The 104,220-nt window shown below is 36.6% G+C and overlaps 14 protein-coding genes and 1 long non-coding RNA gene across 22 annotated transcripts; 6 read left to right on the top strand and 9 right to left on the bottom strand.

Moving 5' to 3' along the window:
* Positions 1–11,734: 11,734 nt before the first annotated feature.
* On the bottom strand, positions 11,735–17,783 carry LOC137745567 (U1 snRNP-associated protein usp106). 2 transcript variants are annotated; one of them, XR_011069698.2, is made up of 14 exons: positions 17,494–17,775; positions 17,348–17,400; positions 17,051–17,219; positions 16,889–16,952; positions 16,432–16,511; positions 16,140–16,293; positions 15,882–15,943; positions 15,658–15,720; positions 15,446–15,504; positions 15,001–15,082; positions 13,976–14,022; positions 13,611–13,856; positions 13,041–13,112; positions 11,735–11,982 (listed from the first exon to the last, which is right to left on the bottom strand). XR_011069698.2 is itself a non-coding variant. In XM_068485536.2 (13 exons), exons 1-13 carry the CDS (start codon positions 17,638–17,640, stop codon positions 13,094–13,096), a joined length of 1,245 nt encoding a protein of 414 aa, XP_068341637.1. In that variant the 5' UTR covers positions 17,641–17,783; the 3' UTR covers positions 12,400–13,093. The 2 variants fall into 2 exon arrangements, 1 of the variants encoding a protein (XP_068341637.1); XM_068485536.2 differs by lacking the exon at positions 11,735–11,982 and having other exon boundaries at positions 12,400–13,112; positions 17,494–17,783.
* Positions 17,784–17,874: 91 nt separating this feature from the next.
* On the top strand, positions 17,875–20,832 carry LOC137746229 (uncharacterized). The gene is made up of 8 exons (XM_068486303.2): positions 17,875–18,307; positions 18,770–18,832; positions 18,925–19,020; positions 19,321–19,368; positions 19,605–19,676; positions 19,833–19,891; positions 20,276–20,372; positions 20,472–20,832. Exons 1-8 carry the CDS (start codon positions 17,957–17,959, stop codon positions 20,622–20,624), a joined length of 939 nt encoding a protein of 312 aa, XP_068342404.2. The 5' UTR covers positions 17,875–17,956; the 3' UTR covers positions 20,625–20,832.
* A 695-nt stretch (positions 20,833–21,527) lies between these two features.
* LOC137746228 (calreticulin-3) lies at positions 21,528–26,077 on the bottom strand. The gene is made up of 14 exons (XM_068486302.2): positions 25,702–26,077; positions 25,203–25,313; positions 24,738–24,930; positions 23,935–24,193; positions 23,706–23,762; positions 23,555–23,602; positions 23,266–23,352; positions 22,868–22,925; positions 22,683–22,750; positions 22,511–22,603; positions 22,371–22,427; positions 22,194–22,283; positions 21,873–21,899; positions 21,528–21,772 (listed from the first exon to the last, which is right to left on the bottom strand). Exons 1-14 carry the CDS (start codon positions 25,814–25,816, stop codon positions 21,761–21,763), a joined length of 1,275 nt encoding a protein of 424 aa, XP_068342403.2. The 5' UTR covers positions 25,817–26,077; the 3' UTR covers positions 21,528–21,760.
* Positions 26,078–28,254: 2,177 nt separating this feature from the next.
* On the bottom strand, positions 28,255–30,301 carry LOC137744650 (acyl carrier protein 2, mitochondrial). The gene is made up of 2 exons (XM_068484422.2): positions 29,937–30,301; positions 28,255–28,718 (listed from the first exon to the last, which is right to left on the bottom strand). The coding sequence occupies exons 1-2, from the start codon at positions 30,159–30,161 to the stop codon at positions 28,542–28,544; spliced, it is 402 nt and encodes a 133-aa protein (XP_068340523.1). The 5' UTR covers positions 30,162–30,301; the 3' UTR covers positions 28,255–28,541.
* A 217-nt stretch (positions 30,302–30,518) lies between these two features.
* Positions 30,519–31,036, top strand: LOC148692106 (uncharacterized). The gene is made up of 2 exons (XR_015954091.1): positions 30,519–30,659; positions 30,892–31,036. It is a non-coding gene; the product is annotated as an uncharacterized LOC148692106 (long non-coding RNA).
* Positions 31,037–31,642: 606 nt separating this feature from the next.
* On the bottom strand, positions 31,643–34,940 carry LOC137745884 (peptide chain release factor PrfB1, chloroplastic). Its single transcript, XM_068485918.2, has 7 exons — positions 34,648–34,940; positions 34,186–34,245; positions 33,845–34,065; positions 33,366–33,569; positions 32,773–32,988; positions 32,314–32,500; positions 31,643–32,068 (listed from the first exon to the last, which is right to left on the bottom strand). The coding sequence occupies exons 1-7, from the start codon at positions 34,823–34,825 to the stop codon at positions 31,764–31,766; spliced, it is 1,371 nt and encodes a 456-aa protein (XP_068342019.2). The 5' UTR covers positions 34,826–34,940; the 3' UTR covers positions 31,643–31,763.
* Positions 34,941–35,357: 417 nt separating this feature from the next.
* LOC137744651 (large ribosomal subunit protein eL38z/eL38y) lies at positions 35,358–36,832 on the top strand. The gene is made up of 3 exons (XM_068484423.2): positions 35,358–35,411; positions 36,207–36,390; positions 36,619–36,832. Exons 1-3 carry the CDS (start codon positions 35,409–35,411, stop codon positions 36,639–36,641), a joined length of 210 nt encoding a protein of 69 aa, XP_068340524.1. The 5' UTR covers positions 35,358–35,408; the 3' UTR covers positions 36,642–36,832.
* A 521-nt stretch (positions 36,833–37,353) lies between these two features.
* On the top strand, positions 37,354–42,414 carry LOC137744649 (phospholipase A(1) LCAT3). 2 transcript variants are annotated; one of them, XM_068484421.2, is made up of 11 exons: positions 37,354–37,948; positions 38,543–38,634; positions 38,730–38,857; positions 39,023–39,158; positions 39,266–39,317; positions 39,569–39,669; positions 40,302–40,406; positions 40,754–40,911; positions 41,297–41,351; positions 41,820–41,873; positions 42,018–42,414. In XM_068484421.2, exons 1-11 carry the CDS (start codon positions 37,720–37,722, stop codon positions 42,189–42,191), a joined length of 1,284 nt encoding a protein of 427 aa, XP_068340522.2. In that variant the 5' UTR covers positions 37,354–37,719; the 3' UTR covers positions 42,192–42,414. The 2 variants fall into 2 exon arrangements, with proteins under 2 accessions (XP_068340522.2, XP_068340521.2); XM_068484420.2 differs by having other exon boundaries at positions 37,406–37,948; positions 40,227–40,406.
* A 5,443-nt stretch (positions 42,415–47,857) lies between these two features.
* On the bottom strand, positions 47,858–52,412 carry LOC137745357 (uncharacterized). Of its 4 annotated transcripts, none has more exons than XM_088680746.1 (9): positions 51,875–52,386; positions 50,938–51,685; positions 50,724–50,806; positions 50,508–50,516; positions 50,309–50,397; positions 49,780–49,853; positions 49,576–49,626; positions 49,308–49,384; positions 47,858–49,183 (listed from the first exon to the last, which is right to left on the bottom strand). In XM_088680746.1, exons 1-9 carry the CDS (start codon positions 52,200–52,202, stop codon positions 48,162–48,164), a joined length of 2,481 nt encoding a protein of 826 aa, XP_088536872.1. In that variant the 5' UTR covers positions 52,203–52,386; the 3' UTR covers positions 47,858–48,161. The 4 variants fall into 4 exon arrangements, with proteins under 4 accessions (XP_088536872.1, XP_088536873.1, XP_088536875.1 ...); XM_088680747.1 differs by having other exon boundaries at positions 50,938–51,682; XM_088680749.1 differs by lacking the exon at positions 50,508–50,516 and having other exon boundaries at positions 50,938–51,682; positions 51,875–52,412.
* A 10,309-nt stretch (positions 52,413–62,721) lies between these two features.
* On the top strand, positions 62,722–64,466 carry LOC137745206 (protein FAR1-RELATED SEQUENCE 5). Its single transcript, XM_068485117.2, has 3 exons — positions 62,722–62,916; positions 63,354–63,840; positions 64,181–64,466. The coding sequence occupies exons 1-3, from the start codon at positions 62,909–62,911 to the stop codon at positions 64,379–64,381; spliced, it is 696 nt and encodes a 231-aa protein (XP_068341218.1). The 5' UTR covers positions 62,722–62,908; the 3' UTR covers positions 64,382–64,466.
* A 354-nt stretch (positions 64,467–64,820) lies between these two features.
* LOC137745204 (ycf20-like protein) lies at positions 64,821–66,930 on the bottom strand. Its single transcript, XM_068485116.2, has 3 exons — positions 66,790–66,930; positions 66,009–66,178; positions 64,821–65,448 (listed from the first exon to the last, which is right to left on the bottom strand). Exons 1-3 carry the CDS (start codon positions 66,913–66,915, stop codon positions 65,004–65,006), a joined length of 741 nt encoding a protein of 246 aa, XP_068341217.1. The 5' UTR covers positions 66,916–66,930; the 3' UTR covers positions 64,821–65,003.
* A 280-nt stretch (positions 66,931–67,210) lies between these two features.
* LOC137745202 (Calcineurin-like metallo-phosphoesterase superfamily protein) lies at positions 67,211–70,526 on the top strand. Its single transcript, XM_068485114.2, has 4 exons — positions 67,211–67,544; positions 67,675–67,916; positions 68,152–69,714; positions 70,024–70,526. Exons 1-4 carry the CDS (start codon positions 67,211–67,213, stop codon positions 70,138–70,140), a joined length of 2,256 nt encoding a protein of 751 aa, XP_068341215.2. The 3' UTR covers positions 70,141–70,526.
* Positions 70,527–70,699: 173 nt separating this feature from the next.
* Positions 70,700–79,134, bottom strand: LOC137745203 (putative E3 ubiquitin-protein ligase ARI8). Its single transcript, XM_068485115.2, has 15 exons — positions 78,545–79,134; positions 77,215–77,339; positions 76,864–76,969; positions 76,646–76,736; positions 75,922–76,094; positions 75,287–75,391; positions 74,875–74,963; positions 74,115–74,222; positions 73,795–73,885; positions 73,598–73,687; positions 72,193–72,240; positions 71,927–71,998; positions 71,754–71,853; positions 71,552–71,678; positions 70,700–71,437 (listed from the first exon to the last, which is right to left on the bottom strand). The coding sequence occupies exons 1-15, from the start codon at positions 78,725–78,727 to the stop codon at positions 71,167–71,169; spliced, it is 1,779 nt and encodes a 592-aa protein (XP_068341216.2). The 5' UTR covers positions 78,728–79,134; the 3' UTR covers positions 70,700–71,166.
* A 1,941-nt stretch (positions 79,135–81,075) lies between these two features.
* Positions 81,076–85,007, bottom strand: LOC137745239 (phosphoglycolate phosphatase 1A, chloroplastic). 2 transcript variants are annotated; one of them, XM_068485155.2, is made up of 11 exons: positions 84,557–85,007; positions 84,170–84,237; positions 83,860–83,952; positions 83,702–83,773; positions 83,272–83,343; positions 83,057–83,116; positions 82,848–82,900; positions 82,344–82,441; positions 81,824–81,923; positions 81,489–81,592; positions 81,076–81,399 (listed from the first exon to the last, which is right to left on the bottom strand). In XM_068485155.2, the coding sequence occupies exons 1-11, from the start codon at positions 84,819–84,821 to the stop codon at positions 81,293–81,295; spliced, it is 1,092 nt and encodes a 363-aa protein (XP_068341256.1). In that variant the 5' UTR covers positions 84,822–85,007; the 3' UTR covers positions 81,076–81,292. The 2 variants fall into 2 exon arrangements, with proteins under 2 accessions (XP_068341256.1, XP_088537421.1); XM_088681295.1 differs by having other exon boundaries at positions 83,860–84,021; positions 84,557–84,918.
* A 14,368-nt stretch (positions 85,008–99,375) lies between these two features.
* LOC137745825 (protein HEADING DATE 3A) lies at positions 99,376–101,645 on the bottom strand. 2 transcript variants are annotated; one of them, XM_088681978.1, is made up of 5 exons: positions 101,085–101,397; positions 100,900–100,961; positions 100,793–100,816; positions 100,667–100,707; positions 99,376–99,858 (listed from the first exon to the last, which is right to left on the bottom strand). In XM_088681978.1, exons 1-5 carry the CDS (start codon positions 101,280–101,282, stop codon positions 99,635–99,637), a joined length of 549 nt encoding a protein of 182 aa, XP_088538104.1. In that variant the 5' UTR covers positions 101,283–101,397; the 3' UTR covers positions 99,376–99,634. The 2 variants fall into 2 exon arrangements, with proteins under 2 accessions (XP_088538104.1, XP_068341942.1); XM_068485841.2 differs by lacking the exon at positions 100,793–100,816 and having other exon boundaries at positions 101,085–101,645.
* Between the last annotated feature and the right edge of the window lie 2,575 nt (positions 101,646–104,220).

Genomic DNA, 104,220 nt, shown 5'->3' with positions numbered 1-104,220 from the left:
CTTCATTTTCAAAGCTTCACATTGAGGCGAAGATGAAAACAAATAGATTGAACGATGATTTATGTACGAATTTGCAAAACCGACTAAAAATCGTGAGTGTTAACCCACGTTTTTTGGTCAAAAATGAAATTTTTTATTTTTGCGAAATATTTTCCACGAGCATTAAGAAAAACTTTATAAGGTATTTGGAAGTAGTTTCATGATTTATTTAGCAACAAATTATACTTAGTAGAATATTTAAGCCGTAAACTGAAAAAATAAGGGAAGAATACAATAATGAAGACTAAAACATAGGTCTCACCTTAATTTTTAAAACTTCACATTGAGGCGAATGTGAAAACAAATAGATTGAATGGTGATTTGTGTACAAATTTGCAAAACCGACTAAATCTCGTGAGTGTTAACACCCACCTTTTTTTTTTATCCAAAATGATTTTTTTTTATTTTTCTGAAATATTTTCCGTGACCATTAAGGAAAACTTTATAAGGTGTTTGGAAGCAGTTTTATGATTTATTGAGCAACAAATGTTTACTTAATGGAATATTTAAGCCAAAAACTTAAAAAACTAAGTGAAAAATACGATAGTGAGAACCAAAACATTGTCAAATGAGGTTCCACTCTCAAGAATCTTAATGGAAAGTCTCACCTTAATTTTCAAAACTTCACATTGAAGCGAAGTTGGAAATAAATAGATTGAACGGTGATTTATGTACTAATTTGCAAAACTGACTAAAAGTCGTGAGTGTTAACCTACGTTTTTTTGTCAAAAATGAAATTTTTTATTTTTGTGAAATATTTTCCACAAGCATTATGGAAATCTTTATAAGGTGTTTGGAAGCAGTTTTATGATTTATTGAGCAACAAATGTATACTTAGTGAAATATTTAAGCCAAAAATTGAAAGAAGTAAGTTAAAAATACTTTAGTGAGGACCAAAACATTGTCAAATGGGGTTCCACCCTAAAGAATCTCAATGAAAAATTTCTCCTTAATTTTTAAAACTTCACATGGAAGCTAAGGTGAAATTAAATAGATTGAACGGTGATTTATGAATGAATTTGCAAAAACGACTAAAAGCTGTGAGTATTAAGCCACGTTTTTTTGTTCAAAAATGAATTTTTTTTTTTTTTTTTTTTTTGCGAAATATTTTCCGTAAGCATTAAGGAAAACTTTATAAGGTGTTTGGTAGGGGTTTTATGATTTATTGAGCAACAAATTTATACTTAGTAGAATATTTAAGCCCAAAAGTAAAAAAATAAGTGAAAAATAGAATTGTAAGGACCAAAACATTGTTGTCACATCCCGGCCCGAGACGGATCACTTCCAGGGCCCACTACACCACTGTAGCACGATATTGTCCACTTTGAGCTTACCATTCCCTCACGGTTTTGTTTTTGGGAACTCACGAGCAACTTCCCAGTGGATCACCCATCATGAGATTAGTCTTGCCCCCTTCTCACTTAATTTCGGAGTTCCTACAGAACCCGAAGCTAGTGAGCTCCTAAAAGGCCTCATGCTGGGTAGGGATGAAAATATACATATAAGGATCACTCCCCTAGGTGATGTGGGATGTCACAATCCACCCCTCTTAGGGGCCCGACATCTTCGTTGGCACACATGCGACCAGGGTTAGGCTCTGATACCAAATCATCGCATCCCGGCTTGGGGCGGATCAATTCTCGGGCCCCGCTCCACCACCGTAGCATGATATTGTCCGCTTTGGGCTTACCATTCCCTCACGGTTTTGTTTTTGGGAACTCACGAGCAACTTCCCAGTGGGTCACCCATCATGGGATAACTCTAGCCTCCTTCTCGCTTAACTTCGGAGTTCCTACGAAACCCGAAGCCAGTGAGCTCCCAAAATGCCTCGTGCTAGGTAGGGATGAGAATATACATATAAGGATCACTCCCCTGGGCGATGTGGGATGTCACATTGTCAAATGAGGTTCCACCCTCAAGAATCTCAACAGAAAGTCTTACCTTAATTTTCAAAATTTCACGATGAGGCGAAGTTATAAACAATTACATTGAATGAATGATTTATATACGAATTTGTAAAATCAACTAAAAATCATGAGTCACATTTTTTTTGGTCAAAAATGCAAATTTTTATTTTTGCGAAATATTTTCCGTGAGCATTAAGGAAAAATTTATAAGGTGTTTGGACGTGGTTTTATGATTTATTGAGCAAAAAATGTATACTTAGTAGAATATTTAAGCCGAAAACTGAAAAAATAAGTGAAAAATGCAATAGTGAGGGCCAAAACATTGTCAAATGGGGTTCCACCCTCAAGATTCTCAACAGAAGGTCTTATCTTAATTTTCAAAATTTCATGATGAGGCGAAGGTGAAAACAAATAGATTGAACAATGATTTATGTACGAATTTGAAAAACCGACTAAAAATCGTGAGTGTTAACCCACTTTTTTTGGGTCAAAAATGCAAATTTTTATTTTTTGTGAAATATTTTCTGTGAGCATTATGGAAAACTTTATAAGGTGTTTGGAAGCGGTTTTATGATTTATTGAGCAACATGTATACTTAGTAAAATATTTAAGCCGAAAACAGAAAAAATAAGTGAAAAATACAATAGTGAGGACCAAAACATTGTTAAATGGGGTTTCACCCTCAAGATTCTCAAGGAATGGGGTTTCACATTTGTAAATATTTTCCGTGAGCATTAAGGAAATTTTATTTAAGGTGTTTGGAAGTGGTTTTATGATTTATTGAACAACAAATGTATTCTTAGTAGAATATTTAAGCCAAAAACTAAAAAAATAAGTGAAATATAAAATAGTGAAGACCAAAACATTCTCAAGTGGGGTTCCACCCTCAAGAACCTCTATGGAAAGTCTCCCCTTAATTTTCAAAATTTCACATTGAGGTGAAGGTGAAAATAAATAGATTGAACGGTGATATATGTACGAATTTGCAAATTCGACTAAAAACCGTGAGTGTTAACCCACGTTTTTTGGTCAAAAATGAAAATTTTTGTTTTTGCGAAATATTTTCCGCGAGCATTAAGGAAAAATTTATAAAGTGTTTGGAAGCAATTGTATGATTTATTGAGCAACAAATTTGTACTTAGTAGAATATTTAAGCCGAAAACTAAAAAAATAAGTGAAAAATGCAATAGTGAGGACCAAAACATTGTCAAATGGGGTTCCACGCTCAAGAATTTCTACGAAAAGTCTTATCTTAATTTTCAAAATTTCACGGTGTGGTGAACATATAGATTGAACGAAGATTTATGTACGAATTTGTAAAACGACTAAAAATCGTGAGTGTTAACCCATGTTTTTTTTGGTCAAAAATGCAAATTTTTATTTTTGCAAAATATTTTGTGCGAGCATTATGGAAAACTTTGTAACATGTTTGGAATTGGTTTGATGATTTATTGAGCTACAGATGTGTACTTAGTAGAATATTTAAACCGAAAACTGAAAAAATAAGTGAAAAATACAATAGTGAAGACCAAAACATTGTCAAATGGGGTTTCACCCTCAAGAATCTCAACAGTTCACCCTCAAGAATCTCAACAGAAAGTCTTATCTTAATTTTCAAAATTACATGGTGAGTCGATTGTGAAAACAGATAGATTGAACGATCATTTATGTACGAATTTATAAAACCGACAAAAAATCGTGAACGTTAACCGACGTTTTTTTGGTCAAAAATGAAAAAAAAATATTTTCCACGAGCATTAAGGAAAACTTTATAAGGTGTTTGGAAGTAGTTTTATGATTTTAATTAAGCAACGAATGTATACTTAGTAGAATATTTAAGCCGAAAACTGAAAAAAAATAATTTAAAAGTACAAAAGTGAGCACCAAAACATTGTCAAATGGGGTTCCACCCTCAGGAATCTCAATGGAAAGTCTTTCCTTCATTTTCAAAACTTCACATTGAGGCGAAAATGAAAATAAATAGATTGAATGGTGATTTATGTACGAATTTGTAAAACCGACTAAAAACCGTGACATCCATGTTTTTTTGGTCAAAAACGAAAAAATTTTATTTTTGCGAAATATTTTCCATGAGCATTAAGCAAAACTTTATAAGGTATTTGGAATCAATTTTATGATTTATTGAGCAACAAATTATACTTAGTAGAATATTGAAGCCGTAAACTGAAAAAATAAGGGAAGAATACAATAGTGAGGACCAAAACATTGTCAAATGGGGTTCTACCCTCAAGAATCTCAATGAAATGTCTCACCTTAATTTTTAAAACTTCACATTGAGGCGAATGTGAAAGTGAATAGATTGAACGGTGATTTGTGTACGAATTTGCAAAACCGACTAAATATTGTGAGTGTTAACACCCACCTTTTTTTGGTCCAAAATGAATTGTTTATTATTTTTGTGAAATATTTTCCGCAAGCATTAAGTAAAAGTTTATAATTTTTTTGGAAGCAGTTTTATGATATATTGAGCAACAAATGTTTATTTAGTGGAATATTTAAGCCAAAAACTTAAAAAACTAAGTGAAAAATACGATAGTGAGGACTAGAACATTGTCAAATGGGATTCCACCCTCAAGAATCTCAATGTAAAGTCTCACCTTAATTTTCAAAACTTCACATTGAAGCAAAGTTGGAAATAAATAGATTGAACGGTGATTTATGTACTAATTTTCAAAACCCACGTTTTTTTTGTCAAAAATGAAATTTTTATTTTTGTGAAATATTTTCCACGAGCATTATGGAAAACTTTACAAGGTGTTTGGAAGCAGTTTTATGATTTATTGAGCAACAAATGTATATTTAGTGAAATATTTAAGCCAAAAACTAAAAGAAGTAAGTGAAAAATACTATAGTGAGGAACAAAATAGTATCAATTGGGTTCCACCCTAAAGAATCTCAATGGCAAATCTCTCCTTAATTTTCAAAACTTCACATGGAGGCTAAGGTGAAATTAAATAGATTGAACGGTGATTTATGAACGAATTTGCAAAAACGACTAAAAGCTTTGAGTTTGTTAAGCCACGTTTTTTTTGTCAAAAATGAAAATTTTTATTTTTGAAAAATATTTTCTGCAAGCATTAAGGAAAACTTTATAAGGTGTTTGGTAGCAGTTTTATGATTTATTGAGCAACAAATGTATACTTAGTAGAATATTTAAGCCCAAAAGTAAAAAAAAGTGAAAAAATAGAATTGTGAAAACCAAAACACTGTCAAATGGGGTTCCACCCTCAAGAATCTTAACGGAAAGTCTTACCTTAATTTTCAAAATTTCACGGTGAGGCGAAGTTGAAAACAATTACATTGAACGAATTATTTATGTACGAATTTGTAAAATCGACTAAAAATCGTGAGTCACATTTTTTTGGTCAAAAATGCAAATTTTTAGTTTTACGAAATATGTTCTATGAGGAAAACTTTATAAGGTGTTTGGAAGCAGTTTTATGATTTATTGAGTAACAAATGTATACTTAGTAGAATATTTAAGTCGAAAACTGGAAAAAAAAAATAAGTGAAAAAATACAATAATGAAGACCAAAACATTGTCAAATGGGGTTCCACCTCAAGAATCTCAATGGAAAGTCTCACCTTTATTTTCAAAACTTCACATTGAGGCGAAAGTGAAAATAAATAGATTGAACGGTGATATATGTACAAATTTGCAAAACTGACTAAAAACTGTGAGTGTTAACCCATATTTTTTGTGAAAAATAAATTTTTTATTTTCGCGAAATATTTTCTGTAAGCATTAAGGAAAACTTTATAAGGCATTTGGAGGCTCTTTTTCGTTTTATTGTGCAATACATGTATATTTAGTATAATATCTAAGCCGAAAACTAAGAAAATAAGTGAAAAATACAGTAGCGAGGATCAAAACGTTGCTGACATGGGGTTACGTCCTCAAGAATTTCAATAAAAAGTCTTATTTCAATTTTCAAAACTTCACAGGGAGGTGAAGGTGAAATAAATAAATGGGGCGACAATTTATGTACGAATTTGGAAAACCGATTAAAAACCTTGTGTGTTAACCCACATTTTTTGTGAAAAATATATATATATTTTTTTTTTGCGCAATATTTTCGATGAGCTTTAAGGAAAACTTTATGAGGCATTTGGAAGCGATTTTATGACTTATAGAGTATTAACTGTGTATTTAGTTTAATATTTAAACCAAAAACTAGGAAAATAATTGAAAAAATAGCAGTGAGGCTCAAAACATTGTTAAAATGAGGTTCCATTGTGACATCCCACATCGCTCAGGGGAGTGATCCTTATATGTATATTCCCATCCCTACCTAGCACGAGGCTTTTTGGGAACTCACTGACTTCAGGTTCCATGGGAACTCCGAAGTTAAACGAGTAGCGCGCGAGAGCACTCCCAGGATGGGTGACCCATTGGGAAGTTCTCGTGTGAGTTCCCAGAAACAAAACCGTGAGGGCGTGGTCGAGGCCCAAAGCGGACAATATCGTGCTACAGTGGTGGAGCGGGCCCGGGAAATGGTCCCCCCCGGGCCGGGATGTGACAATTTGGTATTAGAGCCTAACCCTGGCCGTGGTGTGCCGACGAGGACGTCGGGCCCCTAAGGGGGGTGGATTGTGACATCCCACATCGCCCAGGGGAGTGATCCTTATATGTATATTCTCATCCCTACTTAGCACGAGCCCTTTTGGGAACTCACTGGCTTCGGGTTCCATGGGAACTCCGAAGTTAAGCGAGTAGCGCGCGAGAACACTCCCAGGATGGGTGACCCATTGGGAAGTTCTCGTGTGAGTTCCCAGAAACAAAACCGTGAGGGCGTGGCCGGGGCCCAAAGCGGACAATATCGTGCTACGGTGGTGGAGCAGGCCCGGGAAGTGGTCCCCCCCCGGGCCAGGATGTGACATCCATCCTCAGGAATATCAACGGAAAGTCTTAAGAACTAAGTATGTTGAACTATAATTTATGTACGAATTTGCAAAACTAACTAAAAATTGTGAATGTTAACCCACATTTTTTGGTGAAAAATGAAAATTTTTTAATTTCTCGAAATATTTTTCCTGAGCTTTAAGAAAAACTTTATAAGCCATTTAGAAGCAATTTTACAGTTTTTTGAGCAATAAATGTTTTTTATACAATATTTAGCACAAAAACTAAGAGAATAAGTGAAAAAAAAATATAGTTGTGAGGCTCTATACATTGTTAAAATGGGGTATCATCCTTAAATATCAAATGAAAGTCTTACTTTAAGTTTCAAAACTAAAAGTTGAGGCGAAGGTGAAAATAATTAGATTGAACGATGATTCATGTAAAAACTTGAAAAACCGACTAAAAACCGTGAGTGTTGACGCCATATTTTTTGTGAGAAATACAATTTTTTTCTATTCGCGAAATATTTTCCATGCATTTTAAGGAAAACTTTATAAAACATTTGGACGTGATTTTAAGGTTTATTGAGTGTTAACCCACTTTTCTTTGTGAAAAATGAGAATTTTTTATTTTCGTGAAATATTATCTGTGAGCATGAAGGAAAACTTCATAAGTAATTTGAAAGCGATTTTACGGTTTATGGAGTAATAAATGTATATTTAGTATAATATTTAAACATTTTGGGATTAGGACCAGCCTTTACGTGATCATTCACCATCATCCCAAAATGTTTACAAACCCGGTATTAGTGCTCTCGTCCAGGGATTAGGGCTAGCCTTCACGTGATCGTTCACCTCCCGCATTGCACGCTCACCTTAGATCCAAGGCTGGTGCTAACCTGTCGTACAGACCACAATAGGTGGTTCTGACTCGTAGGTGACCTGTGATTTATCGCACAGCCTTCACGTGACTGTAGCACTTGAGCATACATATTTATACCTAGCATGTCGTACAGGTCACATCAGGTGACTCTGATTCGTGTGCTCGCCTAGGGTTATGAGCTATAGTTCCAATCGTACATGTCACATTAAGTGACTCCGACTGGCATGTTATCTTACATTGTTTCTACACCTGGCTTGCAAGATTTAAACGTTATGAAATGGTATATTTTGGGTTTCACTGCTCTTGTGCGTTGTTTTATATATATGTAGTATTATTTTTTGAAAACTATACGGGTTTTACAGTGAAGGGTTACTATGTTCAGAAAAGATAAATGTGTTTTCAAACACTTTGTTTTTGCCCACTCATCCTTCTGTTTTGCGCCCCTCCAAGTTCTAGGTAGCTGATCATATTTGGTGGCTTACGAGGACTTCCTAACGGTTTTGACATTTCTATAAATAAATGTAGGGATTTTCTCCCTGGTTTGTATAATTAGTACTTGTTCAGTTTGACTGCACTTGTGATGCCTATGCTCTGAAACGTTTGTAGCTTGACTGAGTTACTTCCACACACTCCGTATTATCTTTAGTATAGCTAAGTTTTAGTTGGTTTTTATTAATTCACCTTTTCTTATTATCGTATACACTTTTATTACACACTTGGCTACGTCACCCTCAAGTGATGGCTAGCACGTCTCGACTTCGGTTGGGGTGTGTCAGAAATCGAGGGGCACAACGCGAAACAGTCGATCAGAGGAACACGAAGTGGGAGAGCTCGCATAAGCTTTTTGAGTTGAAGGACCCGGAAGTGAACTGCGTGGCGGTGCGGAGCTAGCCAATATTCTAGGTCTATGAGGTGGATTTTGGATGGGGAAAACCGGAGGGGATGAGAAGCGGGTCGAACAATCAGCTCGACGGGATGGTGTATTTGTACCAGGGGAAGAGCGGGAGGAGGAGCATTGATGTGGAGATTAGCTTGCAGGCTCCAACAATGGAGAAGCTGGAGCAGGATAAGGGTTTTTCGTAGTGGTAACTATGGGATTAAAATTAATTAATTGGTTTTTTTTTTTTTTTTTTTTTTTTTCTAGTCAAAGTTTCTGTGTGGATTCAAGGACTATCTTGATGGGGTGTGTCAATTTCAGGGATCATTTGTGATAAAAACCCTAAATAGTTTGAATGATGATTTATGTAAAAATTTCCAAACCGACTAAAAACCGTGACACCCACATTTTTTTGTGAAAAATAAAATTTTTTTCTTTTGGCAAAATATGTTTCGTGAGCATTAAGGAAAACTTTCTAAGGCATTTGGAAGCGGTTTTACAATTTTTTGAGCAATAAATGTATATTCAGTACAATACTTAACACAAATACTAAGATAATAAGTGAAAAATAGAGTTGTGAGGTTCAATACTTTGTTAAAATGGGGTTCCACCCTTATGAATATCAACGGAAAGTCTTACTTTAACTTTCAAAACTTAAAGGTGAGCCGAAGGTGAAATAAATAGACTCAATGATGATTCATGTAAAAACTTGCAAAACCGACTAAAAACTATGACCAACCCACATTTTTTTGTGCAAAATGCAAATTTATTCTTTTCGCAAAATATTTTCCGTGCGTTTTAAGGAAAACTTTATAAGGTATTTAGAAGCGATTTTAAGGTTTATTGAGTTATAAATATATATTTAGTATAATATTTAAACCGAAAACTAGAAAAATAAATGAAAAATATAGTAGCGAGGCTCAAAATGTTGTTAAAATGGGGTTCCATCCTCATGAATATCAACGGAAAGTCTTATTTAATTTTTAAAACTTCATGATGAGCTGAATGGGAAATAAGTATGTTGAACTATGATTTATGTACGAATTTGCAAAACCAATACCTACGTTTTTTGTGAAAAATGAGAATTTTTTATTTTCGCAAAATATTATCTGTGACCTTTAAGGAAAACTTTATAAGTGATTTGGAAGTGATTTTACGGTTTATTGAGTAATAAATGTATATTTGGTATAATATTTAAGCCGAAAACTAGGAAAATAAATGAAAAATAAAGTAGTGAGGCTCAAAACATTGTTAAAATGGGATTCATCCTCAAGAATATCCACATAAAGTCTTACTTAAATTTTGAAAACTTCACAATGAGGTGAAGGTGAAATAAGTAGGTTGAGCTATGATTTATGTACGAATTTGCAAATCAACTAAAAATCGAGAGTGTTAGCCAACTTTTTTTTGTGAAAAATGCAAACTTCTTGTTTTCACGAAATATTTTCCACGAGCTTTAAGCAAAACTTTATAAGGCATTTGTAAGTGGTTTTACGATTTATAGAGTAGTAAATATATATTTAGTGTAATATTTAAACCGAAAATTAGGAAAATAAATGAAATATATAATAGTGAGGCTCAAAACATTGTTAAAATGGGGTTCCATCCTCAAGAATATCAACGGAAAGTCTTACTTAACTTTCAAAATTAATGGTGAGGCGAAGGTGAAAATAAATTATTTGAATAATGATTTATGTAAAAATTTGCAAAACCAACTAAAAACTGTGAGTTTTAACCAACATTTTTTGTAAAAATGCAAATTTCTTATTGTCGCGAAATATTTTCCGTGATCATTGAGGTAAACTTTATAAGGCATTTTGAAGTGATTTTATGTTTTATTGATCAATAAATGTATATTTAGTATAATATCTATGTTGAAAACTAAGAAAATAAGTGAAAAATACAATAGGGAGGCTCAAAACTTTGCTAAAATGGGGAGTTCCATCCTCAAGAATATCAATGGAAAGTCTTACTTAAATTTTAGAACTCCATGGTGAGGTGAAGGTGAAATAAGTATGTTGAACTATGATTTATGTACGAATTTGCAAAACCAACTAAAAACCATAAGTATTAACCTTCCTTTTTTTTTTTTTTTTTTGTGAAAATGCGATTTTTTTATTTTTGCGAAGTATTTTCATTGAGCTTAAAGGAAACCTTTATAAGGCATTTGAAAGCAGTTTCACAGTTTTTTGAGCAATAAATGTATACTCAATGTAATATTTAACTCGAAAACTAAAAAAATAAGTGAAAAATATAGTTGTGAGGCTCAAAATATTGTTAAAATGAGGTTCCACCCTTAAGAATATCAATGGAAGATCTTCTTTAATTTTTAAAACTAGACGGTGAAATGAAAGTGAAAATAAATAGTTTGAACGATGATTTATGTAATATTTTGCAAAAGCAACCAAAAACCGTGAATGTTAACCCATAATTTTTGTGAAAACTGTAAATTTCACCAAATGTTTTCTGTAAGAATTAAGGAAAACTTTATAAGACATTTGGAAGCGATTTGAGCCACGAATGTATTTTAATAGAATAAGTGAAATACAATATTAAGGTCCAAAGCATGAACAATACTTGGCTACTCAAATATGAGTAACAACTCCTACTCATAACTCTTAGTATTTTAATCACAAAGCTTTGTGCTTATGATCACATTGTAAAGATCATGTCTGTAAAAAATAAATTAAAATTAAAGTCATTTAAACAATCTATTGTAGCAAATACATAAACGGTCCATAATGCTTTTACCAATTCTGATTATTTGTTTTTAAAGAGTTTGATGACTAAATGATCTTAGTTTTAATTGATTTTTTGCAAAGACGATCTTCATAGGATGATTTATAATATGAACAGTTCTAATTATAACCATGAAGTTCTATAAATTGACAACGAACAATATTGAGAATTTTGAGTAGGAGTTCCCACTCATTTTTGAGTAGCCAAAATGAATTCCCACGACCAAAGGAATTACTCACATTAGTTTTCAAAACCTTTTGGTGGGATGAAGGTGAAAACAAATACATTAAATGATGATTTTTGTAAACCGACTAAAAAAAAATAAAAAATGTTATCCCGTGCTTTTTGAAAAACCTTATAAGACATTTGGAACAGTTTTACCATTTATTGATTCACAAATGAATTTTTATAAATTAAAAAGAATAGTAGTGGAACTCTATGCATTGCCATAACTATGAGCACCAAACGGAAAGTCTTACAGAGTCTTCTTCACTAATTTCCAAAACCCATAGAAAAATGCGAGTCTTGTTTTATATTCACGAAATATTCTCCATGAGATTAAGGCCGGCATTTAGGAGTTTCTCCATTTTTGAGCCATAAAACAAAATATAAGCATTCCCAAAACATTGCCAAAGCAGATTTCTGCCCCCAAGAACATCTTTAAATCGTCCTACCTGAAATTTCAAAACATTAAAGAAAACTTTATAAGGAATTTGAAACCAATTTTACCTTTTAATCAGCCACAAGTATCACTTTTATAGAATAGATCAGCTGAAAACCGAGCAATAAATAAAATAATGAGTAGTAAAACACCAAAAAAATAAAAAAGTAGTGAAACCCATAACATTACCAAAATGAATGGTTTTTGTAAAAAATTCAAAACCGGTTAAAAATCGTGAATGGTTTGCCAGCATTTTCCGTGGATTAAAACATTTTACGACAGTATGTTAGCAGGATCTCACTTGGGGCAACTAATCACAACGAGAGATTTTAAACCACTACTTTCTAATCATTACAATAATTTCACTAAAATCTTAAAATATAAAAACCTGTAATCAAACCCCGAGATAAAAAAACAGGTAAAAGACCAGTTGCAAAAACTCGAAGACTTTGATGACAAATTGTAAACAGTTACATGTTAGTGAATTACATGACTTGACCACCATGTTATGAGGTCGATTGAATTTTCTCATGCCAGATATAGGTCATACATCACCAGACGCATTTTATGTTCAGAAGAAAGTTAAACGCACAAGATCACTGATCCGTATCACATACCGCACAAGACAATTTTGTGCCAACGAGAACTTCACTCCTAAAATTGTTCCGACAGCTTTCGTCCTCTTCCATGCAAGGATTGATGCGTATCATGTAAAGTTAAGTTCCGACACCACCCTTACCCACATCAATCCATATGGATTACACTAAATGATCACAACGGATGCTGTAAATCAGCCCACCAGTCTCTTTAATTGAAGTCGAATTCAAGATAGCGGGAGTGACTACTTAAATCAGACACTCCTCTACGGCCAAATATTTAAGTAACATGCAGGTAGCTATATCTTAAAAACAAAGTAAAACATACCTCCCAAACATACCTCTTAAACACGAAGTTGAGAAAAACTAAGCAGCAGTCCTTACACCCATCACAGGAGAAACAGCTCAACTCCAGCAAAAAACACACGATGGAATAACCATAATTTTATCTTGGTACATGAGTTTAAAAACTGACCTAGATAAGAACACAAACATCCTTTTCTCCACATGCAGCACAGCAAGGATCACCTAGTACCGATCATAACGCCTGGAAGAACAAATTATTATATCAAACGATCACTAAAAGGTATCCACTTGTTCGACATGCATATACAGGATAAGGCAAAATCTCTTAATCACTAAAATCACTAATGCAATCAATCACCAGCATGGCTTGTGGTCAATAAAAGGTAGCCCCTCTCTAATAGACCAATGACTTTAATAGGCAAGACTATGAAAAATGACAATTGGGAAGAGTACACAGGTTGACAAGCCTCCAATTCTCTCATAAAAATGCTGGTCAAGGCATGTTATAAACTAACAATTAAAAGCACTAGGCCTATTTTCAAAATAATAAAATCTCATAGCTCTTTTCAGTAAAGAAATACTAAAAAAAAAAAAAAAAAAACCTATTAAAGACAATAATTTCTGAAAGTATCGCATGTGTTTTGGTGCTTTGTTTATTAGAGTTCCAAGAACAAAAAACTAATTGCATGTCAAATAAACAGAACTAATTAAAAATCAGCCACCATGGAAGAGCACGCACCTGTGGCGATCATAATCCCTGGAACGTTCCCTCGATCGTGAGCGTGACCTACGGCGACTTCTCGAATCATAATTGCGGGAGCGATCTGAATCTCTGTCACGATCGCGATCATATCCACGATCTCGATCATAGTACCTATCGCGATCTCTGCTCCTACGATCATAATCCCTACCCCGGTCCCGGCTAGCTCCACGTTCTCTATCCCTACTTGATTCCCTGTCACATTCCTTACTTCGCTCCTTTGATCTACATGGTAAATAATTTTAAAAATAAAATAAAATAAAAAGGAATTGTAATTAAACTTAACATAAAAAATACATTATGAATAAAAATTTATATAAGACTAAAAGAGCAAAATAACATACCTCCTATCATCAGACCTATCAACCTTACGACTCTTGTTTCTCTCTTCCTGAAATATAAATAGCCAAAAAAGTACAATCGGCAAACCTTTTAATAGGATGGCACGAAACACCAAATCTCTTGGTGGAGAGATATAACATGGTCATATTTGGTAAGCACCATTCAAGATCAAAATTAACGAAAATTAGCAACTGGGGATGCTCACTGATAAAGTCAACATGTAAAACACTTTCACAGTGACTTAAAAAATCACTTAGATATCCATCAACATCCCTTTTTTCAACAGTCATTTGACTATTGTAGGGAATGCCAAATATAGATGGTGACTACAACCAAACGGGTGTATTGTGTACTCTTCTCATAGGTACACAAGCTATAATCCAACATACTTTTAAAATTCTTCAAAAAAGGAAAGTACTTTGTCGGCAGTAAACTTACTAATATCAAAACAGAACTTCAACAGTGTGGCCTCAGTACACGATACAGTGAGGAAAGCCATTCCTAATTCATAACCTATATATGTTATGCATGCACCCATCTTAAAGATGTCGCTGACAAAAAACATCCTACAACAAAAGTATATGAATACATCCTCGCAGCATATAATAATTTTTTCCCCCAAAAATGCTTCGTAATCCTTAAGAATATCTGATAAGTGCAAGACTTGGACAACTTGACTTCAGAGAACTATGAATTCAGAGTCAATAATTATATCAGTGAATAAGATGGTAGAAAATTTTATACTCACAGATACCACATTTATGAGAATCTCTGAATCTCTATAGATTTGAAACATTATACCATAGCGCCTGAACCAACAGCTTCAGAATACAAACTTAATGAAATTCAAAGATTTTGCAGATAAAAATGTAATACTATGACAACATATTTTCAGATCTACTTTGGCCAAAATGTAGAAACGTATTTGTCGAAACAGTATCCACTATCCAGTACAAATTTCCAGTTCTTCAACCCATTTTTTAACCAACAAAAAAAGAGATATAATTACAAAATGGATCATCTTTACCTGCAGCTCTGCTAACTTCTCACGGATTTGTATATAGCCTAAATGAAGCTTCCCGCCAAAGTGGTCAGCTAAACGACGGTCACTGAAAACCACAAGGAAAAAAAATCAGAATATTCATTTAATTCAGAAATGTAATAGCCCCAAAAGGTCATGTTCATGTACCGTTGATTCCCCTTAATTTTTCTAGCCAAGAATAGCATGATCTATAAACATAAAACAAAAATAGACGCTAGCATGATCTATAAACATAAAACAAAAATAGACGCACATTCTTTAGCTGCAAAAGTTATCCTCGTAAAACTGGGCACAAGAGCCTGCTGGTGACAAGGAGGCATAATCGTTGGGTCAAAAGATGAAGCACTTGAAACCCCAAATACTAATTTTTGCGTGCCTAGGAAAGCTAGTAACTAAGGTAGCAAGCAGGACTACACAAATCAACATTTACCTGTCATAAACACTCAAAAATGCTCCACAGATGTCACAAACGCGTAGCTTTTGATCAGTCTGAAACAACACCATGATGAACAAGTTAAGAGTTGCTTGAAAGAAAAAACAAGAGTTGCACAACAGTATAACACTAATATTAAATGAAAATCTACTCCTCACACTTGCCCAAAGTGATATCTATGAGTATAGATAAAGGAAAAATGAACTCACAATACGAACATCAGCAGCAGTGTACTTGGAGGAATCCACGATAGGCTCTTGTCTGGCAGGCAGCTAAACAGAGAATAATGAAGTCACTCAGCAGCCATTTACAGGAAGTAAAAAAGAACACAAAAATGCATACTCAGAACAAAAGAATGATGTTAAAAGGTTAGTAGAGTAGGTGAAACACTTAACTACCATCCCCAAAATATTATTCTCTTATCTAATAATACCTTCTTCAGTGCTTCAGCCTCTTCCAACGCCTTCTGTGCTTCATCAACCATACCTTGCTCACCTGAAGATGTTAAAGAGGTTTAGGGACAATATATAACCTGATTCTTAAGACATAAAATAGCCCTAGCTGTATCAGAGCATTAACTAGTTAAATTAACAAAGTCCTTACTCTGAACTTAATAAAAAGATATGTATTCTCAATTGATAAACCACATGACAGGCCAAATCCAGAAAACTTGAATATTCATTTCACTAACCAAGGTCCTCTGCCTTCTTCAACTTTTCATTTATCATTTCCTGTGTTCTTGCATCAGGAACAACTACAGGCAAGGGTGCCAAAGGAGGTGGGTTCGGCAGGGGTTGAGGTAAAGCTGCCCGGTCCTTATTGAAAGCGTCCAGAAGTAACGTGGACTATTAATAGGGAGAAAAACATATAAGTCAAGGTGCCGACAAACTTGTCAACATGTCCACAACATCAGAGAATAATACACTGGAGCAGCAAAAGATATTCCAGTATACAAATAAAGTTTTCAATAACTTACTATGTACCTGTTTATCTGCTCTAATGCCTCTGAGTTCTTCTACTATCTCCAAAGCCCGAATCTTAAGATCAGTTTTGCCTTCAAGATCTGCAGATTTGAATCACAAAATAAAATTTCTAATACATATTCAAGAACTGAAAATTATAAGAAACTGAACTTTTTTGGTAAATAAAGACAAACTGGAAACAAAAGGCTTGAAAACATAAGATCGGCAGTCAAAGTAACTGTGGAAATGTAGTACAAAAGTCAAAATTTAAGTATACATATTAGTGACTCATTGACTTTAGTGGATCAACAAATCTTAAAAAGCAATGTGAACCATTTATGTATTGTTAAAAACACACACAACATCGAGCAAACCAAAGATAGGGTATGCTTTGATTTGAAATAGCAATCTAGAAAAAAGAAAAATAACAAAAGTAAAAGAGACATCAGTAGCTACGGAGCATTTATCTAAAGGTTACCATATTGATCAACTTCTTTCAACTTCTCCTTGATCTGCTTTGACAACTCAAGTATCTCTGGTGTCTGGAATTGCAAAAGAATCAATAAATAGGCAGTCTATAAGATTCTTTTACCTTATATATAAAGAAACGATAAAGATAATAGATAGAATGATGGACCACCTGAGTAACTTCAGAGACAGAAATGGCAATAGCAGCCTTGGCATCATCATCCTCGAGGCGCTTAAGAGCTCTAGTAATTTTCCTATCACACTCAACAATGAGCCTATCTATGACATCCTCCAGGTCTCTGTCATAGTTATCAGTCCCTTTCGCTTTTGCTTCTTCGTATCTGGGTTAGAGTTAAGCTTCCCTAGTGGTATCATCGAATTGTATAAACAACAATATTTCCATTTCAGAATTTCAAATGCACATCAATTATTAAATGAAATTGAAGCAATCAATTGCATTAAAGGATACTCTTTTCTGAGCTGCAAAGAGTGGACCTTAGGGCACGGACCCATATCCATTTTCTGAGAACGAAAACAACAAACGCCGTCAAAGTTGACGATTACGGCAAAAGGCCTCGTGCTATTAAACAAAAAATGCCAAGGGTTTTGATTTACCGTTAACTGAAAAAGCTCGTGGGGGCAGAGGCCGACCAAGTAGAGGCGACACACATCGCGATCGTAATACTTGCGGTTGACCTCCCGAACGTCGCCGTTTCGGTTGGCCCCCATGAGCTGGTCGAGCTGCTTCCTCAGCGCGTCCATGGCCGCTCACAATCCCTCTCCAGTCGTCGTCCTCTACGGCTTTGGAATTGGTGACTTTTCAGTTGGCGTTTTGGGTTGCTCAGAGAGAGAATTTAGGGTTCGTCTGTTGCGGACTTGGAGGGTTTGGGGAAAAAAGAATACTCGGGAGGATTTGGAGTGTTTATAATATTTGTTTTCCTGATATGCCCTCGTGAGTTAATATATTTTAAGGCCGGCCCAGGCCCATTACGATTTTCACTTTTTGGGCCCTATTATCGTTCACCTCCAGTCCTCACTCTCTCTCCTCACAAAAGTCGCGGACTTCAACTGAAACTCGATGGCGCTCTCTCGCTCCTCCTCTCAGTCGTCCCACCGGCGGTTGATCTTCGTAATCTCCGCCGTGCTCTGTATTACAGTAGCAGCAGCTTTCCAATCCGATGAGCTCCTGGTGGACGACGAGGAGTTCGGTCTAGAAGGAGGGCTGCACACCAAGTCTCCTGATCTCACATTCACACGATCCACGCCTCCGCCACCATCGACAACTGCATCGACGACCCGGAAGAGGTTTTCGGATCCGGATTCGGACTCAAAGATCCAGTTCCAGCTCCATCACGCCTTTGGGGACTCTGATTTCTCGCCGGCTGGTACCTTCAGTGCTCGCTTAAAGACCTGGAATCACGGTGGTCAGGTTGGTTGCTTCCTTCTTTTTAGTTTTTTTCTTGTATGTTTTGGTTGCTCAGAAAAGGAGGAAACTTTTTTGTGAATGAGAGAGTTTTCAACTGCAATTTCAGGTTTTGCAGTTGGATTTGGTTGTCATTGAATTGGGGTTCTGGTTATTGATGATTTGAGATCGCATTCTATATTTTGAACCGGAATTTTTTGTCTTGTAAAACGGTTGCATAGAAATTTAGGCGAAAACCGAAAAGAAAGGAATGTATTGTTGATAAATTCTTTAGGTGCAACGCAATGGATGCAAGCACATGATGATGAACTTCGGAATTTTACTTAAGACTAGTAACTTTAGCACCTATACGATCACTGTGTCAGGCTTAGTTTTTCCTACTTAAGCACTCTCATGCCTTGTATATCACCTTATATTTGTAGAAACCTAAGAAGTAGCTTAACTATGACATGGCTGTATTGGTCACAGACACTCACAAAGCTGCGGTTTTTGAGGAATGCCTTTACCAAAGAGGAGAAGGAGAAGTTTGCAGTAAGCTTTCTCCTCTAAACTTGTCCTTTTTGCTTTTATCATTTCCAATTGGTTTCTGTCTTTATTTGAAATGTCAATGTTTTTTCTTGCAGTTGCTATTGAAGGGAGATGACTTCTATAGGATAAGATTGCCATCAAGTGTTTTGAATCCTCCTGGGAGGGATTATGTCATTTCATCTGTAAAAGCGGTAAGTCTTAAGTGCCCTCTGTTAAGCAAGGATTTGGTTCTATTATTTCCAGCAGATCATATCCTTTTCTAATTGTGTTTCTTTGCACCATCTTGTATATTTGCAATCTGAAACTACGCTTGAAAAAAGACGTTCCTGTAACTTTTTTTGTTTTCTGTCAGAGTAACTTCTTTTGATCATAATTACTACTGTAACAGCATTGTAGCTGTACATGCTGTTTATCTCTGATGGTTTTATGGTTACGTGTATATGTGATTTAGTAAAGCTGCAGGTATACTAACAATGTTTCTAAATATCCAGAGATGTCTTCCACGAGAGGGTTTGGATGAGCATTTTGTTATACACACGGTAACCTTCAAATTTGATCGAGTTGTAAACTCTTGCTGTTGTTTTTCACATGTTACCCTTTGGTTTTACTTCTAAACTCCTATGGATCAGTCACTGTAATCTTAATGGGAACAGTTCGAAGAATGTTCTCCAATCAGCATGATTTTCAAATTAGACCCAGAGATAATGGAACACAATCTTGGTTAATTTTTTTTATCATATGGAAATTTTATCTTTGATTAAATTTGTATTTGCAGGATGGAATTAACATTTTGGCAGTTAATTATGGTTCTCCTGGGGCATGTCCATACCCTCGGCAAATGAAACTTGTAAGTTGGGATCAACCCTTTTGTTCCTGGTCTTTTTTTTCATGAACCTAAGATGACTGAAATACGATACCTCAAACCCTATTTTTGAGGATGTAAATAGAGTTTAGTTGAATTAGCATACCTTAATTCAATGGCTTTTGTTATTTGTATTTTCAGCCTGGAAAATGGTCCTTTAACTCTCACACGGTTTTGAAGAATAGTGAGCAGGCACCAAGGTGAATTTATTTTGCATTTGTTCTTTCTCCAGTATATGTTCTGATCCTGGCATGGTCTGCTTGCTTAAACTGTCACAGAAGGTTTTAAATTATTTCAACTTCTGTCAGTAGAAAATGGTGAATCTTATTATCTAAGAGAATAGACGGTGCATTGGTATCAATTCTGTTGATTTCGATTATTTTCCGGTTATGGGTAGAAAATGTGGCTATGAAATTGCCATTTAATCTGGTTGATCTGCATTATATATGAGGGTATGTGCGGCGGATTAGTAATGTATGGAATGATCCAGTTGCCTGAAGTTAAATGCTGATACTATTTATAGGTTCATCATTATGCTGATCATCATGTCTTTGTAAATATCGTATTGCCAAATGTTTCCACAGAGCTCCAGTGTTTGCTGAGGATATTCTTGGGGTTGGGGGCGAGGTAGGAGAAGGTGAAATTATACCACCACCAGAAAGGTCTTTTTGGGCTAAATATGTGAGTATCGACAGAATTAATTGTCTCTGTAGCTTTCTTCTGTTAATTGTGCTGATAATGACGACAGAATAAATTCTGACCTTACTCAAATGTTATCAGTGGATGTACGCGATCCCTCTTGGGCTCATTGTCATGAATGCCATTACCCAAGCAATGAACATGGCGGAGGAGGGTGCTGGTCAGCCAGCTGGCCAAGCTCAGCAGCCAGCTGCAGTCCAGCGTGGGTCAAGTTCTGCTGTGCGAAGGCGATAGACAGTTTGCATATTTCTATTTAACAATGTGGCGTCACCTGAAGTGAATGACATTTTAGGTTCAGCCTTTTAATTGTATTAATCCCGTGGGGACAACACGAGGTTGTAAAGTTTTACAAGTTTTGTTATAATTTGCAATAGATGTTTAACGGTTGAATAGGTGAAGATTTCGGGATTAGCATTATAGATAATTTTGCAGGTATTGATAACTTATTGTGCTGATTGGTGCTTGATAGAAGGTCAAGAAACAATGATATTGCAAGCTATTAACTGTAACCACTTCATGAAATGGCATACCAATGCTTGCAAAAAACGTAAAGCAAGCAAATGAAATGATCACTTGGCACTTGTGCGAATTGGCATGCCCTCATTGTTTGGGTGGAAAACTTCCACCCATAACTCGTAGCCGCTGCGGTCGACTTGGTTCTTAACCAATTTTGGGAAGGAATTATCCCAAATCTTTTGTTCAAGGAAACCTGTCTATCAAAAGCCATCAAATCCATTCATTTGATCATCATCTGATACAGCCGCATAGCCCCGATGAGATTCAAACCTAGGCACATCCTAGTTCCAGCTGGTTCTCCAACCCTGTATTATAGGTGCCGGCAACCGACCAGTACAACATACCATTGTAAACCACTCTTGCAGCTGTAATAGTCACGTTGTTCAAATGCCGTTTTGCAGCACACATCATTGTACACAACGGCAGGCTCATCGTCTTCAAACATAGGCGTATCTTGAAAACAAGGGAGGTAACTCGGAAAACCTGCGTGATTTGAGCGCGGAAGTTTGGATAGGGTGAGGAATTATGAATTAAGTACAGATAGAGGACAAGGATAATTTGTAACCATATGAAGGAACAAAAGAGTAGAGGCACGTCACAAGACTGTCCGTCCTGCTCAAATTATAACATGTGGACTTGTTTTTTATTATAAACAATTACATGCGGAAGCTAACTTTATGATAAATACATTATACAGAATACATTCAGAAATAAAGTTACACGGCCAAGGACATTTTAAAACATGAAGGAAAAGTGACTGCATTTCTCGGAAAACGAAGGCAGAAAAAAAGTGACTATCAATCTCTTCAAAACGAAACCGCGAGGAAGACGGGCGGTGGGTGGAGGAAATCCAATCAGAGCTCGTCCTGCAACCGCAGACCAATGAGTAAATAAATTTGTGCGCGTGCAATAAAATCTTGAGTTTATTTATACAAATACAGAGAGAGCACGAATATTGGCGCTTACATGATCATAGTCATCCCAGTGACGGTGCTGCAGGATAAAACATCCAAAGTTAGAAGAAGCAGGCAAGAAAAACATTCAAGTCACAACTTAAATCACTGAGACTACGTCAATTTATTGCAACGAAATGTCCAATTATTTGATCATGGGGAGGGGGATTCGAACTTGAGGCCTCTTTCAACATTGGGAAGAGGATATCATGAGACCGAGAGCTAACTGGTTAGGCAAGATGAGATTTGAATGCCTTTTATTGCAAAGGTGATCATAGAAAAAATCTATACTGGATGAAAGTTGTAAGAAAGTTTTAAAAAGATTCAAACACACCCTTCGGTATCTGTCTCTATGTCTATCCCGGTGACCTCGATCCCTATCTTTTCTCCTCCTTTCACCCTCTTCTCTTGCTCTTTGAGCTTCCTGCACAATAGGAGCTCAAAAATTAATGAATGGAATTCAATTAAACCTGACAGGAAATTCTAATAACCATTTATGTCGGCCACGAACCTCTTCCTCTTGTGCTTTTCTCCTTTTTTCTGCTTCTTCAAGGGCATCCTTTTCGACCTGAAATGCCATAAGAGAAATGCATATGATGAAATGTATGCCAGAGAACTGGAGAATACTAGTAACAGTCAAAAAAGGCTTACCTCTCTATTGGCGAAAACCTCCTCGACCACTTGTTTTGCATAATCCGGATCATCACAAATTAAAACGTTGTCAAAAACTGAACCAGCCTTTACCTGCATCGCATTATTTCACCCCCTTTAACATAATGAACTAATGATCATATGATCCTCTAGCAAATGGAAAACGTCCTACCTGCCAAACTTCGATACCAACATACTTAATTGGCTTAAGCACGTAGAGATCAGGATCATCTTCAAACTCTGCATAGGAGAACAAAAATGAAACTCAGCATCTTTTTTTTCCCCTCTAGAATTGCTGTTGTAGTTATGTACACCAATATAGACAGATAAATTATATAGTTATCTATTTAAAGTTACCTGGATTATCAATCCAAGGAATCTTCCATTTCCCTTTGTAATTAGGGTTCTTGATTTTCTGACATATCAGAAGAAATCACACGGTAATTAGAAACTGCGGAAAAGAATCAACATCCGGTTTTTCTGATACGGGAGCATTTTTGCTCACCACCATAACTATAATGTATGCTCACCATACACCTAATCAATTGACACGTGTCCTTTTACCTAACTCTAGTTAACTTTCACATTAAATTTTACTTTTTAAAATTTGAAAAAAAAAATTAACTAAGGTTAAGTGAAAGGAGACGTGTGAATTAATTCGGTGTATGGTGAGCATACACCATAGTTTATGGTGGTGAGCAAAAATGCACCCTATCTGCTACCTCGCAAAACCTTAATCAACCCACAGTACCAACCTTGGGTCTCCATGGTCCTTTGTAAGCTGGATTTGGTATCTTTGGAGCTTTCCACAGACCGTTCTCTTCATCATCCCAGTCTTCAGGCTAATTAGAAGAGGGGAAAACACGAAACTGCTTGATTAAAATTCATAACTTGCCACATGTATGCATCAAACCCCAGGAGGAAAACACTAAAAATCAAACTAGAAAAGGGGAAGCTAATATTATAAAACACAAATAAGAGTCCAAAATCAAAAAGATCAAACAAATGTCGGGTATATTACAGCTCCGTAACTAATCAACTAACCTCTTTTGCTTTTGGATCTGGAATTTCTCTCGGAATTGAATCATATCCCTGCAATACCAAGATATGCGTCAATAGTAGCACGTAATACATCCACTGAACAGATATGTCTCAGAGACAAGCATTAGGAAGAGACAAAAAAAAGTTCCCATACCTCAGGTTTAATGTGATTAGGATCATCAATGTATTCTCTAAGATCCCAGTCTGCTGGCTGTAATGGACAAAAAATGATACTTTTAAGTTAAAATACGAAATTGTAAAGAGTTAAATTTTATAACTTAATTATTTTTATGAAAAGGTTGCTCAAAAGATTTCCTGGAGTTTTGAGAACATTACAATATAGTTAGTTAGAACCCCTTTCTAACTAATCATGTTTTATCTACCTTCTTTGCAGTAACATCTTTTATCTTTCTTGGAGGAAGAATATCCCAATCTGTGTACATGCTTCCAGAATCCTTTTCTCGGTTGTCTATTAGGACACTATAAGTTGCATCTGGTCGAAGAATGAACGTGTAGAAATGAGTCAACTTGTCAGTTTCACACTCTAAGGCCTTCTTGATGGGGTAATTCTGGCCTTGGTAGGAGAGTATGACATGGAGCTTCTTTGTGTCCGTGCCACATATATCGGGGCCAAACATTAAACTACACACAAAAAGTTTAGCAAACATTCAGAATTTTGGAAAAGAGAAGAAGAAAGAACGTCATACATAAACAGGCAATCTGGCCTCTTATATGTCGGCAATTTCTATGGTATCAGCTACCACCGAAAATTCTCTGTATGAAGTATGAACTATACAGAGCAATTTGAGGAACCTCATTGTGGCAGTTCAGTCTACAAAATTTAGAAAAAGTGCTCTTTGATTAAGAAACGAGTTTCAAATTGCTACTATAAAATGATCATGTGTCATCCAACTGACTACCAAGTGTTGCGGAATGGTGATTAACTAAAAAGAATTTCTACATGCACAACCTGGCCACCATTCACATACGGTATATATACACTGACATATGGCTGCATTTGACCACTACGAAACTCTCATCATAGGAAAAAACTACAGCTAGAAAACCAAATGTGCCTGTAATAAGTCCTTTTCAACTACATTGTGTTCTTAAGAATGAAGGACTAGATCATACGAACATGCCTCAAAACATTTCATCCTGCGACGTAGAGAGTTGAAATTCTAACCTGTACGGAGTGTCCCCGCCGAATTTCTTCTGATTAACAAATCCAGACATAAGCTTTATGTAACCGCCGCCACATTCAATTTCCTGCTCAAACTTGATCGAGTATTGGAGGACCAACGTCCTGTTCCGATTGCTGAACTTCGGTATCTTTGCAGATATGGCAAAATGCTTGGCATCATTAGATGTCTGAATTCCTGCAAGATTTCGTATGCCAAGACAAATGAAAACCACAAGTTTAACCACCTTGACTGTTGGTAAGTTATCACCAGCCTACGGCGCCCCAAAGTTAAAGTTGAAAAGACAAACATACAAGACAAGAATTATTGTTACCAAGGCATGTCAAATAGTAGTAAGATGGATGGATCAAATTGGAGAGCTCAAGAGTTTGAGTTGGCTGGCATATCATATGTAAATAATTAAGAAGAAACAAGCAGTGATGAATGAATAATTGGTAATCAGAAGATACCTTTATCATCGTGGTCACCGGCCCACCTTCCGGCTGTGTGTTTAAAGGAACCTGCTTTACCTTCACTGCTTTTCCAGTCGGATTTCACCCAACGGCTTCGCCATCCGTCGTCTACTCCAAAACAAATCAAGATTAACTGATTAATTTTCCGGTGCAATGAAAGATGAAAGATATATTCTTGGTCTTACTTGTTACTTTTTACATGTTGTTCAAACACAGACAGTCAAGTCAACCAACCAACTGTACAAAAGTTGGTTATTACCAGCTTACTGCGGCCCAAAACTTATTTATTTTTCGACGAAAAAGAAAAGCATAGATATTTTGTCAGATTCAGAGAGAGAGGAGATAGGGAAACTGGGAAATGAGAGTTAGACAGTTAGCCTCAGCATTCAACCAGAACAAAGTTAGCAAAGTAGTAAAAAGGTAAAATCTCAAGCAGAAAGTAAATAGATTTAAGCGAAAGTTGGAAGTGGGAGGAGAGAGAAGGATGGATACATACCGTCGAAGCGCTCCTCGAAAATGATCTCCGAAAGCGAAGAACGAAAGCAAAAGGAGAGCAAGGAGAGTGATAATAGTAGCAGAAGCAGGTCATCATGCTTTTGCCGCTTCGCCATATTTGCTTGAAATTGCAATGGCCAAAGCCAAAAGCCAAAAGCCAAGAGCAGAATGGGAGATAAGTGTTTGTGTTATTGGTTTACTTATAGCAGGGGATGCAAAAGCTTGACCCCAAGTCTCCCATGTAATTTCGGGGATGCCCTCCCCTTCCCCTTCCCCTGAGAAATGAAAAATGGAAGACTGACTAGTCTGACTTAGTTTATTGTTGGAGTGAGTTGAGTCGTCATGTGGGGTACAAGTCTGCGTATGCCGTGGAGTTTGGGAGAGACTCTCACCTCCTTCTCTCTTGACTTGGACTTTTATATGCATTCAACCAATCAGAGAAGAACGATGCGTTGCACCACCCAATCAAAATTCTTGGAATTTAAATCTTACGACATTAATTATTATGTATTGTGTTGCCATAAATTCGATAATGTGAATGATTATACGATGAATTCCTCGTCGGCGCGCCCAGCCCAGCCGCTGCACAATCACAAATTAATATTTTATAGGAAATCTTAATGAAAATTCCGGTATTGTTCATTTTTAATGTTAAGAATATTTTTACCTTCAAAAGTCACTCATATTACCATTCACTCAGACCTTTATTTTGTCATTTTGATTAAAACTAACGTTTTTTTAAGGATTTTTCATTAATTTTTCCTTATTTTATATGTATATTATTATTTGATAATATGAAACAAACCGATAATATACATTAAACTAATCTAAGCTGAATACGGGCACACTGCTCTAACTAACTTAACTAAGCAAATTTAAATATATAATTAGTCTTTCATCGTTTCGTTAGCACGTGACAGGTTATATTTCACATACGGTTAATATTATCCAAAATAAGAGAACTAGACTAGAAGGTGAAGAAATTCGCTACAACTGCAACTAGGAAGATAATGCTCTGCAATTAATCATGACAGACTGTACGAGTTAGGAGAGCAAGATTTATGGCTTGTTTGGATGATGTTTTTGGAGATTTAAAAACATCCCCTAATAAGTGAAAGCATTTTCATTTAGAAAAATAGTCGATTGGCAATATTTTTAAAGGTGTTTTGGATAAGAAGTAAAAGCACTTAGAGTGGTTTTTTGAGAAGTCTTTTTTTTTTTTCAATCTCAAAAGTGTTGCCAAGTGAAAAACCGTGAAGCATTTGGTCCCCTTGATGAAGTTTTTCAACTCCGTAACTACCCCTATTTTTTAAGTTGAAAATTCTACAAAATATCAAAATTGTTTTGGACTCTCTGGGATTGTCGACTCGTCAGAGATTTCCGACGGCGACCCTCTTGCAAGCCTCCCTTCCCGTCGAATTATTCCCCACCCCAAGATCCCTCCGATTCAACCAGCCCAGTGACATTGTCCGGCGACCCTCACCCCTCGACACCTCTCTCTGGATGCAGTGATTGCATTGAGATGAACTTGATGCATATCTAGTAAGAGGGAGAAAGACGAGCTCCTTGGAAAATAATGTCCTTAATTTATCACTACTGAACTGTATTTTTCATTTGGCAGCCAAACACTATACTATAGTATTAAAAGCGCTTCTGTGCAATGTAGAAGCACCTATTTAGGTGCTTGTCAAACAACACATTGCTTTTTCATAGAAGCGCTACGAACAAGTTCTACTGACAAAATACTAGTGAGTAAAAACGCTTTAGCGAGTAAAACCTTCAAACAAGCCGGCACCAAGCCAAGCCGAGCCAAAATGTATAATTGTAAATGTTGTGGAAGAAGAAGGGCATTCCTTTCCTGGTATGTTTGTGTTGACTCGACATTCAAAGTCATCTCCCAGCCAAAACCAGTGTAGTCTGCGAGGCTGGGCCATTCACTCGCTGTTGCGTAGTGTTGGCCAATAAAAGAGAAGAAGAGAGACTGTGGACAGTGGAATAAGGGGGCCCATAATTGAAACGTAAATGAATGAGACGACGACGAACGCCAGGCATGGACTTTCGGTCTTCGTCCCCCTCTATATTGGACCATCTTGTGATATTTACTTACATGACACGGCCACACCTCAGCGTTTCATGTCAATGATACGACATGATGAACGCAGACTAATGGCTTCATTCCTTCCGCACATTCATTCATTTGCATAAAAACTAGACCGTGTTATGATTGATTGCTAACATGGAAGGAAAACTAATGTGTAATTATGCCATTGCCTAGAGGAGTCGGCTTAAAGAAGTAGAGGAGAAGCAGGCGTGCCCAAGACAACAGAATAAAAACTAGAGCGAACAATGTTGATGAATATTAATCAACACTAATCCTAGGAGAAAAGCATACACATACACAACCATGATATTATACTACATCTACATCCAATGAATTAGCACAACCATTGAAAGGCAAACCAGCAATATAGTACAAACTAGGTACTCGAGTCGAGGATAAGAGCAAAAGCCACAGATAAAACGTCAACGATAATGTAATCACATAAGACTGTAATTTTGTTAAGCAATAAACTGGATTGCTTTTATTTGAACAAAACAAAAATGAAACAATCAAAGAGTTGTTTTCAACACACTTTCCATAAAACTGGAACCGAAACACTCAAGTTTTGAACATACCAAAAATACTACTCGCTTTAAACAGCATTAATAGGAGGAGCAGGAATCCCAAAATGGCACCTTTATAAAATGGAGGGAAACAAGGTGTGAGGATCCAAAAGTTCTAACAGCTAAATCCTTGCGGGGAACAGGAGAAAATTAACAATGGAGCTTCATGCCCTTCCCCTACTTCGCCTGAGGGTGAGAAGAAATAAAGTCCACAGCCTGACCAATTGACTTGATCTTGTCAGCTTCATTATCGGGGATCTCAAACCCAAACTCCTCTTCCAGAGCCATCACAATCTCCACAGAATCTAAACTATCTAACCCCAGATCACTTTCAAAATGAGCATTTGGTGTAACCTACTCAAAAAAGAAAAACAGTGCATAGGAGATTAGATTATTTAAATATAATGAAAACACACTAACAAAATGGCCATACAAACGAAATCAGTATGAAATGTGAACGGAAAGGAACATGTACATAGAATTTCTGAGGTCAGTTGCGTATACATATATATTTGGATAAAAAGAACGTCACATTTATTGTGATTTAAGTTCAAGGTGAAACATGCCATAAATGAGGTGTGCATACATTAACATTAGAAAAGAAAAGGGAAAAGAACGGCTGAGGTTTGGTAATCACAACCACAGACAGATAAAAGCCAATTCACTTTTTGGTATCTCATATCCCAGCACTGGATGTCACTATCCGTCGGACTTTGGGACATTCACCATATATTGGTTACAACATGTAAGCCCCAACTCAAGCAAAACAATAACAAATAAAAACAAGAAGGGGTCACATTGTTGTAGTTCAGACATTAATCCCATACAGAAACTCATGTAAAAGCAAAATAGAGGAATACATTCAATTCTTTGTGTAAGGTCAAAGAAGAAAGACAAAAAGAATGTTTATGAAATATCAAACATTTACAACTTCTAAATAACATGCAAGTACCAGAGATCAAACCCATCTTAATCAACAATGTTAGTCAATATTGTAACATTTGTGATTAAGTATATAATCCGGGAGGGCTATAGTTATCTCTGCCCGCATAGCTATTCTAGTTTAATGATGAAATATCTGATTCTCGAGGCCTCCAGTAATCCCGGAGGACCAAAAACTGCAATTTATAAAGAATATCTATCTGCGAAGCACTGAATAAGAAAACAAACACAACAAAGCTCCATTGCAAAATTTGAGCAAAATTAAGGCGAAATTTTTCTCTGCTTGTGCACTTTAGTTTGTCATGAAAACAATAGTGTGTAAAAATTGAATAATCAATGAGCCACTGCTGAGGCATTGGAAGAACCATCATCCCAAAATGTTTACAAACCCAAATAGCAATATTTCAATCCGATTCCACATATAGGCGTACATTTCATGACCCAACATTTGACATTACCAAAACCCTAATTCTTCAATAAAACGGATCTTAGAATCAACTCCTCGATCACAAAATGATCTTCTTTTACAACAACAACAATCAAATAATTACTAGTTCAACCTTGCAATTCATTAGGAAATCGTTTCCATAAAACTTCAATTCCATTTTCTGAGAAAATCGGAGGTTATACCTTGGAAGGATCGACCTTCTGGAAGTTCTTGACAACGGAGACGACCCGATCGGTGACCTCAGACTTGTCGAGGAAGGTGCCCCTGACCTCCTCGGAGAAGAGACGGCGTCGGATAGCGGCAAAGGGGGATAGGAAGAGAGGGGCGGTGGAGCTAGGGTTCGAAGGCACGGTTTGAACTTGCACTCTCAGGTGCTTGAGTAGTAAGTTCCTCGCAGCCGCCGCCATTGAGAGCCGTTTGTTCACTCGCCTCTACTGCTGCTTAGCTACAGTATACCAGTCGGTTCTACTGAATGAAGGAATGATACGAGAGGAAGGGGCGAGAGAGAGGAATGCCCTTTTCTGTTGTGTTGAGTGAGACCGGCAGTGAAGGAGAGAGCGTGTCAGACGTCGTCGTTTTTGTATTAACGTTGATTGGGTAAATGTGAGCTTTTCAGAGAGATAAAAACTTTCACCCTCCCTCCAAAGTCCAGACCCAAATTAAAGTTGGATTGGGCCGGAAAGGCAACCGAACAAGTAAGCAGCGGTATAACTGAACCGAACCCGATTTACCGCCAGCAGTAACTAATCTACTAGTCTAGTCCTTCCATCCTTCCTGGAGTGGAGGGGTGGAATGCTGAAGCGGTGTTGGAAGAAAAGTGAAGATGGCGGTGGTGGTGGTGGTGATGGTCTTCATTTCTCTGTTTCTGTTTGTTTTTCTAGCAGTCAAATTTGCCACACCTGATGGTATGGTATTATTATTCTTCCTTCTTCCTAGTTTCCAAACTCCCCAATATATTAATATTATGAAGGAACATGTATCTGTGAATTTCTGAGCTCTTATGAGTGTAACTCTATCTGGTGTGCTGCAGGGGATTTTACTTTGACCTCCAGACCTTTTTTTCATATCAATTTCAAAAGCTTGTTTCTTTTCTTTTGATTTCTTTCTTAAAATCAGTAATTCTCATATTTTTTTCAGCTTGTTTGGATTGCTGGTGGTAGCCGCGGAATCGGTATCTCTAATCTCAAATCTCAATCTTCTTCGTGTATAATTTTCTATCTCCATTTCAATAAATTGTCTTTTGTGATTGCCACCATTCGCATGATTTTCATTGTTATTATCACCGCCGTTTGTACATCTCTCTCACTCTCTCTCTCTCTCTCTCTCTCTCTCTCTCAATTTGGTTGGCATGCCCAGGTGAACAGTACCTGATGCTGTAAAGGTTTTAGATTGTCTCAAGGATGCTGTATAGCAAGCAGAGTCCTTCTTTCTTATTGTTTAAGTCTAGCTACCAAGATAATATGTATGTTTAAGTCTATATTCTGCTATACATTGTAGCCCTTACCGGCTGCTTGTAATGTACTTGGTGCAGTACATGCCAAGTATTGGTAATTGGCTCATGGACCAGGTAGTTTCTGTACCTCTCCGGTTTACTTGCGAGTTGCGAGTAGCATGAGTTTCCCTTTCTTTTTTGTCCCTTGCCTGCATTTCTCACACTGACTTGGAGTTGCTGGTTTTATACAATTTCTAGATTGGTGAGAATCGAGTCGAAGCAGCAGCACGGAAGGGCAACACTTACTCATTGAGCTTACTGTTTGGGAGAAACAAGGCATCATGGATCTTTTGATCTGGAGCTCTATCTTATCGTGTTTGGTTTAGCAGCAAGCATGAGCGATGTGAATGGGACTGAAAGGATGCTCAGATTCAATTATAAGGTTTAGTAGACAAATTTTGCTCAACACAAGTATAACATCGAAACTATGTCAGCAGAAAACATACAAATCATATTTAGTATTTACAATTCAAGCATTATGCAGATCATTAAGAATTAATTAATTACATCCTCTACTTTAATTAGCTACAGTCGCAGTCACTTTCATACTGTATTTGTACTTCAGGTAAGCTTTTATGTACGGCTCCAAATCACCATCCATTACCGAAGTGATATCCGATGTCTCGTGTCCCGTCCTTACGTCCTTGACGAGTTTGTATGGATGGAACACGTAATTTCTTATTTGTTGGCCCCACTCTGCCTTCACCACGTCTCCTCGTATTTGCTTAATTTCCGACGCCCTTTGTTCCTCGGCAATCACTAGCAGCTTGGCTTTCAACCTGGCTAGAGCCTTGATCTTGTTTGCAAGCTGGGATCTCTCCTCTGCATCGTAGTAGTCAAGAAAATAGATGTCATCACAAAGCTCGCATACTTCTTCATTATACTACACAATTCCAAAATGATAACACAGTAGCTCCACACAGCGAATGCAAAATCAAAACGGAGCCACAAACTTACATTCTTACGAAATCTACAAACAAAATTTGAAAATATTTATTTGATGCAATGACGAGAGAAATAATTTCCAATGGTGAAAACCAACAAAGAAATTATGGGGCTAATGAAACCTGTGCAGCGAACAGTAACACCAGTGGGGATGTGAGTAATCCGGACAGCACTTTCAATTTTGTTCACATTCTGGCCTCCTTTTCCGCCTGCCCTTGAAAAACTTATGTCCAGGTCCTCTTCAGGTAATTCAACTTTCAAAGACTCCTCAGGTAGAAGTGGCATGACGTCAACACCAGAGAAACTTGTCTGCACATAACATCAAGTTAGAACACACAGTATAGGATATGTTGTGCTAACTCTGTCTCCCTCCCATTCGCCCCCCGCCCCCACCCAACACACACACACACTTACACTTTCAGTAGTAATTTTTAAGAAACTAGTTATGCACCTAACGCTGTTCAACTTAACAAACTTGACGTGTGTCAGCTCTCCACATATGGAAAACCCTCTTCCGTCATAATCAGTTTCTGTAATTAAATGTTCCATAATTCATAGTTTACCAGAAGGTTCGCCCATACCTGGCGGAGACCTTTGGCATTGAAAGGGGACTGCCTTACAATGCGGTGTGTTCCTTTCTCCCCCGACAAATACCCATAAGCATAACGGCCTTCTACTTCAATTGTCGCCGACTTAATTCCAGCTTCCTCTCCCTGGGATTTCTCAACTACTCGTGTCTTGTATCTCTGCTTTTCTGCCCACCTCACATACATTCTGAGTAACATTTCAGCCCAATCCTGCACTGAGAATTATCAAAGGTTTTATACAAGAAAAACATAAGCATGTAATAAAGAGGCTAACAAAACCACAGAACCGAATAGAAGTCAACACAAAGAATGAATAGTGGATGGTAATGGTAATTTCAGTAATTGCTGAAACAAAAGCCACACCATCCCCATGCAGTATTCTCAAAATAAACTACATTTGGCCAGGTATGAATGAGATAGATGTGTCTTAATTCTAAAAGAAATTCATTCATGAGAAATGCAATATGTTTTATTGTAATGGCGTTACAGCACCTACATATGCATCTCACAGAATCTAAAACTCCCATCGAACTTATAAGACCCATAAAGAACTAGTCGCTCTTGCTTTGCACATATGTTCTAATTACCTGTGCATCAGTACCTCCAGCACCGGCTGTAATAAAGATAACAGCACCTTCTTTGTCGTAAGGCCCAGAAAGAAGTTGAGTTAACTCAAACCTATCCATCCCCTTGTTCAATTCCTTGATGATACTGGCGGCCTCTTCAAGAAGTCCATGATCTATGGAGTCCATCTCTTCAGTAAGCTTGACTATTGTTTCTACATCTTCAACCTGCATTGAATGAATTTGATTCACAATGCAATTTAAGAGGAGCTCACTTTCTGATATTCAATATTTGTAAATGATATACGTATGCAGAGTAAATTAGCAAAAGATCTCCTACTAGACAGTATCATTTTGTACTCCTAATAAAACTGCCCACGTCATATCACCGTATCACACTTCAAGCACAACCAATTATCCAGAAAAACGACGTTGCCATGTCACCCCAAAGAAACGATGCGAAAACAATATTCTAAACAGAATTAAAGAAATTGGGCAAAGACCTGTGATTTAAACTCGTTCAGCAATTTTATCCTGTCTTTGACATCAGTCAGGGCCGAAAGGTTCTCTTGAGCCTTAGCTCGATCATCCCAAAAGGTGGTATCAGCTGCTTTCAATTCTAAATCGGCTACTTCTTGTTCTAACTTGTGCAGACAAGCAGAGTCCCTTATCTCCTTGACGCGTATAGCGGCAGTTTCTACATCCTTTCTTAAGAAATAAAAATCTGTGAGACAATAGAAGAAATTACAACATTGTCACTGATTGATGTGCAAATGAAAGTAGCACCATCCTACACCAAGCATGCTCTCATTCAAATCAAACTTGGAAAACACTCAAAACAGACCTTGCATTGCCCATTCTTTTGCGTCGGTGCTCACTTGGCTCTCCGGCGTCGCCAGTAAAACTGAGTCAAATCAAACATCAACAGTAAGCAATTCGGCATTCATTCTCTACAGTACATAAACAATAAAGATATCAAATAAAAAGTGTTTTGCTTTCGGTAACGACCTGTGAAATGCACCACCTTAAAACCGTCAAACTCGAATTTTTCAAAGACGAAGCATGAGAAATCAAAGCAAGTATACCAGAAGCCCAAAACAGAAAATTAAAGAATTTCAATTGTATTACAGTCACATGAATAAATAACTGGAAAGTGGAAACCCATCAAATTAATGAGATATGTAAAACCAATTGCAAATTTGCAATCACACACTCGCAAAAACGGAAAAATAGAACAAACCCAATATATTATCCCATAAATAAATTGCACCATAAAGCTCAAGGAATGGAAACGCAAAGAGAGAACCTGCAGGACGAAGCGGATAAGAGGTAGAAAGCTTTGCAGATAAAGGGAAAGTGTAGGAGGGTAAACGGCAAGGAGAAAAAGTGGCCTTTTGCAGTAACAGTGGCAGCTTAGTAATTAGAGGCTTGAAGGGGCACAAGATGGCCGTTGAGCTGCACACAGGTCGAAGATGACGCTCCATAGCTGCTGTGTTGCTGATACAACAAGTTCAAGCTCTGCACAAAACCAACATATTTTTATGACTCCATTTGGATGGATAACAAAGAAAACCCGCCTAGCTTGTACGCTGTGGGTGACGTGTGGTGGTGTTCGGGACCAAATTGCAATAACAAGTCTCTCTAGTTTACTTGAAGTTTCACATTCGTAACTACTTTTGTTTACATTTTCATCCTCCTAGTTTCGTTTTGATTACGGTTACTCCGAATTGTTTACATTTTCTTCCCTCCTTTCACCAATATCCAAATGAAATAAAAAATTCCAACAAAAATATAAAAAAATCAAGAGAATATCAAACGGGCTCAGAAGTTTGCACAGATTGATAACATTTCAGCCCAATACAAGTGGAAAATGCGAAATGGGCTAAAAATGGTTCAGAACCCTATACCCATTAACCTCTTTGGACATCACAAAAAAAGCCCTAAGGACAAAACCGGCATAAACAATAATTATAAAATTAGGGTTTCATCTCGTATATAGCCTCCTTGCCTCAACATCCAACTCCGACGCAGCCTCCAGCAAGCAGCAAGCAACAAGCAAAAAGCAAAATGGTACGTTTGTTTTCACCCTTACTTGTGCGCACATGTTGCTCTTCACTGGAACTTGTGGTTTTGTTGGCTAAATTTGCATGTACAAATTTGATAAGCGGAGCACTGCAGAAACCATACTTGTATGTATTGAAATTGGCAGTGGAAGGACATGCATATTTGATACCGAATCCACTAATATACTGTGGTGTGTATCTATTATCATATAAATTATAGGAAAAGAAGAAGTGTGTTCATCTCTTGTTTATCGTCAATTTAGATAGATACAAATTTGATGCAGGTTTGCACCGTAGATGTGAACATATCATTACAGTATACTTTGTTTTAGTTTTGAAGATTTTCGGTTATTGGTTTATTGGATTTTGTATTTTTTAAGATTTTTCTCAATGCTTCTCGTTTGTTGTAAACTGTTGTACATAGTTTGGTGATTGTTTTTTAATCTCTGGTAGTCTGGTTCTAAAATTCCGTTACTAATTTTTTATAATGATTTCGAGGTCGCAGAATAGTGTGACTTTCATTTTACTATCGATTTCGTGGTAAATGAAACACGGTGTTTTCATATGAAGCGTCTGACAGTGTTTTGTATAATACTCTTTGTTGGTGTTTTGTATCCTTCTACCAGTCTTTTATAATAATGTTAAAAAGTAATTGAGTCGCTAAGAAACTGGATCTGCTATAATTCTGTTTGAGTAATTGATAATAGATGTTGAAACATGTCAACATACGTGCCTTATTTAGATGTAAATTTCCGAATGTATATTGGTCTATAATGTTTATACCATGTGTGTGCACCAACAGCCGAAGCAGATCCATGAGATTAAGGATTTCCTTCTAACCGCAAGAAGGAAGGATGCCCGCAATGTCAAAATCAAGAGGACCAAGGATGCTGTCAAGTTCAAGGTTCGGTGCTCCAAGTACCTTTACACACTTTGTGTGTTTGATTCCGAGAAGGCCAACAAGTTGAAGCAATCTCTTCCTCCAGGTATAAATTTTTGTGATCGCTGGTGTAATTTATTATGGTGGGCAACTCATACTAGTCTATTCCTATTGTGATGTTGCCATTGTGGAGCACGGTGGATTCATTATTTCATCCTGCAGAATGAGTAGTTTGTGTTGAATCAGGGGACTTTCATCTGTTACTTTTTTTTTCTTTCTATAAGCTCACCCACAGTTAAAACTAATCAATTTTTAAATTTTTTTTGATTTGTAGGTTTGAACGTTCAGGATCTTTGAACCAGGATTTTGGAGTGGCTCGTCGGCACATTCTAGTGAATGTAGCAATGGAATGAAATCTAATTTTGCTTGTACTTTGAAAGATTTTTATGGCCGGATGATGTTGGTGTTAGATGTTATAACTCGGAGATGTTTGTGGTTAATGTGTGTTGACTTGAGTTGATTGTTTAGATGTTTTGGTTATGGATCCATCGGGTTTGCGTTTGCGTGATTGCGTTTGCGTTTGGAGTTTACAGCTAACAGTTTTGAAAGGAAATGGAATTGGAAACAGAAACAGAGGTAGCTACCTACATAAACATGTGGTGAGCGAATGATAAGACGTAGAAGATGAGTAGTAATAGTAATTGTCCAATATATTGGTGGATAGGTTTGTACCTATGCGTCTCTTGTTCAAATTTTGAAATTCCTATTTCTTAAATTTTTGTGATAGATTTGAACTCTTTCCTCTCTCCTTAATAAAATAAAATGTAAAAAAATTATATAGTAGATGAGTATATGCTTCTAGGATGCCGCAGTGTGATTTTCGTTTGGCATATGCTTCTAAGATGTCGTAGTCTGTAGTGTGTAGGACGAGTAGCATTGAGTTGAATTGGCAGTGGAGGTGCCGTGCTTGGACCGTTAGGTACAACAACTCGACCAAAAGGAGAGAGAGAGAGAGAGAGAGAGAGAGAGAGAGAGAGAGAGAGAGAGAGAGAGAGATGAGTTTAATTGAGACAAAGGAGAAAGAAGGCATAAAACAAATGCAAGAGCTTACTTCCTTCAATATTCCACTTGAAGCCATTTTTTAGCTCATTCCCGATAACGGACTCATCCATCATTTCTGCACACAACATGTGAAAGTGAAACCAAACTCAAAATTATCCTTGGCTTGAGGCTTGAGGCTTGAGGATTTGAATATTCCTTCCTTCAATATTCACTTGAAACAAATGCAAGAGCTCATTCCCAATAACGGACTCATCCATCATTTCTGCACACAACATTATACAATTACGTTCGGTACTTGTCACTTTGACTCACTCTGCATACCTTGAGCTAGAGGAGACGACAAGACAAGAGAACACGGGCAATACCAATATCCATGCCAGGCCAGTGCTTCTGCCCCTGTTTCGACTTTGATCATGACAACCGCACCTCCTCTCAAACGGAGGTGGAGGTGGAGCCGGTGCTGCTGGTGTCGGGCATCGGAGGCTCCATTCTGCACTCCAGGAGGAGGAAGTTGGGCTTCGACACACGGGTCTGGGTCCGGATCTTATTGGCTGACTTGGAGTTCAAGAAGAAGCTCTGGTCTATCTACAATCCCCAAACAGGTTGCTTTCTCTATTTATATATTTTTCGAAATAAGAACCTTGTTTTGGGTCGGTGGCAATTGGGAAACCAAACCAAAATGCATGCAGGAATGAGAGACAAGACACTAGACAGACTAGTGTGGGATTTTGTCAATCATCTCATCTCTCACTGTTTGCTTGCTGGATTCTTCTGGGATTGGGAAGAGACCATGCATAACATGATACCTTTAGTTATTGTTAAGATTTACCATTTCATTGCTAAGACATCTTCACTTGTATTCTACTGGGACGAGACCATGCAAACATGTTTCGACTTTCATCTATCATGTCACCATTTCATTCAAAATTTATGAGCCAAGTCAAAATTTTATTTCAAGAGCTATCATTTTCCTTCAAGATTAGTTTGTATGATCTGCTCATAAACATGAATGAAGCATCAAATCCAACCGCCATCAGGTTGGTTTCCTACCGTTTGTATCGTGGAAGATGGCTAAAACATGTTATTCTAGCTAAATTACAGATCAATTTTGCATCTGTTATCATTTTCTTACTTTTCCTTTCATGTTCTATTTCTGTGTAGAATCAGCCTCTTACTAGACTCATTTGCGTTCCCAGGTTATACAGAAACGCTAGACAAAGAAACTGAAATTGTGGTCCCAGATGACGATTACGGCCTGTATGCCATTGATATTCTGGATCCTTCCTGGGTAAGAATGATACTTGTCCCCATGGATATTTTCATAGTTTGGTTATGACATCACTGAATTAAAGCTTATTATATTATGTTTCTTCATGTTTCCAGTTTGTCAAATTGATACGTTTGAAAGAGGTGTACCAGTTCCATGATATGATTGATATGCTTGTCGAGTGTGGGTATAAGAAGGGAACCACTTTGTTTGGATACGGATATGATTTTCGACAAAGCAATAGGTAACTTTTTTTCGGCTGGTTACTGTTTTTTTCTTTTGGTGGCTAGAGTTTCTATAGTAAATGTATGCAAGCAACCATTTCTGGTATTTGAACTATCACAACAATGTCTGACAATTTGGTTCTTTGTTTCCAATAATCTGACCACCGTGGGTATTATGTTGGCAGAATTGACAAGTCAATGGAGGGTCTTAAGGTGAAACTGGAAACTGCTTACAAGGCTTCTGGGGGTAGAAAAGTAAATATAATTTCGCATTCAATGGGTGGACTGCTAGTCACATGTTTTATGTCACTCCATACTGATGTGCGCATACTTTCTCTTGGTGACTAGTTGAAGTTTATGAATTTTCATCGAAATATGCAGAAAATAAAAACTCCTCTTCTCACTAGAGGCAAATCGTTCTTCGGCAGGTATTTTCAAAGTACGTGAGTAAATGGATCTGCATAGCTTGCCCTTTTCAAGGTAGTTTCTTTTATGCCAATCGTCTTCGTATTTGGACTACATAATCTTTAATGTATGTCAGCAGTACTTACTGGAATCTGTCCATTGAATCTTCTCAGGTAGCTAGAAAACCATACTATGCATTCCCTTTCAGCCTCTTTTGGTTAACATCTCTTTAATCTTCTTAGACTGGGAGTCAAAGCATTTGACAATACCGCGATATTTGTGTTTTCATCCCTGATTGTTGATTATGAATTAAATTCAAATTACAGGTGCACCAGGATGCATCAATGATTCTCTCTTAACTGGATTACAGTTTGTTGAAGGCTTGGGAAGTTACTTTTTTGTATCAAGGTGGACTATGCACCAGCTGGTAATACGTTAAATTAAGCTAATTTGGCTTCATGACTGTATTTAAACTAGATAATTGGAAAGTTAATTATGCGATCATCTTTCTTGGCAACCTAGTATCTTAAATGGAAGCATGACATGCTGTGAATGAGTCTGTATATATTAGAAAATACCAATGAAAGACTACAAGTGAGAAAACACATGAAGGCTGAGTTTCTCTGAGAAATGCACCCTTCAGCTGATCTGATCCAATTCAATAAGCTCTAACCGTGTATAAGAAAATCTCCAACATATTTCACAATGGAACCTAGAAGTCACTTGGTTTAAACACTTCAACACCATAAAGAATTTCTGAATGCCGTTCTTGAAATATGTAATTGACTTGCATACCTATTTTCCTTTTTTAGGAAGTTGGGCATATCCCTCCAGCCAATCAAAATAATAAAGAAATTAATGTTCTTTATAGCCTTTCATCCATAACAAGTATTTGGCTACATTTTTCAGGTCTTACCCTTTTTTATTCTACAAGATGTTGCTATTAGGAAGAACTAAACCTGAATAAATTTGTTTCTCATATAGTTGATTGAGTGTCCATCAATCTATGAGATGTTGGCAAATCCAAAATTTAATTGGAAAAGGCCGCCCGAAATTCAGGTTTGGAGGAACAAGTCTACGGATGGGGAAACCTTGGTTGATTTGGAGTCTTATGGCCCAATTGAAAGCATCCCTTTGTTTGAAGAAGCATTGAAATATAATGAGGTACCACTTTTCAGATTTTTCTTGCTACAAAACTATTTCATGTGCTTTGATTATTGAGGCAAGTCTCGCTTTCTCGTGCGCTGTTGTACTGTATTTTGGAAAACAATTTTACATTTAATATAATTAAATCCAGTACTTATCAGAGCTCAAGAAGGATACACTATGCTAGCACTATAGACAACCTTATCTAGTAACACGGTTAATCATGTTGCCAATGCCAGTGGACAATAGTAGTTTCGGGATGCAATTGTTGTCCAGGTTTTGTCTCCCTGCACATTCTGATATCAGCATGACTTCTCTCTCTCTTAATCAATAGCCAGAGCTTATGTCAATCTCTTTCAATGCAGCTAAATTATGATGGTGAAACGGTCGCTTTGCCATTTAACTGTTCTATTCTCAGATGGGCTGCTGAGACTCGCCAAGTTTTGAACTGTGCTAAACTACCAGATAGCGTCAGCTTCTATAACGTATATGGCACATCGTTCGACACCCCTTTTGATGTTTGGTATGTAAGAGAACTACTTTATGAATTAGGAATACTTAAAGGAATAGAAATCCAAAATAAGTAGCAGCTGGACCCATACTTAAATCAAAACAGGAAACATGTGAACAGGCTTTGCAATCCTTGGTATGACTGGTTGCTTAGTTGATACAGAGACCTTTATTATAGCACACAGGCAGAGCTAAGTTTGCAATTGACTAGCAGAACTAATTTAAATGGAAATTCTCAGGGTTTGACATTGTAAAAAAAAAATAAAAAAAATGGTTTGATGAATATACAATCTAGAAGGTGCACCATTCTGTTCCCTTCATAAGTTGTATCATTTCCCTATCAAGTTATGCAACTGTGAATTTGGTAGTGCATCTGACATATATATTTACTAATGCAGCTACGGTTCGGAGACAGCTCCAATTCAGGACCTGTCTGAAATATGCCATTCAATAGTGAGTTATTTACTGTTTGTGAAATCTTGAATTTTCAAAAAGTTGTGTGTGTAGGTATCCCAAACAGCCTAGATCATACGTCCTTTGATTTCTGATCGCTGAAGTAGTCTTGGTCTGAAGCCTATCATAGTTAAAGAGAGTTGTACACGTGCACCTTTATTTTTGAAAATGTTAGGTCCCACGCTGTTCAACATTATCCAGACTCTGAAGCTATGATCTGCACTATTTTTATTCACCGTTACTCTCCCATTTCTTGTTATTTCCCTTACGTACATTTATACGCATCAACCCTTGACTCTTATTCCCTGTTTTACTTGCACCTCTAACTTCTGATTAATCCAGTTGCTGTTTTATCCAGCTACTAATCAAATAGTAGCATCCAGTTTTGACAAAGATTATGTACCCCTGGGATGTTAATGCTTTTATGACCTGTCCTCTTTATGATTTACACGATTTCTTTCTTTCCAGCCTCAGTATTCTTATGTGGATGGAGATGAAACAGTTCCGGCTGAGTCAGCAAAGGTGCTCTATCCGACCTATGATCCCAGTGTTAATATATATGCTCTCTTCAATAGTTCCTGCTAAGTTTTATTTGCAAAGTATTATTATGGTTTCAGAATTTGAGCGAATTTGTTCGAACTTTCTATCTTAATTACTATCAAACAGGCGGATGGATTTGCTGCAGTGGAAAGAGTAGCAATAGCTGCAAGGCACCGTGAACTATTACGGGACAAAACAGTTTTTCAACATATCCTAAGGTGGTTGGGAGTCGAACAGAAGGTCAGCAGACATTCTAAGACATCAAGAGTTGCAGACGCCTCTTCAAATAAGCGTGCTTGAAAATTGAAGGAAATTCTGTGTTCAAATTATGACTATAATAGCACCTTAGAATTGTACTGAATACTGTGCTTTTTAGCATTATTTGTTATTTGAGTACTGTATGTATACTTGTATGGTATTCTTGGCGTGCATGTTAATTTCATTGAGTGGTGGCATGTGATATTAAATTTAAATCACATTTACGTACGCTATACTATATATGAATGAATTTTGCCACGGAAAATATGTTTTGTCGATCTTGTATTCTTGCAATTGGCCTGCAGCTGGCTAGCTACCAAGTACCAAGTGAAGGTATAGATTGTGTGTCTTTTTCATTTTCCTTTTTAACCTGAAGGACAAAAAATGAGGCCCCCCTCTCCTCCTCGCAAATTTGTAAATTGCAAGTTCTTGCACAAGTCACAGTGGTAAATATACAAATCCTTTACCCGGCTAACTAGTAGTAGATGATCAATTAAAGCTGTGAAGGGCTAATTTTGCTGATTTGAAGGTGAACCACAATGTCAAGATAACATTACACTTGATCATTCATAATTAAACACGCTAAACTAAAAACTTTGGAAGAACATTATGCAAGCTTAATTTACGCTTAATGAACTTTATTAATACTAAGAACAAGAGGCGGTAGCAGTATTGTAAATAAGTTAAAGCTTCAAGGCGGAGGTAGTATTATAAAATAAGTTGAAGTTTCATGGTGCAGGCAATTGTTTCTTAAGAAGCAGTCGGTTATGAAAAAATGACTCCACCCATAGGTCAACATATTTATGCCACCAGCTCCAGACTAACTTATATACAATAATGTCACTGCCTCTTATTTTTGTCCTTATTATAAAAAAAAAATATTATTAAAAATGTGTGAAGTCCTTTTCATTAACCTTTTTTCCTTTCGTCCTAATGAACTTCCTTAATTTCTTTTATATATAAAAATTATAATTGTGATGGTGTTTTTTCTAATTTACTAAAAATTTAAGAACCACTCTTCTTTTGTTGGGTTTGCAGGAACATGCGCACTTAACGCTTGGCTCATTGCTTCATTGCTTCATTGGTGGTGTTGTGTACTGCAATATGAAACTTTTGAGTGTAAATGTTTGCAGTGTTAAATATTAATTGCTATCCAAGTTCGTAGGGAAACACAAGGATGGATACATTAAGCCTGCCTACCCAAATAATCAATCCAAGTATGCAACTAGGGGTAACCACATAAAACTAGAATCTCATATATGATATATACATGTTCAGGTCAGGAGTCAAGGGGGAGGAGGTGGTAAACGTGGAACACAGCCACCTTCAGTCACACGCAAAAGCATGTTCCCATCCATGCTCTATATATATAATTGTTATTGGCATTTCAAATTTTTTATTTTACACTCCAAACTTTCTATATTTAGAAAGAAAATTACATTTGTAAGGAGTGTAGAATGAGATTTTTTTTAAGTACCAATAACACTTCCCTATATAGATATATATATATATATATATATATATATATATATATATTTACAAATTCGAGTTCATGCATGCATGCACTTCTAAATAAATATATAGAGAGAGTATGTATTAATAATTAATTGGCACCTATATAATTACGCATGGTGAGGAAGGAAGAAGATCAACTCGGGGCCGGAGTACCAATTAGTGACAACCAACACTTAAATCCAAGATATATATAGCTGTGCTTCCAAATTCAACTTCAACTGCAGGAAATATATCTAAAGAAGCTTTAGTTATAACTTAAGGAATCCCAAGTACTTTTTAAATGAAATTTGTAAATCAAATAATGTACTTGTTGATAATCGAATTATTATTTAAACGTTGATTAACGTGCTTATTTTTTTATTATTAATAAATTATTTAATTTACAAATTTAATTTAAAATTTTAATCTCTTGAACATTATTTTTTTATTTTATTTTATTTATTATTATTATATTATTCAAGAGAAGACAGGGGAGAGGGATGTGGAACGAAGAGATGGTGCATGGTAATGGTGTGGTCAAAGGTCAAAAAGGTTTGAATCCCAAACACAGTTTTTATTTATTTACTGGCTAGGGTTTGGAGTTTCGATGTGAATTTTCTATACATTAATAATTAATTAGCTAAGAAAATAATTTAGAGAGGAGAGTGATGAATGCATGAACCACACCCCGACACAAACACACACCTACACAAACCCCAACTCCTCCTCCTCTCCCCCCTCTCCCCCCTCCCCCCCAAAAAAAAGAGCCGCGGGAGAAAAGTAAGAGACGAGAATGAGCATTCCTAGGACCTGTTAGCTTATGGGATGATTATATTTCTATTTGTATTTGGAGGAGATAAGTAAGAACCGGATCCCCTTCTAATTCAAAGGAACTGAGTCTAAAGATTAAATAATCTGGATAATTGAAATTTGATCAAACGACTACAATAACTTTTAGAAAAGTTTTCTTTTTGTAGCCGTTAAATCAAATTTCAATGACCCATAGAAGATCTGGTTCCATAAGTAAGAGTCTGTCTCACAGACACGCAAGAGGCATCCATGCAGCAGCAGCACACTGCAGGTGCAGGGTTTAATAATTTATTATGAAGCTTTCGACTAGATTCTGAATTTGGTTCAATCTTAACATAATTGATATTTAAAAGGATAATGTTAGAATGATCAAAATTTTAAATTAATTGATGTGTCATCAATCGAAAATAAGCATTTTAATAAATAATTAACTAGTAATCCAATCATCAACATTTACCTTATTTGGTTCACAAAACATAGTTTAGAAATTTGATCTCTCTAGTATTATCATATTTAAAATAACAAAATGACAGTTCATATTATCCTATAATATTACAAGATTAGATGGTGAAAGTTTTTATTATTCTATCTATTTATAAGGTCATTACTAGGCCATCTTTTTAGCCACTCGCATACAATTATTTTAATTTTATTAGTATTTTTTGTTTAATTTATTCAAATTAATGGCTAAAATGAATAAAGGTGTGTGCGAAGTTTAAAAAAAATTGAGTGAATGATGTTTTATGTAAACCTAATATATAAGGAGAATAAAAAGAGTATGATTCTTTCTCTTCTAAATTCTACTCCTCTTCCTTTCCTTATTATTTGAATTGTCACGATCGTCAAGTCAACATTCATTTTGTGTTGATTTCTTTATGAAAATAAAAAAAAAACAAAAAAGAAAGGAGGAAAGGAGAGAAAATTTTTAGGGAATAGAATCCTATTATAAAAAACAGGGCAAGACCGCATGGTTTGGGAAGAAAAGAATATAGGAACGAGGAGGGGTTGGATCCTCTTTAGCTGTAACTAGATTTTATGCACACGCTCACCCGCGTGCAAAAGACATTTTTTGAATCACGACGTACTATGCGGTACTTAGACATTTTAAATGTATTTATATGAGTAAATTGACAAAAGAAAAGTCAAATATTTGAAGTAAATGAATAATCTTATATCATGCTAGAATAAACCCCTCATAAACTAATTAAAGCAACTGAATCCACATAATAAAATCTGTCTCTATTGAATTTATATTAAGAATAGAGAAAATAATATTTAATAAACAACTTATTGAATCACATTATTACTAGTCACTGTGAAACTAAGCTCACACTCTCCCCCTTAGTGTAGATAATATTGTTTGTTAAAATAAAATAGAAAAACAATCATTTAACAACTAATTTAATCACATTATTATCCATGTGCGAAAGATCTTTTTTATAACTGGCATTAGACACCTCTTAAGATGTTTTGAATGTGTTTAAAAATAGAGAAAATAATAACAACTGATTGAATCACATTATTGCTAGCTTATTGTGAGGTACTAATTATTAAAATAAAATATATATAAAAAAATTGTATAAATTTTTTTAATTATTAAAAAAATGTTGTTCAAATGATGAAAATACCCCTGCCATATTTAATGCATTATTTTAGATTGTTTTTGAAGTTTTTTTGTTTGAAAAGTATTTTTCTCCATTTTTTTATAAAACTTGCGACACAAAAAAACACTATTCATTAATCCCTTGAATTTATATATAAAGATAACAAAAGTCTTACTTTTCCTCAGGTGATATGGAATTAAAGCTCTTCTTTAATGGGGGCCTAAGGCCGGGGTTGTAACATTTGCTGCATGCCATTTACCCAAAAAAGAAATATTTTTGCATGGATAAGGGTGCGAGAGAGAGAGAGATCTACGCAGTGGTTGTGAGGGGATTTTGTGGTATTATATCCAAGAAGGCACGGGTGCTCCGCTGATATCTCCAATGCAATCCCAGTTCCCACGGGGGCTTTGGCTCTCTTTGAAAGCAAAATTGATAAAATATTTCTATAAATAAACATCTCCTCGATTTTCATGCCACATTATTATTTTTCTTATTTGTCGTGTATATATCTCCATGTTACTCTTGTTAATTCCCTTTACAAAGGTAACGTTAAGTAGATTAAAGAGTGTATTTTTGTTCATAATTAAGAATTATGATGTACGGTCATCATACATGTCGTTATCTGACATTGTTGGCAGAGCCAAACCAAGTACAAGGCCCTTGAGCTATAACATAGGAAGAGTTTTGATTCTTTAACGTTAAAAATATTAAGCTTTTGGGATATTATATTATTTTTAATAAACATATTCTACTTAACAAATGAAAATTTTAAATCTCATGGCTGGCGCTTTGAAGGCTAGAAGCCTAGAAAACATAGTACAATTTTGTTTGCTTCAAATTATTGCTTTCAAGTTTGCTATTATATAAGTTTATGTAGGCAACAAAAGATTAAAATTTGATTTCATAGTAATAATTATAGCTTAGCCCACCAACCGAATAATTCATGGCTACACCATTGTCTGACACTCGTCCTTGCACTTAACAATAGTTTTTTTTTTTTTTTTTCAAAATTAGAAAATGAACGTTTAATAATAAAGTTAACCATAGTTTGTTGAAAGGACACGTGTCAGATAATGAGGTGTATGATGAGCATACACCAGAGTTCTAAATTTACAAACTAAATAATGTGTCCTCAATAAGAAAAAAGTGTGGTAATCAACACCTAAATAATAATTCAGTCATCAACTTCCTGTCATTAAGTTTACAAAATTTAATCTACACATTTGGTCTCCCTAGCATTAATTACCCTTTATATAATCATCCATTGAATTTTGTTAAGGGTGCTAGAGAGACTAAATCTGTAGACAAAATTAACTAAATGATATAGAAGTTGATGATTGAATTATTACTTTAAATATTAACTAATGTGCTAATTTTTTTATTGGTAACACATCATTTAATTTATAAATCTAGTTTACCTAGCATTAGTCTTTTGTTGATTCATCGTGGAACTACTAACTACAAAAGTGCATGCATGCATGGATAATGAAATGTGTTTTCGTCGAATTCTCTTTCCAATTTATGATGAATATTTGTTATTAAACCTTGTTATTAAACATTGTTGTCCACAAAACGGCCAAAGGTGAAATAATCCACATTTCACGTTGTGTATGTTTTGATGATCTCTTACCCAAAACCCTACGAGAACAACACTTCCCAACTAATGTAACTGATAGTGTATAAATGCACGTAATTCAATTATTTTGGTCATCTCTTCACATAGAGATTAATTTGTATGACACTCTACTAGAAGAGTTAAAACTCCATCGACCTTTGTATCAAATGTATGAAATACATGTGTTATTCAAAACTGCAAAGCTAAGTAGAGATGCTATTTCTGAATTCAGATAGACCCTTGCAAAATTTGCATAGAGGACCCTACTGCAAATTAAGTTAGTAACAAAAGACCAAATTAACAAAATGCCTATCTTCCCCACCTAAGTAGGTGATCATCATCTAGTAACTAGCACAGATGCAGAATGAAAAATCAAAATTAGGAAATTCGTTCCATATTTATACATCCTTTTCTTAATCCCCATCCTAATATACCAGACCAGTAGTACGTCCTCCCTTCAACCGTCCATCCATTTGAAATGTATACGCGTTAATTTGTGTCATTCCAGACTGTGAAAGGAGCCATATTGTTAGTAGATGTTGGAACTGCTATTGGCACCCAATTGTTATACTCGCTGCTTCCCTTCGCTACGCCTACTGATGAAACTGATGATGACTGCGGCGCCTGAACCGGAAGATAATACAAGCTCTTTGCATGATTATAAGCATCCGCAGCGGTAGTAGTACTACTTGAGCCAAACACATTTTCATAACCTAGCGCCGCTTTCACCTGATCATGATCGGAACTGCCATCTCCAAAAGCATTACTATTATTCTCATGACCATTAGCTATAACCGTCCCCATAGGGATCATATAGCCACCGTGATCTCCGGCAGTAGTACCATTATATATGACAGAATTAGAACCTGAGCTATGTTCCATAGAATCCGTTGTAGTACTATTTCCCAGGAGGTTGACTGGCTGAAGGAAATTGTGGGTACTTCCCAACTGAAGTAGTTGATGATGATGAAGATCTTGATGATGATAATCTTGTGGCTGATAAAAGCTTTGAGAATTAGTGTCTTGCTCTTGCTTGCACCAAACCCTCTGCCCGCCATTAGAATTATATGGCACTGATGAGTAATAAGGCATCCCAAAAGGCGGGGCCACGGCCTGATGAGCAGCGGCGGCGGCGGCCTGGGTCAATGCAAGAGTTGGCCAGACGTTATTTACGCTCATTCCATGATGATCGCCATTTATCAGTTGCTGATAATATTGATCGTGACAATTACTAGTACTAGTACTACGAGTCATCATCATCAGCTTTTCGCGTTGATCGTCCGTCGTTGATCTGTGGTGTCCGTCAGCCAGTAGAGTCATCTCATGCTGATGCTGGTGATGTGCCTGCTCAACGTCTTTCAGTCGCTTCGCAGCACCACTAATAGGCAATGTGCTGCTCTCCAGAATCGACTTCACGTCGTATCTAGTCATGTCAAAGTTTGTTACTGCATTTAGTCCCCGGAATTTTATGGCTGCGATGTCATACGCCTCTGCTGCTTCCTCCTGAGTACCTATATATATATATGGAAATTCATTAGGAAATTATAAAGTAAAAAAGCTAGTTATCATCAGCACCTTAATTAATTTCAAGGTCAAATTAAAACTAACATTGCAGGAAAAAGAAATTGAACTTACTGAAGGTTCCCAGGTAGAGATCTTTGTTCCCTGCTACTCTTCCAATCCTTGCTTGCCATCTCCCATGCTGGTGGTGTCTGTTGCACATGCAACCAAATTAATTACATGAACAAACTATACATATGTAATATTTAGGGCTTACTTGTAACATGCATATGAATACCGATCTTTACATTGATGACTGAATGCTACTCACAATTGGTGCCTCCATGCATTTTCAAATCAAAATCATATTTAATTGCGTCACATGCATACTCTGTTGCATTACCTTGTTACTCCTCGATAAATGGATGCACCACGAGAAAACCCACTACTCTTCCTGCAGCAAGAAAATTCATGGAGTACATATAATTAAATCGGCAATTTCATTATAATTAATTGGCTCCAAAGCGAATTATAATTGATGGCATAGTTTTTAGATATGATGCCACTAGCTTCATGGTCATTTATATATTTGTATGTATTTACGTACCTTCGCAAAGATGCAACAAATTCCTGTCTTGTCATGTGCTTCATTTCGTCTACCTCTTTCTCATAGTTGCTAATCTGGTATTATTTCAAATTATCGAAAATATTAGAAAACTCAGAGGTTATCCATCTCATGATTATTAGATAATAATCAATCAAAGCCATGCATGCATCTATAACATCACAACGGCGAACAATATATGATTAATGATACTTAATTTTCTGGGATTAACTTGCGTAAATATTTGACACTTCCCTCCCTGTATATTAAGGATACTTAATATCAGTTGGGACTTGGGAGTGTATACAGTATATAGAAATATTTTTTAATATATAGTCGAAACACGTTCCCCAGTTTCCAAGCTAACCTAAGTGCGCATGTCAATATCAATGGCCAACATTGAGCAGATTTTGTTGCGCAAACAAAATAGGCAACGTGATCGATCGACATACATGAATCCTTTTAATTATTTGTTCGAATAGTGGGAACTCTTTCTTTAATTTTTTTTCTTTTTTTACGTTTTATAACTCACCGGGAAGTTTGTAGTGGTTGTGGTACCCCAATATTTCAATGCTGCTAGGTCATAAGCTCTTGCTGCCTTTTCTTCCTTGTCATAACCACCTATGGATTATGGATTTAATTAATTATTCAGTTTGATCATAGAAAAAGGGAGATCCGGAAAGGGGAAAAAATCATGTGAAGAAAGGCATTGACCTTTAAACTGTACGTACCCAGATAAACTGCAAATTAAAGAGGATTGAGATGGAAAGGCGGCCCAGATCAAGAAACGCACAAAAGAAACGCAGCACTATTAGTTAAAGAAAAACATGATATGCATGATGCGTCTTTAATTAAATAAATCAATAAACTAAACTTGAAACGAAATAATCTTATATATTTTTTCCTAAATTAAAGATCCAACAATTAAATTAAAATGGATTATGTACCTTGCCTTCCCTTCCGAGTTTGTCCCTCTCTTCGGCAACTATTATCCCACAAATGAGCTTCATATCTACCAGTCCATCTGTGCCTGTGTGTACGCATAGATTGAAAAAAGTAGACCCTTAATTATTTCAAACATTAATTAGACCCCCAAAATCCAAAAATTAATTAAAATAGTAAATGAAGAAATAAGATAAAATTATTTATTTATATAGTTACCTGGTTACACCACGGTATATAGAAGTTCTCTGCCCAAATGTATCAATGGACTTTCTGGGCACAGCCTCAATAGCAGTAGAAGTACTAGTCTGGCTATCGATCCCAGACTGAGTAGTGGTTACAGCGGCAGTCCTAATAATTGCCTGCTTATTATTATCTCGATCTGACGAACAGGTTTGATCTCCAGCAGTGGTAGCACCTGCAGTACTCATCGAAAGCGATAGAGTCTGTGCGCTGGTAGTACTAGCGGTAGTACTAGTACTTGTGTTGGAGACACCGATGCCATTGATATCGTTTTTGTTCATCTCTTGCTGCTGGGGTGCCGGTTGATTCCTCAGCCACGTCTTGATCATTGAAAGCCCAATATTCGAGCTGCTACTGTTGTTATTAATGTCCCCGCCTGGACCGTCTCCGTTGATGACATCTGTGGGACCGGCACTCTCTAATGGAAGCTGCAAAGAAGAGACGGTTCTGGAGAAGATGTAGTCAGTAGTATTAGTACTGGCAGTGTTATTATTGTATCCATGCGCAGAATTAGTGCTGCTCTGGATGTGATCGTGATGATCCGCAATGAAAGAGTGTCGGCCCAGGAAGTTTTCGAGCTTTGGCTGTTGATGATGACGATTATGATGGTTTTCAAGGTTTAGGGTATTGCATGAGTTACTTTTTCCCATCAGCACAGATAGGTGGTCTGATGTGATCTTGTAGTTGGTGCTATCCGATGAGTTCATGTTCCAATCTGCACCTGCTAAAATATGGTAGCTAGAACCAATTAACAATTAATTATTAAAATTTACAACTTAATTTTTACGAATGATGAAAACTAGCTCCAGGACACAAGAAATAGAAGAAAAAGTCATTCATCCGAAAAACAAAAAAGAAAAAGAAATCAGAAACGAACGTGTTTGTATGGATGGAAGGAGGGGGGTAGACAAACCTTGGGAGTTGAACGCAGCTTGATGAAGCATTCCAAAAGATGGAGGGAGCTGGTTGAGGGAATGATGCTTAGGAGCAGTAGTAGTGGCGGATGAGTCGTCATGAGAATTAGTGAGATCAAAGCAGTCGCCGGAGGTATCGGTACCGGAGATTTCATCAGAGTACTTGAAGCCGAAGCGAGAGACTGGTGTGGTGGTCTGGTCAGATAAGTCATGAAGATCTTGGCCGTGCTGATGACGACGACGATCAGCACCCTCGGATATCATTGGATCAGTCGGAACTACTTCTTGAGGGGAAAGAGAGAACCCCAACCAGTTCATGGAACCCATCTCAAATGATTTGAGTTAAAGAAAAGAGATGATCAGACAACTAGTACTCCATGCATGAAGAAGAAGAAAAAGAAGATCAAGTGGCCAACTGGTTAAGGAACAACTATTGTTTAAAGAGAGAAGACAGAGGCTCCATTTCCATGGCGGTATGTGGGACTCATAGAGAGGAGGAAAGGTAAAAAATTTGCAGACCTAGAATCAATTGAAAATGACTATCATTTCTTCCTAAGCATTTATATACAAAGTTTTTAACACTCGCTCTCTTTCCTTTCCACTTCTTTCACACGTACGGCCTCCTCGACCTCTTACACATGTATAAATATTGAGCATTAAAGAGATTAATTGTGAGACCTACTCTATATCAAATTTTAAAGATCTGAATTGTTGACTTTGTAAGTCTTGATTCATATGTCATCTTTGTAAAAAAGTCATTTGCGTATTTAATTATCACAATAAAATTTTATTGATTTTTATACAACAAAGTATTCGTCAATTTCTTTGAACTCAATTAAATATGTCAAATATTTTGCAAGTATGATCTAAGAGGTGCAACTTGAAAAATAAAAGGTTCAGATCGTTGAAGTTCGATGTGATATGGGTCCCACAACTGTTCTTCATTTTAAAGAAAAAATAGATATCCCTTTCTCTTAAAAGTCTGCTATAAATGATAAACACAACATCCTTTTTATACGCTTCTTTTTAATTATACTCGTTAAATTCATTTGATATATCCAATTCAATAATTAAAATTACAAAAAGGTGTGTGAAAAGCTTATAAAATACAAGAGCAAGATCTTTTATTTGATTTATAAGATTAACGACAATAGGACGTTGGGGGTGGTGGGGAGCTGGGTGATACTATAATTTTGCATTAAATCTTAGTTAACTAGTTAATATCCAAAAACACAAAATGACGTATCGGTGGATTGGAATTTGGACTTTCTTTTCCATCTTTCGTCCTGATGAGATCCAATCATTTATTTGAGTCTAGCTTAGGTTTTCCACGTTACTTTTAATGAGTTAGATACCTATATATAAGAATTAGGGAATTTGAGTTTAATATTTATAATACTACTGTTATATTATTGTTAGTTTAATAATTGTGAGAGCTATATTCTAGAACCCAATCGTTTGATAGTATCACATTCATGAGTTTAATATAGTTTTATCACACTCAAAATTTTCAACTCATTGTAAAAATGTGATTTCTATATGAACTCAATATATTGGTGTCACACTCCCTTTTTCCAACCTATTGTGAAAGATCTTAAAACAATAATATCACCAGTATCTTTAAGTACACACACAAATGAAAATCAGATGCCAAACGCGCTGAATAAGTTAACAAATCAATTCATACATTTTTTTTTTTTTTATAATTAGACCTATGTATCAAGAATTGCTTGCTAAGTATTGACTGACAGATGAGAAATTAACAATACTAATAAAAAGGTACACGTACGAGAGTAAGAAAAAAAAAATATTATTGAATTTGATTTTTAATATTTTAAATGAACTCCATTACAATTGTTTACTACTTAGAATGAATGTATAAACTAATTAAACCTTTTAGGTGTTCGTATATCCATAATTGGTAGTGTATCCATCAAGTGGAGCCTATTATATGTGGATGCTAGATAGTTCAAATTAATTAGTTGCTATGATTATAGGAGATTATGAGACTGGCTAACACATGCATGGGTCTCATATTATATACATACATACATACATATAGATATATATATATATATATATATATATATTAATTAATATACATGCAGGCTATGTGTAGTATCCCACATCGCCCGTGAGGGCGTGGTCACTGGGCCTTATATATCCATTGCCAACCTTAAGTTTCAATGAGGCCTTTTGTGGACTCCCTGAGGGGAGGGCAGGCGCTGGCTACGGCCGAGTACCGGTCCACAGAAACAAAACCGTGCGGTAGCTCTGTCTTCGGGCAGGGAATGCCAAAGCGGACAATATCACTGGAGCTTGAAGGTTGGGATGTGACACTATGACCATGAATGCTCTCGTAAAACAAAGGGGAAGAGATTCCTTCTCCCACCAAATTCTAGGGATCTAGAGATCCTGACTCTTAAAATTTGATCCAACAGCTACAAACGTAGAACCTCTCTAAAAATTATAATAATTGTAATCATTTAATCAAATTTCAAGAGTCCGAATCTCTGTATCCTTAAAATTTGGTGGGAGAGATCCGCAGGGGATCTCTTCCCAAAACAAAGTAGTCACATATATATATGTTATATTCTTCCGTTCTTGCAAGCTGTCCATGACCACATTTCCTTTTCCACTTGTTCTCTTGAAATATATTATCTTTGTTAATTCTTGTAAATGGTGAATTGTTTTGGCATATAATGTTTTTTCTTCAACTCATTGTATTTTAAGTTCAAAATTTTTTTTCTTTAATCTAGATTAGAATATTAATATTTCTTTTCAATAAAGAAAAAAGTATATATATTGGGTCCATGTTTAATGTTACGATTTGTTTTAGCTGTTAGATACAATTTCTATACAACGCCTGTTAGATATTCTATTTTCAATCTTACCCATTCATTTTTCTTATCATTTAATACTATGTAGCATTGAAGAATTTTCCATATGTTACATGTATTTGGTTAATAATCTCTCTCTCTCTCTAACTTTTCTCATGTGACGCATGATCAGTATCTCTATTAATCCAATCCTTCATACCAAACAAGGCCTATATGTGTACACACCAATTAATATCTCAAAATTCACTTAATTGGTGCTTCTTGTAGGAAGCAGTTCAAATATTTTTCCCAGAATTAACTTGCATTTTTATTTATAATTATTTTCTAAAACTTTTTTTTTTTAAAACCCTTTCAGTCATTTAAAAGGATTTTCCAAACGAGTGTAATCAACGAGATATTCTCAACCATTTGTGGGAGAGGGATGCTCTCATGTCTGCTCTCTAATCTTGGGCGACCCATATGTTTCAGTCATTTCTCTAATTGTTCACTAAAAGATAAAAAATCACAAAATTTTTATGCTTTCTTTTATTTTACCAAACCTAAAATATCTCCCTTCTCCTCTCTTCTCTCACAAAATTCACTTACTTTCTTTTATTTTTTTCTTCAACTCATTGTATTTTAAGTTTAAAATTTTTTTTCTTTAATCTAGATTAGAATAGGGAATTATTATTGGCACTCCAAAAATCTCATTTTGCACTCCAAACTTTCTATACTTAGAAAGAAAAATACACTTGTGATGAGTGTAGGATGAGATTTTTGGAGTGCTAATAACAATTACCTTAGAATATTAATATTCTTTTCAATAAAGAAAAAAGTATATATACTAGGTCCAACTTTAATGTTACGATTTGTTTTAGTTGTTAGATACAATTTCTATACAACATTTGTTAGATATTCTAATTTTTCATCTTACTCATTCATTTTTCTTATCATTTAATACTACGTAGCATTGAAATTTTTTCCATATGGTGCATGTATTTGGTTAATAATCTCTCTCTCTCTAACTTTTCTCATGTGATGCATGACAGTATCTCTATATGTCTTTCTCTCTTTAATTTGCTTGTTGTGAAAAACCTGTTCGTACGTAGTAGAATCTCTCTCTAGCAATATCCCCTTCCACCAAAGCTTAACTTTTCTTTCTCTCATTTTTTTTGGTACCATCTTTCTCTCATTTTCGTTTCATTATGTTTCACTGCAATTAGCATTGCATTGCCCTGCTGCTGCCTCTGCCTCGGCCTATGCCTGCAGCACATCTGCCTTCTCTCTCTTCTCTTTTACTTTCTGACTCTGAGTCTCTGCTGCTTACAAACAAATACACCCATAACTTTTTCACATTCCATCCAACCATGTCACATTATTTAACTATATATTATCCCCTCGTCCTAATCATAGATCTTCTCCCCCGGCCCGTTTCAAACGGGGGTCTCGCTATCTCTTTGTCTACCTTTATCTACCATCTCGCCATATATACTTATATCATGTATGCATATATGAATATGACTCACACGCTTGTAAAAAAAAAAAAAAAAAAAAAGAACACTGTTAGTTTGATTAGTGCAGAAAATTAGAGAAAGTTAGGCAGAGATATGGGATGAAATCCTTAAGTAGTCTTAATTATTGTATAAGGAATATATATATATATAGTGAAAGAAAAACAACAATATATGTGTATATGGCATGCAGCCAGCTAGCAGAGATATTGTATGAGAGAGAGGCTTGAAGCCTGCACCCCCATGCGAGGACATTAACCCTTGTCTTCCGGGTGGGTCTGCGACTCTGATGAGTTTGATTATAATTTCATTCTCTTTCAATAATTTAGTCATTTTTGAAAGGGACAGATCGATTGCCAGAAAATCTAACTCCTATTCCTATACTATATATATCTCTCAATTATACTCACTCAGGCTTTCAAATCCATTTCTCTCAGATATACACTTCCCTTTCATTTTCAGTGCTTTTTGTCAATTCTGCCTCGCAGTCCCCCTACCTCTCCTTATTATATTTTCCACTGAACTCCATGGTATCATTTTCTTCATCCTGCACGTACGTACGCATATATCTCCAATATAAATACACGAAGAAGAGTATATTCTTAGATATATATGTACAATACGTATATATATATATATATATATATACATATGCATGTATTTTCAAAATTTGAATTTAGGGTTAGGGTGCAGAGAGTGACAGAGTGAGAAAGAATGAATAAATAATTAAAGCGGGGGGGGGGGGGGGGGTGGGTGGGGTGTAGGTGGTGCTGAAAGGAAGAGAGAGAGAGCGAGAGAGAGATATTCACCTCGAAAGCTTCAAAAGACACCTTCCTATAAGTTTGACCATCAAGGAAGGAAGGAACCAAAGACGGTAAAACGCATGGCCCTATACCATTTTTAAAAAATAATTTATTTTATCAACATAAGTTAACAATTATTAATCAAAGCCTGTTACCACCGTAAAAATTTAATAAAAAGAAAAAAAGCTCTCGGTAATCTAAATCATCATCATTCCTAACCTTACCTTTAGCCCCCTTCTTAGACAGAGAAAATCATGTAAAGGAAATTTGAGAGAGAGAGAGAGAGAGAGAGAGAGAGTATGACTTTTGACCTAGAACTACTGAGCAATGTGGCAATCTTTTGGTTGGGGTCGGCAAAATGACAACGCTAAATAGAGCATTATTTATTTAGTATTTGAACAAGAACGGCTTAAATTAGTTTTCAAATTTCACCGTCTTTGGTTTGAAATTACTGTTAGCTCCCCGTGGCCATGTCGAGTTATCGACCCATTGCCCACCCACGAGTTAAGTGAAGTGAATGACAATGTATAGTAGTCAAATATTGCTCAAGTACTTTAATTGAAGACATGAGATACACATGGCAATGGCAACACACCAATATCAACATATGGCTTCCATTCAATTGTACTCCCTTTTGGATGCCGCGTCCACTTCCACATGTACAGTATGCTCAATGTTGATTTGCTGTAGCATTTGTTTATACTTATCGGAATTTTTTATGACCACCATATCGAGTAGGGGTGGGTCTGAAAAATTGAAAACCGAAAAAAAAAAAAAAATCGAACCGAAGTCGTCAAACCGAACCAATGCGCTCCAGCTCAAAAAGTTTCAGTGAAACCAACTTGGCAACAGGTTTTGTTTTGTTATGATTGTATGACTAAACTATTTATAAAGATCAACAAAACCCTAGCCTAGTAGTAGCAGCAACACCTTTTCTATTTTTCATTCCCCTCTTCTCTCTCTCGTCCCTGCCTCCAATTTACCCATTCTTCTCCATAACCCACGGCCAGCCCTCCCTTCATCCCGACAACCCACTTTCGTCGTCTCTCTGTCTTGCCGTCTCGACAGCCCACCCATAACCTTGTTTTGGAGCCTCTCGATCTTTTCCTTGAGATGAACTGTCTGATATGACTTTGGGGGATCATCCTCCTTTCTATTCCAAGCTTCATATTTGTGAGAAGCAACTTCTTGCCTTTCCTGGAACAAACTTCCGCAGCCATCTATTTCCATGACAGTATCTTCCATGGCACTGAGAGACTTGTGTTCTTTTTCAAAGGGTCTATGCCTAGTCTGATGAACGTGATTGTCCTCCCCAGTCTCTCTTATTTATTTTTTCGATTTATGGGTTTTTTTAGGGTAAATTTTGGTGTAAATTTATGGGTTGTTGGTTTGATTCGTATTGCAGATTTATTCGATTTTGGTGTCATGGGTTTGTTAGTTATTTGAATTTTAAATGAATGAATGTAATTATTGATGTGAGTTGTGGATTAAGATAGTATTTTGATTGATTATGTGCTTGTGTTGCTCTTGGTGTTGCAGATTTGTTTCTTTCCAGATTTATTAGTTTATCAAATTTCTTATTTAAAAAGAAAAATCTGAAAAAAAAAAAAAACCGAACTGGACTGAAACAGAACCAAAAAAATCCGAACAAAAAAAAATGAACCAAATCGAAATTTCGGTTCCGTTTTAGTTTTGGCAAAAAACCGAACTATTTTGAACCGAATCCAGCCCTAATATCGAGAATAAAGAAAGATTAGGCAAGCAGAACACCCTTTCATCTCTTCAAACATTAATTAAAGTAAAATATATATTATTGATAAAATAAAATACAATGAAAGCCCTGCAAAAAAGAATAGAAGAAAAATCTGAATAGATTATAACAAGAAGTGAATAATTAGGCATGTACCAGTCTTTGTGATTATAATTAAGATGACACACACATTACAAAGAGGTGTTTTATTGTCCAAAATCTCTGTGCAACTTGTGAGTTTGGAGGACTGAGATGAATTTCTGGCCTTTGATATTTATAACATAAGTACGTGCATGTGTACTTTGTATAGACATAATCGATCATTACAGATTATAACCAATCATGAGATGACCTGATCGTGGAGTAATAGTCGTGATCATATGGAATACATTATACATGTATGTATGCCGACCGGTAAACATATTTGCTCCAATATAGATATGCTGACCTGCGTTCTAATCTGGATGTGGTGAATGGTGATTGCGAATTTGCGATAAAGCAAAGCATGGGTTACGTTACATGCATTACTTGAATCCATGGCCTTCACGTTTCACAATTCAGAGCATGCAGCAAAACATGCTGAAGCCCCAAAGTAATAAAACTTTATCAGCAAAACGTTAAAGAAAACATATATAGAACCATAATTTAAAAATACTTGTATACATATTTGTGGGCTAAGAGTAAGATTAAGAGCAACTCTCTATTATGATACTGAACTACATGTGAAAGAAGCCCAAATGCGCAAAAAGCCTAAACAGAAATGACTATTCAATGAAGTCCATTATTTTCAGCAACTGACGTAACTTAAATCATTATCCTCAATCAATATTAAGTTACACTACAATCTATGCGCATATATTGTAGCTCAACTCAGTCATGTAAGTGCCTTTTATATTCTTTCTTCTTCTTTTTCAAGGAATCAAGGAAAAAAATTGAGAGTGATAGAACTTAATTAGAATATGAGCATTTCCAACCATGTTTCTTATATTCAAGTTAAAATTTAGTCAAAATGACTATAAAATTATTTTTGAAGTCATTCTCAAGATTTCAGAGAGTGTTATTGATTCACTACTAAGTACATTAATATGGTCTTTTCACTTAAATTTTACCATATGCACAACTTGACAAGCGTATATTTTTTATCAGAAATGAACATTGGTGTAATTAGGATTGGAACTTTTCATTGTATAGTGCACTTTATTATGCTAAAATTCGATGTGGGATTTTTAAATTCTTCAACAAAACCTCTCACGTGAGACCACATAGTGAGCCATAAGTGCAACCGATTCCACTTCAATGATGAATTTTTTTTCCCTTTGTAATTCAAAGCAAAGGAAGTCAAGGCAAGACCCCAATACTTCAAGCAAGGGAAAAAAAAAAAGTAAAGTCTCACAAACTTATTAGTCAATCAACCTGCTATGATATTCTGTTAAAATTAGAAAGAGATGAGTTAACGTTTCACTGTTAATAACATCAATGTTGTCTATAAAAAATGTTCATATAATTAAAAGTAAAACTATTCAGTGTATATTATACTTTAATTTATCAATTTAATTTTGCGGATGCCATAGTTAACATGTATATGGATAGTCTACATGAGGAGTGCGCGTACAGAGGAAAAGAGAGTTAAATATTAAGTCGTTACTTTCCTTGAAGAGTGAGGGCAAGGGCAAGGTTAAGTCGGGAGTTTGGAGGGAGACAGAAGCACGAAATTAAAGAAGGGGAAAGCAAAAGATGTAACAGGTGTTGCTCCTGATGAAACGTTCTTTTTCTCCTTTCTCTCTCTCTCTCTCTCTCTCTCTCTCTCTCCCCCCCCCCCCTCCTCCTATTCTTTCTTTTTGTTTGTTTTGTAATGGAAGTTTGATTTTTATTATTATAAAGAGCGTGACGCCAAATTCCAAGAAGCGGAGGCTGTTGAATTAGAAAGTAAATGGTACAAGAGAAAATGAGAGAATAGTCAAGATTCAAGGCCCTGCCGTGCTGATCCCTGCCTGACCTGCCTGGAATAATACTTGGACCTGGTTACTATGCCCGCTCAGTTCTCATACATTCTCATTTCTTTTTATTTGTACGATCAAGATTAAGACACGTCAATATTTTATATCATTATTGTTTTTTGTCTTATTATCTTTATAAAAAAAATTAATATATAATGTTAATATGACTTGATCGTGATAACATAAAATTAAAAAAAATAGAAGTGTATATGAACTGGGAGGCCATAAAAGCCGGGTCCATAATACTTACTAATTGATCAGTCTGGGCTGAGGATTAGTCATCTCATATTCATGCCCGCCCGCCTGCCTACCTGTAGAGAGAGAGAGGGAGGGAGAGAATAGTGTTGGAGTTGGCACTATCCCATAAATGCAAAGGGGTTGTGTTAGGCATTGAGGTAAAAGGATTTGTCCTCGAATGACACAAGGGGGATCCCCTTGGTGCTTTGTGGGGGTTTATTATTTCACTGCGGGGAGCCTGAGGGAGAGGTACAATCCGAAATAAATGTAAGGGGTAAATTACATTTTATTTTTTTAGGTTTGAGGTTGATTTTAATTTTTTATAATATCTTTAAAATATTTTAATTTAATATCTCACAATTTCTATAAAACATTTCTATAAAATTTGTAAATTTGATATCTCACAATTGTTTTCTCATTAGATTTTCATGTTATGTTACCTATCTGTCGATTTAATAGTAAATTTTTTGGGTTTTTCCTGCGTAGCTTAGGTGGAAGGCAAAGAAGACCCTCTTTTGAGAAGTCCGAACCATCAATGAGATACCATTTTGGAAGAGTTAGAATTATAACCTTGTGTCAAGATCTACGGACGAAGGGAGACGTGTTTTTTCCAAATATTTTACGTGATCGTGAAAAGAACAAGTTATAAACCATTCGAAGGTGAATTTCCTATTTATTGGACGAAAGTATTTTTTTTATTTTATAGGACATTCAAGCCAACAACTTAAAAACAAGTAGAAAAAAATTAGCGGGGTCCTAACCATTTACAAAACGGTCTTCTGCCCCTAAGAATATTTCCAAAAACTCCTACGTGAAATTTCAAAAGCTCACGGTGTGACGAACATTAAAAGAAATAGATTTTATGATAGCTTTTGCAAAAAATATTACAAAACCAATTAAAATCCCACATGTTTTGTGAACATTTTGAATTTTGTATTTTCACAAAATATTTTGTGTGAGCATTAAGAAAACGTTACAAACCATTTGTAATCGGTTTTTTTACCATTTATTGAGCATCAAAATTATTTTTATAAAATATTTAAGCCAAAAACTTATAAATAAATAGAAAAATTGGCCCAAAACATTGCTAAAAGGAAGTTCTACACACAGGAATATGTCCAGAATGTTCTACGTGGAATCTCAAAATCTCACAGTGCAGCAATGATGAAAAGAAATAAGCTTTATAATGGTTTTTTTACAAATTTACAAAACTGATTAAAAATTGTGAGTATTAAGGAAAGGTTTAAGGCAAAACTGATTAGCCCACAATGTTTGTGAAAGCAATAGAATTTTGTATTCTGGCTAAATAAATTGTGTGGGCATTAAGGAAAGTGTAATAAACCATTTGAAAGTAGTTTTACCTTTTATTGAGCATCGAAGTATTTTTTTATAGAATATATAAGTTGAAAACTTAAAAATAAGTATAAAAAAAAAATAGTGGGGCTTAAAATATTTACAAAATGGTGTTCCGTCTATAAGAATATATCTGAAAATTTCTTATACAAGATTTTCAAAACCTTACGATATGGTGAAGCTGAAGAGAAATCGTTTTTATAATTTTTATAGAAATTTGCAAATTAATTAAAAACTATGAGTGTTGACCCATATTTTTTGTGTTTTCGCAAAATATTTTGCATGACTATTAGAAAGGAAAAAAAAAATGTTATAAAGTATGCTAAAGCAATTTTATTATCTATTGAGCAACCAAAATATTTCATAACAATATTTCGGCGAGAAACTTAAAAATAAGTAGATATTTTTTATTTTTTATTTCGACGAAATATGGAAATACCAGAAAGCCTCTCCCAGTTCCCTATCGCGGAGGGCCTGAGCTTGGCGCTTTAAACAAAAGGGTTGCTGTCTGTGTGCATCTGAGCGACCACTGCCAGCATTTCGAGGGGCTTCCAAAAAATTCAATGACTCAGTAAGTTTGACATGCAATTACTCAGGCTTCCTTATTGATTTTCTGTCAATTCAATAGAATTGGGTTTTGCAATTTCCTTTTAGTTTCTGGGCGCGATTGTGATTTTACTTCTGGGAATCTTCGTTTTTCTTAGTTAGAACCATGGAATAATATGGAAATTGATTTCTTTTAAATTGTATAATGTGTTGTTCGAGCTTCATCCTCCAATTCCTCCCGATGTTCCATAATCCATAATTAAATCCGCTTAGATATTATTAGATAAATACATGAATTCGGATTTGGGAAATCCACAGGCAGTGATAGTGCTCATAGAATAGAATAAAGAAATAGGGGTGATTTGGCACTAGAAGACTAGCTGCAGCCTGCAGGAATGGATCCTTAGAGTTCCATCGATTATAATTTCCTCTCAACTTGATGTAAATATGTATTTATTGCAGTGAATCTGATGGTGCATCGGTAGGAACTTCTCTTGTAGATATGAGTCATCTATTTGGACAGGATGATGATGATGATGATGATCAAAGGACTCCAAATTCTTGTAAAGATGGATCAAGTCTAGTCCAACCACATGAGCCGTATGTGGGTCAGGAATTCGACTCACAAGAAAGTGCACTGGCATTTTATAATGCCTATGCCACTCGTATGGGTTTCGTTACTCGTATGAATGATATGTATCGATCCAAACACGATGGAACCGTCATTGGGCGGACATTGGTATGCAACAAAGAGGGTTTCCGAAAGCCTGACAGGCGTGACAAGAAGACCCTAAAGCCTCGGGCTCAAACTAGGGTAGGTTGTAGGGCAATGCTGTCCATCAAGAAACTCAGTGTTGGGAAATGGGTTGTTACATGGTTCGTTAGGGAGCACACTCATGCATTGACTCCCAACAAAGCTCTAAAAGGACTGGTCAATGATCAAGTACCGGTAAGTTATCGTTATCTTTTACAGTTGTTATTGACTTTAATTTGTTCTAAGCAATTTTTTGTTTTCGTCATGGATATTAACTCATATTAGACTTGAAACAATCTTATATTGAGGTTCTGCAACTTAATTTGGTCAATTAAATGGGATTTTTGGGAATTACAGAGCTCTTAATGTATCTGCTGCGCATGTTGCTCAATGACATATTTTTGGGGACTTCATATGAGAGTTACATTATTGAACAGGCCTACAAGTTGACATGACAGTTGCATCGCATTAGTATGACCTGAAATTCATTTACCATAGGCTTCTTTTCTTTTTTCACTCTGTCGTGTGTTTGCAGGACGATAAGACAAAGATTGCAGAGTTAACTAACGAGCTCTTCCTCGAGAGAAAGCGGTCTGCTGCACTTAGAGAAATAGTTGATCTTCTATTTAATCACATTGAGGAACATACGCAAGACCTGTCGAAGAAAGTTCAGCATGTTGTTGACAATGTCAAGGAGCTTGAATCAGAAGGGAAAAACCGTCGTAGCCTAGGATAGGCCTGGCATTCTAATGTACATTGAATATTTTCACATTAGTTTGATACTTTTTATTTTATTTTGCGGAAGAAGTATTACTTTGAAATCTTAAGTATGAGTTAGCTGTGTTTTGTTTGAAACAGCCAACCCTATATCCAAATGCTCGTATGGTTGTCATGGCACAAGTAACAAGTGTAGAATGTAGCATGCTAGAGTTGAGAGGTTAAGCCATTATTGTGTGCACTATGGTCTATGGGGGTGAGGTTGTACCATCCGTTCTGCTCCCATTCCCGCCAACACCATCGTCCTCGCCGCCACCCCCAACTCCTAAGATACCGAAACTGGCGGTCATTAGGGGGAAATCTTCTAATGATCCCAACCCCCGGAGGCATAATTCAAGAAATTTGTTTATGCAGGATTCATTTAGTAAGACAGTAGCTTTGTACGTTAAACTGAGAGCTGCATGTACAGGGCACTTTTATTCGCACAAATTTAGTTGAGATTGGTCATCTTACAATAAAGGTGGATCTAGACTGAACAACCTACCGACGGATAAACGGCGTTAAAACTTAAAAACACAAGTAAGTTTAGTAGTAAATCTCCATCTTCCAAACTTGAGGTGGGTACAACTGTAGAAGCACCTTTAACTACCCAATTTAAAAGCATCCACAAAGAGGCCTAGGCAAACACCTGCCTTCCAGTAATTCACCATCATGACAAACGACTTGAGCCTCCCACTCGATTGAGAGGGGGGCTTTCTATACATTAGCATGCCAATACCTTCAATGGCAGCAACCACTATACCCGCAACCAAAACATCCCAATCCCCGGTCTGCCCAAGGATTGTAGCCAACGCATTTGCCGTGTAGAAACCCAAAAGAAGAAGAAATATTTTCATTGGAAAATTTCTCCTGGCTAAATTCAGCTTCTCCAGTAGCTGTCTCCCACCTGCAGTCACTATCCGACCCAACCGGGTGGCATTGAGATTAGAGTTGTTGCCATTGATGCCCCCTTGCCCACCCTCATCAGGAACCCCACCTGTGTCCAAGGCAAAGGCTATTCTCCACTGTCGTCTTGTTGACTGAAAACTGCGTCAGCATACCAAAAATAAGCATGTTAAGAAGGGCATCAACATATTTTTTATGAAACAAGGCATCAGTACACAGCAAGCATTTGGACCGGGAAACTTATAACTGCCAACAAAAGTTCCAAAATGACTGAAATCATTCTCTGTAAATCCCTCTCCCAATCCTTTAAGCCCCTAGTTCTTAGTGAAGGCAGGATCTTGGAATAAGTTCCAAATCTGCAGCAAATTTGGGCATCATTCCACATCATAATTTTCTGGGACTCCGAAATAGGTAGGGTGGGCATACAGCAGATCAAAAAGAGGGAATCCAAGAAAGAATGCTAGAACAACAGAAGCAGTCTATGAGACAAGGATGCATACAACTCACATTATTTATAAAGTGCTGCTAATTATTAAGGTATTGATAGGAATACGAGAAATCTCAAGTCATCCGTTCATATAAAGATATAATGCAGTTGACTTTATTCTGTAAACAGCAAGAAAGCAGAAAGAAAATGCAAAAGCTCAGTCAGATATAGCATAGAACAATACAAACTTTGAGTGACCTAAAAATATGTATACCTCCTTTGGGGGAATGGCAGAGACTTTATGCGAATCTTTGAAGTTTGGACCATGAAAAAAGTTGGTTCACTGCAACAGTTGTGGATCATACAAGTTGCAAGAGCTACGTAAGATCTTTCAGGGATTTGATTCTCCAGTGGTGGTGCGGTTCCTATTCGAGAGGCCAAGAACTAGAATAGAGGGGTGGCAGGAAGAGAAAATGAAATTGTGAGTACACAACACAAGCCTTCAATTTGGACAGTGATGATGATGACTCAAGGTTAAGGATTGTTACAGGGGCTCACTTGAGTTTGATTCTTGTATAGTTATGAACATAAATTCATTTTGGAGAATGAGGTGGAGCCTAATTGATTCCATGGCAAAGTTGATACTCATACTAGTGTGAGTGAGTCTTGGCATATTTGATAGAGTTGTTGATATCAATCATCCATAACCAAATGAAATGAAGAAAAGAAAGCAAATTGCACATGAATTCATCTAGGAAGCAGAGAAAATGAACAAAATACATAATGATCTGACCTCCCAAAAACCCCTTCTTATGCGAAAATACAATTAACAATCAAACAAGGCAGACAGATGATGATAAGAAAGAAGCCCAAAGAACAAAAGGGAAAATACTTGGGGCCAATTACTACTAGGGACAGGAGTCGGGAGCCTTTGGCATGAACAGAAGAATCAACAAGCCAGACAGAGACGGACGCAGTCACCCATGACCCAGCCATAAGGAAACATTTATAATAAAAATTATAAAATTACAAGAGATAAAGATAGAGAAGCTCACATTACTCGCCATTGAACTTTGAAGAGAACAAGTGCCAGTAGTCGGAAGACAGTGGCAGTGGCAAGGCTTCGTCTCAGAAGCAGCAATTATCAAACCGAAGCATGAGACGAGATGAGATAGATTCATTCAGCGATTCAGCGATTCAGCAGCAGCATCGTAACTCTGGGTCTACTTTTTGGAACAATCCATTCACTTTTTAACATTTTGTTTACTCCTATACATCCCTAAAACGAAAGACGAAAGTCATTTACTAAAATGCCCTCCACGCGATGACTCGGTCATTGGTGTGCGTCTTCTGTTCTGTTTCCGAATCTCAGCAGTGCAGAGTGAACAAGACCCAGCAAATGAAGGCAATTGGGCGAATTGGGGTGAGCGGCACTGGAATATTCAAAAGATTATTTATTTATTTTTGAGGAACAAGATGGGTGGTGGGTCGAGTGGCATTCTGATGATGGTGTTTAGGGTAATAATGCTCTGCCACTGCCTCCCTCTATGTCTCAATCTCGATCTCAATCTCAATCTGTATGCGGTAGCAGTACCAACGACTGAAGAATCCGAAGAAGAATTCCAACAACAACTGAGGAGGGCGGTAGATGTGAAGGGAAGCCCCGACTCAATTGTGTGGGTGGTTCAGCTCTCTGATCTCCATTTCAGCGTCCACCATCCCGACAGAGCTCTCGACTTCAAGGATTTCGTGGGTCCCGCCCTCTCCTTCATCAACCCTTCTCTCGTCTTCATCACCGGTGATCTCACAGGTCTGTTTTCATATGTCATCACATGGATGATGGGTAAACATATTTAGTGAATACTAATATTCTCAGTCACAGGCATAGTATTGATTAGTGCATACTCATGTTTGGATTTTCATATATAATTATTAATCAGATGGAAAAAGCAAGGATTTGTTGACAATGAAGCAAAATGAGGACGAGTGGCTGGAATACCACAACGTCATGGAGGACGTCATCAAAAGGAGTCGACTTGACAAGACCCTCTTCTTTGATCTCAGAGGAAATCACGACAACTTTGGCGTCCCACAGCTCGGCGGCTCCTTTGATTTCTTTTCAAAGTATAGCATCAGTGGCCAGTTGGGCAGAAGACGGAATGTCAACAGTGTCACTCTTCAGGTATTATTCCTCTCACTTTCAGACTTCCAGTTTCAGAGAGAGATGCTTCATATCTATATGTCATCGTGTATTCAATAACTCAACTCAACTCGTGTGCTTAGTTTACCCAACATTCAGTTCAACTTTAATTGTACGTTCCCAATTCCCATGCTTTGATCACAGATGCTACCGTTCCCTTGTTAATTCAAAAGCTTTTCGTCATTTCATCAACTTTACGCCTTTTATTTCCATCCAGACTGGTGATCGGAAGCATCTCTTTGTTGGAGTCGATACCACAATGTCTGTTGGTTTACGAGGTCCAACTAATCTCTTTGGGCATCCAACTGATCAACTATTAGCAGAATTGGATACACACCTCTCACAGTGGGACTCTAGATCACAAGAACCATTAAGCAAGATTTCCTTTGGGCATTTTCCTCTTTCATTCTCAGTGACCTCAAACTCCGGGAAGAGCCTAAAAGATATATTCCTCAATCATTCCATATCAGCTTATATATGTGGGCATCTGCATTCTAGGTTTGGCAGAAACTTGAAGAGGCGCCATCAGTTGAGTCGTCACTTTTTATCCTTGCACAGGTTTTTCCAGCTTAATGTACACCAGCCCTATTTTCATAGTGCTGTTAACTGTTCAACTGAAGCCCCAGCCGCCAAAGAGTTCTGGGAGTGGGAGATGGGTGACTGGAGGAGGAGCAGAGCCATGAGAATTTTGGCCATTGATAGAGACCATGTTTCGTATGTTGACATTGACTTCAAGTCAGGCACCAAAAAGACTATCATATTGCCAACTTTTCCCCTGGACTCACGGTTCATGTCAACATCTTCATCCCATCACGAGTATGAATGTCATGATATGGTCCCTTTATCTTATGGCACAGTTAGAGCTCTAGTGTTTTCTGTTTCTCCAATTGCATCAGTTACGACTAAGATCTATGACTCAAGACCTGGATTTCTCAATCTGGTATTTGAGGCACCCATGCAAATGATTGGGGATAACACCTCCAGGGGAGATCTTTATGTTGCTCCATGGAATCATAGAGCCTTCGAGGATCCAGTCCCAAGCAGATATTGGTTGCAAATAGAAGCAACAGACTTCATGGGCAGATCAATTTTATCTGATCTGAGGCCGTTTTCTGTTAATGGCCTTACTACTATGACTTCATGGACCTGGAAGGAATTTATGGTCATGGGTTGTCAATGGGATGCCTTGTATTACCCAATGCTCTGGTGTGCTGTATATTTCATACTCTCCATCCTCCTTATTCCAAAAGCTATCCTCACTTTCTCAGTTAGGCATTTCACTTACAAGAATAAGGGCTTCGTGAATGCTGTAGGATTGGTTTTTCAGGAGCTCTGCAGGCTTCCCGTAGCCTGGTTTGGTTTTTTAGGATACTTGTTCTATCTTATATTATTCCCCTGGTTTACTGGGCAAGTTTTCACGGACAGCAAGGATAAAGGATACATGACCTATATGGGGTGGGTGGTCAAATCTTTCAATCAGAAGGGAAAACATGAGTATGTTGGATCTCCAGATGTAATGGTAGTGGTTCTTCCACATCTCGTCCTTGTGGTTTTTCCTGCTCTTTTCCTGACTGCTGCTTTGGCTACTGAAAAACATATCTCTAGGGAACATTTCCTCTCTGTTACAGGGAAGAAAGAAGATGACTATGGTCCAGAGGAAAAGAGATCTTTATGGTACGATTACTCAGGTAATAGGAGATCAAATTCTGATGTTGGAAACCGGTGGATTCGAAATGTACTTTTGGTTCTTTGCTTAGCAGTTTGTTGGAAGCACTTTATGGTAAGGTTTCTTTCACTGCCCCCCATTTCTGCTTAAAATATATGTCGTAAATATGTGAATACTTTGCCAGACTTCTTAAGATAATGGAGGCAAGAGAAGTGCTTGGAACCTTGCAACCACCATTCTGAAACGTTGCGAGGTCTCCAAACTGAATTATCTTGCTTCTATCGTCCTGGGAACCATATTGAAGCAATGAGTATGAGGGCATAAATCAAGATGCATCTTTTGTTTTCTTTGTAATCAGTTTGCATATTGTACTTATGTATGTTGTACTTTGGTTTCTATGTTTCTTTTGTCTCTGGATTGCAGAATTGCAGGACTCTCATCAAAGCATATGAGATGAATCCCATTCTCCATTTTCCAGGATATAGCCTAACAATTCCACTACTGTTGGGTTATACTGCCTACAAAACCAGGAGTGTATAATTACCACGCCCACATTGCAGGCAGCAAAATTCGACTCGCATTTCTTCAAGTTGTATCAGCATTCCTTGTTGCTTGCCGGTAACCAGATTAGGGCGGATTCATTCGTGCAAACTTGGGTTTGGGTCAGGTGACGAAATAAGACGACCGGAAAATTGGTGCTTTGAGTCTTAGATGTCTGTCATGGCAGGTGCATTTGTACGTATGGGGTTGGAGATGACTTGTGTTGGGAAAGCAGGCAGCCCTAGGCCCCTACCTAGCTAACACCTAGGCCACGCTAGGGATATATTGTACTTTTGTAACTTGGTTGCAATTCATCTCTCTTTTGCATCTTATGATACGTGAACTTGCTGAAGAATTGATCTTGTCAAATACCGTTTGATACAAAATTCTCTGTTAATCTTAATTCAGTCACAACAAAGCCGATATTTTAGAGCATCATAAGAACAAGCGCCGGATGTAACTTCAGTCAGATCGGAAATCCAAATTGCCGTATATTTGGATTTTACTTGCACAATGATACAAGAAAACAATGGAAATTAAAGAATAGTTCAGAGGGAAATTGGAGCGAAAGGAAAACCCAAAGGGGATTTCGTTCGATAACATTCAAGATGAGAAAAATAGGTAGATAAATAGTACGTAACTTAATTAATTTGCGCAGGCGCAGCAGGGGACTAGTTCACTCTTGCAAGTTACAATCACCACCCCCGACTTTTTTAAAGATTCAAACTTTGCTACAATTTTATCAGCAACTGATTAATCACATGAACATTACAGATCCTGGGCATTTGCATTTGCATGAATCAAGACAGCCACTTAAATGCTAGGAGAACAACAGGAACTATATACAGCTCATGTTCCTATAAACAAGCAAGACAGTCTCTTCCTCCCACCCTTGTTATTTTGTGCATCCTCCTCGCACTTGCAATCCCAACCCGCCAGGCCAATTCTCCGCTGCAATCTGCCAGCCAAAGAGGCAAAACCAAGTCTTCCACAACCGATTAGGCCAACTTGCATAGGAAACACAAATTACCGGCGCTGTTGACACATCTGGCACACACTGGCCGACCTGCCATTTGCAAAGGTGCAATGTTCACAGGACCAGTGGCCTAAATCGTCAATGTTTCTACTCAAACCACTAGACCTGGATGTTGTAGCCTTGCCCCTCCCACCTCTTCCCTTACTTGAACCTCCCAAACACTTTGAGCTTACTGTCCTGCTGCAGGCACCATGGGAATCCACATCTGACAGACCATTCTCCAGAGCTCGAACTAAATTTTCAAAGTAGTTTCGAGTCACGCTGTTTTCATTGAAATTGACCATAAATCAATAAACTGAAAAGTTATATCCTTGAAACCCGAGTCAACTCATCCAATCAGAAAACTATAGCATAATATCTTTAGTCGAACATAACCTGGTCAATCCAGCAAGTTTTGTGCGGAACTCATTGAAATCTTTTGATGGGTCCTCATCATGAAGGTAGACTTGTAGCTCCTTTTCTGCACATTGATGAAGCCGTTCCAACCCAGACTCAGCTTCACCTGCAGAAACAGATATTAATTAGGACAAAGCAACATGATGCATTGCCTCTCTTCGAGCTTGAGAAAATGACATACCTTGCAAGTACTCAAAGAACTGTCTCTTGGCATGTTCATGCTCCGGTAGATAATATCCATAAGCATATGTCCATTTTAGTACTCGCCTACATTCAACTATCTGAAAATAGAGAAAATTTACTAAGAAAAAGCAAAACACTCTTGGTAGAAAAGTGTGGTAACTTGTAGGGTACCTGTAGCCAGGCCTCTGTAATGAACTTCAGCTGTGACTCAGGTTGGCACTGGATATCGCTCAGCTTCTCAAGCTAGAACAACAACATCGACAGTATACTTAAAAACGCTGAACAGAAAACAGTAGGTGGAGAAAATTGTACATATATAAAATACACTGCACTAAGCATAAACCCAGGAACACAAACTACACCATTGATATTCACATCAATCACCTATACCAGAATCACTAACCAAGAAAGACCTGATGGTAAAATGTTTTACTTACGTGCACAGTTTGCATCTGCTGCAAGTCTGCAAGTGCTTTTTGCCGGGACTGCAGTGAAGGAAAGGTAAAAAAAAATTAGACTCTTAACATAATGTATTGTATTAAGTATAGTAGATTGTCATGAAGAACATGTATTTTGACATTATTAGATGGGGAAACTTGATATAAGTCCAATTTTTTGAGCCAATAGTATGAATAGTCCAATTTATTAAAATAAGTCCAATTTGTTATATTTAATTATCTAATTATCAATAGTTATTTGTTCAATGATAAGATTTATTATAAAAATCAAATTTCTTCCCAATTATCTCTTTGCTTATTTCTTTTTATTTATCTTTTTGTTATTTCTCGTTCTTCCTCCTACTTTAAACCCCATTTATAGATTTTATTTTTAATTTTAATAATCAACCTATATCACAGGTTAATTATATTTATCTACCTATATGACAGATTCTTTTTTTATAATCAACCTGTCACAGATTAATGTGTCTTGCTTGTAGGTATGTTATGTTTTTTTACCTTTTAATTAGGTTTCATATCTCACGTATAGGTATTATATACATTCATATATTTGTTACTTGAGTTAGGGTAGAATGTTTTGCAGATAAATTTATGTTAGTATATTAGTTTTTTTGTTATAAGATATTAAATATATTCTTTTGAAGTTGGAAAATGCATAATATTAGAAGATTTTAATTGATTTTTAATATTTTTAGAAAATGTAAAATGAGTATAAAAGAAATAAAAACATATAATTAGATAACTGGACTCACTCCTAAAAACACTCTACATTTTTGGACCTGGATCTAAAAGCCCCTTATTAGATACTATTTTATACCCCAGCAAAGAAGAAAATAGAAACTGCTAAAGCATCAACTTAAAAAATAAAAACATCTGCACATGCACAAAAAGCCTATGATAAACATCAAGCAATTGACATTAAGTCAAAGAAAGCATCTGCTAAAGCATCAAGGAGTAAGCAAATAAGTCAAAGAAAGCCACATGACTTGTTTTATTAAAAAAACCAACCAACTTTAATAACTAATTGACATTTCCAACAATGAGCAAACATCAATACTTCAGAAAACTGAACATAGCAAGCATAATGATTAGTTGTCAACAGATTTGTTGCCTACAAGTTTGTAACGTGTGTAGACATCAGCAATGTAAAGGAAATATATAAACTTGTCTTCTGTACGTGTTCATGCAGAGTCACATTATGTATGTATGACTGTTTACTACCGAGGTAAAACATAGCTAATAAGTTAACCGAACCTGGCTCATTAAGAAAGATGCCTTTTAGATAGTTAAATATTAGGAACTATGTGCATACATGAGAACTTCAGAACCCTGATATCTGGGTGATATCAGTTCTACTAAATTCTTAGGCAAACTAGGTACTTACCGATTGATTGGTTGCCCATCTTTCATAATAATGAGTGTACCTCTCCAGAGAGTTCTTGGCCATCTCTCTTCGTTTCTCTGCCTCATCATACTGTATATAACAATATGATAAGAATCATATAATATGGCACAAACTGGGTTAATAGCTTGAGAAAATACACGACCATCATAATAGAGATGCAAACTACATTAACATACCACTCCCTCCTGCTTTGCTGTCTCATAACGGTTACATGCATAAAAGCCACCCGTCCTTTCACCGTGATCCGACCACGCACTGAGGCAAAGCCTGAAAGCATGTACTACATGTATCAGTGTTCTAGAAAGATTTTGTTTTCTCTTTTTGAGCAGATAGTGTTCAAACAAGGTGCATGATGACATGAAATCAAGCCTTGACATAAGAAAGTTATGCCTTTGTAAAAAACTAGGAAAGGGGCACAAGATATTAAATCATTTTTCAGATGATTGCTATACACAGGAAATCAAAATGCAAAAGGTAGTGTTCCTAAAATGCTTACCAGCAAAACTCAAATTTACAAGGTGGTGTGCAAGTGATGTGCATACAACCTTGGTTTTTCTCAATCGGCCGTTTGCACTTTGGGCAGGGCTTGGAATTAGCCAATATCCTGAAATCCATCAACACTATAACTTTAGTATTTTGAGCTAAAAACAATAAAAAAATATTTTGTGAAGCTGCTATTGATGACATGTGCATCAGAGAGAGATAGGCCCTCAAGGAAATTTTTGAAGACTTAAGTCTTCTTTTAATCCATCCCTGATGTAAACCTGACTGCCTATCTTTCTGTGGCTATACCCGTCAAAATATTTTGAACTAGGAACTGGAATAAGCACAATTTTGTCCAAACTATAAGCTTAACATCCAAACGTTGATATATTTTACTACAATATTCTAGGGAGTCATCGAGAACCCAGCTCCCAACTTGTAAAGTCCATACTAAGGGGACCATTACAGACCTTTTCTTTTGGCTCGCACCATCCCACACTTCAACATTGGCATTTGCGCACTACCTAGCTACAGGATTGTCATGTAGATATGACATCAAAGTGGATATCCAGGATTCCAGGATAAGGTTTAGACATGTCATGCAATTATTATGGTAGGGACTGGCCATGCTTTAATCAAACATTACTTGGGTTCAGCACATAGATTATTTTCCCATCATCCTATGGGACCTGGAGAAGTCCAATGTTCACATCTGATCACTATTCTCCTACTTTATAAGGTTACTATTCCGCCGATAACTAATGCTTACGTACCAATTCATATTTTCAGATTCTGCACTATTCTTCATTATCCATTTTGACACAGTGCCGCAATCAACGGGACGGTGAGCTTCCTCAGTACACTGCAAGGTCAAATTCACATGATGTAAATGCCATGAGCACCTATGAAGCACAAGATAACTTCATATGAAGCACCAAAGTGGTATTATACAATGCTTAAGGGCTCATATGCAACATAAAACAAAGCATAAATATAAAACAAGAAGAAAAAATAACAAGCCATGTATATATGCATCATTACAACACATATCATATTCTAATTTTTGAAGATTTCTCACATTGCTGCATCATATCATATCTTTATCCTGTATGCCATACAAAATGCACATACATGCAACATTCAACGAAGATAAAAACTATATGTGAAAAATTCAAAGAGACTCACATTCCAGCAAAAGCTATATGAACAGCGGCAGGTAACATCATAGCTTCCACCACCAACAATAAAATTTATAGCATAATCACAGCCTGGAGCAGGACACCATTTGGTCTACAGAGAAACATCCATGAAATAATAATGGTCAACAAAATATTGAATGAAGGCTAGTAAAAAAAAAAACATCCAAATGCAAAATATACATTTAAAACCTTACAGAAAATCCATAAAGTCATGCATTACCTTGCCCTAGTTGTACAGAACAACTAGGGCAAGGTAACGAAGTTGTACAGAACATAAATATTTTCCTGTAATCACTTGTCAGAAATGAAGCAATCTTTAAGTTTACTTCTAAGCTGCCACTGCAAAACATTTCTCACTCATATACTGTTAACTATGACGTCACCAAGTCAACTGCATGTCTAGTTTACATAAAACACTAGTACCGAATTTAGGATGGGTCAACTAAGGCTAATTGATCAACTCGCCAACTAGAATGGTTCTACTTGTTTTTAATCACTATAACCTCAAATTAATTAAACGTTTGACAAGTAAGAAGATATAACGGCTAAGGTTTTGAATTTATTTTGGGAGAATAGACAAATCGCTGATCATTGTGATCAAGGATCCAATCGTGGGATTACCTTCCTATTGTCTTCAACATAAGATCTAAGAAAGTAGCGCGAATATTTCTCCTTCTCTTCATAGGAAGCCAAATCATTAATCATATCTTCGAAAACAACAGCACTACAAGATGGATCCGGACAGTGCAACATCAAACATCCAGGGCCATCATTAATGGCCGTGCCAATATAGCCTACAAGACATGGAAAATGATAAAAGAACGTAAGACAAAACTCAAAACTCATTTGGAAACAATAACAAGATGAAAAAATGATATATATATATATATATATTTGTAAACTTCAGATTACTGGATACTAGATGACAGAGACGTAAAAATACAAAAATTGTATCAGCAGTACAAGAAACGGAACTACAATACATATAATACATCTCATTATCAACACTCATAATTTACACGTATAGCTCCTAGAAAATGCTATATATGATGGGAAAACAAAGACCCACTAAATGATGACAAAAGGAGGACCGGTCTGGCCTTTTATGTGCAACCATAAAGTCACTAACACAGGTCTTGCACAAATGCAAGAGATCCACATGTATTGAGGAACCTATAAACAAAAGTTTGACTAAATTGCTGAACATACTTTTCTTATATTACAGCATTCTTCCTTATATAAACGCATCCCTGGTGATAATAGAAAAGTGAAAAAATCATGCACGCTACAAGTTCAACTTTTCCATGGAAGAAAAAAGAAAAAAATATATGACATTGTATCAAACCTGCCCAGCATGAGGAACAAAAAGGATGACCACAAGCTGCAGCATGCATCTTATCACGAGGATAGGTCTCAAAACAAATCCCACAATTAAGCTGTTAAAAGACAAAAACAAGTTATCAAAGCTGTCAGCATAGCAATATACAACGGTTTGGAGCAAAAAAAAACTTTGAAGCAAAAAATGCCCAAACTTGATGACATACGAAAGCAGGGACTGCTTACTTCACTTGCATAAGGGTATTCAACAACTGGTTTCTCGGGCAAGCCAACAGCCCTGCGAACCTTTCCTTCATCTGCAAACCACTCATCGTGTACCTTACTGACACTCCTGTGAGTATGAAGGAAGTATAGGTTCATTAGACAATCCAGAAAAACAATGCACCATTGTATACAACTTACCAAATAAATGCACACCAAACAAATTGGGCAAGGTATAGTGGAAATTATCTGACAAACTAAATTTGGTTCACATAACCCAGGTATCCATTAGTAAGAGTAAAGGCAATCCATGTCAGCATGTAAAGAAATTGGCCAAATAAGCAAAGAAAACAAACATTGGAGACAGCAATTTACCAATTATAGTAGCGGAGCAGTATGCTAGCTGCAACTTTTGGAATAGAAAGCACAGTGGATATCCTCACAATATCCTCCTCTTGATGCTGACGAATGTCAGCCTCTGTCAAAACGGTGTAGTTTTGCTGCAATAAAAACATAACGAAATTACAACAATAATGAGAGCCGCAACTAACTGATAAACTTATTTTTGGCCCATAGACAAGCATCCAAAACTCCTAAATTGAAGATCCATACATACACTTAGTAAACAAGATTATATAATGCAATAAAAAAAAAAAAGCGAAAATAAAGCAAAGAGATCACAGCCTAGTAGAGTTTATTACAAATTTCCAAAGTTTGGAATTCGCATGTAGAAATCCACTAACGAGTTTCATGTAAGGTGCAAAATTTCAATTAGTATGTATCAGCATCTTAAACTAAAAGACTTTTCTCATCTTTAGACACAACAATGAGAGCACACAACATTCTGCGATATGGATCAGTTTTAGCTTTTACTTGTTCCGAGATCCAAATGCTTCAAGAGAAAGGCTACCAAATCCCTGGAGTTCACCGAAACAATGAACAACCTTCAAAGGACCACAAAGATAAAAAATTAAAAATTAAAAGAAAAAAGCCCCAATCACTTCAACCATGGTCAGCTACCAATCAAATAAATACCAAATTTCTCTAATAAACATAATTGGCTTTATCCACCGACAAAAGTCCCTGACTTTAACAAATCGACTAAAGTGCCACAGGAGGAAGGGGGGGGGGGGGGGGGGGGGGGGGGGGGGGGGGGGCACGTGCCCGAGGCCTGAACAAAAATAAAATTACAAATCAAGTAAACAAAAGAAAAAAACACACCAGATATAGTTTACCCACGATCTATGCAAACTCTTTTTTGTTAGGAATAGCAGCAACTACGGAAATCCTTCCTTGGTAACTCTAGCCCAACTAACCCAAATATCAAAATCAAGGATTGTTAACATTATAACGAAGCTAATAATTCTAGCAGAATTAGCATTTCCACAGTACAAGTAAAGGCTCCGACTTTTTAAAACATTCCCACAACACGAACTAAATTTACATTTCGGATAAATCAATGAAACCTAAGATCAAAATCAGCAACACTAACATTACCACAAAGCCGAATACAAAAAAAGAAGAAATTTTTTATGATTAGACCCAATATAAAAATTAAGCATATTTAACATATGGACAAGTACTAAAAGGGCTCAACTTTGAAAACCCAGAAGAAGCATGAGAATAAAAAATCAATTAACCAAAATCAATTCAAAGAATCTAAAAGAGAAGATATGAAATTGTGATAATTGAAGAGAAAAGCCACCTGGTATCGATGCGAGGCGACATCATTGGAATCGTCGGAGTCGTTGTCGATGAACTCGTAATCAGCAACTCCAGCGTCGTCGCTGTCCATAGCGCCAGCTGCATCATCATCGCCGCCACTGTAGAAATCGTCGTCGTCGTCATCGTTGGCGTCGAGCATGTCGAACTCTTCGTCCGAATCCATTTCTTGGATTTCTGACCAAAAGGATCAAAACCCTAATTGGGAATCAATCCTAATTTGCATTGGACCGACGGGGGTTGGGGGTGATTAGATTAGAGAAAGAGAGGGGGAGTGGCAGAAATGGAAATCAAAGGAGAAGGGAGCGTGAAAGGGGGAAAGAGAGCGTGAGCGTTTTCTGTGGTTGACTGGTTGATTGGTTGATTGAAGAAAGGGAAAGAAAGAAGAAAGGATTCAGAGGAGATGGAAATGGAAATGGAAATGGGAGGAAAATGTTGCTTTTCATGATGACTGGGATGGCCACGGTAGGGGGAGAAATAGGAACTCTTTGCCGAAAGATGGGTAGGGATTTCTAGTAAAAATTTCTAAAATTATTACAATTCATTCTACTCAAAATTTCTTAAAATTGTTACAATTCATTGTTAATTTATAGAACTTCATGTTTATAATTAAAACCGTTCATATTATAAATCATCATATAAAAATCGGTTTTGCAAAAAATCAATTAAAACTAAGATAATTTGGCCATCAAATTATTTTAAAACAAATGAACGGTTAACCATTAATCTATTTAAAAACAAATGAACGAAATTGGTAAAAGTATTACGAAGCGTCTATATATTTGCTACAATAGATTAACTAAACGACCTTAGTTTTAATTTATTTTTTGCAAAGATGATTTTTACTATGTGATTTATAGTATGAACGATTATGATCATATGTACAAAGCTCTATGATTAAAACACTAATTGCGTGTTTATGTAACTGTAATGAAAATAAGAGAAATTGAATTGAGGGGGAGTTGAAATGAGAAGCCAGAATCGGATTCCTGTTGAACCTGTTTACTTAAATGTTCTAGAATCGGAATAAAAATGACACTAATTCCATAAAACTGTTTACTAATTCAGCAGAATCAGAATATAAACTAGCATGATTACTAAAATGCCCTTGTCCCAATTCAAATATTTTATATACTTTTTTATAGTAAAATTTGATATAATACATAATAGTAAGAAAAAAAATTAAATTGTTTTTTTATTTCATAGGCACACTAAAACGCTTTGGTTTATTTTTTTTTTATAAATTTAAGTATTTACTTTCATGTTTAAATTTTCTCGCTCAAGTTGTATTTTCATATCTTCGGCATATACATAGAGTTGTGCATAATGTAAATGAGCATGAAAATAAAATAAAAAAGTAAGGAGTTGTGCATAATTAAACTAGGGTTAATGAGTTTATAAAGGATAATCTTGGAAATAAAAAAAGTCAGTGAGGCCATAAACAGAACAAAAAGATCATTCCAATTGCCCAAGCAATCAAGAATTGAATTACCACTATATCTAAGGAATCAAATTCCACCAATACAAGGGATTGAATTACAAAATTTGTGTGGGCCTCACTGCTTTTTTGATTCTTCAATGTTTGGTAAACATCGGAGTATTTTATAATCGGAATACAATTCTACATTTTCATTCTGATTACGGATACGTAAACACACCCTAAGAATTTTGAGTATAAATTCCTACTCATTTTTTAGTAGGTAAATATGATTCGAGAAATAAAGGTAACATTTTCTTTTTTATTTTTGGAACTACAAAGATAAATCATATTACTATGCATTTTTGGTTTGTGTAAATTCTCCCTTGTACTGCCGCTTAGTAAGATAGATTTTTTGTTAAGTAACAAGATGTCCAGTTCGACTTTTATCATGAAGGAGTTCTTCTCATTCAAATTGTTCATTTTATCTTATAGTAATGGTAAACTTTTATGAACCATCTTTTGTTTATGTGATTGGACATATAGTATCTACTTTGGCTATCCATTGCGCATCATCTTTTGTTCCTTTTCTAATAGTGTCATATTCCCAACCAAAAAAATGAAGTCTACCAGCTCTTTCTCTTTCTCTGCTAACCCTGGCAGCAAATTTGATACAAAGCTGTGATATTATTAGTGTTATTGATGAAAAATAAACTATTTTTCACAAACGTGTATATACAAATATAAAAGGAAATTGAATTCCCCACAAAAAGATATTGCACACACATTCACTTATGCCCTTTGTCATGACATAAGTAGAGAGGTCTTTGTCATTTGGTTAGCATAAATTCATGATTTGAAACTTTCGTCACCTTGAAGCAAGCTTTTGTTCTCCGCCGAGTTCTTCAAAACCAACCACCCCCAACTCTAAGTCTCTAATGCATGTTCTTTGTCTCAGTTTCCCTAACAAATAGACAGCATTCAATTTCACTACTCAGACAAATTAGAATCTCCCTTAGTATGTCCGAGAACACGAGTTACGGATACTGCATCCTGCAGCTATGCGCTGATTTGGCTGCCAAGAATACGCAGGATAATGGATACAAGGAAACTTATATATCTAGCTATCTATCTATATACATACACCCATATATTGTGAGTTCCACTATAACAAATTTCACAAATTCATAAATATCTGAAACCTATATCCGGTTGGAAAATAAAATTTACATGGACATTAGTGATATGGAAGTTATGACTGGTAAAGCCAAATAATGACAGATGAGCACAAGATTGGCTTTAGGGGTAACATAATCATACAGTTGCAGCCTTGAGAGACAAAAAGTCTGAAATCTTGTTTGTGTAAAAATCTGGTTGTATGGAGTTGTCGGGATTCTGAAGCACCGGTAAGGTGGTGACGCCTATCACACACAATGGAAAAGCCTTCCTTAGCTAAATACAATCCAAAATGGAGTAAAAATTTGGCCCAAGTAATGCAGAATTTGGTTACCTGAGAGAACCAGAAGAGTTTTGCAACCACCATTTTGTCCAAACAGAATATCAGTATCTAACCTGTCCCCAACCATGCAGATCTGTGACTTCAGGATACCAAATCTGTCATTGATCAACTCCAATATGTTAAATGCTAAACCAATAAAGACTACATGGCAAATCTAAAGCGCATTATCTGCATCACACCATATGATGTGCAGATTGATAGATGGCCTTGTTTTGTACCATAAGACTTCTTATCATAATATGGTCCTTTTGCTCAGGATCAACAGCACTTATATTACATTAGATAAAAAATTAAATAAATAACAAGAAATAAGGCATTTGACTTGCTCGTTTGCTAAGTAGTCCATCATAAATGTTGAGGGTTTTCCCACAACCAATGGCTCGCGTTGAGTAGATCCACTGATAGCACCAACCATTGAACCACCACCTGCAGTATAGTATAAATTATAGTAGCTCCACCAATTCAGTAACAACAACACATTCGGCCAGGTACTTTTAGGTCCATAAATTCAAAGGTTTCCTAGTAAACTTTGAAGTTTAGGTCTCATATAATCAAGTGATATGGAATACTAACCCATGCATTCAGTAAATGAAGCATGGATAATCTGATTCAACATTCAGAAGATACACAAGTTCAAAGATTCCAATGAGCTTTTTTACTAAGATCTACTAACTGGTGGAAATTTTCACACTCGTATCTCCTCTATCTTATTTTTGTGCTTTGATAATTGAATGGGAACAAGGAGATCAAAGCATAAAAACAATTGAACGAGTGCAAGGAGTGCAAAAACCGCTACCCCTAACAAATGACTTTTGAATTTTACACAAGGAGAAGAAAGAAATGAACCTGCCCATTCCTGAGCATCTGTAAGATGAGTGACAGCATCACGATTCGTAGCAATGAAAAAACATCCAGGGTTTTCGCGTATACAGAGTGTCCCATACCTACCATTACATAAACGTCAATATTAACAGAAACAGAAGATCAAATGTAAAACATGTAACAAGTGCATAGATAATAAGACCGTTATGTTAAGATGATTTGGCATTTGGTAAAGGGGTAAAGTACCTTGTATGTTACCTTCCATTTAACACTCTGTAAGACTGTAGAACAATATTTGCATATAGACCCAAATACAAATACATTCCAAAGGAAAAGAAGATGGTGAACTTCCAGCAACTATGTGGGGGAGAAAATGAATCTAAAAAAGAGGGTACTAGAAGCAGCAATGATTCTTCACATTTTAATAACAAAGAAAGTACAGTCCCTTGTAACCAAAAATAAAATATAAAAACTTGCAGTATCTTCAACACAAACGCATTGACATACACAACAATGAACAGAACTTACTGAATTTTGTAGTAGTTGAAATTTCGATCAAATCCAACCACAACAGCTCCAACCTAGAAGACAATGAACAAATAGAATTTCCAATATTAAGTTCCAAAAAGAAATGCAAAAGCTTTAAATCTTTTGGGAGAAAGTTCCACTTGTATTTTCATCTATAAAAACCCAACAATAAACTCAGTTCTATGATGCAAGAAAGGACAGAAGTATACACTCTCATCATGCTCCATCAGATATCCAGGTTTCAGCTCTATTTTCTTCCCACCATCTTCCTGTAAGAAAAAGTTGGCACTATAAAATACCACGCATTATAAGTGATATAACAGGAGCATTCTATCTCTCACATGAATAACAGATCATTTTATTTCAGTGAGAATAGAAAATTTGCAATGTATTGAAACTTATGCAGTTTCTAACTCATACTTACTGGTCCACCAAGGTACTGATATCCAGCAAGCTCAAGCTCCTTCAAGATGCCTTCCTCACCAATCACATAGACCTATAAAACGCCGAATCATCAGTCTATTATCATCAATATTCATGATTAGAATGCGCTAGCTATATGTAGTGTTAATCATGAGGTGCCAGTAACGTGGAAATACATTAAGTCACAATTTCTTACATGTTAATAACATATACCCTTCATATAATACTGTGGCTACGTAAAAATAAAATATTAGATGAAATAATATTGGAAAGCATTATACATGATTTTAACAGAAATAACAATGAAGAAGATCACATGCCATATGATGCAAAGTTGCAAACCATTCCCCTTCACAAAAACTCCACTTTTATGCAAATGAATAGAAACAAGATATTCACTTATATTTTTACCAACCAGGCACGGAGGTTACCTTTTTATCTTTTGGGAAATTAATGGACTTTAAATAGGCAGCGGCAGCAAAAGACGATGCAAAAATTTCCTCCTGAAATTGCTCTAGTGTGGTTAGAATTAATGACTTGCTGAAATCTGTGAGCAAGGAAGAGAAAAGTGGCGCATTGTCACACTGACCTCATTGACATTCAGACCAAGCGTCTCAAACTTTTTACCATACTGCTTCCTAGACTTTGTTGAGTTGTTGGTGACGAAAACTAATCTTTTGCCCTGAAGGAAAAGACAATATGCATGTGGTTTGAGGGCACATAACAATGCTTGCCTCTTAGAATTATCTACCTGTATCATGCTACATTACATTTGGATCCGAGAGTAAACCTAAGGAAACAGTTGAAGATATATAAACCAGTGAAGCAAAATGATTTTGTTGGCCCCATGATATGAATGTGTAGATAACTACAAATACTACATTGGCCGACAAACAGACCTTGGACCGGAGCATATCCAGAGTTTGGGGGACACCATCTATGAGCTTATCTCCTTTCCATATAACACCTGCAGTTGTTGGGTGATGAGTAGAAAGGTCAGTTAAATGGTGCAATACCAATACCATCCAAGACACAAATAAATTCCTGGTGCGGTGGTTCCTTCCCTCAAATTAGCAATCTAACTCAACACTTGGTTCTGAACAAATTGAATTTTCCCTTTTAAAAGGTAATCAGACAAAATGGTTAGGACTTAGGAGGGAATCAAATCAGTACAAATGCGAATTTCATGTAATAATAATCAAGTATGAAACAAAGAAAGAAGAAGATCACTGGATGAACATTCAATTCAACAACATAAGAAAATGAACAAGTTGAAGAAGGTGGACCATCGCAGTCGAAGATGAAAGTCTCTACAGAGTCAATGAGGTCATCGGCATTCGTGAGAGGCTGCGCGGAGGCCCGAGTGTTGAAGCTATCCTCCATCCTTGACTTCCATGAGAGATTACGTGTACTAGTAGTATTAGTAGAACGAGTGCAAAAGAGATTGTTGCTGTTGTTGCTGTTGATCCCAAAGGACCCAAACCCAAACAATTGGGAACTCTTCGCGGAAGCAGAAGCAGAAGCTATCACTGTTGTTGTTCTGCTCAGCATCTCTCTCTTTTCTTTTGCTTCTTTCTTTATTGCCAGATATCCTTATATTTTTCTTCCCTTTTCTTTGGTGTATGCCGCTCGAGGCATAAAGCCTTTTTCCCTCTCCCCTTCCTTTTCAAAGGCAAGGAAACGCAAGGAAGGGGTTGTTCGTCGCCACGTGGTGGTTTTGGGTGGCTTGTGTAATCCAATCATACTGGAGTGGATGACATTTTTCAGTTTTCTTCCCTTCTCCAATCTCCACTTTGGGCTCAAAAATGATCCACACCCTTGCAGCCAAGGGCCTGCCATAACAAAACGCCCAAATATCTTTCCAGGCCACCAGCCCAGTATTACTACCTTTAGCCCAATATAAACCTTCCGCGGGTCTCATTGGCCTATGGGTCGGGTCCACGTTGAAAATGTCAAATCACGTGGACGTGGTAATGGTACTGGGTAACTGCTACTTTGTCTCGTCGCGGTGTCAAATTCCAGCTACACAGGGACAGGGAGCTTTCAGTCAACTCATACTCAAGTGCTTCTTTCGGTGATTATAGTTTAAAAGCTGTGTGTGATATTGTCTGTCACGGGTAAACAGTAACTCGATCGTATCCTAAAAAACAACGAACAGTAACTGTCCTTCTTTTACAATTCTCTATATTAGCACCCAAAAAACTTGGCTGGCTTTGTGATAGAATTTGCAGGTTTAAGGCCAACTCCATCAGATGGCTTAAAACCTAAAATTCTTCTTCTATTTTCCCCTTAATTCATTTCAATCCAAGTTCTAATTTAGACCTAAAACCTAAATCTTAAAAAAATTAAAAAACCAGAAACCGGCCCAAGTTTAGCCCATAAATTGGTATGGGCCCCACCAACGTGACCGATACTGGGCGCTTAAGCGCCAGACACCCACAATCCACGCTCTAGACGCGCAAAGCCTGAGACCGGCATGACCCTACCCACGTGGGCATGTCGACCACCTACGTCAACTAAGCCAACAGCTCTTTTGATCCAATAGCTTCAATCAACAGGCCGTTGGACCAAATACCTACATTAAAAAAAAAAAATTTGTTTTATATTTATATATTTATTGAATCCAACGGCTTATATTAAATATAATTAAATCTAACGGTCCAAATTTAAATCCAACAACTAAAATAATTAAAAAAATTATTTAACTCAAAATTCATCCAAAAACTCTATAAATATCTATGTATTTGTTCAAACATCCACAAAACTCACTTTTCTGTTACAATTTTTCCAATTTTTCTTTCTACCAGTTCTTCCCATTTCCAAATTTTTCAAGATGGCAAAAAAGCATATTAGAGGTCATAATCGGACATTTGAGAAAGATGTTGCTTTATGCTTGGCATGAGTTTCTATTAGAGAAGATGGTGTCATTGGCATAAATCAAAATAAAAAGGTTTTGTGTGGTAAAATCGTTGATAAGTTCCATGAAAACTTCAACGACGGCCGAATGGAAGGTGGTGAGACCACATGTTTGAGGAAACTGATCTGGTTCAGCCAAAACTAAAACTTACTAAACTTTGCATACAGCTACTGATTTCTCAACCTCTCCAACACCAACCTCAAATGTTTCATGTGCTTGACATTACTTTTGGAGTAGATCAAGATGTCATCAATGAACACAATCACAAACCGATCCAAATACGATCTGAAGACTATGTTCATCAAATCCATGAATGTTGCAGGTGCATTTGTTAACCGAAAAGGCATGACACGGAACTCATAGTGTGCATACCTAGTGTGGAATGTTGTCTTTAACACATCTTCATCCCGGATCAGTAGTTGGTGATAACCCAAACAAAGGTTAATATTAGAAAACACTTGAGCACCCTTCAACTGGTCAAACAGATCATCAATCCGAGGCATGGGATAATGGTTCTTCACTGTCACACGATTAAGTTGTCTGTAGTCAATGCAAAGTCTCATCGACCCATCTTTCTTTCTAACAAATAACACAGGAGCACCTCAGAGAGACATGATAGGCTGGATGTAGCCCTTATCCACTAGTTTCTGAAGTTGAATCTTCAATTCTCTCAATTCCGCTAGTGCCATTCGGTAAGGTGCTAAGGAGTTAGGGCTGGTACCTGGAAGTAAATCAATGGTGAATTCAATTTCCCTCGCATGTGGTAAGCATGCAGAACCAAAAAATTTCAAAGTATAATACTTAAGGGAAGCTTTGAACAATAATTCCTAATGACTAATATGAGAAGAATGAGGAGGTAATATGTTAATGATATACACAGCTGTTTAAAAAAACATCTACCCAAAACTTAGAAGGCAACCCACTTTGAAACAATAAGGTTTTACCCATATCAACTACATGTCTGTGTTTTCTCTCTATACACCATTTTTGTTCAAGGGTGTGAGGGCAACTGAGTTGATGTGTGATGCCTTAAGTATTAAGAAAAGTTTGTAACTCATTTGTAAGGAATTCACCCCCTGAATCATATCTTAAACATTGAAGTTTGCTTGTAAACAGATTCTGAACTTTAAGAACAAATGTCTTAAGCACACAGCATCAGATTTGTAGTGAAGTGGATAAAGCCAACTATACTTAGTGAAGTCATCAACCAAACTGAGATAATATTTATAACGAGTACATGAGGTGGGAGAAATACCCTATACATCAGCATGAACAAGATTAAATGGCCTAATGGAAATACAAGGCAAAACAGAAAATGGTAATCTAGAGGCCTTCCCCAATTGACACTCAAAACATATAGATTGTTTATTCAAAGTACCAACTGGTAATTGACCTTTATTTAAAACTTTAGAAAGAATTGCACTAGAAGGATGTCCAAGCCTTTTATACCAAACATAAATATTAGCTTTAGCAATCAACAAAGCCTGTGGAGATATAACAATGCCAGAAACACCATTAGAAGCATTCCAGTATAATAGATATAATCCTCATTCACTGGGCCCTGGAAGAGCATCTTCCAAGTGATTAGATCCTTTATGTAAAATCCAAGTGGATCAAAGGTCAGGGAGCGCCAGTTATCATATACAAATTTATAAACCTAGAGCAAATTATGTGATGCTTGAGGCATAAGTAACACATCATGCAATTTAAACACAGCATTAGAAGTTCGAATTAAGGCAAATTCAGTGTGAGAGATACACAGACCTTTACCATCACCCACGAATAACTGCTCAGTACTAGTGTAGGGAATTGCAAAATTGAGAGCTGCAGGATCTGCTATAACATGATGTGTAGCACCACTGTCAATGAGCCAATAGCTTGAAGCAATCATTTGAGAACCAGCCATAACATTCATTCCCATAAGAGAATTGTGAGAAAGTTGAGATGCAAATTATGTAAGACAGCCCAGAAGATAAAGCAGAATGTTCGTGTTGATTGCATAGCTAGCAAGGAATAGATTTACTAGGATAAGAACTGCTCTAAGAATTGCCAGAAAAATTAGAGCATGAATGAAAAGGTCTAAGAACATCTCCAGAATTATTGTTGTTGTTGCAATTAGCTTCAAAATTTTGATTTTGATTGTAACGATTCTGATTTTGGTAACATCCACGAAAATTGCCTCCATTGGATTAGCATTGTTGTGCATTGTAAGCATAAATTGGCGCAAAAGAGGAAAAAGATGAGGATCTTGTTTTGCGCTTTTGCAGAGATATTTCTTTGAAGAATACAGTGAAGCTCATCAATGTTAACAGATTCAATTTTGGTTTCAATTGAATCAACAAAGGATTCATAATCATCAGGTAAACCAGCAAGTGTAGAAGCAACGAGATCAAAATCAGAAATCGATTCACCAGCAGCTGCTAATTTGTCTGAAATATTTTTGATTGAATTTTGAAAATCAGTCATTGTTAAATGGTCTGAATCTTAGCACAAAGGTTGTGGATATGCGTGCAAGAAACACCAGAAAATTGACATTCAAGAGATTGCCATAAAGATTGAGAATAAGCCATTCCAATCGTCAGAGGAATAAGATATTCTACAAGTGTTGAACTTATCCAGATCATTAGGATTTGATCATGTTCGCACCATATCTCATAAGCAGGATTAGGAATTCGAGATCCAGAATAATCAGAGAAACATACAGAAGGACAAACATCATCTCCATTAACAAGACCAAAAATCTTATAGCGTTTCAACATAGGCGTGAACAAGATGTGCCAGGTGATGTAATTCTGCCAATTTAGCTTAGTCGATACCATACCAGCAATATTCTGAATAGTGATCAAAGCCAAAAAAATCGAGGAGGAATTAGAATCATCTTCAAGATGATGAAGACCAGAAGAAGTGACCAGAGGAATTAGAAGCATCTTAGTAAATGAATTGTACTAGTAAACTACATTGCAGGCTAACTATACGTTGTGTGATCGACACACAGAGAAGAAGTAACGTTCGAGAAGGGTTATTCGCTTGGTTTCCACATCGACAACCCCTCAAACGCAACGCTCATTTGCAAGTGGTTGAAATGCAACCTTTCATAGTCTTCATTCCATGTTAGTAACCGACATGTGGTTAAGGCCATTTAATCACACTTGTCTTGAACCCCGTTCTAGAAAGCAGTCAAGTCCACCAACTAGTTGGAATGGTCCAAAAGTACTTTAAGTTAGACTCTCGTTCCTTTTGTTGGTGGTAAAGAGCATTCCTTGACACAAGCAGTATATGGCAACGCCCTTCAACTCTCCTCTATGGAGTGTCAGGTGATTGGCAGCTATTGGGTTGTTTTATCAAGGAAGAAGGAAGACCACATTAGCTTCTCGTGAAGGTGGGTGTCGTTGGTGGTTCAAAAATAAGAAGGTTTGGGCGGTTGTCGCAGTGGGTGGAAAGAGAGTGAATATTTTGTTTCTTTGCTTTGGTGTTGTCCCAGAGTTCAAAATTTCTTGCATTTATTTTCTGTATACCTCTCATTGATTGACACGTGTTAACAAAATGAATCATTTTTAACTTTGTTGCTATAAAGTCATACGCAAAATGAGTGCAAAAGATTTGATCCCACATGAGTGGAGTAAAAAGGGAGAACAACATTATTTGAGCCATTCAAAATACGACGAAAACAAGAAGATTGAAAACAATTAAACCTTATAGGGGTAAATTGATGAGAGTTGAGGGAGGAAATTGGCCAAAATTAAAGTTGAGGGGGAAAATTGGCCAATCCTTACAAGTTCAAGGTGTAAATTGATGAATACCTCTTTTCCAAATGCCTCTTAGTTTAATGGGTCAATAAAGGACCTTGTGTTAACATTATTATTAGGCCCAATCTTCCATGTATTTCTAATTCAATCGGCTATATTTAAATCTCGTTTGGCAAGTAGGATTATATGGGAATAGATAACTCTCAAGTTTTAAGGTATTGAAGGTAAAAGTGAATGATTTTTTATATAGAGGAAATTAGAAGAGGATTTGACATGAATAAAACTATCCCTTCTAATCCTACCATCGTGGAAAAGATTGGAATTGATGAGTTTTCTTCATGAATCTCATTAAAATCAATTACTTACAAATAAAGAAAAATATACCATTAAACCATAATACTAAACAGCGACAAATTAAATTATGTTTAAATGCAAAAAGATAGATCATATGTTAATGAGATTAAAAGGACGCATCACCTACAATACTTGTGGGCAATAACTTCTTTAGATTTGAAAATTTTCAACATATATGCACAAATAACAAATTACTATATCAAAATTATTGATCTGTTGTAAAACTGACGGTGTGTGCAATGGAATAAATAAACAAGACACAAAATTTACGAGGTTCCTCTATAGTCAGTGTGATTGGAGTACGTCATCGGGGTAGTAGTGGTGCTTTCATTATAATCTGGAATAATAAGATTGTAAAGATAACTCTTTTTATTATCTCATATCTTATTCCTCTCTTTTTTCTTCTTCTACCAGCCATATGTCTATCTGTGTATATTTGCTCTCATTCTTCTCATCCATTTTATAGACAAGGCTTTAGACAAAGTTGTGGTGGGATGAACAATGAATTGGTAGTGGGATAGGTGGCCATCCACAATAAATGGCTTGTGAATTACAACACTCACCCTTGGATGGCTACAAGTCTTCAATTAACTTGTTAAAATCTTGATCTGCTTTGGATGCTCCCCCTAATTTCAAATTCTTTAGGTTAATCATTGATCCTTCTGCTTTAGTCTTTTAGCGGGGAGAGTTGTCAAATGAGGTGATTTTACTTGTTGTTAACTTTCCACAGACTTTTTCTTGAACTTGGCAGTAGGACTTTCTGCTAGACTTGCACCAAAGGTCTGAATTTACTCATTTTATCTGGAGCAGAATTTGATTCAAGGGTGATGGACACTTGATCTTGAATCAGACTTGTGATTTCTTCAAGATCCTTGGGACTTGTCCTTGAATGAAATGGAACCACAAGCAGCTCCACATGACAAGTGATCTTCGGCTCCGTCGGGGATGAATCAGTTCGTGTTTTGTTGTGCTTGTCTCCACATGCTTCAATGTATCATTTTCGCTTGCCTTATATGTTCCCCTTACATAAGTGGTATTTTCCCTATGCAGGTTTGGCATCTTCTTTTGCAATATTTGTCTTCTGATGCAGGAGTAGAATGCAAACCTTACATTTGAAAGGTCCTTCAGAACATCACTTCTCATCGATTCATCATGTTTGGCAGCTTCAATCATCATATCAGCAGTTTGAAAATGAGTACTCGAGAGCTATGCTAGGTAAGCAATCAGGAAAGTTTCCAAGCAGTCGGTTCCTGACTGAAAATTTGATTTCAAGTTCCGACTGATTGATTACTTTCTCCTTAGTCGTCCAGGTGAGAATAATGACAAAGAAAAGGATTGGGAGATTGCATGATATGAGATACTTTGCTCTCGTCCCTGATGATATGAGATATTTTTGCTCTGGTGTGACTTATTTGAAGAGGTATTCTCGGAGAGGAAGAAAACTGAGTATTTCGAGATACTTTGTTGAAGATGCATTCTCGGAGAGGAATAAGAGTTAGATATTTTTGTAAGTATGCCTTGTTATGGAAAATAGAAGTCGACATATATAGGGATTTCCCAATAACAGGTAGTGGTGTTGTGCCTTTACTCTTGTCAGCAACTGTGGTGTAATTAGAATAGTAAGATTCACTCGTTTTCAACTTTATCAGAGATCTTTGACAAAGTTGCACATGATATCCAAAAGTTGAGATTGCGTCTAAGAAATGTTGACAAACTTTATCCTAAAAATCTGGCTTTTGAAATAGAAGAACAGTGTCTCTTCGATTTTTGAATAAGTGGCCCTGTTGCTTTTATAGAGGCATCAATTGTGCTCAAAATGTATGCTCGAAAAACTACTGCATGTAGAATTTTCCATTTTTTGCACTTTTAAGATTTTATATGACCTCCTTTTTCTTCATCATTTCTAAAAAATGGCTACCCATCTAACATTTTCTTAGATTTGAGTCTTAAGAGTGGTACATATAAGCCACATCAGGATAATACATAGCGCCCGTCCTTCTTATCTTCTAATGGTCCTCTTATGGTTGAGGACTCTGTGATGAAGAATGACCTAACTGCTATAGTGGTGGCTAGTAATCTTCTCACTCCCAAGGATAACAGAATCATTTCAAACCGGTCTGTTGAGTTGGTTGTTCAAGACTTCTTGGCTCTCAGTATTCAGTGTGAGGGCTCTGTTTCTAATACGGGTCAACACCTACTTGCTCGAACTCACCAAGTTAAATCATTGATAGCTGAGGTGGCAAGTCTTAAACAAGAGATTAGATGGCTCAAGCACGAGAATAAAGTGTTACACATGCTTGCAAATAATTACTCGACGAGCATGAAAAGAAAGCTCGACCAGCTATTGGAATCCGAAAGTCGGACTCAAAATGACAATCAGGGGTTAGAGTCTTTAGTCCAAAGACACCCATTGTCTCAGCCGTCTGGAGTTTCACCAAGTACTGAGACTCTAAATAATCAACCTCTGGCGCCTTCCCCTTCTAGGGTACTTCCGAGTACTGATGCTTCACATGAGCAACCTTTGTGAAGGTTCATTTCTGTTTGTTTGTTTTAACTCATGTGTAATTTCTCGAAGATATTCATAGATAAGTTTTATTTCATTCAATGTATTGTGCCAAATACAATAAAGCATATACTTCACTAAGATGTGGTACTTCTTGACCAAATATCAATTTATCTTTACCTTCACGAAGATAAATGATCATTCTTAGTATCTAAATAATTTGAGTATTCCACTCATAATCTTCAATCTATATGATTCTTTATAAACATCATGGATAAAATTCGTGTTGGCATATTGTTTGATTCTGCAATTCGAGACAATATCTCTCTCAACACTTTATAAACTTTCTAAATTCTTCAGGAGTCTAAATCTAATATTATCGACTCTTGCAAGAGATTTTAGTATGTTATAACAATATCATAATGATAGTACTTACTAAGGCAATTTATACCATCTATTGGTATTTAAGTACATATTTTATGTTTTACCTTTCCAGGGTTTTCTTCAAGCAATCTGAATTCTTCAGGGATTTTCTACACTTCATGACACATTTTCCTTTGGAATTTATACAGAGCAACTTGCTTCCATGTATATTTGAGGGATTTACTTATGGAGATATGATGTGGGCGACTCATAATCCTTCGTATATAATTCTCCATTCATATGAACTTGTTTATAAGAGCATAATTTCATGTTTCAATTAGTAACTTTGTGTCATATCATGTGAGCGTAATTCGTTGTATTACAAATGCTCATATGTAACCTTATTTGGTTCAACATTTTTTGGCTATTTGTATTATATACACATATATATAGGTCTATTTTTCACGTTTTTGGTAAAGTGATATGGGGTTGCCTTTCTCCATTTTTTGGCAATTAATTTTTCCTTTTGTCAACGAACAAAAGAACACAACTCAATATCAACATAGCTCATTGATGAATTTAGTAACTACTTGTAAAAACCAAAATTACCATTGGTTATCATCAATCTGAGATCTCATATTCTCATGTGCATACACATGCATAAAAGTTTTTCATTTCTTTGGATATCAATTGTCTCTTCAAGGGCATTACACTATCTCTTTCAAGATAGTTACAATTTAAAGAATGTGGATCTTAACCTTTTTTGGAGTTTTATAGAGCTTGGATTCTAATCTCCACTTTTGGGAGTTGATTCATTGGAACCTATACATCTATCATGTTTCATGTTTCATGCATGAGATATCAAAATTCCCATGTCCGCGGATTGTCCTTTTTGGGACGTGTATCCATGCGGCGACTGTCATGCTCCCGGCATGCAGCAGTTATGTTTTAAGAATGCTATAATTCAGTAGTGCCATATTCTTCTTCTTTTGAATGACTGAACCTTCTGAATCTAAAGGTCTGCCACGCTTCAGGCGTGTAACAGATAAATCATTTGCTACTACATTATTTTGTCTAACAGGGACATCAATTCTTGTAGGCACATTTGTAGTAAGTATATTGATTTTATCACTTTCGTTACATCATTCAATTATTCTTACTTAATTTTCTCATTGATTGCTTCGTGAATCAAAATAAGACAAATTATCTTCGTTCTTTTGGAACGGTATTTTCTTATCATTCTTCTGGAATGATATTTTCTCATCGTTCTTCTGGAACTATATTATTTTCTCCCCTTAACAGCGGGAAAACTGTCTTATCAAAATCATAGTCTGTAAATTATACGGTAATATATCCCCAGTCAAGGGTTCCAAATATTGAATGATAAATAGTGAATCAAATCCAACATAAATTCCCAGTTTGTATTGATGCCTTATTTTAGTACGTTGTGGTAATACAGCAGGCACATGGATAACACAACCAAAAACTCGTAAATGTGTAATGTTTGGCTGGTGCTCAAACACGAGTTGTACTGAGAAATATTGATGGTTGACAACTGGTCTCAACCGAACTTAATAATGAATTATGTAAAATGGTACGTACCCATCTTGCAATTTCTTTTTCATGAGTAGAGCGCGGGTAATCAATTTCATCAGCTTAATAAATGTTTATGCTAAATCATTTTTGGGCATGGACTTGAGAACATGGCATTCAACATCAATGCCTAATAATATACAATAATCATCAAGACTTTGAGATGTAAACTCTCCAGCAAATATGCATTATATCATCATTTACTTACATAAAGGAACTTCTGGTCCTTATTTAATAGTTTGTGAACTAAGACTCTTATGTCCTTTATTACAATTAAGTTGTGGCACTTCAGCTGTTCAAACTTAAGGTATTCATCAGGAAACTTCATGTCCGATCTTGATGATCTAGGGATTTCATTCCTGATCTTTTTGCATGATGGAACTTCGGGTATAATCATTTTATGTGATGAAGATCAAGAAACTTCAGGTTTTTATTTGATCAAGAAACTTCGGGTCCACTATGTACTTATCGTAACAAAAAAAAAAGTACAATAAATAAATTAAAGCAATAAGCGGTAATTCCAACCATGGTAAATAAATTGCTTTAAATAAATAGAACTTGTGATAGGGCTTTAAACCAACATCATGCACATAAATATGCCGGAACAGAAAATGCAATGATTAAGTCCTTATCTTTTGCTTTTATCTTTTTCTTGGTCTACCATTTTCTTTTATTTCATCCTCTTTACTTTTATTATTATTTCACAGTTCGAAGTCATTTTAGTTATCCAGGAAATAATAGTAACACTAATTTCCAATTGGTGTTCCTCCTCCGGTGAGTTTCGAAAAAATCAAAACGGTTCCCATAAGTTTTGGAGTCAAGAGTGTTTGTAATTTATGAGAAGATCAAACCATTATATTTAGTTCAAATTTTAGTATAATATGGATAAGAGAATACCAAACAACTTTCGTGAAGAAACAATTTTGATCTGAGCTACCGAAATGGAGTTTTGGTACTCTTAAGATGCATGTCCAATTTTCTACGGAAATTGGAAACTGGTTTAGTATTTCAAGCATCTGCGATGATCGCATCGTTGGAATTTTCTGAAAATTTGATATGTTGTAAGTACTAGGCGGATGAACAACTTTGAAGAAGAAAGTATTTCAATCCAAGGTCTGCAAGTTGGAGTTTCGAGGCTGTTTACATGACTGTCAAATTCTTTACGAATTTTGAGTCTGTACTCTTTTGTTTCTGCAAATGATGATATACAGTCATACAACAACATATATATATTTACTTCAGGGAAATCAGTAGTACAAAGATTTTATGATGAAATGAAAAGATTTTCTTATTTGTGAGATTCTAGGCAACATAGGTAAACAAGATTTGTGGCTTTGTGCTTTCCACTGACACGAGAGCTTCTCGTGCTGATAACGTGTTGTAAAACTGACGGTATGTGCAGTGGAATAAATAAACAAGACAAAAAATTTACGAGGTTCCTCTACCGTCAGTGTGATTGGAGTACGTCTTCGGGACAGCAGTGGTGCTTTCATTATAATCTGGAATAATAAGATTACAAAGATAACTCTTTCTATTATCTCCTCTCTTCTTCCTCTACCAGCCGTATGTCTATCTGTGTATATTTGCTATCCTTCTTCTCATCCAATTTATAGACAAGGCTTTAGACAAAATTGTGGTGGAATGAACAATGAATTAGTAGTGGGATAAATGGTCATCCACAATAAATGACATGTGAATTACAACATGATCATCTTAATACTGAGATATATAAGGGTAAGTGCACACTTCCTTTTAAAATTGGGGTGGATCATAAGATTCTAAAAAGTGATAATGGTCAAGAGCCAGCAAGATTAATTATTAGTTGATGAAAGTGGATAGGAAAGTTGATGTCAACGGACAGCTGTCCTGCATTTGTACTGAGCAAAGGTCGGCAGGCACATTCCCATCCCTTTGATTAACTTGATTGTGACAACTATCGACTCGAATTTGGATTATTCTCCCAACAGGCAATTAGTAATGTTGAGCAATTTGGGAGGGATAATGTTAGAGATACCAATTAATAACTCACTAATACTTTATAAATATAAAAATTATATTAGATGCATTAAATTTTTTAAGAATTGTCTTGTCTATTTTGCTTTATTCGTTAAGGAGTTATACATCTTAATTAAGCAAATAAACTAGGCAAAAGTAACATCAGCCAGAAAAGTATAATTTTGCCTCAAACAATTGCCTAGCCTTTTAGGTCATCTCCAACCGAATGGTCCAGAGGGTCAGAGGGTCGAAAACCGTCTTCAACCGAGGACTAGGTCAGAGGGCTTTGAAATCTAAGAGGGCCCCATGAAATAGGAGAGGGCTAGAGGGCTGGAGGGCTAGCTGCAAGCAGCCAGCCAGCCAACCCGGGCTGGCCAGAAATACTGGGAATCCTGTCAGTTATAACCGACATGAATGCTTAAGAAAAAAATTCTCAAATGCAACGGCTAGCTGACGTCAGCTAGCCGTTGCATTTGAATTTTTTTTTTTTATAGTTTTATTGTTTTTTTTATTTACAAAATTTTTCCTATAACTTCTATTTTTAATATTTTTTTAATTCTATTTTTTCCTATAACTTTTATTTTACAAAATTTGTTTCATTTTTTTTTAAATTCCATTTTTTCCTATAACTTCTATTTCACATAGTTGCTTTATTTTATTTTAAATTCAATGTTTGACCCTATGGCCCTTTGGCTCTCGGTTGGAGACGGTTTTTTGTGGCATGGCTAAAACGAGCCCTCTGGCCCTCGGTTGGAGACGGAGGCAAATATGGTCATGTACTGTTCATTAAAATATTAATATCTTGGAGAATCTTGGAGGGCCAGAGGGCTAAAACGAGCCCTCTGGCCAGCCATCGGTTGGAGATGGCCTTAGAGATGCTAACATGGGAGAAAATTTTGAGCAAAAGTAATGTACAAGTAAATGGTTATGCAAATATGAAACTATCAAATTTAGGTAATTAGTGAAAAATTTAGAAGATGGTTGAAGTAAAAAATGAGAACATGTTCACTATTATCTTGACGTCCACTATATGGCGTTGTGTACTTAAATTAGGATGTCACGGTGATGTACAACATACGCATTCCTTATAAAGAGTGATGCCTTGTGCCCACGAGTGTTGTACCGACATGCAAACCCTATTCCTTTATGCGAAAAGCTTAATAGTTAAAATGTGTCTACAGGCATGTAAATGTACGGGTAGTAAATCTAGAGACTCATGATCCATTCTTTAATGCGAAAATTACGGCATAGTGCTGCCCTAAACATGAATTTCGCATAAAATTGACCACGTGTAAACTCTTATATAATTTTGCTGAAGTATTACTATTTGGATCATATTTACTTATATCTTAATATCACTCCAATGGAGCAGCGTGCATCTAAACAACAAAACCATGCATAGCTACTATATAATCAATTAGATTGGACTTATATGTTTCCTTCCAAAGACGGTGTTTAATCAATTAATATAGCTAGATGGATATATGCAGTTACTAGCTATGTACCCCTCACACCACCCCCCAACAACCCGCGCCACGCCCCCCCCCCCCAAAAACAACCCCCAACCCCGAAGACACACACAGAGAGAGGGTGAAATAATCAGAGTGGTTTAATTGTCAGAAAAATTTTCGTGTGATTGAACTAATAATTGAACAGGTGACAACATTTAAGTGTGGTGGATTCGCGATGGGCATATCAAACCACCATGCAACATTTGACGGTACAAGCTTCGGACTGTTCTTGGACAATCTGGCTGGCCTAGCTGCGAACAGGCCCTTGGCAGTCATCAGTTACAATGACGTCAGATCTTAGCCGCTCGATCCCCCACTTTCACCCACCCTGAGTTACAAGAGCTCAAGAAAATCTCCACCCTGGAGCGCAAGCAACAGGGATGAGCTTGAGATAGGCGGCCAAGACACACACCTTACAGTGTTTGAAGCTACCCAAGGGGAGCTTGACTTCAAGCAATTAAGATTATCTCCCCTACTTTTTTTATCTCCTCCTCTCACATTCTTTATTTTATCTTTCTCCTTCTATAAAAAATAAAAAAAAATAAAAAAATAAAAAAACTAATATAAGATATTGATGTAACTTAACCTTGACCGTTCATTAGGGTACAAATAAAATGTTAATAAATTATGAATACAAATAAAGTTTAAGAAATACGGGCACAAAAAGAAATTAATATAGGGTATAAATTAAAACTGGAAAGAAAATTGGTACAATTTAAAAAATAAAAAGGTTGCAAATTAAAAAGGGACACAAACTAACAATAGAGATATATGATATAAAGTTTAGCCCATAAATATAAATATATCAAATGTAACGTTTCTAACACTAAATGAATATATTTACAAATACAATTTAATTGAAAATAAATAAATTTAATTATCTTGATATGTAAATATTTTATTATTGAAATAATTAATGACGTTATTAAAACCTAAGGATCTTGATTAAAATTTGAAAAAGAATAAGGTCTTAATCAATGGAGTATAAAAAATAGGGATGAGAACCTAATTTCTCATTTGTATTTAGAACAATTCATCCCTTGGAGTGAAGAAGACGAGCACTTTATTATTTACTTAAATAACCAGCTTTTAGTTCAAGCCACATAAGCACGTTGATACCTAGTTGTTGCAGTTCTTGGAAAGAAAAGTATGTATTGTCAAACAAGCATGTCGAAATGCTATACCAGTTGTGCTTACACATCGATGGACTAGCTAAGCTAGTAATATCCCCAACCAGCTACGCTAAATTATTTTTATTGATTACTATAGTTGTAGTAGTAGTAGTATATATAATCATTATTTTTTCGGACTACATATATCTCTTTATCGTTTAATTTCGACAACATGATCTATAGATTATATACCCGTACTTATTATCAAAGTTAACTTCTCCTTCCACCGGAGCCGCTCTCCCTTTGGCAGTTAAAATAGACGACAGACACCGGTAATCCAAGATTATAAAGCTCGGCGAAGTCTCTGGTATTGAAGTTCTGGCGCCATCCCGGAGCATACACTGTTTGCCTACCCAATTGGCGAAACACCACCAAAACAAAGCGATGAATCCCCACTGTTGGCCGTGGACTTTCATAACACACTATCTCTTGCCCTGCATGATCAATATATATGGGTTTCATTATCAGTGTTCATGCTTGAATATAAGGGTTCCTTCATGGCAGACAATTACGGTTTGGGTAAAATTATTACCCTGGGAGATCCCACCTAATAACAAAGCCTTCTCCGGAAAAGACCTTTACCATAGAGCTTATAGGCCCAAACGGACATTTGCAACTGAAAAAAAATGGCCAATTTTCCTCCTCATCGTGTATCTTTTGCCACTCTTTTTGATATGAGATTTATTTAAGTTGTTCCTGCATACTTGGACGTGGTCAAAGTGAATTTAGGGTTTAGGGTTTAGAATAATATCTTTGGCAATGGGGAGTAGACTAATTTACTTATAAATCCATGTAATGTTCTTTCTTCTATATCAATGTGTGATTCATTATCAACGCACCCCTCACATGTGACAAATTTTTCAAGCTTAACATGTGAACAATATAACAGGGTAACGTGGAGCACATGTGGCCGTTTGGCTTCACACGTGGAACCTATTCTAATACTACGAAGAAAGTTGATGTTGCACTGTAAAATCAATTGACAATATTTGAAGTAACCCAACTTATATATAAGTTCATGCAACATCCTTCATCAAATCAATGTGTGATTAATTCTTAACATGATACAGGGTTTATGATTAAGATATGCGGGCTTGTTTATTGTTAACAATACAACAAAATTAATGGTTAGAAATAAAAAGTATAATTACAATAGATTGCTCTAAAATAAACATAAATAAGAAAGAACCATATATAGTCAAATTTCAAAGCTGATCTGAAGATGCAGTAGAGACAACTAACCGAAGCTTGCCGCAGTTGTTGCTGGTATATCGGTAACCAACCTGAAACATTCGTGCAACCAGAAGTATCAGTACTACACTCCTTCCCCACTCTTGAAAGATAAACGCATAAAGAAGAAGTTGAAACCTCGCTGGCAAATTACTCTTCGTACTGTATTAAGAAGTGAGTTAAGCTAAGAAAAGATATACATATCCCTGTGCAGAGAGAGAGAGAGAGCGCTACAGAATACACACCAATGCAAATATTCCTTTAGGTTGGGGTCACTTGGGCTGGGTGCATCAGGATCCACCATGACCTGCAATTAATGGAGTTAATTAATGAAACCCGTGCATGTTAATTTCATATCTTCTCAATTCTGTGTGTGTGTGTGTGTGTGTGTGTGATGGATGTTATGGATGGATGGAAGATGGAAACTTACCAGAGTGTAGAAAGTCCTGAGATCGTCGCCACCAATATCAACTCTAGGTTGTTGGACAACTTGAGAAGGTTTGAGCTCACAACCATTGTTAACCTCCTTAGTACCGTAGGTCACCCTTAGAGAAACAGACCTTGTGAAGGGGTCTAAAACATCACCAACCACTCGTCCAACAACAAGGGGGTCCCTATCCCTAGGCATTTTCTTTCTTTTGGAGAGAGAGACAGAGAGACAGAGAGACAGAGATATGTGTGTGTGTGTGTGTGTGTGTGTATATATTTAAAAATATTTGGTACTACTAGCTATCTGGCCAGATCAATGTGTATATGTATATGTAGCTAAAATTCAAAGCATCCAAGTAAGCTGTGACTTTAGATATTGAGAATTTGGTGATCAAAATCAAGAGGCCTATTGACTATTTATTGTTGAATAAGAAGAGTATCCAAGATAACTCTAATGATCCCAAGAAGAAGAAAATAGAGCACACTCTTAAAGAAAGCTCACAAAACAAACTAATTAGCAAAGCTTTTCTTATTTAGCTCTAGGCTTTGTTTTTCCTTGGATGATTTACAATGCTTGAGGACTTGGGTATTTATAGCAAATCAAATGAAAGCTACACCACACACTTAATTAAACTAAGTTTATTTGCTACCACACAAAACACATTAATTGCACCTAATTATGTTGTCTTCCACACAACCTTACCTAACATTGATTCTACCTAACATTGATTCTCAACACTCCCCCTCAATGTTAGCTCTCATTCTTTGCACTGTGCTGAGCAGACAGCGAAAATTTTCGAGCTTGCCTGTACTCAAACTTTTTGTGAACAAGTCCGCAACTTGATCATTCGTCTTGACCTGTCTCATCTCAATCTCTTCTTGCAGAACCTTTTCTCTGATAAAGTGGTAATGTACCTCCACATGCTTAGTTCTTGCATGAAAGACTGGATTTTCCGCCAAGCGAATTGCCGATTGGTTATCACAATACAATGGTACTGGATAATTTACTGGTTGATGTAGATCACTCATCAACTGTATTAGCCATGCATTCTCTTGAGCTGTCATTGCTGCTGCTCTATACTCTGCTTCTGTGGTTAACAAAGATACCGTTGGCTGTCTCTTGCTACACCAAGAGATGGTTCCAGAACCAAGCTTAAACACATACCCAGTTGTTGATCTCCTGGTGTCATGATCTCCCGCATAGTCAGCATCACAGTAACCAACTAACTTGCAGTCTTCACCTTTCTTGTACAAAAGACCATAGTCAATTGTACTCTTCACATATCTCAGTATTCGTCGAACTGCTTCCAAGTGAGGCTTCTTTGGATTTTGCATGTACCGACTCATCACACCAACTGCATAAGAAATGTCAGGTCGAGTCAAGGTTAAGTAGATCAGACTACCTACCAATTGTCGATACATCGTCGCATCTTCCAAATCTTTTCCTTCATGTGCACTCATTTTGACATTTGGCTTCATCGGCGTAGAGATCAGCTTGCATTCGAGCATTCCGAACATCTTCAATAAATCTTTGGAATACTTCTGTTGACAGAGAAATATTCCTTCTTGTGTGCGATCAACCTCTAGACCAAGGAAATGCTTGAGTTGACCAAGTTCCTTCATCTGGAAACGGACTGATAAATTCTCCTTCGTCTGAAGAATTTCTGCCTCATCATCACCGGTTATGATTAAGTCATCCACATACACTAGCACAATAGCTAGCTTTCCTTCATTGGCTTTGACAAACAAGCTTGAATCTGCAGGTGTTACTGAATAACCACTTTGTGTTAGAAATTCAGCAATCTTACCATACCACGCCCTGGGTGCTTGTTTCAATCCGTAGAGTGCTTTCCGCAATTTACACACATATTCAGGATGATCTTGGTTCTGAAATCCCATTGGTTGGATCATGTAGATCTCCCGATCCAGCTCTCCATGAAGAAAAGCATTCTTCACATCCATCTGCCACAGATTCCAGTCTTTGTTGGCTGCAAGTGCAAGTAAGACTCGTATTGTTGTAAGCTTCGCCACTGGACTAAACGTTTCATCATAGTCTAGTCTGTACTGTTGAGAGAAACCACAAGCTACCAATCGTGCCTTGTACCTCTCGATTGACCCATCTGGACGACGCTTTATCTTGTAAACCCACTTGCAGGATATGGGTTTCACATCTCTTGACTTTGGCACGAGATCCCAAGTCTGATTTTGCTGAAGTGCATCAAGCTCTTCTTTCATAGCTGTCATCCACTCAGAACTCTGCGATGCTTCTTCAAACGTCTCAGGTTCTGTTGCAGTTGTTTCTTCAATTATGGCTGCATTGGCGTATTTGGGATTTGGCCTTCGTGTTCTTGTTGACCTTCGGAGTTGAGATTGTGGAGTTGATTCTTCCGTTTCACTCGGCCCACCTTCTTCGTTTGGTTGTTGATACACGCTAGTTTGCCAAGGATTCTGAGCCACTCCTTGTTTGACATCATCGCCATTTGGATCTCCTGATTCATCTGAACTTGGTTGGAGTTGGATAGTATGCTCCCCCATCTTCTGTTGCAGCTTTTCTCCAAATTCTCTGGAGTCTGGTATCTGTAGACATCGAAATTTCGGTGAAATGAATGTTAACCAATAATTAAAATTTCAACGCTCACGTGTCACATAAATTTTACATGTAGCGTGTGACTCAACGAAAAATCAAAATAAATTGGAAAGGTCATCAAATAGGACACGTGTCAATATCTGGCAGAAATGATTTATTTCATCTGATTATTTAAATCCAAAAAATCAAGTTTTGGAATTCTATAAATAGGAAGCCAAGGCATTCATAAGGGGGGAGAAAGGAAGAAGAAGAGAAAGAAAGAAGGGAATTCACATCACACCAAAACCTTGAAGCCTTGAAACTCTAAAGCTCTCAAGCAAATCCCGAAGGATCAAGAAAACACTCTTCGTTCTTCGTCAAACCCTCCTTCAAGATCAAGCCCCAACGGCCCTTGAAGAACTTCCACCAACTCAAGATCAAGCCCCGACGGCCCTTGAGGAAAGTGTTCATCGTTCATCATCCATTCATCCTAAGATCAAGCCCCAACGGCCCTTTGGATCAACAACCTCAACAAATCCACACATACACTCAGTCTTCAAGATTAGGCCCA

Source organism: Pyrus communis, chromosome 12 (assembly GCF_041283825.1).
Source record: "Pyrus communis isolate YQ-2024b chromosome 12, ASM4128382v1, whole genome shotgun sequence".
NCBI classification, from domain to species: domain Eukaryota; kingdom Viridiplantae; phylum Streptophyta; class Magnoliopsida; order Rosales; family Rosaceae; genus Pyrus; species Pyrus communis.
Note: the sequence above shows the minus strand (reverse complement) of the source record. Positions and strands in the feature narration are given on the sequence as shown.

Bases quoted from the DNA above. Each gene is read 5' to 3' on its own strand.
- LOC137745206 (XM_068485117.2), top strand. The intron at 63,841-64,180 runs GTAAGTTATCGT...GTGTGTTTGCAG, and splicing joins TGGTCAATGATCAAGTACCG to GACGATAAGACAAAGATTGC.
- LOC137745825 (XM_088681978.1), bottom strand. From the start codon at position 101,282: ATGCCTAGGGATAGGGACCCCCTTGTTGTTGGACGAGTGGTTGGTGAT. The intron at 100,817-100,899 runs GTGTGTATTCTG...TTCTTAATACAG, and splicing joins CTAAAGGAATATTTGCATTG to TACGAAGAGTAATTTGCCAG. The intron at 99,859-100,666 runs GTTAGTTGTCTC...TTGATCATGCAG, and splicing joins AACAACTGCGGCAAGCTTCG to GGCAAGAGATAGTGTGTTAT.
- LOC137745202 (XM_068485114.2), top strand. From the start codon at position 67,211: ATGGGTGGTGGGTCGAGTGGCATTCTGATGATGGTGTTTAGGGTAATA. The intron at 67,545-67,674 runs GTCTGTTTTCAT...ATTATTAATCAG, and splicing joins CATCACCGGTGATCTCACAG to ATGGAAAAAGCAAGGATTTG. The intron at 69,715-70,023 runs GTAAGGTTTCTT...TCTGGATTGCAG, and splicing joins TTTGTTGGAAGCACTTTATG to AATTGCAGGACTCTCATCAA.
- LOC137746228 (XM_068486302.2), bottom strand. From the start codon at position 25,816: ATGGCGAAGCGGCAAAAGCATGATGACCTGCTTCTGCTACTATTATCA. The intron at 25,314-25,701 runs GTATGTATCCAT...GTTTTGGAGTAG, and splicing joins TTTCGAGGAGCGCTTCGACG to ACGACGGATGGCGAAGCCGT. The intron at 22,926-23,265 runs GTTGGTACTGTG...CTGATATGTCAG, and splicing joins AAGGACCATGGAGACCCAAG to AAAATCAAGAACCCTAATTA.
- LOC137745357 (XM_088680746.1), bottom strand. From the start codon at position 52,202: ATGGGTTCCATGAACTGGTTGGGGTTCTCTCTTTCCCCTCAAGAAGTA. The intron at 51,686-51,874 runs GTTTGTCTACCC...ACCATATTTTAG, and splicing joins AGCTGCGTTCAACTCCCAAG to CAGGTGCAGATTGGAACATG. The intron at 49,385-49,575 runs GTAATGCAACAG...CATGTGCAACAG, and splicing joins ATTTATCGAGGAGTAACAAG to ACACCACCAGCATGGGAGAT.
- LOC137744650 (XM_068484422.2), bottom strand. From the start codon at position 30,161: ATGGCGGCGGCTGCGAGGAACTTACTACTCAAGCACCTGAGAGTGCAA. The intron at 28,719-29,936 runs GTATAACCTCCG...TTTTTTGAGTAG, and splicing joins AGAAGGTCGATCCTTCCAAG to GTTACACCAAATGCTCATTT.
- LOC137745884 (XM_068485918.2), bottom strand. From the start codon at position 34,825: ATGGAGCGTCATCTTCGACCTGTGTGCAGCTCAACGGCCATCTTGTGC. The intron at 32,989-33,365 runs GTAATTAGAACA...TTCTCAGTGCAG, and splicing joins CTGGAGGTACTGATGCACAG to GATTGGGCTGAAATGTTACT. The intron at 32,069-32,313 runs GTTTCATTAGCC...ACTACGATGCAG, and splicing joins TGTTACTGTTCGCTGCACAG to AGGAGAGATCCCAGCTTGCA.
- LOC137745567 (XM_068485536.2), bottom strand. From the start codon at position 17,640: ATGGACGCGCTGAGGAAGCAGCTCGACCAGCTCATGGGGGCCAACCGA. The intron at 16,294-16,431 runs GTACATAGTAAG...CCCTATTAATAG, and splicing joins GCATTAGAGCAGATAAACAG to TCCACGTTACTTCTGGACGC. The intron at 15,505-15,657 runs GTGAGTTCATTT...GTGTTGTTTCAG, and splicing joins CTGCTGCTGATGTTCGTATT to ACTGATCAAAAGCTACGCGT.
- LOC137745239 (XM_088681295.1), bottom strand. From the start codon at position 84,821: ATGCTGAGCAGAACAACAACAGTGATAGCTTCTGCTTCTGCTTCCGCG. The intron at 81,924-82,343 runs GTTCATTTCTTT...ACTATACTGCAG, and splicing joins AGATGCTCAGGAATGGGCAG to GTGGTGGTTCAATGGTTGGT. The intron at 81,400-81,488 runs GTAACCAAATTC...TGTGTGTGATAG, and splicing joins AACTCTTCTGGTTCTCTCAG to GCGTCACCACCTTACCGGTG.
- LOC137745203 (XM_068485115.2), bottom strand. From the start codon at position 78,727: ATGGATTCGGACGAAGAGTTCGACATGCTCGACGCCAACGATGACGAC. The intron at 72,241-73,597 runs GTAAGTACCTAG...CCTTCACTGCAG, and splicing joins GATGGGCAACCAATCAATCG to TCCCGGCAAAAAGCACTTGC. The intron at 71,854-71,926 runs GTACCCTACAAG...CTCTATTTTCAG, and splicing joins TTACAGAGGCCTGGCTACAG to ATAGTTGAATGTAGGCGAGT.
- LOC137744649 (XM_068484420.2), top strand. From the start codon at position 37,720: ATGCCAGGCCAGTGCTTCTGCCCCTGTTTCGACTTTGATCATGACAAC. The intron at 39,159-39,265 runs GTGCGCATACTT...GTTCTTCGGCAG, and splicing joins TTATGTCACTCCATACTGAT to GTATTTTCAAAGTACGTGAG. The intron at 39,318-39,568 runs GTAGTTTCTTTT...TTCAAATTACAG, and splicing joins CATAGCTTGCCCTTTTCAAG to GTGCACCAGGATGCATCAAT.
- LOC137744651 (XM_068484423.2), top strand. The intron at 36,391-36,618 runs GTATAAATTTTT...TTTGATTTGTAG, and splicing joins GAAGCAATCTCTTCCTCCAG to GTTTGAACGTTCAGGATCTT.
- LOC137745204 (XM_068485116.2), bottom strand. From the start codon at position 66,915: ATGAATCTATCTCATCTCGTCTCATGCTTCGGTTTGATAATTGCTGCT. The intron at 66,179-66,789 runs GTGAGCTTCTCT...CCTCTATTCTAG, and splicing joins AAAGTTCAATGGCGAGTAAT to TTCTTGGCCTCTCGAATAGG. The intron at 65,449-66,008 runs GTATACATATTT...ATGCTGACGCAG, and splicing joins CTGCCATTCCCCCAAAGGAG to TTTTCAGTCAACAAGACGAC.
- LOC137746229 (XM_068486303.2), top strand. From the start codon at position 17,957: ATGGCGCTCTCTCGCTCCTCCTCTCAGTCGTCCCACCGGCGGTTGATC. The intron at 18,308-18,769 runs GTTGGTTGCTTC...TATTGGTCACAG, and splicing joins CCTGGAATCACGGTGGTCAG to ACACTCACAAAGCTGCGGTT. The intron at 18,833-18,924 runs GTAAGCTTTCTC...TTTTTCTTGCAG, and splicing joins AGGAGAAGGAGAAGTTTGCA to TTGCTATTGAAGGGAGATGA.